The 144,179-nt window shown below is 46.0% G+C and overlaps 1 protein-coding gene across 2 annotated transcripts; it reads right to left on the bottom strand.

Annotated features, from left to right (window-relative positions):
• Nucleotides 1-76,552: 76,552 nt before the first annotated feature.
• Myom2 (myomesin 2) lies at nucleotides 76,553-142,054 on the bottom strand. Of its 2 annotated transcripts, none has more exons than XM_075986279.1 (37): nucleotides 141,967-142,054; nucleotides 135,919-136,036; nucleotides 133,850-134,002; nucleotides 130,775-130,913; nucleotides 130,486-130,643; nucleotides 129,490-129,582; nucleotides 122,171-122,259; nucleotides 122,028-122,078; nucleotides 119,352-119,516; nucleotides 118,913-119,074; nucleotides 116,736-116,877; nucleotides 115,007-115,206; nucleotides 114,312-114,365; nucleotides 107,817-107,944; nucleotides 106,740-106,923; nucleotides 105,312-105,486; nucleotides 103,792-103,913; nucleotides 102,757-102,944; nucleotides 101,290-101,416; nucleotides 99,035-99,213; nucleotides 97,100-97,214; nucleotides 95,503-95,659; nucleotides 95,315-95,421; nucleotides 94,493-94,537; nucleotides 93,969-94,105; nucleotides 91,243-91,387; nucleotides 91,084-91,143; nucleotides 89,691-89,758; nucleotides 86,901-87,014; nucleotides 86,645-86,732; nucleotides 85,859-85,897; nucleotides 83,995-84,100; nucleotides 81,464-81,627; nucleotides 81,180-81,216; nucleotides 79,757-79,779; nucleotides 79,294-79,349; nucleotides 76,553-77,328 (listed from the first exon to the last, which is right to left on the bottom strand). In XM_075986279.1, the coding sequence occupies exons 2-37, from the start codon at nucleotides 136,023-136,025 to the stop codon at nucleotides 77,017-77,019; spliced, it is 4,389 nt and encodes a 1,462-aa protein (XP_075842394.1). In that variant the 5' UTR covers nucleotides 136,026-136,036; nucleotides 141,967-142,054; the 3' UTR covers nucleotides 76,553-77,016. The 2 variants fall into 2 exon arrangements, with proteins under 2 accessions (XP_075842394.1, XP_075842395.1); XM_075986280.1 differs by lacking the exon at nucleotides 141,967-142,054 and adding an exon at nucleotides 139,582-139,715.
• Nucleotides 142,055-144,179: the final 2,125 nt, after the last annotated feature.

Here is a 144,179-nt window from a genome sequence, read left to right as displayed (position 1 = left end):
ACCAAAAACCATAATCCCACTCGCTCGGGCTCTTCTTCTCATGAGCCTGGAAGTTGAACCCCATTCCTATTTCCTTGTTGTGATCTGTGACCTCCCTTTTAATAAAGAAAAACCTTAAAATACTCTCTTCAGGGTTATTTTGGGATTATTTGACTTGTGTTCCTCCCCCCAGCTGACACATTCTGCATCACCCCTGTGCTCTCAAGCAAGGTAGTTTTCTACTTCTAAGGGATGCCAGTGAAAGCTGGATGAATCCTAACATGTGCTGGGTCCATACACGCAGCTACTTTCAGAAGCCAGCGAAGGGAGGCCGGGCTTGCGGTGTGCTTCGTTTATCTCCAGAGGCAGACACATCAGCATGCTCGTTTGAGAAATAAGAATGTTTGTTTTTATAACATTTCTTTGTAAATGGTCATTTTAGACCTATGGAATTCTATACCACTCTGTACTCTTATGCAGAGAGGGCTAAGCCCCCCAAGGCTGGAGTACATGGGTTCTGCATATCACATGTGACAGTCAACCTTTCAATACACCTGTTTCCTGGTTCCTCAGATGGGACAGATTAATTTATTATTCAAGTAGTTGAGAATTTGTTTCTAGAAATATAGTAATGGCTGACCTTGCAATAATAACACCAATCTATCTGTTCCTCCAGGAACGGAACATCCTCCCAGAGGTGAGGAGTTGGGAGGGGGGGCTGCATCAGCCCTGCAGACGGTGTTATTCACAAGGACAGACCAAATGCAAGATTCCTTCACTGCACATGCGAACATTGACCCAGGGAGACGTGCACAGGCATTGGTTTCTAGTGTGAACCCTTAGCCTGGAACCAAAAGAGTGTGAATATCTATAGACTAATTCATAACACCTTAACAAATGCCTATGGTTGGGTAAGTGTTACAGATAAAGATAAATCCAAATCCGTCTTACGGCCAAGAGAAACCAGGGCCAACACGATCACTCTACCTCAGCCTGTTTTCACAGTCAGCCAAGTATAAAACGAATCCAGGGCTGTGTGATTAAACTGTGCCCAATACACGAAACTCCACAGTGACAAGATCAATCAGCAGCAGTCGACAGTGTGCCCACACAGAGACAGAGGCAGGAAAGGAGTCTGTGGCCAGGGTTAGAAATCTGAACTATCTGAGCTTGTCCTCAGTGGAGCCAGCTAAGCTCCTGGGGAAGACTGAGGAAGCTCTTTCTGTGAAGACCCAACTTGCCATGATGAGTGTCAAAGCTGAATTAGGACAATGACCACTCTCGATACTGCGGGTCCTGCACCTTTAATTAAGCATCTATCTAAATGGCTAAGCAGTCTCCCAAACTTCCTGCAGCTGGCATAAGATTGCTTTGGAGAGCAGGTTGTCAGTTCCACATCTACTGAAAGCCCTAAGTCAACGCTGTGCACCAAAACACCCACAATCAAATCAGCCACCGCACTCACCAAGAACAACCAACAATACAACCACAACGCCAAGCTTGGCTGCATGGCACATGATCCTCTTCAACAACAGGCAACAAGGCACTGGCAGTCTCTAAAGGGGAGGAAGAGCAGGATCCGGCAGAATCCATCCTATCTCCTTACAGAGGAGAAATCCTTCCTTGGAGAGAGGTAAACAACATCTGCCTCCTCCTTACAAGGTCCCAACGATAAACAAACAGGATCCCACCACAGTTCACCCCGCTGAGCCCACTACCTCCTTTGTGGAGTTTACTCACAGAGCGTGGATGAGAATTTGATCACAGAAGCTTGGGTGGGCCCAAGCCAGCATGGGTGATGGCTTCCCTATAACTGCAGAGACATTTCTTCTCCCGTCTACCTTCCCCAGCCTATATAGTGTACCGCAGCCTGGAACCCCAAGGCCAAGGGCAATCTGGGAAGAATTTGCACACAAACATTGAGGAGAAGTGGCTCAAATCCAGTGACCCTTCCTACCTGTATTTTCTATGAGGGAATTACCAATAATCTGCAGGCCCAGCTCTCAACTATCTCTTCTGAGCAGGTACAGCTCATCAGCCAAAGATGGGGACCATTTTGCTCAGATGACTACTGTTGTGAGGTATTCGATTACACTGTACAAAGACAGAAGATATTCAGGAGGAAAGGTAAAAGCCACGAGATACAGGGCCACACGTAGATAACTAGAAATGGGTCAGGTTATAATAACTACTGGGACAAGCCTAAGCTATAGGCTGAGCTTTCATAATTAATAATAAGCCTAAGCTATAGGCCGAGCTTTCATAATTATCAAGTCTCCATGTTGTTTTTTGTGAGCTGGTGGCCCAAAGAAAAATCAGTCTACAGACCACATCGGACAACACAAGAGAGATTTATTAAATACATGTGCCTTTTTTTGCGCAGTTTCTTTCAAACCTTCCAAACATCATAGGTGGAGCTAGAGAAACGGTTCAGCAGTTAAGAGCACTGACTGCCCTACCAGAAAACCTGGTTTCAATTCTCAGCACCCACATGGCAGCCCACATTAACAACTGTCCTTAACACCAAGATCTGACATTCTCACACAGATTGAGGCGTGCAGGCAAAGCACCAATGCACCTAAAATAAAAAATAAATTATTAAAAAATTATATCATGGAAGGCGGGGTTTCTAGGAAAATGACCTCTTGAATACCAGGGACTGGTCTGTTAGGACACAGCAGGTGGGGTACTGTGGACACCTGGAGTCAGGCAGCTTGTGAGAAAGACAGCTTGTCTTAGGTCAGTCCTCTGAGAGGCTGGCCTGTGACCTTTCAAGCATCTGAGCTTTAGTTGCATGTGTCTCAGGCTCTGCAAAGGACAATTAGTGACTTGTCATCAGGGCAGCGTCCTGTCTGAAAATGACAGCAGCAGCAGGGCGGTCTCCCGGCAGGCCAAGGTACTGCTAGTAAGACATTGACAAGGCTCTGTAGAAAAGGCGTTACATATCGGTTCCCCCCAAAAGGCCTTGCTATTACTGAGCTGGGTCATGGCTTTCCTCTGCGCTGCTGACCTCAATCCCCAGCAGGAAACGTGTTCCCCTAGGGTGTCTCCGTACATACAGAGCATCTCTTGGTGTTCTACAGCTTAACTTCTACAGAGAAGCCTGGGCCTGCAAGTCGGTTCCCCAGGGAAAGGGATTGATGCACAAGAGTTTGAGCCCCAGAACCCACATGTAAATGGGAGAGAAGAGAGTCAACTCCACAAAGCCACGCACGCTGTAGCGTGTATGCACACACATACACACACACACACACACGCACACACACATGCACGCACACGCACGCACGCGCACACACACGCACGCTTGCGCACACACACACAAACACACACACACGCACACACACACATGCACTCACGCACACACACACGCACACACACACACACATACACATAAGTTTTTAAAATTTCTATAGAAAGCCTTCAAGCAGAATACTTAACAGTCATTCCACATGGGTTTCCGAATGCCTGCCAGGAGAGAAAGCTCCCATGGTACCAGAAGCACTGGCTCTGTTACAGAAATACAAACTAGAGAAGGCCCATCCTGGGGATAACATGGGGACTTTAGAGGAATGGGGACTGTCATCAGAAGTGTCCACAGCCTGAGAGGGATAAGATGCTTCCCAGCGTGGCAAGAAAACTGAGGCCTGCAACCTGGGAGTAGTCCCATCCGGGCAGCGGGGGAGTCTGACCAAGGACTAAGCACAATCTAATGTGGAATCTTCTCATGACTCACCCCCAGTCTGGGCTGTCCCTGAAGGAAAGATATCTTGGTCAGTAGTTTTTGCCAGTTAATAATCCCCACTCCAGCAGGCCTGGAGGCATGGCGGCTTCTGCCCTCACAGATCCAGGTCAGCAAGTCTCTACTTTTTATATACTCCCGAAGGGGGAGCGTTCATAAAGAGCAAACCCACTGCTTTGACTGAGGTCCGAATGATGTAGAAAGGAAGCCACAAGCTTTCCAGTGGGGTCTAAGGTTGGATGTTTAATCTATGAGACCCTGGGAACCATGGAGATGAGGGTAATAAACATTGAGAATCTCCAAGGTTTCCGTTGTACATGGTTTCTGGATAGACTACACGGATGGGTTTAAATGTCACCATCGAGATGGTTAAATTGAAGAGGTAAGGGAGGATTGACTTCTTAACATGTGGAAAGCAAAGAACTGCCCTCAGGCGGCTCCTCGCATACCCAACTACTTCAGAACACACAGGTCGGCGCATCTGGCTGTTCATTATTGTGACCGTTCACGCTGCTAAACCAGAAAGGACCTTTTTTTCTCCTTCTTCGCCTCCTTAGGCAGAGTTGCCAGTGTTTAGAATAATAATAATATACATGATTCAAACAGGGTGCTTCTTGACTGTGGCTGTCTTGGCCAAGCGGCTGCACAGCCCCCAAACATAGGGCAAGATCACCACCTACTGGCAGCATTGATTGTTACAGCAGAGTTGGCTTTAGACACTTGGCTCTAGGAAGTAAGTCATGGCAACAAAGCACATGTACTCTCTAGGGAGCATACAGGATGTCAAACTCATCATGGTCATGGTGTGTGTCTTCATCAACTGTCATCCTGACACAGCCTAGAACCACCTGGAAAAGGAGTCGGGTTGTCTGCGGGCAGGTCTGTGAGGGATTGTCTTGGCTGTTAATAAGTGCAGGCAAGCCCATGCCCCTGTAGGCGGGACTATCCCCCAGTAGGTGGTCGGAGGCTGGAAAGAGAGCTAGCTAAGCAAGAACCTGAGGGGGCCAACAGGCAGTCTCCATCCATGGTTCCTGCTTCCCGTTTTCCTGCCTTGAGCTCCCGCTCTGACTTCCCTTATTAGAGGACTATGACCTGGAAGCGTAAGCTAAGACACATCTCTTCCTCTCCCTAAGTTGTCATGTGTTTGTCGCGATGACAGAGAGAAATTATTTAGAACAGGGGCCTAGCAGGAAAGATGATCTAACGTCATGCTATTCTCCAACAGCATGAAGATGCGCGGTGTGCGTCCCAAACCTTGCCTGTGTAACATTCCCTGGTCATTTCCCCGATCAGAAGATGTATTCTGCAATAACAAGACCATAAAATGGTGCAAAATTGAAGCTCTTTGGACATACATGGGTCAGATCTCTTGGGAAGTAGAAAAAGACACGATCTCCTGAGTAAATTGGGAGCTTGGGGATCATAGGAGAGGGTAGAAGGGGAGAGGAGGAAAGGGAGGGGAGTGGAGAAAATTATAGAACTCAATAAAAACAATTTAAAAATGAAGCTGTTTGTATAGATTTTTCTGTGATAGTGGTTCTCAACCTTCCTAAGGCTGTGACCCTTTAATACAGTTCCTCTTGTTGTGGTGATCCCTAACCATAAGATTATTTTCATTGCTACTTCATAACTATAATTTTGCTACTATTATGAATCTTATTGTAAATGTCTGATATGCGGGCTAGCTGATATCGGACCCCTGTGGAGGTCATGACCCACAGGTTGAAAACCACTGCCCTATGACAACACATCTTTCTGTGGTTGCATCTGCCTGCCCCTTATAGATCAGAATCAATGACGTGTATTCTAATGAGCTCACCATGCCATAGGACTAAACCAGACAACATACACTGTGTCAACACTGGATAGGAGGAGGATGGCTATCATTGGCAGAGACTCTCCTCACGCACCCCTCCCAAACACCAATGCCCCTTCCTGCTGTGAAGGCAGGGCACCTTCCTACCGCGCAGCTAGTGAGTGTAGCAAATGCAGACTCCCAGTGGCTGATGCCCGGCTGCAGCCCTGTCTCCTCTCCACCTCCCATTCTTTCCAAAGACCCCCTCAACACTTTTCAGCAAAATGCATGGGCTCCCTGCTGTGTCCCTCACAATAAGGAACAAAATGAGTGATTTCTAGACTTTGGGGGCTTGCGCTGTCCTTCAGAAGTCAATAATCTTGCACCCATGATTAGCTGTATTGTGTTGTCATTTAACCACTCCCGACTGTGACTTTTACCCTGAGATTTTGAGGTCTTCAAGGGAAAACCCAAGTTCTGTTTGCATTTTCTCCGTGGGTACCAGGAAGTCTCGTTTCCCAATAAGCACAAAGGATCTAATAACGTGTCAGGCCTCGGGGATAAAACGAATAAAACAAGCTGATTTCCCCTGTAAAACTAGGTGATTTTTTTTTACACACAGTGGGAAATTTGAAAGGCTACACATTCATAATGAAACAGAGAAGAAGCCTAAAATATGGGATGAGCAGGCTCTAAGGGAGATGGTGAATGGGTATTGGTCCCGTAGGAAGGATGAGACATGTTTGGAAGAAGAAACAACTCAAAGCTGAGCTCTGGAGATGACTTGGGAGGATGAGGTCATGTTAGAGACAGAGAGACAAAGCAGAGGGCGGTACTCGCATTTTAAAGACATATCGAGCAGGCTCAGTTGGTAACGAGCTGGCAATACAGGCACGATGATCCGAGTTCAAGTCCCAGGATCCACATTATAAAGCCAAGTGCAGGCTGGGAAATGGCTCAGTGGATAAATCACACATGTACAAGAGTGAGGACCTGAGTTTGAATCTCCAGAGTCCATGTAAAACCAAACACAATGCTGTGTGACTCTATAATCCCAGAATGCCTACAGCAGGAAGGGAGATGGAGCCTGGAGACTCCCCAGAAGGTCACGGGCCAGTTAGCCTGGTGGATGCAGTGGCCAACAGGCCTTTGTCATCACCTACTTGAGAGAAAAATGTGTGGTTTGTCTTCTGACCTCTGCACATGGTCTGTGACACACAAGCACACAAGCAGACACATAGTCATATACACACACAGACAGAGACAGACAGACACACACACAATACAGTAAGCATGAGCTGGAACAAACGGCTCAATGTGTAAAGTACCTGCTGCACAAGTATTGAGAGCAAAATTCAGATCTGCAGCACCCACATAAAATGCTGAATATAATGGCACATATTCGGAACCCTAGCACTGGGTGCCCAGACAGATAGACCCTGGGTGCTCTAGGTTCTGGTGGAGACCCGGCCTCAAATAAATAGATAGATAGATGATAGATAGATAGATAGATAGATAGATAGATAGATAGATAGATAGATAGATAGATACTTAGATAAATCAGATGGAGAAGTGATTTAGAAAGACGTCCAAACTTCTAGACTCTGACCTCTACAGCCTCACAAATAAGTTCACCCCCTACACTTACACCACACATACATACACACACACACACACACACGGAAGGGGAATATACTAAATAGAGTTTGCAGCAGGCTTTCTACTCTGCTCAAGTGAAAGTCACAATAGCCACAGAGTGGCTGGTCCATAGTTAGTAATCACGGACGCTCAAGTACGGAACCCTACAGCCTGGCCTGACAAACTCAAAGCTTATAACTCCAAGCCTGGAGAACTAAAGGGGTATGACATCAAGTCTTAGAAGCCACAGGGTTGTATAAATCTAGCTGGTTAACACAGGGGCTTGTGGATATGAGGTGTGAGGGTCAGAAACCCCTCGGTTAGCATCCAGGGCCATCTCCAGCCCTAAGAAGCAGCCAGCAGCTGCAGGCTAATCTGCTAGCACCGTCCCTCACGGTCTCTGCTGTCCATCAAGTCTGCCCCAGCCACTCTGGAGCTGCCCCCACACCACACAGCTGCTACGGTTCTCACCAGCAGCTGCTGCTGCTTGTGTTAACAGCTCGGCTCCCTCTGCTTATAATAAAAATCTCAATCGGGCAAAGAAAAGGGCACTCAAGAAATATCTTTTTTTGGACCGAATGCTATGACATCAAAGCATTGAAGTAGATTGTCTCCTGACGGACTCAAGGGGAGAGAGAAACAGTCCATTCATGTGACCCCAAGAGGACATGGGAGCATCTGCATCAATCAATGCCCACCCTGCACTTCATGAAAAGAAGCACTGTGTTTGCATAAATCACAGGTCTCCTCCTGGACCATTGGGGAAGTGCCAACCCTCTGGCCTTGGTGAAAATGGCTTCCCACGCGCATTGTGTCGGGTGACAGGGAAAGGTCCTGCCTAGGTGGCTGGACTCAGTCATGGCTGAAAAGGTGCCTCCTGGAATCCAGGCTGTGCTGTGGAGAAAGCAGCTGCCGCTGTAGTACAGCTTCCTCCAGGCTTCCCTAGGGGGCCAAAGCTACCTGCTATACAGACAATTTCACCATTACAGAGTAGAGCTGCTTGGACGGACAGTCCTCCACTCGAGGCTTCTAGGCAAGTGAAATTCCCATGCCTGGGAAATGACCACTTGTGTCAGCTTAACACATTCGCAGGAAACATTCAAACAACATTTAGCAGGATCCCGTGGCTCAACAGAGAGCTAAGGATTATAATAGCATTTCATATCACTTAATCATAAATAACAACGCTCAAATTCCTAAACTGCGCCACAGGGAAAGACAGGTCTTTCCTTCATTTTGAAGGTATCAGGAAACCTAGGCATAAACCATACCCTGGGAAGAATGGTGAGGGTCACCGGCCCATGGGCATGCACCAGCCTCCCCACAGAAGAGGCTCCTCATACTCCATTGCTGTGAAAAGCCAGCCTCCCCACAGAAGCGGCTCCTCATACTCCATCACTGGGAAAAGCAGCTAAAGGGGGCATAAAGCCACTGCTTATTAAATCTTTGTAAGACTGTTAGATTTGGGGCATCATTACTTCAGACTGTGACAGCCCACAGTTAAACTTTTAAACTCAAGCAGGATTTGCAAACAAAGAGTAAAGAGATAGATTTACATTGCAATCTGAAGGCAGAGAATGTCTTCAAATTGAGTCAAGGTGCCTGCCTTCAGAACATGGCCTTGCTCCGTGTTAATCCCACTGACCAGGGAGAAACACTACTGACCACAAATTATGACCAAGTCAGAACAAGCTTTATTGTGTGCACAGCAGAGCTGGGCCAGCACCATCTCCCCCTAAGATGGAGTTCAAGGGAACGGTATTAAGCTAATTTCCCGTTTCCTTGGTACAGGGCAAAACTGCTGGGGGAACGATTTTGCAAGCAAGTGTGGTTACAGAACGAGACCAGGAGGTTACAAAGCCATTAAAGAAATCTTCCTGGAATGTCTGGTATAGAGAGAGCAACTTGGGGTTACACAGTGGGGTTCAGCCCAATTCCAAAAAACAGTAAACAGAAACTTATTTAGCTAGAGTCTCCAAAATGGCTCCTGATAAAATGGAGTCAGGCTGGTTTCTCACTAGATTCAAATCTCCCCCGAGTCCTCTGAAGCCGAGACCTTAAAGTAATATACTCACCTCGCTCCTCATGGGAAATCAAGGTCCATTTCAGCCCCCACTCATTGCCACCTCCACCTATGTCCTTCCTCATAGCAATGGCCTGCGTGTAACTAAGCACAATCCCACAATACTCCCTGGCCTTCTGTCTGCCCTGGGAAGGCCACTTTTCTCGAAAACAAAGTAGGGTAGGATTGGTGCCCCTCCTAGCCACCCTACCAGCATCAAGCTGCCAAGACATACTGCAATTCACAGCCTGAGAATCTACCTTCTAGTGGAAAGTCTCCACTTCCTCGTGGCTTCTACAGCCCAGTGTTCCCCCACATTTTAACCTCAGGGACATGGAATCAAGGCTTTGCTTTGTGTCTAGTTTTGTTTGGCTCACGCTGAATCATTAGAATAGATAATAGCACACACCTGTACCTGCGTCCTGATCCACCCACTCAGGACTTGGTGTGTGTGGTTAGGGTCTCTCTTGCCACTGTCCCAGCAGTGCAGTGCCAGCTCCTACACACTCTTCTTTGGTCCCAGCCAGGACCACAGTTTGGTAGGCAGCCAGGCTCGGGTGGCAGTGACTCCAACACACTATAGAGCCTCATCCTGGCCAGGTCTCTTAGATTCCAGGCTTTGTCTTCTCCATGTCAGGACTCTGCTTTGACCTTTCTTCCACCTTCCCTGCCTCTGTCCCTCACTCCTGGAACAGGCATGAGAACAAGCCAAGCAGGACAGCCTGCTCCTGTCCTCTGAGGCATAGAAGCCGCTACCTGGCAGCCTCACTCTATATGGCCAGCTTCTCCCATGTGCCTTCCTCCTCCTTCCTAACCACCTCCAGGGTGCTCTTTAGACTTGACAGCTTCTGCTGAATCTGATTGGAATGCCACCGCCCTGAAGTCTTCATGATTCACTCCTGACCCCAAGGTCTCACCACTTAGGTCTTTCTGGTGGGTCCACTAAGGACGACCTCCCACCTTATTTTCCTGGTATCTGTGAGCATCCTTTCATGACTACCGGCCATGCTTCAGTGGGGTTCTGAAGACAGTTTCTCTGTTATATCTTCTCCACCCAGGCACATAGAGATGGCCGCTCCTTCATACCAGGCGTCTCCTCAATGCCGCATAGATACCCATGGGTGTGTTCATCCCAAGCAATGTGCATGGCAATCAGGTAGCGAGTTTCGGTTATGATTTCCACGTCAGGTGAGGATGGAAGCCCGTCAGGTGGAGCGGTGGGACCAAGTGCAGGGAGGGAGAAAGAAGTCTGCCTCCTACAGAGTGAAGAAGACACTCGTCACAGTACAGCCACCGTGATGGCCCACATCACTGCCCCCACCTGATCCAGTCCATTCTACTTCTCATTTCCTCAGTTCTTGAACACGCATGTGCGCAGCTTCCAAAACTGTACTCTCCCATCTGTATTCAGTAGGGTCCTTGCTCAAAGGTGAGAAGGCAGAATTTATCATGATAAAAAGCTGAAATTGACTGCTAATTCCATGACTACCCATTGAGTGGTCATAATATACAAGAAACCATGCATTAGATTAGCATTAAAATTATTGGTTATGAGGCTAGCTCTCCAGCTATCTCCTTGTGTAGTTTTCCAACCAAGAGTTAACAACAAACTGTTTATTATTTTCTTTAGCTCGCAACTGCTCTATGAGCTCCAATACATATAACCTATTAATGCAATATTTATTTTGATAAAGGGGACTAACTTCATGTTTCTACAGTAAGTGTATTAGGGAATAAACAATATCAACAAATTTTTAGGGGAGGAAAAAAGTTAATAGCAGGGTTGACAGATGACAACCCAGACTTCTGTCATCTTATGAACATTTTTGTATTTTATTTTGGCTGCAGAATCACTCAGAACAAAACTGAATCCTGACATAGACAATATTCATAAAAACCACTTTTTATTTTAAACTTGCTGACAATTTTTAGGAAGTTTTTTCATTATTTTTTCAATATACTTTAAAAATAGTAGGAAGATATAAACAATAATTAATGAAAAAGGGGGCCACAAATTTGACTATGATAGAGAATTAGAGAATGCCTCTGTACCCGACACACATCTTCTCTTGGGAAGGTCTCTCTTCCCATCTCTTGCTCTGTTATTTGCTTTGCTTTAGCTGTTGTCGTGTTTCTGGAATATTCTGTTTCGATGCACATCTGATATATACTTTGCAGATATCTTCCCACTCTCTGGGTCGTTCCTTCAGTGTTCTGAGCATGCTCTCCTGCAAAAGTGTCTCACTCACAGTACCATTTTCTCCTCTGTCCTGGTTGCCTGTGCTTTGGGACTAATTGGAACACCGTTTCCGGAGTCCAGTGGTCCCAATGCCTCTCCACATGCTCTTCACATTTTGCATTTCAGTCTTCAATGTATTTTGAACTCGTTTTTCTTTTATGATAGAAGCTGGGCACTCTAGTCCCTTTTTTCTACATGTAGCTTTTCCGTTTTCCCAGCATTTCTTTTTTTTTTTTTTTTTTTTTTTTTTTTTTTTTTTTTTTGGTTTTTCGAGACAGGGTTTCTCTGTGGCTTTGGAGCCTGTCCTGGAACTCGCTCTGTAGACCAGGCTGGTCTCGAACTCACAGAGATCCACCTGCCTCTGCCTCCCGAGTGCTGGGATTAAAGGCGTGCGCCACCATCGCCCGGCCCCCAGCATTTCTTATTAAGGAGAATATTCTTGTCTATATATACTCTGAGTGTCTTTGTCAAAACCCTTCAGTTGTGCGTCACTGGTTTATTATCTCCAGGTTCTCTGCTTTGTCCAGCGGGCCTTCTAATCACTGGACAGGTGTGACTCAAAGCCACAATGAGATGTGCTCTCACACAGGTAAGAGTGGCTTTAGCCACAACAACAGAAGAGCAAGTGCTGGTAGGAATGTGGAAAACAGGGAACTCTCATGTTTTATTCAGGGAAACATAAGTTAATGCACCATCATCATCATGGAAAACTAGGGGCTTCTCAAAATTTTTTTAAAAAAAGAGCTACCATGTGATTTCTCAATTACACTTTATATATACAGACTCTGGCGCCCTCATCTGGACTCATTAGGTACCTGCACTCACAGACACATAATGCAAGCATAACTAATATATTGGCATAATAGATAAACTATTTGGGCACTAATTATTAAATAGTTAATGAACATAATCTGTGTGTAAACATAATTAAGAGTGAAATAATTCTACTTTTTAAATCAATAAAAGCACACAGTGAGAAATCCTGTGTCATACAAACCAAGAGATGCAGGACAGAACTCTGATTATGTTCTCAATACAAAAACAGCAACTGTTTGAGAGGATGGACAAGCTAAGCACCCTGAGTAGACTGCAAACAAACTAACTTCTCAGCTCAGGATGACATGTTTTGGGTGTGAGAAGAGAGGGGTGGTCCACATAGAACCTAGAGAAGCTGAGCCAGGGACTGAGAGTTCACCCTGAGCTACACAGTGAATTCAGGCCCCATCTGAGCTTCATAAGCAAGGCTAGGTCTTTGAACACTGTTTGGGTAATATTTCTTCACTGAGAAGGTTGGCTAGCGTGAAACGCATGATGCTGACGGTATACTCAAGACCCCAGTTATCTAAACTCTTATTTTGTAGGACACTGAATTCCATAAGTAGCAATTTGCAGGTCGAGTGGCAATTTGTTAAGTAGGCAAAATAGGAACAAAATTAACTAATTAGAAGGTTACTCTAGTGATTAAGGAACAAAAATGAGACTACACTAAACTAGACAGGAAGGGAGGATCTGAAAATGAGTGTACTTGGTCAAATGGACAGGATTTGACAGTTAGTTGGCTGTGGAAGATCACAGGTAAGAATGAGAGACTTGCTGTCTGGGATATTAATTAAATAACTGTGTCATCCCTAACACTTTTGACTCTTAGCATTTTGCCGTGCCCGCTCCATTTTCCCCACCAGGTTTCCAGCTCCTTACTCTCCCCAATCCGTGTCTGGAACGAAGCATTGAAACTTCTTTATCCATGTTTCCCTCTACTTAATTCACACTTACTCCCTCACCTTCCACTCTGAGTCTGACCCGTCACAGTAGGGGCCACAGCTTCCAAGCCTACCCTGAAGCTGTCTCTGGTGAATAATGCCGTACCCCAGGGTCTGTGCGGTTAGCAGCTGGAAGCCATTTATTATTAGCTGCTCCAGTCCTAAAAGAAACTTTTTCTTTTATGGATATTCATTTGTTATTTTCCTGTCGTAGTAACTTAGAGCATCAAAGGATTCAAAACTCTAGCTGCAAGTCATTATGTGGGCAAAATTCCTCCAACGCCTGTGTGGTCAGGAAGGACAGTAGTACCGGGTGTCATGATTGGGAAAAGGTTAACATAGAGTATAGTCGCCTGTTAACTTCTGGAAGCATTCAGATTGAGAGAACCAGATCCAGCCCCAGGAGTGACCCACTGAGAAAGAGCAACAGGGGCCCTCTCTTCAGTGAGGTGCATGTCTCTGGAGTATGGAAGGAGGTACTGGTTGATCTTGGGAAGGTTGCCGATGACAGGTTCCAACCTTGGTGCACACAAAACCTCCGTCAGCACACGCAGCTTTGCACTCTTGTATTTATGTCTGTGTTTCATATTTACACACCTGCTTCTTCCAGTGGGCCCTGCCCTTTCTGGAACTGCGAATCAAGATTTTGCTATCTTTTTAACCTAATAAAACATCTTTGGATAAGAAGTAACTAGCATTTATGATCTGTTTACTGTGCCATGAGTGCTACAGTTTCCTTTCAGGATTGTGGGACACAGTTGTTGCCTCCTGCTATAGACTGTGCTCTAAAGCCCAGACAGCAGAGCAGATATTCACAACACTCCTACAGCCACACAGAGTTCTCACTTTTTCTAGGTCTAACTGCCCAGTGCCAGATGCGCGAGCCAACAGCTGTGCCATCTGGTCTACTTGCTGAGTGTAGATAATTGGGGGAGCTACTACAAAGAGGAGCAGTCTCCATAATTCCTTGTTGTTCTAGAAGACAGAATGGAACCAGTGGTTGGAAGTAAGAGCAAAGCAACTTTAAAGAATGCCACACACAGTAGTCAATCCCAATAGTGCCTTATGTGCTTAGTGGTGTGTATGTGCGTGCATGTGCGTGTGTGTGTGTGTGTGTGTGTGTGTGCCATGTGTGAACATGGGCACATGCGTGCTACAACACTCATGTGGAGTTCTGAGGGCAACTTTGGGTATTGGGGTGTTGGCCTTCACCTTGTGTTTATCTGAATCTGGGCCTCCTTGCTTTCTCTACTGTGTTCACCAAAGTAGGTGGCCCACAAGCTTTTGAAGCATCTCCAGTCTCTCCCCCCCATCTTCCTATAGCAGGGCTGGGCTTACAGAAACTCCCACCACCCATCTGGATTTTATGTGCGCTTGAGGATTTGGACTCAGGTCCTCGTGTTTTTCCTGCTAACATGTTTACACACCACGTATGTCCCCAGATTGTTTCACTTGCTCGTGATCATCTCATACTTCCACTTTTTCCCAAAGGTTCCAATATATCACCTTACATGTATCCACCTTCCACATGTACTTGGGTCAGAATTTGTGTTCAAGGTCCCTTCCCTCCCAACCCAGAGAGCATGGGAGGCTACCCTCATTCAGTTCTCCAGTACAACGGGTCAGAGATGTGTATAGATCAAATAGTAGCAGGGTACATGTTACCTAAGGCATAACAGCAAGATAGGAAACCACTCTCATAATGTGCTCTCTTGTCTACCAAATACATCTGACATTCCTCACATTTATGTTACAGCCACATAGTATTTAACACATTCTCCATGTGTGAAAGGAACTACCACAAGGAAAGTAAATACATTAACTCTTGCTTTGGTCCTTCTCAGGTCCTAGCGTCTGCTGGTTAAAATAGTTGAGAATTTCTTCTGACCTTTTAGGTAATCTGACCGTTAACTCTACAATGCTAATAGGTGTTTGGATGTGTGTTTATTTTGAGAGCTTACCAGTGTAACTCATAATGCAGATTGCTAACGAGCACAATAGAAACAGGAGCCATATAGGTGAGGGGAATGTTCCAAACCATAATTGGAAGCTGCCGTCACTCAGTCGTTTTGCATTTTGCCCGTATAGTGTTTAATTAAAGCAGCCTCGGTTATTAGGGAAGAAAAATGCACTCATTATACAATCACCCAAACAATTTAGTCAAATATGGCAGCCCAAGGATCTCGAATTAATGGAAACACTTGGCAGCTGTGGAGTCTCCCGGGCCTCTGTTGGGTTGACGCTCAGGAGAAAAATGCCCCCAGAGAAGCCTGGAGGCTGCTTTTACCATCCTTGCCTCCCTCCACCTGAGTGAAGGATTTCAGGCATTGTGGCATGCTGAATCTGCTCAATTCTGCAACTTGAAATGAACATCTTCCTATCTCTCAGCTGGGTTGGTAACCCAGAGTGTTGCTGGAGTGTCAGACTCGGCTCTGGCCCAAACAGGGCTGACTGGAGGGCAAGCAGGCTGGGCTGGCCCTAAGCCTGACTGGCCAATGCCGGAAGTGGGTAGAACAGTGCAAGGCCCACGTGTTTTGAGCATCCATTTCCCAGAGGCTGATATCTAGGAACATAATTCCTTAAAATAAGCTAACCCATGACCCCCTGTGTTTGTTGTGAGCACTTCCGTTTTGTTTTAGAGGGTTTAATTCTACCAAGTGTTTTCAAATGGTCTGTGGAGATAATTGGTTGGGGAAAAGGAACTAACTAATAATATAGGTGCTATAGAATCACTCGGTGGGGGCGGGGGTACTGTCTTTGTGACATTTCTTGCCTTTGCAGGGAGAGATCGAGTGTAGTGAACACAGACTGACTTCCCAGGCTGCTTTATCAGGAACTGCCCATCAGGGGTGGCTCAGTTCAAGGCTTCAATGAAGCCGAGAGCTAGAGCATTGATCACACCTGGCCAATGGGTAACCTGATACAGGCATCTTGGAGGATGGATTTCACAAGGGGGTATCATTGGCCTCTCTTGTATCTCCAGGGTGCCTCTAGGCATGCAGGATCCTTGAGGGAAGAGAATGATTTAAAAAAACAAAAAAAAAAAAAAAAAAACAAGGCTTATTGGAGCCTCTGCCATTTCTCCATGGGAAGTGTCAACACCATGCAGGCTCAACCTAGGGCAGCTTTGATTTCTGACTGTATATGTAGGGAGTGGAGGAGGAATGACCGATGACATTTGGCTTGTCTAATAGGCTGGACTGGTTTGGCATTGCTTTATCCACAGCCCACGGCCTGGCTACGGACTTCAACAGGGGGTTCATTTGGGCCACCCACCCACACAGAACCAGCATGTGCTTCCCCAGGGCCAGGCCTCAACTCCTCAGAGGCTTATCTTTGAGGTGGGAGCTCCAGTGAAGGGAACAAAAGACGGCTTTGCAGACACCAGCATGGGAATAGATTTCCTGCTGGCCAAAGCTATGCCCTACTCTGGATCTAAAGAATGGAGAGGGCGTGACTACCACCCTGGCTCTACACTGTATGTAAAACTGAGAACTGCAGCATCATCCAAGACACATACCAACAGCCAGGTAGCCCAGATCCGTTCCTGAGAGAGGGAGAAATTGCAAGATGCCCCGAGAGACCAGGACTGTAGGATGTGACAGGAAAGAACAAGCAGCATGCCCACCATAGGCAGATTCAGAAATAGTTGGGAGTTAGAGGCTGGTCAGGATCAAATGCGGCATGCAGGTCCCTGGGGCACAGAGGTCAGCAGGTTCTCAGACAGCTCCATTAGCAGTCCCCAGGTCATGTGTGACTTGCCCCTGGGCAGGCACTAGAAGATCTGGACAGGAGAGTACTGGCTTTCCGCTTCTGACTCCTAATTAATCAGATAACCATAAATCAAGAGTCCAGGAAAGCACAGACAGCTCATTGATGTTCCTTGGGGAGTAAAAAGTCAACTTGACCTCACAGATGGAGACTATGATATTTCTAGTCTCCACCTGTGGCTGCCAAGCAGACGCTGTGACTCAGTGTCCCAGCTGGCTCTGAGGACAACATGCACCATCAACCGTCACTAGGACTCCTTGAAGTAGACAGATGAAGACATGCAGATCTTGTACTGAACTCTGCTGGGGACATTCTAAACCGGCTGAGGTTGCCATGGTAACAGGAATACTATGGTGTTGCAGGGTGAGGCATGTGAACATCTGTGTCCTAGGACATGGGGAGCGTGGAGACAAGTGTCAGGATCAAAGGGAAAATTATTGACAAGTCCTAAGTTGATCCTAACAGTGTGATTATGAGGGTAATGATCCATGCCTACAATCACGGCATCGTGCAAGTTGGAAAATTATAAAAATATTGACTCAGACTCTGTCTGGAAATGCAAGGGTTTCTTACTGTCTGCAAGCCCATTGATGATATTCATAGCAATTATACAGGGGGCTTTGTTTATAGAATGGAAAGAACTGAGACTGGAGCCCTGCACCGGGCTGAACTAGAGAGTTTCTCGAGGCTTCAGCCCTGCTCAACACCCAGACTACAGGCAGAGCTCGTGGTGACGGAACCGCAAACACGCCATCCTGTCCTAGCCATGGAAGTCTGTTTTTCAAATGTGCCATTTCAAAACTCCCTCGCAGGAGCATGAGGCCCAGCAAAGCATGCTGCTTTGGGTGAATTATGTCCTAGAGTGCATCTCAAGACGGAATGCCTGGAAATAAAGAATGTAAATTTCCATTCACAGGCTTTTCGAAAAGCGACACCTCACAGACGGGCTTTTCCTATTTAAAAACAACGGTACCCATGCAAATGCTTTATCCCTTTGTAATGAACAAATAGAGGCTTAAAAATTCTGTTAAAATAGCTGATCACACTTAAACACCACATTTCAATATGCCCGTGCGATGCAGGCAACGTTAATCAGAGTGGCAAATGAATACCAAGGGCTGCTGGGGCTGAAATCTATTTTCCCAAGGATCTAACATTTCAGCTCCAGAGAGCCATCTGTTCCAAGCTTCTTAAAGACACAAAACTGAGTTCAGCCATGCTGCCGTTCTTCTCTAACTTCGCCTTCCATTCTCGCACAGCCCTGAACGCGTGGTTTCAAGATGACAGTCGCCAATCAACGACTCCTTTGCGGTAACAATTAAACCTGGGAAAGCAGTGGGTGGGGGGGCAGATTACCAAGAAGGACCCTACACACGCTCTTCTCCCAACTTCCCTCGTGTAGTTAGCTTCTCATTAAACACACCTGGGAACTAGACGTGAGCCCATATGGTGAGAACCAGGTTTAGATGTCTGTATGTGCAGTAAGGCAAAGTCTGTCCTCAGAGTAGCATTTAAAGGGAACTCCTTTATTTACCATCTTATGCTTATGCATGACTAAGGATAGATGATAGATAGATAGATAGATAGATAGATAGATAGATAGATAGATAGATAGATAGATAGATAGATAGATAGATGATAGATCGATGAATAGATGATAGATGGAAGGATGGATGGAGAGAGAGAGATAAGAGAGAGAGCCTTTACTTTTTCTGAGCAAAACCCCTTTCTATTTTGTTGTTTGTGTGGATCTCTTCAGGTCTTTGAGCAGCATGTCAGGAAGATGATATTGAACAGGTCCAGACAACTAGCAACAGAAGATGCCTATAAAGCCTGGGTAGAGTACCACAGAAACACGCTGGGGGTGAAACCTGAAAGAGATCCCAAATCCAATCATCCTGCACCTCTGCAGGATTGCTCTAACCCAAGTGAGCCTCGTGCCTTAGGGATGAGGACTAACGCTCAGTTGACAGAGTGTCTGACATGCACAAGACCCTCGATTCAGTACCCGACATCACACAAACAAGGCACATTGCTGCATCCTGCAATCCTAGCACTAGGTGGCCAGAGGAGAGAGAATCAGCAGTTCAAGGCCATCCTCCTCTACATAGAGAGCTTGAGGTCATCCTGGGTCATATGAAACCCTGGAGAGAGGGAATGAGGGGGAAAGCAGAAAGAGGACAAGAGGGAGGGAGAGGAAGGAAGAGAGAACTGACCGAGTCTTCCATTCCATAGACACCAACTGTACCCTTCTTTCACAGGAGCCAATGGGGCTTTCAGGGTGGCCCTATCAGTGTACCACAGCCTGATGACAAATGCTTTAGAGAAAACCCACACTAGCTCAGAACTGCGATTAGCAGAGGGTTATTTATTCAGGTTGGCTCACAGATCACAGTCCTCTGCTTGAACGGGGAACAGCAACTGAATCCCGCAGCCAGAAGAGACAGTGAACGTGCGCTTTACATTGACAAACATAGTATAAGAGGCCTTCTGGCCCTGTGTGTTCAACCCATCTCGTGCTTTGTTTCAGTTGAGATAGGGTTCCAATTCCTAGTAACTGAACATTTGCTTCTTGAAGAGGCCAATTTGGATGCCAAGATTCTGGAGTAATGATACTCGTGTCCACACCCAAGTCTATCAAACCCACAATTATAATGCCATTTATGATCATTTATAGGAGTTGCCAGAATATTTTTCCTATTTCCTATTGGAATTTTTGATTCATTCTCCGTGTCTATTCCATCATCCAGAACAGCATGGTATTTTACAGAAGGCTCTGGATATTTTAATTTTCCTGGTGAGACATGTCCATAGTATTAGCAAAAAGTTACTAAAATTCTCTATGGTGTGCAATGCATGTGTGTGTGGTGCCTGTGTGCATGCGTGTAGTGTGAGAACACATACAGTCTTTCTAATATTAAGCATCTCAATTTAAAAAAAAAAAACAAAAAATTTTCTTTCCTGGAGGAAAGTTTATTCCTTGGCCTGTAAACCTTTTTTTCGTATTTAAATTTTTCTTATTAAATATTCTATTAGTATTATTTTTAAACACTATTAAATTACTATTAATAATTAATAGCATATAATGCATTCGAATCTGATCCACCCAACCCCCAGCATTCACTCCTCTCCTATTTCTCCTCTAGGTTCTTAGGTTTCCCATCCAATTTCATATACTTGTTCAGCCTCTCTCTGTTTCTCGCAGAAACTTTAATACCCTCTGAGTCCAATTTATGCTTGTATATTCACGGGTGTGGACCCGTGTACCTGGAGCGTGGGTAACCTCTCAGGACCAGCATCTCTGAACAAAAGCAGCATCAATTGCCAATAGCTTCTTAGAGGGGGTGGGACTTCATGAGCCTCTTCCCTCTCTGTGCTGGGATTGTGCCTACCCTGGTCTTAGGCCAGTCTTGTGTGTGCCGTCACAGCTGTCACACGTTCGTATGTGTAATGCTACTATGTGTCTCATGAATATGTTCTCACAACACACACACACACACTCTCTGGCTTTTGTGATCTTTTTCCCCTCTATGATCCCTAGACATTGTCATCTGGGGTGTGATGTCAATATCCATTTAGATACAAACGCTCCACTGTCTCCTATGTGCTGTATGTTAACCAGTTGTTCAGTGCTGTATTAACCGTCATCTACCAACAAAAGATGCTTCTGTGTTGAGATATGCCCTCACACATGGTATAGAGAGAAAAGCAGCAGGATCTCCCCTAGAGCCTATGATGTCATCAGCTACAGGTTTAGCTCAGTTAGCAGTACCAGGTGTGGGGTCCATCTTATAGAGCAGGCTTTAAATCTAATCAGAGAATGATTATTCCCGTATAATTTAACTGCTTTTGCACACTCTACACACATGCACACAGGCACAACACACACATGCATCGCACATCTTGTACATTCACAAATAACATCACAGACACAGCTATCAAAGAACTAGCATTTTAAGGACATGCCCACACACCTGCAGGTACAGCAGGACTTAAAGGGAGGATGGTCCTCTAGCATTAAGTCAAGCCAGGCATGAACTGATCTTTCTGTTTCACTACCTATAAGGAATGCCACTTCTATAATTTCTGAATTTGTATTCCCATCATTTTGGATATAAAGGTGAAGAGTGTCCTTAAAAGAATGCTTTAGATCTCATTACCAGTTGGCATTCTTGACCTGAGTCCTTTCCTATTTAGACTCCTTGAACCTCTAAGGCAGATGAACAACCTAATTTGAAAATGAAAGATGAGTCAACACTTGGCTTCTATTCAAATTAAGAGCTGCTATCACCAGCCACTACCTCCTCCCCACTGTAATGGAAATTCTGCCAAAGAGTGAGTCCCCAGTAGTTCAAGACCCATTCCTCCATCATACACACATACACACATACACACACACACACACACACACACACCAAACATGACACACACATACCACCTCCTTTACACGTCATTTATGTTATAAAATTTTGAATTGTTGACTAAATGCATATACTTTTTCAGTTAAGATAGCTGTTTAAATTAAAAAAAACCTTGAGTAGCTTTGAGTTCCGGGTAAAGATAAAGTCATCACAGGCAACATGGATGCTAAACTCAACAAGAACAATAAATAAAGATTGATGAGCTATTCTTTAGGAAGCAAAGGTGCCTAATAAATGGTAACCTTCATAAACAGTGTCCTAGTGTGAGTGCCCAGTCCAGAGAAAAGAACATGGTATCTCTCTCTATGCTAAAACAGTAGTAGAGGCCACGCCCACCAGGTTGCTCACTTGATAGCTCCAAAGTATGTCCAATTGTCTCAACTTGAACACCTCTTACCAGGAAATCACAGGAGTCATGAGGGTGGTGTCCCTGTCTCTCCTCCACTCTTCCTTCTGTCCTCTCCATCTTTCTTTACTTCCATTAGAAGTGAAGGACTGAATGTGCACTCATCAAGTGCTTTGCTTTCCAAAAAATTGTGTTGGCTGGTGTTGTGTTTATATCTAATCACAACAAGCTGCCTTCGCTCCATCCTCCTGCAACCTCAGAAGTTTTGTTGAAGTAGGTGACTGATGTAGGATTCCCCTCTGTATGCTGTGAATACCACTGGTGAATAAAGAAACTGCCTTGGCCTGCTGATAGGGCAGAACTTAGGTAGGCGGGGGAAACTAAACTGAATGCTGGGAGAGAGGAAGCAGAGTCAGGGAGAAGCCATGTAGCCCCACTGGAGCTGGATGGAACTTTACCAGGTAAACCACAGACACGTGGCAATACATAGATTAATAGAAATGGGTTAAATTAAGATGTAAGAGTCAGCCAATAAGCTAGAGCTAATGGGCCAAGCAGTGTTTTAAATAATATAGTGTCTCTGTGATTATTTCAGGGCTGAGCAGCCGGGAGCCAAAAAGCGGCCTTATTACAACAGGTTACCACTCAGTTCCTACATAGCATGTCTTGTTTCCACTGTGATTCCTCACTATAGAACCTGGAACTGGAGCCACACAAATCCCATCAGCCTGAAGACTCCTGTGGAGGGAGCCAGAAGGTTTCCTCTGATATGCAGTCAGACAGATAACCAGTGCATTCAGTCTGTGCTTGAGGAATTGAAATATGTCCAAGGCCAATGGAAGCCATGTATTGCTGTTCCTGACAGCAGAGAGCCAACTGTTTAAGTTAGTCCCTGCCTACTGAGGCAGAACATTTCCTTCTAGAACAGTGATCACAGTGCCTAGGGCCATGTTCTCCCTGCGGGAAAGACCCACACCTACAGAGCAGCTGATAGAGCTGGCAGCTTTCAGTGATCACACCCTAAGACCTACCCAACCCAGGGTATATTCTAAACCCAGGAATAGAGACAGCCTGGACTATGATGGAAACCACCAGCTATCTGCTTGACAGTCTCAGCTGGTAACACTGAACCTATGTCTCGCCATATGTCCTACGTTTGGCATGGGGTCCTCAATATCATCCCCCAAGTGTCTTGCACAACATCTTCCTTTCACTGCCAGAAGAGTGAATGCCTCCAAATCTGTACCAGTAACCAGGAAATCTCTGCAGTGCGTGCTGGGACATGATGGGCTCCTGGCGCCAAACTCCAGATAGTTCCATTAACCAGCTGACCCCAGGGGAGTGATTAGGGAACTGTCCAGGTCACAGAGAGAAATCAATGTGGATCCAGGCTCTCATCACCAGCCAGAAAATACAAGTCATATGTTTGAGCATCCTTTTTATAAACCATGACTTACAACGATTGGCTTTTAATATTTACAGACAAATCAATGGAACCAGTAAATTTTAATTTTGAATTTCTGCATAAATTATCTTTCTGGACCTGCCAGCAGCAAAACTAACTTAAAAACAAAACATCCTCTCTCTCTCTCTCTCTCTCTCTCTCTCTCTCTCTCTCTCTCTCTCTCTCTTCTCTCTCTGAGTCCCAGCAAGGGACCAGCATCAATTGTGTAGTAGAGACCAAGGAGATCAAACCAATGATTCCTTGTGATGAACGCCTGCATGTAAAATCATGTGGATAAAGGGGTTTACTGCATGACTCACTGTGTCACAATGCAGCTTCCATGATGAGATTTTTCCCCTTCTTTTTTTCTTTATTTTTCCTTTTTTATCTTAATTTTATTTTGTTTTATTTAGATAATTGTTTAAAACAATGTCAGCCATGCTCTCGGAAACAACACTATACAAAGACAACACCCCATTTTGCACTGACTTACATAATAGCACAGGTAAGGAGGAAACACTGCTGCATTGTGTGGGGTTTTATTTTTGTTCTGTGTTGTTGGCATTAATCAAGAAATGTGTGTCATATGAATATCAGTTTTATGAAACAAATTTCTGCTGAGAAGTGGGAATGCACCTGAAATCCCTGGGGAAATAATGCTGGTAGTATGTTCTGGAAGTTAATTTAAAATAGATACTGACTCTGTCTGTCTATCCATTTTTATATTTCGTACTTGCTGCTGAATATGGTTGCGCTTCCCAAGAATCCTACGGCCATGAGTCAGCTCAATGTCACCACTTGGCATTAGATGATCCACAGGCTGAGTTGCGACTGTGGGGCTTAGCTAGATCCCACTTGACTTGTTCTGTGTGTTTCATTTGCCCAATTATTTATGTAATCAAAATTTTCTTCCTGAATTCTCATTGCAGAGCAAGGGGGGAGACACTTTATAAATAAGGCAAGAAAAAGAACAGGACATCCACATGAACTGGTTACATAATTTCCTGTATGCATTCTCGTTTCCAAGGCCCGTTTTTATGAAGCTGTGCACAGAGGTCTAAGAAAAACGGCATGAATTTGTATTAAAATGAGACATATTTCAAAACATGCTTCCTTCTTATTATTCAGAAATACACTGTTCTCCATTTGAGTTATTTTTTAGGTTTATGCAGATGGTATCAATGACACCATCTCATCACTTCAGCAAGCCTCTCTCCAACTCATGTGCAAATGCACAATTGAACACATACACACTCAAGAGAACAGGATGTTTCTATTCCCCACAGAATTAAGGAATGTGGGAACATCATCTCAAAAATTGGGAAATAATACTGGATGTCTACTGTGGGCCAATGATCTTGTACCCTATAAAGATTTGTCAATTGTATCAGTTTAATAAAGTGTTGATTGGCCAATAGCCAGGCAAAAAGTATAGGCAGGGTGACCAGAATTGGAGAATTCTGGAAGAGGAAAGGCTCAGACTGCAGTTGTCACCTAGACACAGAGGAAGCAAGATGAGAACGCCTCACTGATAAAAGGTGCTAAACCACGTGACTAACACAGACAAGAATTTTGGGTTAATTTAAGATGTAGGTGTTAGTTAATAAGAAGCCTAAACTAATAGGCCAATCAGTTTATAATTAATGTAGGCATCTGCATGTTTCTTTGGGACTGAACAACTGTAGGACTGGGAGGGACAGAAACTTCTGCCAACAGATATCTCTGCTGTAAAAGACACCTACCTACCCATATCACTCCAGCAGCCAGGGACATGGGGGTCACCATAGCACCCCCTTGAAGTGTCTGCCTCCAGACAGTTTTATTAAAGACCAAATAGACCTTTAAAGCATTTAATACTTTGTCTTGTTTAATTGCACCACATTTGCTGCCCAGCGGATATTGTGATCTCATTACAATAGCCTGATGAAGAACACAGCATTCTGGGTCATTTCTTTCTGGCTTCTGGTTGGAATGTCAGAGAGAAATGTAAGGTTCTGGCTCTACTGTGATCTAGTTCCTTACTCTGAAAATGGATAGCTTTGTAGGCTATTCTAAGATAAAGAAACAGAATTGAATGAATCTGACTTCTGTTGTGTGAACAAGTCCCAAGAAACCTTGGGATTACGTCACACTGGATCCTACTTCTCCATAATGTAGAGTGCAAGACAGACAGACAGCAATGGGCACCTATCCTAGACGTCTTTTCTGACACAGGAGATGCAGAAAAGCCGAGAGCAACATGTACAGGGAGGAAGCCAGGAATCAGTCCTCCAGACCCCAAGTACATGTCTGCCTATGGGCTTCTGCAGGATGCTTGATTGCCATGGAGTCAGGGAGAGTCCCACAGCATACATGCTCCCACTCACACATAAACAGCAGGAGGAAGGGAATCTATACTTCCAGATAGGCCTTGAACTCTGTGAATTTCAGATCCAAGCCTCACATACCTTCTGTGAGGTTTGATGCTCTGAAAAGAACATATTAATAGGGTCTCATTAAATACTTGGGGCAATACATGTATCGTGACCAAAAAAAAAAATTGACAGAGAGTATATCATGAGTGAAGCTGATTTATTCAAACTCTTTTCTCTCAAAAAAACAAACTTTCAAATCTTTACAATCCTTTCTCCCCTTCTTTATTTTCCTTGTCTTTGACCCAGTTTGCCTTGAAGAATAAAAGAGTGCTCTGCCCTCGATATTGGTTGGCTTTTGTTTACCATCATGGGAATAGAGCTGGGGAAGAGGGTTGGGCTCAGCACAAACCTGTGGAGCACCTATGCCCTAAACTATAACAGGTGATTTCAATATACTGCTAACATCAGAGGTTCAAAAGGAGCATTAATAAATTCCAAAATTGAAAGGAACGCAAGAGATTCTCCTGGCAGATGTGAAATAACACATTTTTATCAGCAGCCCATCGCATTATCTCTAAAATAGACCTCATTTTAGGACATAAAGCAATATCAACAAATAGAAAAAGTTCAAGTGCTTTCTCATATCCTATCAAGGCATAACAAAATAAGAATAGATATAGCAATAAGATTTATCATAGAACATGTCCAGGCATGTGGAGTGGGAACTGCACACTTCTTTTAGTGTGTGTGCACATGGTATTGAGTACTAATGGTATGAAGGGAGCATGTGTGTGCACATACATGCAGAAGCCTGAAGTTTAGGTCATGTATTTTTCCTTTATCATTCTCTACCTTGATGTATTTGAGAGAGGGTCTCTCAGTGAACTTGGAATTCATTGATTCAGTTAGGCTGGCTGGCCAATGAGCTTCAGCCATTTTTGCATTTCCCGCTGTCCCAAAAGGCTGAGGTTACAAACATGCATCCTGCGGTCCAAATGCACATCTTAGTGCTTACACAGCAGGTGCTTACCAGCTGGGCCATCGTCAAGAATATACTTTTGAGACCAAGAGACAATTGAGAAAGCCAGAGGAAGTTTCTAGAAGTCCTAGTATCAGAGGGAAAGGGAAATACTACCAGAGCATATGAGACACAGCACACACCATCCTAAAAAGACAATTTAGAATTGTGAGGGTTACATTAAAAAGGGACAGTTCTCAGCTACACTTCAAGATCTAGAGAACAAGATAACTGACAAATAATGAGGCAGAAAAAAATAATAAATATATAAATATATAATAAATGAGTTTATTTTAATTAAATGGAGCCCAAAAGAACAATACAAACAATGAATACAACAAGTTCTTTAAAAAGAAAAACATGATTGTGAACTATGAACTCTTAATCAAAAGAAAAAGAAAAAAATTATCAATAAAAATTGATAAAATCACAGATGAAAAGGGAACTTTAATACAAACCACTGAAATCCAAAGACAACTAGGGAATATTATATGATATAATATATGAAACTATACATGTTAACAAATTATAAAATCTAAAAGAAATGGGTCTATTTTTACATATAAAACCATTAAAATACAATCAATAGGTGGTATAAAAAAAACCTCCATCTATCTATGCCAAGTAGAAATTATTGAAGGAGTAATAAGGGATTTCCCAATAACACAAAGCCCGGGACCACATGGAATGACTGCTTGATTCCCAGGCTTGACCTAACACCAAGGCTCCTCAAGCTATTCTATGACATAGAAATTGAAGGAATTCTTCCAAACAAGTCTGGTAAAGCCAATATTTCCCACTTATAAAGTTCAGATAAGAACACAAGGAAAAAGAAGTCTATAAATTAATTTCTTTGATGGCCATAGAGCCTTAATAAAAGATTGACAAATTGTGTTCAGCAACACAAAGAGAAAGGTCATACATCATGATCAAGTTGAGGACTAGACTTAGAACCTTGCACACAGTAGGCAAATACTACACAACTGAACTACAACTACTGACTGCTGGCCTACCCACCCATCCATCCATCCACCCACCTATCCATCCACCCATCCATCCAACTGCCTATACACCTACCCACCCATTCATCCATCTACCTGCCTATTCACCTACCCACTCACCCATCCATCTACCCATCCACCCACCTACCACCCACCCATCTACCCATCCACTTACCCACCCACCCATCCATCCACCTGCCTATCCACCCAACCATCTATTCACCCACCCACCCATCTACCTATCTACCCATCCACCAATCCATTCATCTCTCTATCCCACAGGGTCTTGCTCTGTAGTCCTGGTTGACCTTAAATCCTCCATCCTCTTGCCTTAGCCTCTCAAGTAGAGAGAATTTCAGACATGTGCCATCACACCCAGCTTAGGGTTTACTGATCCTCAGCAAAGAAGCCCTTGATAAAACAAACAAATAAAAAACTTATCTGTTCATGCAGCCTGGCTAAGTGGGACTTGCTATGCACACAGGGTTCCTTTATGCATATTCATTTCTGATTAAAAATCTCAGCAAGGAATGAGACCCACCTATCAAAAGCCATCAACATGCAGTTCCAGGGGGTGGCCCCAAGAGAATCTGGCTGGCCATGGCTCTCTGTAGTCAAAGTAGCTCAGGACAGGGGTAGTAAGACTGTGCCTGCACTCCGAGCTGTCCATCATCTGACCAAAGGGCGGAGCTAGGCCTCAGTGTCTTGGCTCTGAGTTGTGAAAGGCAGCCACCTCGCAGAGGCCCCTTTCCTTGGATCCCTGCCCTTATGAGCAATCACAGGTGTTTTTTTATTTTAATCATTTTTGTTCCTGAGCAAATAATTAACTATTAATCTTTTTTTTTAACCAATTAAGCTTTGGTTCTTCATTCCGAGGATTCTCATTAGATGTAATGGTCTAGCCTGCTGGAATTTAATGTTGTTTTCTTTATTAAAATGCTTATTTTTAATGCCTTTGCGACAGCGTGGCAGGGAAAGGGAATGGTTCCCATCAGATGCAGGTGATTTGTTGCCCTGCCCCTGCGATCGGGGGTGTTATTCTAACATATATTCTTTACGAAACAACACTCTTTTCTGCGTTTCACAAACTGGGAAGCACTGCTGTAGATGAGAAGGCAGTGTCTAAACCTGTTTTCCAGCCGTACTTCTCTGAGCCCTGTTTAAACAGGAATATTTGTAAGACACACTAGAGCAAGGCAGCCCAGTGTTTCTCTTCCCTGAAGATGATGTAACCCGGGGCAGGAAGGTGTGTGTCTATGTCTTCCTGCACAGACCCAGGCTTTGTCCTGGAATAGCTAAGCCACATCTGCGGCTATTACACACTTTGCAGATCTAGTGTTTTCTTCAAGCGGAAACTTTGTTGGAGAAACCAATGTTCTAAGAATCTGGTCTAGAGCTATGCATGTCTAAAAAGCCAGGCTTTCCACCACCACCACCACAGACAGAAAGGTCTCCAGCTCTCAGAACGCCCTCGACAGGTTGAAGACTATGGATTGAATATGAAATCTTGGTTTTCCAGATGGGGAATCTAAGTCCCAGACAGCCAGACAGTGGCCCCTGACCACCCATGACCACAGCCTTCCATCTTGTGGAGTCTCCGGGGACACACACTGTGAGCTGGGCACCAGGCCAGGTAGAGACTCAAATGGGTATCTCCAGCACTGGGTTTAATGCCATCACTCCCCGGCCACCACCCACCCCATGCTTCAAAGTCTCCCTCTGTGATGAAGGAGCCCAGGAGGAATAACATTGTCCTCACCTGAGCCTGGTCACTAGCTCCCCAAGACCCAATCACCCAAAAGTCAGCTGTCACCTGAGGGGAGACCAAATGACAGGGTTTCTCCCATAGTCCCAGCCTCTTAGTTTCCCAGGGTCTCAGTCATAAGAGCATGGGAGTTTTGTCATGACAAAATTAGATTAAGCAACCATGTCTACTGCACAGAACTCATCCTTCCCCTCTCTGGGGTGAACTGTGATATAAGTGATGCATGCCTGGAAGCGTATCTGAACTATAGTGCTAATTCCACGCCTGGAGAAACTGAGTCAGGAGGATTGCCTGAGGCCATCCTGGATGGTATAGTAAGTTACACAAAACTCTACCTCAAAACTAATAATAAATAAGCAAACAAATCCTTCATGTCTCATTTCCCTGATATAATAAAGCAATACTTTATCAAGCAAATGATTCAATTAGTTATCAACCAAATGATTTGTGTTCACCACTGTTAATATAAAAATCTTTAAAAAAATAGATTAGAGAAGTCCAATTAAGTACTAATTTATTATCCAATACCAAATGAGTAGCCCTGGAAACATGTGTACAAGTAACATGATACAGACGGAGCATGTTATACTCAGGCATATATATGTGCATACATATACACATGCTTGCAATAACAATAAATGGAAAAGAGCCCATGAATTTCAAAGAGAGCAGAAAGGTGAGTGTGGAAGGGTTTGAAGAGAGGAAAGAAAAAGGAGAAATGTAATTATACATGACTATAACCCACCAAAGGCATCACCAGCTCCCAGGTGATTCCAGACTAGTTGATCAACCTATCACAGTCAGAACGCCATAGATACACACTGTGTTCCGTGTGTTACCATCCACTGCCACCAAGATATGGAATCAGCCTACATATCCTTCAGCAAAAGAATGACAAAAATGTGATAAATATACACTGTGGGGGTTTTGCTTAGCCATTAAAAAGAATGTAATTATAACATCTGCTGAAAAAATAATGGACCCCAAAGCATTATCTGAAGCACAATGAGCCGGCTCAATGTTACAGGTTAAATCTGAAATGTCGCCCGACAGATTCTGTGTCTGAGCACTTCATCCCAAGCTGGTGGCACTATTTTGAGAGTCGTGGAACCTGTAAGGGGAGTGGGTGGGTCGAGACCGGAACAACCACGCTCCTGTCACTGGCCTTGTGTCAAGAGGTGAGAAGCCCTCCACAGACTTCCACCCCTGTGCACCGCTCCCCATGGTCTATACCTGATACACTGAAGCCAGGACCAACACTTGTGCCTGACGTTTCTGCTTAGTAACTAGTCACAGCAAGGAGAAAACTTGACTAACGCTCTTAGAAAGACAGCTAGAACATGCTCCCCTGAACACTCTCTTGTACAGAATCCAGATTTAGATACATGTGGTATATATATGTGGGGGGGTGAAAAGGTGATGGGAGAAGAACGAAGTCTAAGTACATGATGGACTTGAATTAAAATGTCTCCACGAAACTTTGTATAATGACTTTTTTTGCTAATAATTTTATTTCAAAGAAGTACTTGGGCCCTTCTCACACAAGACACAGGGATTCAAAAGTGAGTGTGGGTTTTGCCTTCCTGCTGTTCACCTCCTTAGACTTCTGTGTGTGTGTGTGTGTGTGAGAGAGAGAGAGAGAGAGAGAGAGAGAGAGAGAGAGAGAGAGAGAGAGAGAGAACTGATATGTGCATTCATTACCTTTTCAAAGGAAAAAATAGTAAAAAGTTTTAAAAGGTTTTAAGGGGCTGGTAAGATAATTCAGCAAGTAAAGGTGTTTGACCCACAAACCTAAAGACCTGAATAATCCCAGGAATCCATGTTAGATGGAAAGAACTGATTCCTGAAAGTTGATCTCTGATCTCCATACTTATAACAATGACATTCATGTGCCAGTACACACACGCACGCATGCACACATGCACACACATGCACATACCATACACACATGCATGCACATACACACACATGCACACATAACACACACACATGCACACATACCATACATACACAACGACAACAATCATAATAATAATTGAAATCATACTAGCCAATTTTTAAAGAAATGGAAGGGCTGGGAAAGATGAAAGCTGAGAAAAGGAAAAGGATGGTGTGCCCCAGACCTGACGACATGTCCATTGGGACAGAGGCTCTGCTCTGCCATCTGTCTAACCAACATGGCCCCACTCAGTCATCACAATTACTTAAACACCTGCAAATCAAAACAGTCTTTGCAAGGCTAAATACAAAGGACACTGGACAGTCATCAAGTAGCATGGTGGCAAGATCGTTTCTTGCAGCTAGCCATTTGTGTCTTAAGTAAAGCAAGCAAGCAAGAGGCGCTGGGTCTGAGAGAGCACTATCCTCCTTCTTGGCATGAATACCTCTGCCAGTCCATCTTTAAAATTACAGGTCACCTTAAAAATATACCCAAATTCACCCATGATATTTTAACCAAGTGCCCTTTTCCCCATGACAGAGACTGCTTTGAAGTAAATTCTTCAGGTGGCCTATCTGCTTTGTTCCTTGCTAATAGTTATTTTTTTAAAATAGAGAGAGAAGAAAGGAAATCACGACCTTGTTTACAAACACCTCTCACTTCCCATCTAGCAATGTGTTTTAATTAATCCCTCCCGCTCTGGGCATTCTGCGGCTCAGCTCCATTTCCTGAGACTCCTGTTCTGGGCACTGTGGTTTCAAAGCAGGGGAATCTCTCTTTCAACTAGTCTTCTACCTGCACCGTTTAGATAAATAACTTCACCTTGCAGAGGATGATTAACAGGAATCAAAAACAACGGAGGAAGCCAATTATTTCCCACCTCCGATGCAGCGTGATGGATCGCGAGGAACTCTGGGACAGCCTGATTTCCAGGTGTCTGGCACCCGCCTCGGGGTGCAATTGCTTCCATGCTGTGTGCAGGGGACCCTGGACACACAGGACATAAACAGGCATCTTCCGCGGAAGAGTAGCACTTTTAAGATGCAGCCTTTCCAGGTTGGTCCTTGGGGGCAGGGGAACTGAATGAGCTGTGTGGTAATGGGCAATGCATGGGAAACCTCCGTACTCTAGCAATGGATGTCTCTGGCCTCGGGGGAGGGTGTGCTGACCAAAGTGGCTGAACCACACACCTCCTGATAAAGCTCACTAGGTCTCTCTTCTGCCTAAACCACAACGCGAATATGAGCAGCCACAGGGAATACTAATATGACTTATGCTGCCTTATGACTTACTCCCCTTCGCTGATGTTTCCAATAGACCAATATACAGTTAGCTGGAGCTGTGACCATCCTGCCTGAGCTAGACCCTGAGGCTTGAACGGAGACTCTACCCTGTGGCCTCACAGTCCACCCTGTTCTTCTCTCTCTGAGCTCAAGACGCTGCACATGCCCCAGGGAAAAGCCTTCCTCAAAAACCTGCGTTCCTCTTCTTTTACCGTGTTTGACCCAGAGCTTGCCTGGCAACAACGTATCCAGGGAAAGAGCTGCGTGTTCAGAGCACACTGCTTGCCGGCCTCTGGATGACAGCTAGGAATTGTCAGTTTGGGGATCAGTAAAGACTTGTTTTCCTAAATGTTTCTTCATGGCTACCCTTAGCCCAATTACCTGAACGTCAAAGTCCACAAGAGCAAAGATCATGCACACTGCTCTGTCCTTGGGGGGTTGTTAAAGGAAGACAGGGCTGCCCTTTAAGAATTATTTTCAAAAGGCATCCTAAACATTCTGGTGGGCATGCAGGCAAGTGCAGCTACTATGGAATCAGTATAGTGTTTCCTCAAAAAATCAGCTAGAACCGCCATAAAATATGCCACATCTGTGTATATCCCCAAAAGATTCTACCTCAGAATACACAGCGATAATCTGTGCCCATGTTTATCACTGTATTGTTTTCTCCTTTTTTTGTTGTTTTTATTGAGCTCTATATTTTCTCCACTCCCCTCCCTTCCTCTCCCTTCCCTTTTTGCTCTCTCCCATGGTCCCCATGCTACCAATTTATTCAGGAGATTTGTCTACTTCCCATGTAGATTAGATCCATGCATGTCTGTCTCTATTAAGGTCCTCATTGTTGTCTAGGTTCTCTGGGATTGTGATTTGTAGGCTTTTTTCCTTTACTATATGTCTAAAAGCCACTTATGATTGAATACATATTTGATCCATTTGGACTTGAGTTTTGTGCATGGTGATAGATATGGATCAATTTTCATTCTTCTATATATTTATATCTAGTTATGCCAGCACCATTTGTTGAATATGCTTTTTTTCCCCCATTTTATAGTTTTTTTTGCTGTTTTGTCAAAAATCAGATGTTCGTAGATGTGTGGATTGATATCTGGGTCTTCAATTCAGTTCCATTGGTCCTCCTGTCTGTTTTTACACCAATACCAGGCCTTTTTCAGTACTGTAGCTCTGTAATAGAGTTCACCATATTGTTTTCAATAGTTAAGAATGGAGCCAGCTTACATGTCCACCATTAATGAATGGATAAAGATAAATGTGGTAGATATACATGGTGGGCTTTTAATTGTCAATACAGTGGACAAAATTCTACCATTTGCAGGGAAATAGAGGATTAGAAAAAACAGACTCAGAAAACATACTTCCTTTCACATATGAAATCTAAGAAAAAAAAGACATTAAAACATTTTTAAAAAGACAAAAACTGAGCTGTTGGGGAAGAGGGGGTAGAAGGAGAGTGGTGAAGAGACTCAAATCAGGCAGCATTCTGCCCTCTCAAGCCCATTTAGGAGCCATTCCCATTTTCACTAAATGGGTCTATTTTTCCTAAGATGCTCTGTGTCAGCCCCTCTGTATCCTAGTGGCCTAAGGTGAAGACCCTGCTCGCCATTAACAGCTGCTCTTCCCCTTGACCCTCATAAGATTCAGTTGTGATTCTGTGTTCTGGGTGCACACTATAATAAAGAAATTCAATCGAAGAGAGGGAAAAGCAATCATATGAGCAAAGGGGTCAAGACCATGATGGGGAAACCCACAAAAAACAGTTGACCTGAGCTAATGGGAGCTCACTGACTTTGGGTTTGACAGCAGGGGAACCTGAATAGGACTGAAGTAGGCCCTTTGGATATAAGTGCCAGGTTAAGAAATGTCAACAGAGGAAAAAACAACAACGAACAAATAGCTCTAGGCAAACCATCTGCCAGAACCAAGCCACAATAGGACAATTATCAGGGTGACCCCAAGGCCCATATCCTAGTACCCCTCCAAGTGGGGAGGGGTATGGAGAGGTAGAGAGGAAGAGACCTTTCTCTTCTTGCAAGGTATCTGAGTTTGGTGCCCAGCACCTATATCAGGCAGCTCACAAATGACAATAATTCCAGCTCAGAGGGACTTGTCACCTCTGACTGCTAAAGATACCTTCAGACATGTATGCATTCCTGCACATGTACATGCGTGCACACACGCAAGCATGCATGCACACACATGCGCGCACACACACACAAATATAAAATAAAAATACGCTTTAAAGAGAGCAAGCACCCTTGTTAAAAAAAAGGCTCTTAAGATAAAGGAGCTCATTAAATGCTATTTGGAAACCCTTTCCCTCCATATCAGACAGACAAAACAAGAACAGAACACACCCGCTTTATAAGCCTGCTCTTCTCAGAGAGAAAGAAGCTCTCTGATAAAGGGGTAATTTTACAGAAACCATTCGAGTGTGTCTCTCTGTCTGTAGCCCTCAAGAAGCATGCCTAAGCTGTTATAATCTGTACTAGGTACCACTGAAGGGATCAGCCACAAGAGGTCTTTTTTTCTAGACAAGACTTTAAAATGTAGTCTTACAAAGTCTGATGCATATAAAGTCCCGGACCCCATGGGCTTGTCCTCACAGCCCTCTTCAGGGGTGCTCTCATCCATCCCTTCATTCAGATGATTCTTCTGACTTAGACATGCTTTCATGTAGCCTAGGATGGCCTCCAATATGCCATGTAGCTAAGGATGACCTTAAACCCCTGAATGCCCTACCACCCCTTAGTGCTAGTACTGCAGACATGCACCCATGAAGCAGTGCTGGCATCAAACCCAGGCCTTTGCACACGCTAAGCAAGTGCTCTACCAATTGAACTACAACCCTAGCCTCTCCACTGGACTGATATTTTAGATAATCATCTTTACGACACTTACATACATGCATATTTACATACATATTTTGTTCATGTTCACCCCCTTTCTGCCCTCTTTCTCCTTTCTTAAAGGTCCTCCCTCTACTCTTCTGCCATGTGTATCCAGATTCTACATAAGAGCAACTACATATAGTGCTTGACTTTCTGAGTCTTCTTCACTTTACTAACATGGTAATCAAGTCAATCCTTTTTGCTGAGGATGGCATGGTCTCATTCCTCTCAAAGTCTGCATAACTAGCCATTGAGTTCGTGTGTTTCCCAGGCTTCTTACTCCTCCATCGCTTCAGTGGGCTCCTACACAGACTCCACGACTGGGCTCTTCGGAGTACTTTCACAGTGATGGTGGAGGTGGCAGAATCTCTAGAACGCCGACTTAGAATCCTTGGGCATCGACCTAGGGCTGCGTAGTTGTGTCATGTGATTGCTCACGTCTAGTTTCCTGCATGCTGGTTTTCATGACTGAACTGGCACACATTCCTGCCATCCCCGGAGTTCTTTCCTCCCACATCCTCACCAACACTTGTTCTTATGGTTTTCTTGAGGGTAGCCCTCGTTTTGACTAAGATGCCATTAGATATCAATGTTTTTTAGTTGTGCTTTCCTAACAAAGATGTTTGACGTTCAATGACTATGTGCATTTCTTAGAAATATAGCCTGTTGTATTTACCCATTTGTTGGTTAGATTCCTCATTTCTCTGGGGTTAGGTTGGGTTTTTTAATTTCTCTGTATATTCTGGATATTAACTCATCAGAAAAATAAATACTGGGCAAAAATCTTCTCCCATCTTTAAGATGCCTCTTCACTAGGGCAACTGTGTTGTTGTTTTGCTTTGCTATTTTATACAGGAATGTTTTGATTTTATGCAATCCTGTTTTTCATTGATTTTTATAGAATCCTGTTTTTTAATTCTTTTATTTCCAAAAAAAAAAAAAAAAACCTTGACCTCTGGCTAGGCTTTATAGTGTTCTCTGTGTTTTCTGGAATCATTTCAAAGTCCGGGGTGCTACATCAATCTCTTTGACCCACTTTGAGTTTGTTTTGGGTAGGATGATGGCTAGACAGCTCATCCAGTCTTGTGCATATGGCTCTCTGGTTTCCCAAGTGGCGACTTGATGCAGAAGCTCCCTCTACTCCAGTATATGTTCACGGCATCTCTGCTGAGAATCCAAAGCTGCTCCTGCGTGGGTTCTCTCCCTGGGCTCTCTGTCCCTGTGCCTTTGCGTGGTTCCATGCCAATGCTGCACCTGTCTGCTTGCTGCAGCACACACCGTCCTTCGCAGCCCGGGACTGCGCTCCCCTTGTGCTGCTCTGTAACCTACCCTGTCCTCACTCCTTCAAGACAAACCTTAGGATTTTTTTTCTTTCAGTTCTGCAAAGAACGTCACTGTAATTTTGACAAAGGCTGCATGGATCCTTTAGATTGCTTTCAGTAATGTGGCCATTTTAACATTACCAGTTCTCTTTATGCATGAACATGGGTGTTCTTCCCATTTCCTTTGTCTTTTCCAATTTCTTCCTTCAACATCGTTTGCCTTTTTGATGAGGTTTGTTTTGAGATATTTTTATTATCTTAGGCTACTACGAATGAGGTTGCTCTCCTGTTTTATTTCTCAGTGAGTCTATAATTGGTGTCTGGCAAGAATACAAGACTTTGTATTCTCCTATTTGATGAAATGTCTTCAGATCTAAGAGTCTTCTGGTCGAGTTGGTGGATCTCCAAAGTTTTCCTATGATTTCTCTTGCCTTATTGCTTTGTCAAAAATTTCAAGAATTAAATTAATGGACCCCTTGTCTCATTCCTGATTTTAGAGAAAATGCTCTCCAATTTTCCCACTTCATAAGACACTGGCTGAGGGATACTGAGGATGATCATGTCTATCCTTTTTTCCTGCAGGTGACATGATGCCATTCTTCTCCATGTGTGAACAATTATCTATCTGTTGAGTGTGTTCATCACATTGTCCTTACCCCTCCATCACTTCAGTGGACACCCACACAGATCCCATGCTAAGCTCTCGTGACTAGTGCAGCAATAATCACAGATGTGGTAGGGTTGACCCCTGAACTATCTCTCTAGCCGCTGTACACAGCAGCTCAGTCTCTATTATACAGAGAAGGGAATGGAAATTTTGAGAGATAAACACTTCCCAAATCCAACAAGTGGTTGGCTTGGTAATCTGATCAGAAATAAGGACCATTATCTCCTGAGTACGATCTTGTTCATTTTCGGATGGCCCATGAGGACCTGGAAGTTTGAGGTTCAAATGGCATATTTAAAGGGGTATAAAGTATATATTCAGTGATAGGTCAGTCCAAAAGAGCAACATGAGGCAGCATTTCATGGGAAGATCTCTGGCCCTACCTAACTGCTTTAATTCATTCATATTCATTTGTGTGTACTGAACAGCCTTTTCATCCCTGAAATAAAACCTCCTGAGTTAGTGTGTGCTCTTTTTTTTTTTTTTTTTTTTTTTTTTTGGTTTTTCGAGACAGGGTTTCTCTGTGGCTTTGGAGCCTGTCCTGGAACTAGCTCTGTAGACCAGGCTGGTCTCGAACTTACAGAGATCCGCCTGCCTCTGCCTCCCAAGTGCTGGGATTAAAGGCGTGCGCCACCATCGCCCGGCTTAGTGTGTGCTCTTTGTAATATGTCCTCAGCTCAGGTTGTTCATACCTCATTGATGATTTCTATCTGTACTGTTGTCCACCAAGAGCATTGAGCAAGAGTTTGGGGCAAAACGCAGTATCCCTTCCTGACAAAAGAGGAGCATAACTCCACCGTTTCGAGGGTATGAGATGCCCCGGCTCTGAAGTTACAAGTGGTTGTACATTACCTTTGTTGGGTGCTGGGTCCACTCTTAATTGCTAATCCATCTCTCAAGTCCCCCCCCACCCCCCTTCTTTTCTTCTTTAAAACAGGGCCTCAAACTTGCGCTGCAACTCAGGATGACCTTGAACTCCTGGCCCTCCTGCCTCCATACCCCTGCTCAGAGCTCCAATTCTTTCTTGGTGTTTGTCCCCCTCCTCCCTGACACCTTTGGTGACCTCAGCCTCTTTTACCTCTCATTTCTCTCTTGGTGCACCTGCTTCACCAACCATGGAATAAGGAATTACAAACGTAAATAAAATGCAGGGCGTATGCCTTCGACATAGAACACATCCTACTTCAACTTTAGACAGGATACGTGGGAAGTCAGGAAGATACTGAAGTTTACTTCAAAGCAAAATTACATTGGCAAAAACTCAGGGCCTTGAAACAAGCTCTATTTTCTCCAACCTTATAAGAAAAAAATATAATGTTAAAATATCACAGAAACAAAAACAGAAGAAATAAGATTTATTGAGAGACAATAAAAACCTATCACAGAGATTATTGGCATCAAGATACAGTAATTCTTGGGTATGACTAGTTTTATATAATGTTTGGTGTATAATAAGAGGTATTTTCTGATAGAAAAAAAAATATAATAAGCAGGTTTCTCCTTATTCCATTGTCTATCAACTATAGCCTGCTGTGGCAAAACTATTAGACTTTAATTCCACTTGAGATGTTTCAGGAGACAGCAGAACATAGAGACAGGGGCAGGTGCTCCAGCTGGGGACACCTGAGCATCTTGCTTCTCCCATCACCCTCCGATTTGTGGTTCGGATGCCCATGAACACTGGTGTGGACAGATGGCATCTGAGCCAGTCAATGGTACTGCTTGTTCGTGGTCACATTCATCCCTCTGTAATCAGACCATCTGTAGGGAAATGAGACTCAGATTCCTGGATGCCTCTATTCAGACTCTGAGAAAGAGCATCCCCGGAAGCAGCACACTGCTGAATTTTGAGCCGAGAGGAGGCGGACTAAGAAGTACTAATGAAGGTATTTGTCAACTCATTAGGGGAGAGACTTCGTTTTCAGAAAATTGAGAGTCTCAGAAAAGACCCCATGAGAGTACAGAGTGCATTTAGAATCTAAAGAAACATTAAAAGCATGAATTAAGTGTGAGATTAATCTACAGCCTATTCAATAATGTCTAATACGGTAAGAATCCAAATGTCTTCATCTCACAGGCGTCAGGTGAATACGTGTTGTGTCATATGTTGAAGAGCTTGGTAAACGAGGTGTTTGATTCGTGTTTGTGAATTCAGGCTGTCTGAGAAGCTCCCCTCATTACATTACATGAGTACCGTCAAATATTGCAATTTGGGAACCTGCTCTACCCCAGTGACAGAGAGCAGTCAGTAGCTAGCAGCCTAGCTGTGGGCAAGATGTATTCCCTAGATACGTGACACCTGAGAAGACACAAGTCCTCCACATGAGCACATCAAAGTTAAGTGCACCAGTGTGCAGCAGCCTGGTGGGAAAGGGGAGGGGGAGAGAGAGAGAGAGAGTTGTTTTATGTCTCTGTGTGTACGTGTGTGTGTACATGTGTGTGTAAGTGTCTCCGTTAATAATCTAGTTGCTGAAGAAACACAAAGTGAAATTTTCCCTGACTCCTTGCCATATCAGTTCTTTCCTGTACTCTGTTAGACTGCCCTAATGAAAGACAGCTTAGAGGGGAAAGAGTTCACTTCGGTTCACAGTCCTGGGGTAGATGCAGCTCCCCCATGGCAGGGAAGACATGTCAGGAAGAGCATGCAGCCAGCCTGAGCTAAGGATGCAGGGTGATCATCTTTCATCTGAACATAGTAAGCAGAGAAAGAGAGAGAACAGGAACTTCCACCCCCAGGGACTTCCTCTAGTAAGCTTCACCTCTTAGACGTTTCATAGCCTTCCCAAACAGTGCCATTGTTTAGGGGTCAGGTGTTCAAACGCATAAGACTATGAAGATTTTTCTCATCAAACCACAAGGCCACAGTAAGTTCTCATCACCCAAAGGTCATTCTGCCTCAAGGCCCTAAGCAGCTGACAGATGTATAGTGAGTACACCAGCGCCCCTCACCACTTGGGCTGTGAACAAGCACCGCAGCTGTTTACAACACCCTGTAGGACTCTTGAAGCCATCTAAAGAGCTGTTACCTCCCCATTTGGTATCCATGGTAACCATATTTTGCCCTTGAACCTGATAACCACATAAGAGAATCCATCCATAGTAGGAGACAGGCTGGTGTCTCCCTCTTTGTATGGAAGCCAGAGAGGCTCAGAAAACCTTGGCTATCACCAAAAGAAGACAGCCATCAGGAAGAGAAGACTGTACCTCACCTTCTGCTACCCAAGGTAGAAGCACCCCATGACAGTTTTCCCAGTACAACCAACAGGCTGGGGAAACAAGCACTGCCCCATCCAACCACAGTTCTGATCATTGCAGATCGCCTGCTAACCCCTGCTGCTGGGAGAGAAGTCTCAACACCACAGTCTATGCTGGGCTGGGAACACGGTGTGGACTGACAGAGGTAAACCAAATGCTGGCACTGCACACAGGACCAGCAGCAGCCAACCACCGAAGGAGTCCATGCTCTAGGCTCCTTTACCAGAGATCACGGTTGGCATAAACAAGGACAGAGTTGGGAAAACATAGAATAGCACCAACTCTTAACGGAATCCAGTGTCCCTCATAAGCCACCTCCTTACCCACCCCAGTAACCCTGGTGACTGCTCAAGGAAAGCAGCTGTGTCCCAGCTCTCACTTCTTCCAAAGCAAGCTGTGTTTCTAGGAATCGGGCAGTCCATTTGCAATAACTTTATCTTCAAAGCAGTGCACATGAAAGTGTGGATGAAGGGCCTTGCCTGCTGTCATTGGCAAGAAAGGACAGCCAGAAGACGTACGGCCTGGGAGGTTCTGTCACTTTCTTGGTGTTTATTCTCCATGTAAGACTCCTAATCCCTTAAATAAACCCTAATGAGACAGGCAGGGTTTGTAACTTTCCGTCTTCTTTAATCTTCATTTGAAAGGACTGGCTGGGAAGACTGAGCCCTTTGGATTCCAAGCATACAGCTTTATGGTATCTTCATCCCAAAGTCCGGGGGCTCAGAACTGACAAGATTGCCACTTGTGTTGCCTTTTGCTTTTTAATCCATAAAACGTATTAGAAATGTTTTCATTCCCGTAATTAATCGGTTTGCTCATTAACCTCAGCTGAAATAGATGCCACTGATTGATTTTGTCTTAAAGGAAAATACAAAGAAATCTTAGGCAAGAACCCTACGGCAAGGAGCAATGTCAGGTGCACGCAGGACTAAAACAGTGCTTTGAGGTTGTGCCTTTTTATCCAGGAAGCACTGTCAGATGTGTTCGTTTCCATAATTGATCATTGTATTGATTCTTTCCAAATTACGTGAAGGTCTTTAAATAGACTTATAAAACATCTAGAAAATATGGACTGCAGGAGTGATTTCAAGGTCAACAAAGTCACCGAGAGCTTTACAGGGAGACGCATATCAGAGATCACAGATCGTCCGTGGTAGAATTAAGCGGCCTTCAGATCAGGAGTCACCGTCCTTCTCTGCTCGCTAGCAGGTCCTGTGATGCACAGGACCCAGTGACTAGTGTGCTCCCCAGCCTTGTTGGTCACAAAGCCTGGGTATAGCCGCGTGCACGAAGGGACTAGATTCGTTATATCTCTGTTGCTGTGATAGACCAGAAGCAGAGGAGTTTACAGAAATAAAGAGTTTACTCTGGTTTACAACTCCAGTGGGAAAGGAGGCCGTCATGGCATGGAGGCAGGGCAGCAAGCAACAGGCATTGCAGTCAGAACAGAATGCAGATTTCACATTCGTAACCTTAGGGCTGAGTTGAAGGTCCTTCTCCTGGTCAGAGAGAGAAGGGTAGAAGAAGAGAAGGAGGAGGAGAGGAGAGAGGAGAGAAGAAGGGGGAGTCAGAGAAGAGAGGAGGAGAGAGAAGGAGAAAGGGGAGAGGAAAGAAGAAAGAGAAAAATAGAAGAGGGAAAGAGGAAGGGAGGGAAGAAAGGAGGGAAGGGAGAGAGAGAGATAGAGAGCAAGCAGGTGTCAGACAGACTGCATATCCCTTTCACAGTGTCCATAATACATCTGGTACACAGCCCAAATTTAGCAGGGGAGGTACTGTGCTCACCAGGGGACCTAGAACACTGTTTTCTTGACTGCAGATCAAGATCAGGGTCAAGTGAGCCAAACAAAACCCCAGCAGTTTTACCTCAATGCTCTTACAATGGGTTTCAGTGGAATTAAGTAGCAATAATATTTAAATTATCTGTATGCTTAATGCAGGAGCTAAATTGTTCTCTGCCACCGGGCAAGTTTATCATAACGCTCCTTGAAAGTTAATGCTATCGGCATTATTCCTTCAAATAGGCTTCAGCACTAGAAAGGATGGCATGGAAGCCAACTGTGGAAAAATCCATTACGCTGGGAAGGTCCAGGTGTCCTTTGATGGCCTAAGTGCCTGACAGGAACCCCAACGCTCTTCCACCATCTGGGCTTCAACTGAAAATTAGCTTGAATCCTTCTTCCCACCTTCCCTTTCAGGAAATGGGATGCACAAGAAGGGTGTCCATGGTAACAGAGGATGCTCAAGGAGCATTTCCATGGCAACAGAGGATGCTTTCTGAAGGGTGTGCTGGGCTCACTCTCTTTCCTATTGTGATTCCACAGCAGATACTAAGTTGAGAAATCCATGGCCCACCAAGAAGGAAACCTCCTTAGAGAGATTAACCTGACTCTCTGAGCAGAAGAACCATCTTTTTGTCACCTAATATATCCTGGAATTATAAAAATAATGACAAAAATCTAATTTGCTTTCCTTAGTCAAACTTTCATGCTTGACTCACAAATTTACATGATTAACAATTTTAACAAACTGAAAAAAAATAGGTCAACAAAATCTCCCTATAAAATACAATAGTCGTGTCTACAACTCACTGTCCACTTGTCTAAACCATAACAAGAGAGAGCTGGATGTAAACCATGGGCTTGGAGTGATGACCTGTCTAACTGGTCCAGTTGCTATGACAGGTTGCTTGCGGGAAAGCTGAAAATGATGCATTTGCAGGTAAGGACAAGGGTTCTAAAAAACATCTTTGCAGCTTGTCCTCATCCTGCTCTGGCCTCAGCATGTGAGGACAGAGAAGCATGCAGCTCACGAACTATTGCCAAATGAACACAGCCAAGCAGCCCCCACCGACACCCTGACATTAACCGTCTATCTTCAAGAAACTTGCTGTGTTCATCTTCCTTTCTGTCTTGTCCTCTGTGTGCAAATCCCTCTTGGGCAATGGAGTCGATGTTAGCACTGTGAAGCCAAGACCAGCAAGCAAACCCCAAGAACAGATGCCAATAGATTGTTTGCATAAGATTCCTGAACATGTTGGTGATGGGAAGAGAAGAGGGAGCTGGTGATGTGATAACCACGTATCCTTCCATAGCAGAGTGGAGCTCTGGGCAGCAACAAAACAAGAACATTTTTCTCAGTAACAGGGGAATTTCAGTACTTCAAGCCAGCCTAGATAATAAGGTTGGTATTTATTAATTATACTGCCACAATATCTAGTGCTAGATGAAAAATTAAAGTCCCTTTGTGACTCCAGAGGGACCCAAGTCAAGGCAGCCTCATTAGTTTTCAATGAGGGGGAGGGTGCAGATTTCCCTTGCCTGCGCCATTATCAAACCACTGCCCGGATACTAATGAAGTTTTGAAAATCTGCACAGCCGGGTTCAGTGGTTCTAACTGCCACCCTGGTATGGAATGCATAGTTGTTTGTCAGTACCGGGTGTTCTTAATCTTCTGCTCTAGCACCTGAGTCACGGTTTATTAGATGCTCAGCTCAAACCCTTAGGAGGGTCCTGCCTGTAAGTGTCTTTACAAATCAGCATGTGCCCCTGTAGCCGTGAGTGCTAGAACATTAAGTGAGTGAGTGCAGGGCAGGAAAACGGGATGCTAAGACCTGCCGAGGGCAACCTGCTCTTAGCTAGAGCCTGGGGGACTAGCATCACGTATATGTTAGCAAACCGACTGTGATGTTCACTCTTGACAACTTGATGACATTGGGAGTTAACCAAAATCCCAAAATGGAGGGCACAACTATGAAGGAGTTTTGCTTAATTTGAAGTAGGTAGATCTGCTTCTAATCTGGATCTTAGTGGTAGAGGGAAACATCATTTGTGGGTAAGACATCCAGCTTCTGGTACTGGTGCTGCAATTGTTATCATGGGGACATCATTTTAATAATTATTGTCTTAGCATACAAAGCACTGCTGGGCTCTACACAGTACTCCATGTCCTAGCATTACGTCCAAAGAAGCCATATGCTGCTCAGTCTGGGTTATGTGCTCTTTCACACCAGTAACAACCCCTCCAAAATGCACTTTGGGGGCTTGGGAGATGCCTCAGCTTATAAAGTCCTTGATATGTACACACAAGGTCTATGAGTTTGAGCCTTAGGACCCATTCTAGATATATAAACTGACTGCATCAGTGAACACATGTAATCCCAGAGCCAGGAAAGTGTTGACAGAAGATCCTTGGAGCTTGGTGGCCAGTCAGTTTAGACAAATCCAAGCATTCCAGGTCAGTGAGAGATACCGTGGACAGCACTTGAGGAACTATAGCCAAGACTGACCTCTGGCCCCCAGTCACCTGCATAGAAACATAAACAGAAAGAGAGGGATGGGGTGGGGAGAGGGAATATTTTGAAAGAAAGCCAATAGCATTAGGACAAACCTATGATTGTGCAAATATTACCAGTTTAAAATATTCTGCTACATGTTATGAAAAGTCTGCAAATGTATGAAGCTATCAGTAATAGAGAACAAAAAAGAAATAAAAACAATAATAAATCTGCAACAATAAAATCAGAAGTTCATAAATTAGAAAACATACAAAATAAAGAAGGTGGACCAGTGTTGGGATGGCTCAGCAGGTAAAGACATTAGTAAGAATAAAACTTCAATGTAGAAGACTTTCCACTGATCCGGGCATCATCCCCATCCCCACTGTAGCTAGACAACACAGATGACTTTGCTCTATCTCTTTGTTTCACACTTCGGCCACACAGCGAGAGTCTAGAAAATGCTTAGGGACAGAATCAGCAGCAATGGGGGTAAGGATGTGGGAGAGAAGCCATTTCTGCCGCCTGCAGTCAAGACCCTTCATTGCAGAGGTGTCGACACCATTGCCTGTAGAAGGTGGCTCTGCATGAAAGCAGAGGGGAGGTGATTCCCACTGCCTAAGAATGTGAGGATTAGTGCTTGCCTTGAGGTCATCAGGCCTGTGTGAGAGAAGAGCATAGTCAAGAAGAGAGGGTTGGCATGGCCAGAGCCAAAGAAGCATAAGCAAAGAGCTTTCCATGGTTTAATTAACTTTTCCATTGCCCTCAACTGGGAAAAACTAATCTCTTCTTTTCAAATCCAGCAAGGGGGGATTTATGATTGACTCAAGCCTTATGCCAACACTGGAGGTCTAACTGGAAGGCAAACCCCGCGTGGTGAGCACACTTCTTGGGATATGTATCATGTGTTCTCCCACACAATGGAGTCTTGATCCATATTTGTTTCAAAAGAAAAGTCTTTATTTTCTCCATCCATCTAGTTTTCTGGCATACATTTCAATATTTCATCGCAAAACGTAGCTTCTAACACTGAAAAGAAGCAGGGTTGTTGAGGCTGCCTTAGAGTTTTCGAGACATAATTCTTGGTCATTTCTGTAAGTCACAGACACGATGTTGTTCACTTTGGACTGAAATCATGGCACTCGGGTCACAAGAAATGATTTATGGGGCTGCCTTCTAGCCCAACTGTGAATCACGATTTCCCCTGTGGAGTGCCTTCAGCCCCATGCTCCAAAAGGAAGCATAAATCTCAGAGGAGGAGACACACACAGGTAAGTGTAGTGCTACTGTAGAAACACACATACATTTGTGTGGGGAAGAACCATGTGGGTGACAGATACAAGGATGAGACCATCCATCCTGGAGCTGCCACGCCAGCTGCTTCGTTCACGTGACAAGAGGATTTTCTTTATAAACTTAATGATTCTCTGGTTATTGTTCCCATTGTTGACTTGTTTACACTGTCACGCTAAATAATTTCTGAGGGACATATCTGGATGGTGGGTTAGAACTAGGCCATCAAGCTTTGTATACAAATTGAACATTTTCTGAAATAATGCACGTGTATAAGGTCTATTCCTTTCTTTTTTTTTTTGAAAAAAGCTAAGCACACTGTAATCTTCACCTAAGTTTTCGCTACTGAACAGATTGTTGTAGACAATTTTATTTTCTCTTCATCTCTGTGACGCCCACATAGCTGCCAAGTCAGGCTGGGGGATTCGTGTTAACTGAATGTTCTATTTCCTTGTGCAGTTTTGCTTTACTTCTCTGTGTCTCCATGTTCCCCAGGCCCGCCAGCAGTCAGTCATTCTGCAGACACCAACTCCTCTAGTAAGCCCAAACAGTAAGCTGGAAGAGATCCTCCATGGGTTTTTTCCAGTTGCTAATACAATTACCAACAAGCCGATTTCCAAAGTGTAGGCATCCACTTCTCCGTGAGCTATTTTTTTTCCCAGGTCAGTCTCCATTTCTTTCACCTACCAGCAGTCAATAAATTGTCAGAGAGCAAGTAGATAGTTCAAGGCTCCACAGTCCCCGAAGGTGTTTGGTCCCACACTTTGATGAGCAAGCTCTGTCTCCATGACTGTTTTTGTCACTGTGAGCATGGCTATTACAAATGCCTTTCTTGTAGACTTTTAGGGTACTCATCTCTTGGGGGTACTACTCAGAAGTAGATTGCTTCATGACAGGACACACATATATTTACTTTGTCAAGTTATTCTAAAACATAGTGTGACGGTTAACTCTGTCAAGTTGATACAAACTAGATTATCTTAGGAAGAGACACTCATTGAGAAATTGTCTACACTGGGTTGGGTTGTGGACATATCTACAGGGGACATCTTAATAAATGTGAGTGATGGACAGTGATCCACTGTGGGTGCCACCTTTCCTTAGGCAGAGGGTCCTGAACTAAGAGTGGAGAAACGGTCAGTGTGAGTTAGCAGAGCTAAAAGCATGCGTGTGTCCATTTCTCTCTGATCTTGACTGTGAATATGATCACCAACTGTTTCAAGTGAGCTACCTTAACTTCCAGACATAATGGACCAAGACCTGAAAGTATAGCTAAAAACCCCTTTCCTTGCTAAGTTATTTCTTATTGGGGTAGCTTATCATAGCAACAGAAATGAAACCAAAACACATTGATTTCATCAACTTGTATTTCTGATAATAATGTATCATTTCACCAATATCCTTATCTGCAAGAATTAAAAACAGCCACTGCTGAACATTTGTGTTAGTAGATAAGTGATATCTCACTAACAGTTCAGAAACGATTGCCCCACCCATGCGTGGGCTTTGACTGTCCATTTCTGTGTTTGGGGATTACCTCAGCCGGGGTTCTCCGATTTGGTAATCTGCATCTTTTGCTTTCCTAATGTACAATTCCTTTTTTTAAATTTGTAAAATCAAATCAGCAAGTACACTTTTCCATATCTGTCATTTTTCTCTAATTTGGATCCCAGGATACTTTGTTACATGTCTACAATTTACCTCACAGCTTCTGGGGTCCCTTCATGGTGAGGACAATCTCTGGGGTCCCTTCATGGTGAGGAGAGCCTCTGGGGTCTCCTTCATGGTGAGGACAGCCTCTGGGGTCCCCTCATGGTGAGGATAGCATCTCAAACCCCAGCTGGTTAAGTAGTCTGGCAGCTTGTTTTGAGATGAGGCCTTGCTATGCAACTCTGACGGGCTGAGACCTTGCTCTGCGAATGAGGATATGAGAACTTACAGCGATCCATCTGCCTCCGCCTCCAGAGTCCTGAGATTCGCCATCATACCCAGTGGAATTTCTGTATTTAAACATGGTCATAGCACCAAGTTTGACTGGTTAAATCCTCTTCCTGGACTGGAAGTTTTTGTGGCGGTTTGAAAGAAAACGACACCCTTAGAGAGTAGCACGATCAGGAAGTGTGGCCTTGTTGGAGGAAGTGTGTCACTGCGTGGGGTGGGCTTGGAAGTCTCCTTTGCTCAAGCTACACCCTGTGAGACAGTTCACTTCCTGTTTTCTGCAGATCAAGATGTAGGAATCTCATCTCCTTCTCCAGTGCCATGTCTACCTGCATGTCACCATGCTCCCTGTCGTGATGATAATGGACTTAACCTCTGAAGTGTAAGCCACTAAAATTAAGTATTTTCCTTTCTAAGAGTTACTGTGGTTGTAGTCTTTCTACACAGCAATAGAAACCCTGACTAGGACACAGTTTTGTGTATGACCTTCTCATTTACTAACCTAGGTGTTTAGCTGGTTCCATACTTGCAGCCTCAATATTCAGAATAGAAGTCAGCCTAGCACTTAGATAATAGTGAACATAGAGACTCTGTCCTACCCTGAGGTCCTTCCACCCCGAGTCCTCAGGGCGGCAGTGTAACAGTGCAGGGAACACATGGTGAAAGCAGATAATTACATACATGATTATGTGTGTGTGGTATCTGCTCACTATATGTGTGTGAACACATGCATATCTGCATATATATATATACACATATTCACTATATATAAAGAGTTTCAGTAAACCATTAATGTGGTAATTATTAAGTCTTTATGCCATTCTTTACCTCAAGAATTACCAGACCGAGAAAGCCCAAACCACATAATAGCACAATTTCTCAGTAAATTTTAATTATTTTTGGCCATTACAACAAGCCAGACCTTGTGCTGAGTCCTCTCCTGGCACCTTTTATTTGGCTCTAATTAAATTAATTGAGCTTTTATGTGTGTGTCCTTTGTGTTTTGGGTTATACTTCCATGAGCACATCCTGTTCTCAGCACCATGAAGAGGTTTATTCATGAGCACGCATTTACAGGGCCTTCATTTTGGCCCAGTCCCCCGAGATAACCGCTCTCTTCTTGGAAGTCACTCACTGTGGCTCTCAAGGTATCTGGCCACATTTTACAAGAAGGGTTTATGAATGATAAGTGACAAATGCTGATGCAGGTTGTCACCACCCAGACAAGAGGTGCCCAGACAGGCAGCACAGACAGATCAGACAAGTACCAGCCGTGTCCCCAGGCCCCTCACTTGCTCCTATCCAGGGGTCTCTTGAGGGTATCTCCCAGGGAAGATACCTTCTCACATGCTGCCCATTCGGGGAACTCACCCTCCACAAAACTTTGCCCCATGTTCTTATTGGTACTTCTTTTGGGATCACATCAACTGTCTCAGGGCCTCTTTGCTCAACAGTGACTGAGCCCACAGTGTTAGAATGGTCTGAAGTAAGCGGCCCTGCTCCTAACAGAATAAGGAGAGATCCAATCAGAGGTGATGACTGATTCCAATGTGCCCCTGGGATAACTCTGAGGGCTCAGCAGGGGCCATTTAACCAGTGCACAGTGCCAGAATATTAAGGGCATTTCTTCTCCACGGTGAACAGAAGTCTCTAAGAGAAGATGTGAGAGCCAGGAAACACTGCAAAGTGAAAGAAGCCAGGCTAAGAAAGATGGGTGCCCATCGGTGCAGCTTGTGTTCTCTCGTGTGGGGAATCTAAACTGAAACATACACACACACACGTGTGTGTGTGTAAGCATGTGCGCACACACATTTATAGCGGGGAGTCATGAGACTATAAAGGGGATTGTGAGTAGGGAGGAAAATGTCTAAGGGAGGGAGAACAAGAAATGATAATGGAACATGTGGCATGAAAGCCAAGCAGGAGAGTCTCTGGAGAAAGCAGAGGAACCAGACATTGTGTAAGAGACACAGCAGAGGGCACCGGAGATTTATTAGATTGGCTTACAAGAGAAGGTCTAGAAGGTCAAAGAAACTGTATTCTGATATCCAAAGAGTAGCCACAGCTAAGCTGAGTAGATGGGTTCAACAACAAGACACAAGTGCAGTAGATGAATTCGCCAGCACGGAGTGAATGCAAGCCTACAAAAAGTAAAGCTTTTCCCCTCAAACCTCCTTTTATCTGCACTGCTCACACCCAGGGCGAGTTTTCTCACCTCAATAGCCTGATCAAGCACATTCTTTACAGGTGTGCCTGGTGGTTTCTTAGTTGATTCCAGATGCAGTCCTGTCGACAACCAAGGCTGGCCATCACACCATTAGACAGGACTCGTCCCAGGAAACTCAGCACCGATCCCTCAGCCCACTTATCTGGGGGTCCCCCTGTTCACCTGGCCCAGGTCAGAATACCCACCATGCATTGCAGCTGTGGGATTCTAATCCCCACCTGGAGAACACAGGAGCCATGCAAGATGCTCCCACAACCTTTATCAGTAGCAGACATTCTATGTCCTGCAGAGGTCACTGGGTCAGACACATGAAGCTTGTGGAGCACTGTGGAAAGTGACCAAGGCATCCTGGGAATTCAAGACATTTTCCTCTCTTATATAAAGTTTTTCATGCCATAATTAGCTACAACACAAATGTACGAGCCAAGGCGCAGGCCTCTCATTTGGTTCCACAGACACCCTTTGGGAACACAAAGCTTTTCTTAGTGCAGTGCCCTCTATGGTGAGCAACTAAAGAGAGAAGCGCTCCTTCGACTCCCTTCCTGCCTTTTATTGTCTTTCTAAAAATAACAACATATCAGACTGCAATATACTCATAACTCAAGCTTTAATTGGAGAGAGACTAATTAGTCCCACTTACATTGTGACGATAATATACTACGTGTGCTGCCCTTTCTTCAAGTGAGAGATTTATAGATCATTTTAATGGCATTTTAATCATTTCATTCTGTTTTTGAAATTCAGCATATTAATTGGCAGAGATACACCAGCCACATTTAAAGTCTCCGCGAACTTGAAGAGACGCATAAAGCCAGCAGCAACTTTCATTAGTCACTGGGCCGCGGGACAGAGCTTATGGGGACAGAACTTGATGTGTGCCATCTGATACAGAAATCTCATCGTTCACAACAGAGATGATTAAACAAGTAGCTTGAGAAAAGAGACTAAACTTTCTGTATTAATTGTCTTCAGAAGGAAAGAAGAGACCTATAGAATTATGTCATCTGATTCGTTTGAAGTGCCTTCCCCTGCAATCCGGGAGTTTTCTGTGTTTAACTGTTTGTATGGGGTTCTACAGAAGAAATTATTTGAATGTTGAGAAATTCACAAATCTGGGGGCCATGGGGGGAGATAACACCTAGGAGATGCCAGATCGAATCCACAGGAACGCTGGGATACACCAGCAACTTCTGATTGCACAACAGAGCACAAAAAGCCTGGAGTGAAGGCGTGAGTGGAGGGAAGTTGCAAAGCGAAGCCGCCTGTCTTTCCAGATGCTGCCACCTGTACAAGGTGTTGGCTTGTCTGAAAAGGAAGCTTCTTCCTCACTGAAAAATGACTTCAGGCTGAAGAACCAAAGACAATTTCCTGCATAACTAAAAAAGAGAGTTGAGAAAGGGTTAAGGAGGGAAAGAATTAACCCCCATACCAACCAGCTACTTCATGTTCCTTCCTGCTGTGGAGACAGACCCCCACAGAAGACTATGGAGCTGTGAAATAGAGCTTGAGAGGAAATTAAAATCCTCCCCCCATCCCAGGACTAGGACTCCCCTCCCTAGACATTGATCAATGGGAGATTGTATCTCCTGAAGTTTCTAGGGAAAACAATAACTTGTACCATGCCAGGAAGCTGTTATCTATCAGTTTGCAGAATCTGCTTAGGAAACACCATCCTTAATCCACACAGAGTCAGAAAACAATCTCGACTTGTCCTGTGTCCTGAATTTGGTGGGCAGCACTTAGTACCCTGACAGGTTGGTATAGCCTCCGTGGGCTGAAGGTGTACAACATTTTTTTTTCCGTAGAAATGCCCCTGTGGCTAAAGAGAGTCAGTTTAAATTCTAACGTAACTGAGTAACTAAACACTTATTGAGGTAAAATAAAATCCCTTATCAGGGAAATAAATAGGCACAATCTCTCCTTGAGACCAAAAGATGAAGCAAGCTGGACCCAGACAAGCCTATGTGTGGCAAAGTTTGGCTTGATAAATGGACTAAGAAAAGGTTAAGCACAGCCTGATGGAAAGTGCTCCATCTCCCCTGAGAGAAGTTCGCTGTGCCGAGCATGCTACAGTAAACTAATTACTTGCAATCTTGACAATTTTCTTCTGTTAATGTGGTAGAATTCATAGCCTTTGTCCGCCTTTTACAATAAAAGAGTTATTCTTTCACAAACGGAAATAAGCTGCTGGAGAAGCTCCTCGTGGACAGCTTTCTTTAACAAATGGTATATGCCAGGCCTCGTCCCCATGGGCACACTTCCACGGCTCCAGCTCATTTTAAGAAGGACTCCTACTACGGCTGTCACTCTTACTTCTAGAGGATGAACCTCAGCTCTATATAATCCCCATATGTTAAGAAGATAGATGATGCAATCTAAGGAGGCACCATTGCTGTCATCATCTTGGGAGGTAAATTATGGTCATTATCGTAATCACCCACACCACTAGCATCACACTATAGTCATCATCATCGTGGCCGTTAATATCACCACCACCTTCACTACCATGACCATTATCATCATTATCTTCACTAGCATGTCCATTGTCATCAGTGCCACCATTATCAGTACCGTCATCGTTAACCACCATCCTCATTCTCTTCATCGTCACCATCGGCACTGTCTCTATCACCTTCATCATCACCACCTTCAACAGCATCACCACTAACCATCATCGCTAACACAATTATCACCATGATATTGCCATCACCTTCACCAACACCACTACTACCATCATCACCATAAGTGCCATCGCCACCATCATCATTGCTACCGTAACCATCATTATGGCTCTTGGCATCGCCAGCACTATCATTGCTACCACTACCACCATAATTACCATCATCGCCTTCATCATCAAGTCTATGCCAAAATGGCACCAAGAAAAACAGTCCTGGTTTTTCTGCTGGTCCTTTTTGCAGCCCATATAATAAAGACCCTTGTCACCCTAGTTTTAAAGATAAGAGAATAGAAAGAGTTGCTAAGCAAACGTTCCAAGATGCTACAGCTTATAATAGCCATGCCAACCTTGTGTGTGTGCATATATGTTTGTGTATATGCACATGTGTATGTAGGTGTGTGTGTGTATAGACACCAGAGGTCATTATCAAGTGTTCTTCTCAATGATTCTCTACCTTATTCTTTGAGACAGGGATCTTTCTGTCCCTGCCTCCCAGTACTAGGGTTACAGGCACATGCCACCCTGTGAAGATTTTTTTAAACGTATTCTGACCATCTCTTCTGATGTGTCATTCTGATCCCTCAATTGTTTACACAGTCTTATTAAACTATGTGTGATCATCCTAACACCACACATACATACAGTCTGAGTGTGGAATGTCCCTAACATCACATTTTCTGTCTAACAGTGATGTTGTATGGGGCTGTGGAGCTTTTTGGAGGTGCAGTCTGACTGCTGCAATTAGGACACCAAGCTGTACCTGCCCTGGTCTGAACCTGTTCTCTCTGCTGACACACCATACGATGTGAAGAGCCCAGCAGCCCTCACACCAACCAGAAGCTCTACAAGCCTTGCTGCCTCAATGAATGGAAACTTCCGAAACTGCGAACCAAAACAGAACCCGCACCCTGTTCTTCCTGTCTGGTTCCCCTTGTGGTGCTGAGAAGGTGACTAACACATCCCTCCTGGTCTACCTCATGCTCATAGCCAGTCTCGTGTATATTGATTTCTCACTAATGTCCCATTTCAAAGGCCGACTGTCCCAGATATTGGTTCAGTAACCTTGTTGGAAATCATAAGCTTACTGGTCTCCCCCAGAATTGTTCCCTTTTTTCAGAATAAGGAAACTTCTCACCCAGGTGAGCACCAGGGTTAGGGCAACTCCTGTCCTGGGTGGGCAGGAGACAAGGTCACACTCAGGAACTATTGATCTCACTGGGTGCTGTTCCCATGCCCAGTGACCCTGGGGTATTATGTGGCCACAGTTACCCACACATCAACACCAGGTCACACGGTTGAGTGACATCACGCCTCTACCATTCAGCTTCCACCGTGGTTACCCTCAGGCAATCCAAGACCCTCTGTGACGTCCAGATTTCTGTCTCATCCCACCCTTAGGAATCCACCTACTCTGACTTGGAGACTGGAGGCTGGATCCTTCCTGGCGGTTTTGGCTGCCATGAGCCCCTACACCTCATCTATCTGTCAACACCTTCCTTCTCAGATGGCCTCTCTATAAACTGAGATATTTCTAACACTGAGACTTCCTGGAATCCCCCCATCACTGTAGCTGTAATTTCTGCTTCATTAAATTTTATCTGGCTGAGATGACATTATTCTGTCCTCAGCATTTGGGTCTGCTTCCTGTGGATGGACATCAAATGCTCGCTTTTTAAACTTGGGCTGACGCTCAAAGGTAGTTAATCCCTTCGTGTCTGGCAAGACTGCAAACTACACACACATGCATTCGAGGAAATCAGTAGTTTACGTGTTTCAGTACTTTCTCTCGAGACATGCAAAGTTGCACAAGAGTCCAGGCCGACCCCACCCAATGTTTTAAAGCAAAAAGTAAGCTATAGACAGAGGCAAAACAATCAACCCATGCTTTAAAAGTCCTCTGTAGTGTCCATGAAAGCTAGATTCTCCTCAAGGACTGCCAGTCCTCAGGTCTGCCAGGATGCTGCCAGGAACGCTGGCCCCAGAATCACCTATTCCCTCCCACACTGAAGGTGACAGCTTGCATGCCCACCTCTGTCATACCCAACCTACTGATTCCAGCTCTGTCACCTACCAGTCCTTGCCAATAGGTGCATCTCTGTGTACACTGACGAAAAGGTGGATCCACCAATAAAGGAATATGTGGGATAAACCCAAGAATCCTCAGAACTGGAAACAATGCCAGGAATGTCAATCTCCTGCATGGGTGCTTTCCTGCTCTGCTAGCACCTTGCCCTGAGAAAAGAGAGAGGAGGAGGAGGAAGAGGAGGAGGAGACTGATAGAAAGAGAGACGGGAGAGAGGAGAAAGAGAGAGGAGAGAAGCGGAGAGGAGGGGAGGAGAGGGGAGGGGAGGGGAGAGGAGGGGAGGGGAGGGAAAGGGAGGGGAGGGGAGAAAGGAGAATGGAATTATGGCTAGGAAAGAGTCATGTTAGAGGTCAGATCCCACACAGATCTGGGCCCAACAGCAGATCTCTTAAGATGGAGCAGACCACAGCAACTGAGGAGAGATGCTGGCCTAATGGCAGAATGCCCCACCTGTGGCTCTGAAGTCTCTGAATCAGCGGCAGGAACCATTTCGCTTACATCTCATTGCTCTGTTTCTCTGTGCTTTTCTTTTACATAAGCCACAAAGCCCTTTCAGCTCCGTGCTCTGGGGACCTCTCAGCTGGGCTGGGCTGGCTCTAAGCCCTCCAGAATTACTGCCACGAGCCACATTTACCTGCACAGGCACTGTGCGTATTTGCACAGAAACCGCTGTCTTCACAGTGGATGATCTCCTGACTTCCCAGATCTACGCCCGGGTTTCCTGACTCAACCTAAAGAGACTGTACATGAGAACACAGAAGAAACTTTAAACCATCTCTAGAGGAGCTAAAGGAACTGCCAGCACCAGCAAGGTACCTTGCAAGCTGTGCACAATGTCACCTCTCATTCTTGTTTCCTGCTTCTGCAGCTGACATGTGTTCAGTACAGATTTGGGGGCATTTTAATGCCCTCCTAGTGATCACAGTGCAGTAGCTTTGCTGCTTTTTTATTTAATTAAACATATTCTACACCTGTGGAGACTGAGGTGACTTTCCTTCCCACCTGTCCCTAAAATTCCACAGACCTTCATACACATGGGCTCTCATACATTTCCTTAAGACTGGCTGAAATCTCTGTATTGTCTTTGAATATTGCAGAGCCTACAAATAAATGTATTTCTATATTTTTGATAATTGAATAGAGTGTCACCATGGCATTCTATTCTATGTGTTCATTCTTTCCTTGGTTTTCAGTATTGTTTTATTTTACCAAATACCTGTAGGTCTTGCTATTGTGCAACACTTATAACATACTTCTGACTGTTTTTAAAATAAATGAAGAGATGCATCAGATGGTTTTGTAGTTGATAATAGAAGACGTAGACATATGACAAGAAAACGATAGAAAAATGGTGTGGTGGTTTCAATGAGAATGGATCCCATAGGCTCATCTGTTTGAATGCTTGGTTCACAGTTGTCGGAACTGTTTGGAATGAATTATAAGATGTGACTTTGTTGGAGGAGGTATGGCCCTGGGGATGGACTCGGAGGTTTCAAAAGCTCATGCCATAAAACAATTCTCTCTCCTTCTGCCTCATGGTTTTTATCTCAAGAGGTAAGCTCTCAGGTACTGCTCCAACAAAATGCCTGTGTGTTTGTTGCTGTACTCCCTGCCATGAAGGTCATGGACTAACCCTCTGAAACTGTGAACAAGACCCCTATAAACTCTTTTATAAATTACCTTGGTCATGATAATCTTTTCCCAGCAATAAAAGTGTATCTGAGACCAATGATGAAATGGGGAGGAAAAGATAGTAAATAGATCATAAGTAGGGCTAGACAGATATATAGATGATTGACTAACAGAAGAGACAGATAAATGATAAATCCAAGTAGGTAGGTAGATTAATAGATGCTATTAAAGATACATAGAAACAGATAAAAATGGATGGATAGATATATGATGGAGATGATGATACATACATACATGCATACATACATACATACATACATACATACCAAGGGCCCTGCAGATCTGTAGCCATAGCATAATCCCCAAGCACCCTGACTCTGAAACCAGAGCCAGTGAAAGAAACAAACAGGATCTGGGTCCTGACTCAATGAAAGAAATACTTTATCCCTGAACCCAGAGCCAGAAAAAAAAACACCCTGACCCTGAAACCAGAGCCAAAGGAACACACTTTGCCCCTAGAACCAGTCCCTGTAAAAGAAATTCACCCTGGCCCTAAAATTAAAGTGATAAATGGATAAACAAACAAAAAAAAAGAACCAGAAAAAGAAGCACAGTTTGGCCTTGAAATCAGAGTCATCTCTGCCCTTGACACAAAACCAACCAATCCCTGAGTAGAAAAGTAGTAACCTCTACTCTAGAGGCATGAACTCTCCCTGACTCCTAACACCAGGGGCTCCTCCCCATCACAGGAGAAGGCAATCAGAAACTGGAAGTCCCCTCACCCCATGGGGAGGCAGCCAATTCCAAGTTTGTAGGCTTGCAATTCTCCAAGCTTTCCCTACTATAAAAACCCCTCCCTGTATCACTCAGGGTCTCGCCTTCTCTGCTCCTGCTGCTCCTGATGAATGGGGAAGCTTGAGTTAACTTACATTAAAACTCTTTGCTTTTGCATTGGATTTGGTCTCATAGTGATATTTAGGTGTTCCAGACTTTAAACATAACAATAGATGGATGATAGAAAGAACAAAGATAGATGAGATAGGGAAATGGTGGATAAGATAGATATGATAGATGGATGGGTGACTATATAAGTAGATAGATAGACAGAGAGATGATAGATAGATAGATAGATAGATAGATAGATAGATAGATAGATAGATAGATAGATAGATGGATGGATGGATGGATGGATGGATGGATAGATAGATAGATAGATAGATAGATAGATAGATAGATAGATAGATAGATAGATAGATAGATAGAAAAAGCTTGGCACTCCTTGCCCAGACTGACATTTGAAGAAGATATGACAATAGAAGCAACTGGAGTAAAACTGAGCCATAAATGCTTTCTTCATTCTTCTTATTGGTATTTCTTAAATATACACTTGTGGATTTTAATATCATAAATATTAAATGCATATTCTACAAAACAAATATATAAAGTCATAGAAATGCAAGTAATATAAAATAAATGTAAGCTTGTGTTAACATGTCTTTATTCTTTATGCGTAAAATGGCATGAAATACATTAACATATGGAAAGATTACTATTGATTTACTTCATCTAGAATTTCTAAAAACTTCCTCATTGTAGTTACATTTTTCAGTAGCTGTCAAATGCTTCCATTGAGGTATTAGGATAAAAGGTCATCTCAAATTTTTGACCCTCAGGTATCATGTTCATGAATGCCACTTAATCAACCTGTAGAACTTCAACAAAATAAACTAGGATTGGCTGAAAAACAGAATATTAAATGTTTTTTTGTCTGGAAGACCAAAACACAATGTTCTGAGATGGAAGCAAAATACATTAAAACAGTACATGCTTTCTGAAACACGCATGACCATGTGTCAGTAGTGTATCCCTTAACTGTTTAGGAGATCTAAATCATGAGAATTTTAAGAGCAGAAGAAATCTTTTAAGGAAAACATTTTGATAACCTAGAGACAGAGGTGTTAATTCAAAGCTTCTTGGATTTATTTTTAAATAATGAAAGATAATAAGAATTTTTAATTTGCACAACATATGCCTATTTCCTCCCTAAGATTTATTTATTTTTAATCTGAGAGGGGCATGGCCCCCAGGTGTATGCAAGTGTTCTTAGAGACCAGTGCATTGGATCCCCTGAAGCTGGAGCTCCAGACATTGCGCGCTGCCCGAAGTGGCTGCTGGAAACTGAACCAGCATCTTCTCCAAGACCAGCGAGAACTCTTAACCGGGAGCCATCTCTCCAGCCCCCATCTTCACCTCTTTCCTTCCTGACTTCACCACTCCCACAGACTCTGCCACAAGCTTCACTGCAAAGTCTTTATTCTAAATATAATCGAAGAAAACTTTTTTTCAGCAAAGATGCAAATTTTGCTCCCTCTTCAAAGCATTAAAACGCGCTCTGGAGAAAGGGGCTTCTTTTTAGCTGATGCCCCATCTGAAGGTGCTGAGGCAAAGCTTTGGCATCCTGATGCTCTCAAAGCGCTGGGTAGCTTGGGCTCTTATGAGCCGCTGCTGGACCTGGAAGTATTTATAGAATCCCGTTATATAAGGAACACAACTGTAAATGTCATTAGGATGTGCTGACAGGGCGAGCACCTGCTGAGTATGGAGACCATTTGTCCACGTTGCATAAGAGCCTGCCCATGGCACCAGCCCCACCCTGCACCCTCCTAGCCACTGCCAGAGAGCTGGCACAGAACACCCCGCTTCGCCCTATGACTGTCTCCACTCTAAAAATAGCCAAGTCTTCCGTTCTGAAGCATGGCATGACAACACTAGACCAGGAATAACCTCTCAGATGGGTGACATTTTCACTGAGATGGAATCTCGTCCCTTTTAAAGGGGGATCAATGTCTGCTCTTGACACAGATGATTTCAGCATGTGGAAAATTGGACGAGGCTGTCAACCCACTAATACAAAGTCACAATTCCCTAGACATGCATGGGCCTGAGCTCGGTGCCAGGAAATGAAACAAAGTCCCCACTAAATATGAAGCTGGAGTCTGGACGTTCACACCTGGTGAGGTCCATGTTTGTCAATACTGGGGAGGCAGCAGTGGGTTTCAAATTCACATTGATACATTCTGATTCGGCCAGTGAGTGAGTTATTTTCAATCTCATAAAACTCTGGGTTTTACTGTCTCAGTCCCACAAAGAATACGCTAAACCAGAGTGAAAGAAGCCTAGATTTTTTATTTCAAGAACATTCTGATACGCAATTGGTTATAGCTTGGACCCTTTCTGCTATTAAACACACTGTACTTGACGCCAATGTGAGGTGCGTGCTCTCAGAACTTAAATCTGAAAGTTTAAGGCAAACAAAGGCACGGGCTGAGAGAAGCGATCTTCCAACTCACTTTTCTTCCCTTCCAGTGACACCTTGGCAATGTAGGGACAAGGAAAATGGCCCGGTGGTTCCAGAACATCTGCTTTAACTCGTTGGAAAAAAAAGTCTGAGAAAATCTCCTCTTTGCAATATCCCCACACAAACATTTTCCTGTCATCTCCCCCGTAATACGAGATATCAAAGTAGCCACGAGCAATGTTGAGGCAGCATTAGCCTTCTGATATGGGGAAAGCCAGGTAGACCAGATGCCAGGGAAACCTTCCTGAGGGCCCCAATTTGCTGAGTAAAGAACCGTGTCAGCTTTGATGACAAATGAAACCAAGTTCAGATTCCCATTCTGCCCAGCAACCCCAGCCCTTGGTTGTGGGATGGGAGCATTTTCCTCTTTATAAACTAACAGTGTTTCCTGAAATCCAGGTCTGTGCCCAAACTTCTATCATTCTTTTCTTTTTCATGCAAGTCATATCCTCCTTTTCCTGACAAAACAGAACACTTGCCGACTCAACTGGATTTAGAAGATTAGAGTCGCTCACCTGGTGCATCTGTGTGTTACTAGGAGTAGCTACGGTGTGAAGGTGTGAAGAGTTGTCCGGATGCGGGCAGTACCACCCCCTAGGCCAGGCGTGGATGAAATAAACGGGGAGTGAGGAAAAGGCAGCTTAGCTCAGGAAGGCGCCAGCTCTGCTTCCTGGCCATCAAGGCATAGCTCTTCTGATCCCTCGCTCCTTTCACACCGTGAAGAACTAGAGTTCCTAGGAGCAAAATAAGTCCTTCTCTAAGTTGTTTCTAAGGTGTCTGAGCACGGTGGGGGAAAAAAAACAATCTAATATATCCTATTGCAGGTCTCCTGGCCTGTGTCTGCATCTGCTTAGATGGGGACAGGGCAGTCATTTTACTATAAATAAATGATCGAGTACCTCAGCATGTAACAAGGTGCCGTGAAGGAAGCTAGAAGGAACTGATGCTCTCGATGCCGTTGCTCCTGTCCCCAGTAAGACCCAAGTGAGCATGCACGTAGACAAGAGAAAGGAAGCAGACATGCTGGATGCCCTGTGCCAAGGGGTTGGGTGAGCACATGATCTGCCCTCAGGAGACCAGCTGAAGCAAGTGGTTACAGACACGGGCCTCTCGTTCTCCTCAGACCCCAGGCTTTGCGGCAGAAAAGGTCGGGTGTTGGTGCCATGGGAAGCCTGAATGCAGTAAACCCCCTGGGCCCACATCGTCTCCCTGTGTGGCATGGAAAAAGGGACCTTGGAACTCAGACAGTCACTCCAGCCTGGGCAAGACTTGTAGAGGTACTTCCTGAGGCTTGTTCTAGAGCCAGCTCTAGCAGGGCAAGAGTAAGAAGCCGAACTTCTGTGACCCAAGAAATCTCAGACGCTCACAGCCCTGAGTCAAGCCACACAGGATCTCAAAGCTCCTTTATCTAATATAAAACCGAATACTGAGGTTTCTCCTCAGACTGTATCAATCTTTCGCCTCACTCCACATTCCATTCACAGGGTGAGGTGACTGTGTTCAGAAGAAGGTGTGATGTCACAAGGAAGGAATCTTGCCATGGCTGCAGATGGTAGCTGCTTCCTTAGCCAGGCTGCATCCCAAGGAGGCAGGAGCAGGAACAGATCTCGATGCCAAGATGTACTAATAAATTGATTTCCAGACTGGCAGCTGGTTCCTAAGTGCCAGACACCCTGTGATTTTAGCAAATGACACATTTGTTTAACCTGGTGTCCTCAAATAATGTATAAACATGTGTTAGATTGAAATCTTGCACACTTGGCACAATTAGATGGGCAGTTCAATGGAATTTCAAAGACAAAGCCATAAATGACATGAAAATAATACCCTATCATTCCCAGAGCTCATTCGTGAACATTTTCCTTATTGGAAATTCCAAATGCTTTAAAAATGAGATAAACAGGCTTGTCGACGGGCTGGAGAGACCGCACACACGGCCCGATGTGTAATAGCTTCCTGCTCTTAGAGAACCACCTGAATTGGGTTCCCAGAACCCACAGCCTTCTGGGACTCCAGCACCCTTTCTGGCTTCTATAATCAGGCACACACATGTGGCATGCACTCACACTAACACAGGCACACAAATAAACAAAAATAAACATACAAAAGCAAGCTTTTGGGATCTGCATGCCTAGATCTTTGCTGATTTTTGCTGATCTGTGGTATTTTTTTGCCGTTAAATAAATGATTGTATTTGGTGTATTCTTCCAGCTTTCCACTATTTTAAGCCATGTTAAAGTCCACATCTTTCTCATGCTTTGACAGTTCTGCCCACAGTCTCTTATGGCATAAGTCAATTCAAGCTATCCCTCCCCTGAAGTAGTTCTGGTTTTATTTATAAACTCAAATGGTCCCCAGGTTCCTCACCATGTGGCCATTGATTTCAGTGTAACACAGCACAGGAGACCCACGACCCAACTCTCAGAGGAGGAAAGGGGGAATCTCATTGTTCTCCAACCCTAGACAAATAACTACAGGCAACTAAGGATGCTGAGGGTGAAGGAAATAATCTTCCCTAGGGAAGAGGCCCCTAATGGATTATCTAAACCCAACTGGTCAGCCCTGAGCTTATATGCATATAGGTAACAATATATGGTCTTAACAGAGAAAGAGAGAAGAATTAATAAAAAGGAGGTCATGAATATGAAAAGAAGAAGGGGAATCATGGGAGGGGTGGGAGGGAGGAAAAGGAAGAGGGAAATGAGGTTATTATATTTTAATTTTTAAAATAAAATAAAATTCAAGAGTATCTCTTTTTAAGTAACAAGTCTTTTTTGGCTTCTCTCAATTTTTTTTGTTTTTTAGCTTCTGGCAATTTGACTGCTCACGTCTGGATGGCAGAGTCCTTGAAGTTCTCTTACTGCGTACTGAGTCAGCGTCCTGGATCAGCACTTTCAGCTCCTTCTTCAGTGTGTGAAAATATGAGTTTCAAGATGCCTCCTGCTTCTTGCTTCTCATTCTGAAATTCCAGTAACTAAATTTTCAGCTTAATGGTGTTTCACAGATCCCTTAAATCTTGTCCTCCCTCCTCTCTCTCTCTCTCTCTCTCCACACACACACACACACACACACACACACACACACACACACGCTTAGATTTTTGTTCTTTCTTCCCTCGGAGTTTATTTACCCTGACCTGTATTCAAGTTCTCTATTCCCTACCTGTATTTTTAGTTTTCTCTTAAAGTTTCCATCAAGTCTTATTTGAAATATTATACTTTTAGGTCAATGATTGATTCTTGATGTATTTATATTTTCTATCTTTCTCCATATTTTCTCACTTTGTGTACCCTTATTATCCTAAACTCAGAATAGTTTGAGTGCTATTTTAAATGTTAAGAGATGAACAGAGGTCCATCAGTTATTTCCATTCCGTTGGGGTTTCTAAAGACTTGTGTTCTTCTTTGTCTTGGAAGATGTTGTGTAGTTAGGTCTTCTTGACTTTCCATGTTTACTGCTACATATCAGAAGACAGACTCACCCTCCCAATTCTGTTCCATTGCCTCTGTAAGGCAGACAGACCTCACAAAATCAGCCCAGCCAGAGAGTCTCTTGTGTTGTAGAATATTATCTTAAGGTGTGTTACTTTTGTTTATGCTCTGGAACATTTGTTTAACAATGCAAAGATGTGTTTGATTAAATAAAATTCACATGAGGTCTGGAGGTTGCATCAGCAACTGACAGGAAGTTATAGGAAGGAGCCAGGTGGAGAAGGGTTTATAAGGAAGGGGGCGGCACGAAGACTTCATGGAAGACTCAGGGAGGTGAGCTGCTTGCTATTCAGCCTAAGAAGCAGGATTCTACCTCAACCTTCAGATCTTGAGCTCTTTAGTGGGACAGGGATTTAGACACATTCTCTTAGTAGCTTTGAAAGAGTCGGTGCCTGAGGGAACAAAATTTCCTCAGACTGCGGCTCTTGTGGCCTAGCCACCGCTGGTAGCGGCAGAGTTGCAGTTTACTGACTAGGATAGCCTTAGCTTAAAAGGCAGAAGCCACTAAAAAAGAGGACAACACTCTTTTCCAAACCGACGTCTTTGTTTTCTGTGTCCTCCACAAAATTAGGACAAGCCACATCCTGTTAGTGCCCCAACAGGATCAAGTGTTGAATTCATCTTTAGAAGTTGGATGTAAATGTGTGGTTTAGTGCATTCTATCCTCACGGGGAAGCTGGGAGCTGGAGCATATCTCCCTCTGAGTCATGGGGAGAGTCTAGGGAAGATGACCGCACCTTTGCCCCACCCCCACTGTGCCCAGGCCACACAGCCACTAAACTTGTTCTCCTGGTCAGGACCCACTCCACTTCTGTGGTCTAGGCACCCTGGGGTTTCCAAAGCTCTGCGGTGGAGAGGGATCTTGAGGAAACAGCTGTAGGAACTGTGAAAGGCCCGTGCACACGTCTTCCCAGAAGGCCTTGGGAGCTGTGTGACGGACATTTCATTCTAGCCGTGCTCTGGGAGCTCTATGGCTTTTCTGTCCTATAAACACCCTGATGCAGGCGTACAGAAGCGACACCTTTAGGTAAAGTACACAGACCCTTCCCAGAAGGACCCAGAAGCAAGGCCTTTTAGCCCTGTTTCTAGCCCCGCTCTCTAGAGCATCATCTTGTAAAGAACCGGCGTATCCATTTAAAACTGCTTCTTAGTTCACTATGATCCAGGGAAACTCACAAATGCCAAGTTCCTTCTGCTCCTAGACCTGGAGGATTTAAGAGCCAAACCCTCCTAGACAAACCGGAAAGTCTGTGCCCGACTCCTCTTCAGGCAGAGTCTCAGCTGGGGCCCCTTACTGATCATAAGGCATGGTGCCCTGGGAGAGCTGTGTTAAATCTGTTAATGAGGTCAGGCTTATGGGAATGGCGGCCACCTCTGTCCTTCCGCAGCTTCCAAATGCTAGGTAATGACAGCGGTAGCCTGTGGGGAGCTGCTTGCTATTAACTATGCATTTATTGAATTCTGCCCTGGGAATGCATTTCTGTATTTAATGTCTGTCATAAAAATATTTGAGGAAAGATGGTTAAATGTCAAAGTAGTTCTGTGTTCCGAGACTCCTGAGTAAATAATGAGCTCACGAATTAAAGAAAACCTGTAGCGATGTGAGAGTCTGCAGGGTAGACGAACGTTTTCACTGAGTGGCATCCACAATGGTCTACTTAGAGCCACCATGCTTGAGGGAAACAGAAAACTAATTAATCCCAAGGGGGCGGCCACCTCCAGGACCGGCACTGAAAAGCGGCTTCACTCAGATTCAACAGGATCAATTACTGTGTAGCAAAATCAACAACAGTCACTGAGCGGCAACTCCCCCTACCGATCACACCGAGTATTGCAGCATAGCTTATGTGAGCCGCCCCACGGTCAAATCATGCAGGCTCCATCTGCCATCTCAGCGCATGCCTGAAGCAGCTCCCGGATGATCCTGCTTGCTTGATATTTTACTATTATTTCCCTTCTTTAGAAACTGTAATAAGACCTGGACAAATTTAAAATCTATCTGTACACCAACAAGAGTACAGCCGGGCGGTAGTGGCGCATACTTTTAATCCCAGTACTGGGGGGAGGGGGGTGGGCAGAGGCAGGTGGATCTCTGTAGTTCAAGGCCAGCCTGCTCTACAAGAGCTAGTTCCAGGACAGGCTCCGAAGCTACAGAGAAACCCTGTCTCAAAAAATGTCCAGAAGAAAAAAAAAGAACCTGAAATAGAAAGTAAATCGTCCAGAAGAAAAAAAAAAAAAAACAGGGAGAAAGCCAGTGCCCAGCACATTTGTTTAAGACCAAGGACTCTTCTTTAGGATCAGGTAGAAAAGCAGATGCTAACTTTCTAGCATCTAAACATTTCCCTCTAGTTTTATCATGATATAATTGACAAATAAAAGTCACGTGTACATTATATATTATATATACATACACATATATATGGTACACATCTCAATGTTTTGATAACTATGAAACTGTTGCCATAATTGAGCCCATTAGCAGAATTACCCCACCATAGCTCCTGCATTCATTTCCACTGCCTTTTTTATAATGAATAAATGTTAGCATTTAAATGACTTCATGGTTTTAAGGAAATCACTGCCTGGTGGAACCCATAACTGCGATTCTGCAAAGAAACTTCCTTTTCTTCAGCACACATCCCTGCAAAGAGGTTGCGGGGAACTTTAGCTAACGAGGAAGAAAGAGAAACGCTATGGCTAGCATTGTGCGGTAGGATGTAGATATGAAACCTCAGAAAAAAATATTTAAAGACCTGAATAAGCAAATAACATTATCTGAAAGGAAGTGCGAGTCTTCTGTGTCAGCAGATCTGGCAGAAGTCGAGCTCTTTGTGGCCCCAGTGTGTACCAGAGGGGCACATGGCACAGATGAGACTATCTCCCTTTCACAGTCGCCTGGACATGTAGCCTCAAGGAATATGTGGCCTCAAATATGAAAAACCAAGGTATAGCAAGGGAAGGATGCTTATCCTGCCATGTGCAGATACAAGAAATCCTCAGGTCCCCCAGAGCCTGCCCTGATCTGATAAAATGTACAAAGTACAGAAAAGTCAGCACATTCAATATTCAAATGACTAAGAATAAACATCCCTTGGAGGGATTAAAAACCCATTAATATGGAAATTTAAAAATATGGGACCAGCACTGAATGGTCATGCTAAACAGAGGCACAAGGTATGAGGACAAATGGTTGGGGGAAGGAGAGAGCATCGAAGTCACTCCACTCACACAGAAGCCTCTTCTTGTGACATGAGCCGGAAGCTCGGGGACCAGCAAGCTGACTTAGAGAGGCAGGACCAGGAGAAGAAGGGAGCTGGAGTCCCCTGCACAGCAGGGTGGGTACAGACTCAACAGAGAAAAACAGAAGGGCTGTGGCATTCCAGCAGCCTAAGGGTTAGCCATGAAGTAAGTGATGGGCTGTGTTGAACTAAATGCCAGGCTTTAGCAGGATAATTCACCGAGTGGTAGCAGGCCCTGGAGGGTACTGTGGCTGGGGCCCAGCTTTAAGATATGAGTGTGTAGGGCTAGGGGAAACCAGATGCAGAAGGGCAGGGACAGAGTTGTGAACATGGTTTTAACAAGGGCTGGGTGGGTTGGAGTTAGACTGTGGCGGAGGAACAGATAGTATCAGTGGCATGCAAGAGGGAGTTCCAAAGGTTCTATCTTGTCTCCAGAATGCCACACAGCTCTGAAGACCAGCATCCCAGAGCTCACTAACCAGAAAAGCCATTTAAACAACATAAACTTTTATAAGTTAAAAAGAAGTGTCTAAGCAAGAAGGAACATGCATGTCTAAATGGTATCTTGTAGAGAGGGCACATGGCAGATTAGAAATTATGTTTAAGACATGATGATGATGATGATGATGATGATGATGATGATGATGATGATGATGATGATGATGATGGAGAAGGAGAAGGAGAAGGAGAAGGAGAAGGAGAAGGAGAAGGAGAAGAAGAAGAAGAAGAAGAAGAAGAAGAAGAAGAAGAAGAAGAAGAAGAAGAAGAAGAAGAAGAAGAAGAAGAAGAACTGGCTACCACAAACACAGCTTCCTCATCTTCAGAAGCCAGAATACATGAGGAAGGAGCCCACTGCCTTTCCCTTTATGAGGTCATGCTCTCAAACACAGCAGGTGGGATGATGTAGAGAAATCCCTCCTAAAAGGATGTTGGTTGCTAGGACCCTGGTATTGGTAGCTGCAGGGCATGAAGCCCAGCAACAGAAATGGAGGAGCCAGGAATAGGGAAAGAAGATGGCTGTCCTGGGTTCACTGCCACAGCTCAGATACAATAAACTTAAACACAGGTTGCACAACCAGAAAATATAACCAGAGCTTCCTCCAGCAAGGACGCCTCCTAAAGGTGCCATAATAGTTCCAAACGGTGCAGCCAACTGGGGACCAAGTGCTTAAATAAATGAGCTTGTGCAGGACATGTCTTACTGAAGCCCCCACGGACTGCAAACTCAAGGCCCCTCTGGAAGAGCCAACATGCTGGCCCAGAGGGCCCACAAGTGAGACAGAGAGGCTCTGTAAGACGGCATAGGAGAGATGGAATTCACAACTTAAGATGGGGAAAAAATGAATTGGCGTTCATTCCCAAGGAAAGCAAGAAGGAAAAGCAGAAATAATTGGCTAGAACATACAGAAATCCTGAGGATGGATAACGAGAACAAATGCTGGCTTCTGAAAATAACGAGCAAACCCAAATATTGGCAACCATGATTACAGACCATGTAGCACAAGTCTTTTAAATGTTTAAATACAAGGAGAACACAAAACGTTAAAGCACAAGACAAGACCACGAGATCCAAGTATGAGTTTGTCAGACTTATGCAAACTGAGGACTTTACAAATGTTGTTCTAATTGCCTTGAAATAAACATTCAACTATCTTACAAGCTTCGGTGGGAGCAAGTCACAAAAGAATGTAAGTTCCATACAATACAACGTCTACCAAACTTCAAGGAAGATGTGATCTGTTCTTAATATCCACGAGCGGCAGTGACTGAGCTTTCGATATGGGACTTATACACATGAACGTTGCTAGTATTTGTGAATGATCTGGTGGCATTTCTTTGTAAATATAGTCTGTCCAAACAAATACCTGCTTTAGGACCTCAAGAACGGCTTGACATTGGGACATTCATAAACATGATTCACTGTCACATAGGGAAAGCAGCAACTAAGAAAAGTGGTTCTTTCCATAAACCCTGGTGGAAATGACTGGCGGTACCCACCCCAAGCATATCCTGTGGAGCGTCACCTACAGCAAACACAGGGAGTAGCCACCGCCACATGCTTGGCTCTGAGACACACCTCTCCTCCCCATCATCACCCTGGCGATTTAGTTCACAGATGCACCAAGAAAAATGTAATTTCCTGAGTGGTGGTGGTGCATGCCTTTAATCCCAGCAGTCAGGAAGCAGAGGCAGGCAGATCTCTGTGAATTCGAGGCCAGCCTGGTCTACAGAGTGAGTTCCAGACAGACTTCAAAGCTACATAGAAAAACCCTGTCTTGAAAAAAAAAAGAAAAGAAAAATGAAAACTTTAGTTTATGAGAACTGAAAAAATTTGAGGACAACATGGTTGTTAACCTGAAGAAGGCAAGCAAACTTGCTAGTCATCCAAACAAACGTAGGAGGAGGGTGATAGAACACGCTACTAACCAGAGCCTTTCCCTGCTCTCATCTGCAACCAAACAGGAGAAACCAAAGGAACTCTGTATTTGTCAGACCACGACTTCAACTCCACAGCGTCTCCAAGAGCAGATCGGGAAGACCTGGTAAAGCGTGCAGCTCGTCCAGCCACTGTTATATCTGCACCTTAGAATCATCTCACCAAGATGCCAGCAATACTGCTCAGTTAATGCTCTTTTCAATGTCAAAAAACATGAAATAGTACATGTCTTTCTCAGAAGGAAAATAATAGAGCCACACATGAAATCAGAGGACAAAATGGGTAAGAGAACTTTACATGTCAATTTCAGGTACAATGCAGCAAATTCTAAAATCAAGGAAGGGAAGGCAAAAAGGGCGAGTTTTTAACTGCAACTTTGTGTGTGTGTGCATGTGTATGCATGCGTGTGTGCGCGCACACGTGTGTATGTGTGTGTGCATGTGTATGCATGCGTGTGCGCGCGCACACGTGTGTGTGTGTGTGTGTGCATGTGTATGCGTGCGTGTGCGTGCGCACACGTGTGTATGTGTGCATGTGTGGCACACACTAGCCCATATCCAAGCATTGAGATTATTATAAAACTATAAAATGTAAGTAGACCCATAAGGAGGCGGGGGCGAGGGAGCCTTTCTTTCTCTTCCTGTGTTACAGCATTCTGACTAAAAGCAGCCTGGGGAACAAGGGATTGATTTTTAACTTACAGTTCCACATCGCAATCTATCACTGAGGGACAGAAATCAGGGCAGGAACTCAGGCAGGAACCTGGAGCTAGGACCATGGAGGAATGCAGCCGCCATTGCTCCCACGGGCTTGCTCAGCTACCTTTGATGAACAGCCTGGGCCCACCTGCTAGAGAACAGCTCTCAGGAACTCAGCGGGTGGAAGGCCCTCGTGTCCTGGGTTTATGGCCGGAGCACTAAACACCTGACACAGATTTGGTACGTGCAGGTCCTCTCCCGAGCTTCTTACCCACACTGACTATCTCACCTGGAGAATTCTTCGTGGACAGTAAACAAAACTCACCTGGGCACAGAACAGAACCAAGCAATCTCTGGGCTGCACGCAACAGTTTGATATCTCTAGCTGATGAAGCCAGTTCTTGCTGTAAGAAACGGTGCCCACCTCCCACTTTCAACATTGCTCGAATGTCTGCAGAGCAGAGATTCCAGACAATGCTACCTTGGTACTGAGGGCCGTTCCGCTTGTTGTCTCTCGTGCTGAGAATGGCTGATGCAATAGAGGCTTGCCTTCACCCCTTAGGCAGTGACAGAACTGGTTTTTTTTCCCCAAAAGACTGAGTCAGGTAGCCACAGAGGAGAGGTGGGTGTTGTCACAAGCGCCCTTTAAGCAAGTAGTGTAGCAGACACAAAAGGACTTCTATTATCTGTTCTTCTTTCTCAGCTTTTCGAAGGTAAGGCATGGACACGAACCTGCCTGCGAGTTTATTTCCCTTTGAGAAAATACTAGGGACATTTCCAAAACAGAGCAAGAGGATGTGATTTCCTTAGGTGGCTGAAAGCTCTGCATCCTGCCCTGCTGGCCAGACCACTAGGCTCCAAACCTCTGGCTGCACAAAACAGCCTCCCCAAGTCTTCCACAGTCTAGACTCAGTACTTTCCCGCCACATAACCCTCCCTGGGCATCAACAGGCGGGCATATCTGCACAGGCCTTTGCAATCATGGTGCCATAACTGGCAGAAGACAGTCTTGTTTCCCTCCTGAATTCTAGACATGTCTGCCTGCCCTAGGCCCATAGGTCATCCCCACTGTTTCAAAACCCACATAGGCACCTGCTTGAGGCTTCTGCCTTGCTCCTTTGTTATGGGTATGGCCCCTCCGGGTCAGCTTCATGCAGATCACCAACCTACCTACTATGGTCAAACCTGAACTGTTTGTCTGTTTTATCCTGTGAAGGCCAGGGACCAGTTATTCTTTACCACCACAGTGGCCCGGTTTTGATGGTTTAATTAGGACATGGGGAGAAACATAAAGAAAAGGTAAATGGGCAAGGGCAGCCATTGCTGCTGGCGTAGGAGCCAAGTACAGCTTATTCTTACGGAGCATCTCTGGGACAGGCAGCCAGGAGATGGCCAGGCAGCCACACTCGGCCCCACAGTCCATCTCAGTCCACAGCAGGTCCGAGACATACCTTAGAAACCATTGAGCATTGGATAGTAAGAGCCACTGGACAGGAATACGGAGGGAAGATGCAGCATTCAGAACAGTTACTGAGGTCCACTGATGGGCTGGGGGACAGGGTGTGTTAGAGGGGTCCAAGGTCATGGAGTGGAATCCCTGTGTATAGGATGCGGTTTAGCTTAAGATGCATCGGTTCTGCTTTCTACAGATAAAAAAACTGAGTCACAGAAGACATGTCATCTAGGTAAGGCTGCCTATGGGGTAAAAATCCCTGTGCTGGGAGCTGATCGTGTATTCACAGCATTGAAAGAAACAACGTTTGCATATCTGGAGAAGTAGGAGAACCTCTATATCAGAACACAAGCAGAGAGACCAATGCAATTGACGGTAGCAGGTCATGTCGGGTACTAAGCGACCGGTGACTTCTTTGGAGTCACACCATTAGGGGAACTCGGGCTTCTTTTATAATTGTCAACCTGCTGTTGAATGTGCTCCTTCACCGTTACACTCTGATGAACCCTTTTAACAGGCTCTGGTTAAAAAATATGGCCGCAGTTCTGCAGGCGAAATGAGTCTAAATAGGAACTTAATCCACTTGACGCCCGTGAAAAATGAGACTATCATCTGTAATCTTTCATCCAACTCGCTACTTAACTCAAAGAATCAATTAAAATGTTTGTGAAAGATGGCCAAGTTAGCTGTGTTTGATCGTTACAGAGTGGGGAGGGGGTTGGGGTTCTGGTCCTCTGGGTACCGCCCCTCCCAGATGCGATCCACAGGCAGAGACGCTGAAGGGCAGAGAAGGACTCCTGGGCTCACAGGTCCCCGGAGGCCCAGGAAGTCCTGACTCAATTCCCATCACCGTGTGATAGTGTTGCCATGTCCAGAGCTAACAGGAAGAATTCCAATGTTGCGATTTACAGCTTTGAAAAATGAGGGAGCCTGCCGCCTTTGTCGTGACTCTCTGAAACATGGGATATTTAAAATTCACACCCCAGACTTAATGCAGAGATAGATCACACACTTTTATGGCTTGGCTGATGCAATGTGAGCCTTGTAATATCTCACAAGGTGTGTTTTATTCCTTCCAGTGTGAGTCACGTGAAGATTAAGACGCTGTATTATTGCCTCCAAACGGCCTGCTATTTCCTGGAAACAGTAATTTGCCAGACCTGTCCTTGTTGTTGGGCTAAGTCTAATGCCTTGAACAATCTCCATTCTCTAAGTGATGGGTTTGCACCAAGGAAGCAAGCGGTCTGGCCAGGTAGCTAAAATTGAGTGTCTCACTGCCACCTAGTGGCTACTTAAGGAATGACCACAGAAAGGCTAGCCGGTGGGTTCCACTTGCCTAATTGAGAAACAAGAATTTTATAGACTAAAAACTAGCATGTCTGAGGGTGCCACTATTTTACAACTCAAAAAAAAATAAATAAAAACATAGAGAAGGGAACCAGCTCATGCCATGTTTCCCCTGTCCTCCATACGTGTGTTCATGTGTACATGCACATGAACAAAAACAAAAACAACATAAAAAGGTTTTTTTTTTGAGAAAATAACATCTGTCTGAATACGTCTGAGCCTGTATGTGAAGCAAATTGTACAATGAAATCTAACACAGCCTTGAGAGACCCAGCAAAGCCAGCTTCCTGTGAACTTGCGCTCCAAGCCACAGCTGAGAGACTGGCTGGCAACATTGATGCAGTTGTCTCTCTCCTGCAGATGAGGTGGGCAATAAGATGACCCGGCTCTGGGAGAAGATGCTTAGCCAGCCCCTCCCCCTTTGCCCTAGTCTCAGCCAATGATGGTCCGCTTATCCCAGGCCTCACTATGTGCAGCCCCTACCCCAGAATCACATCTTGTGGGTTTGGCGTGGGTGTGCGCCCCAAATGTCAGGCTATCTAAAGCCAGGTGTTGTGACCGGTTCCCAGGAAAAACAAAGGTTATCTACAAACACACTCCACAGGCTAATCTGTTATTTTTCTTGTTGCTTTGATAATAATAATAACAATAATAATAAAAACCCTGAAATCTCAAGGATTTATTTTGGTTCATGGCTTGAGAGGAGTCCATCGTGGCAGGAGAGGGAGAGAGTCCACTGAGGCTGCGGGTCATGTGGCATCCAGAGTAGGAATCAGGCAGTGAGTGCTGGTGTTCACCCCATTCTCTCTCTCTTTTTTATTCAATCCAGGACCTCAGCCCAGGGAATGGCACCACATACTCCCAGGGTGACTCGTCCTTCCTCTATCACATTTGAAAAAGGCCTCCCAGACCCTGGAACACTGTTCCTTAGATCATCCTGAGTCCATCAAGTCAGGGTATTCACACAGCCGTGAAGACGTAGGTCTGACTGGTCTTGCTGTAATTATTGCCTTGTTGTGCCTACAAAGTCCTTGCTTTACTGCAACAAATAAAGAAATAAAGTGCAATCCCAACCTCATTTTCAAAACAAACTATACAAAGCAAGTATAAGGTCAGAAGGGAAGTTAACTCTTAGGAGATTTAAGGAAACACAGGGGAGGTCTGGGAGAAGTCCCAGCTGCACAGGGTTCTGGAAAACAAACAATGAACCTGCCCCATAATGATGGTCAGTGGATCTTTGACAGAGTCACCAGGAACAGATAAGGAAAGAGCAGCCATTGCAATGAATAGCACTGAGAATACCAAGGCTCACAAACAGAGTACAGCTGGATTTGTAGGTCACACTGTACAGAAAAGCCAACTTGAAAGTGGGCACAGACTTACAGGTAGAGAGGACTATGGCAAGACAACACAGGGAGAGCGGCATACATTGGTCTGGACCACGATCTCCCACGTCATCTCAAAGCACCTACAGCTGACCTGTCTTCAAAAGATTTCAGTTGATGCAATCCTGTTTGGTTTTGCCTCGGCTGCCTGTGCCTTGGAGACAAAGCATCCATAGTGAAAGGCTAATATTTAATATTCCATATATATATATGGAACCCAATAGCAAGAAAGCAGATAACCCAATCAATAACAGGCAAAGGATCTAAATAGACACCTCAAAAAAAAAAAAGTATGGACAAGGCTCAAGCCACAAAGGGAAAAGCAAAAGATCCTGTTTCCCTGAAGTCCTAGTTAGGGTTTCTACTGCTTTGACTAAATGCCATGACTAAAATAACTTGGGGAGGAAAGGGTTTATTTGGCTTACACTGCCACACTGCTGTTTATCACTGAAGGAAGTCAAGACTGAAATTCAAACAGCAGAACTCTGGAGGCAGCAGCTGATGCAGAGGCCATGGAGGGTGCTGCTCACTGACTTGCTCCCCATGGCTCGCTCAGTCTGCTTTCTTATAGAACCCAGGGCCGCCAACCCAGGGGTGACACCACCCACAGTATGATGTGTTTGAGGAGGCTGCTTGTTTGTCCCAGCCGCCCTGAACCAAAATAACCACACAGAAACTTTATTAATTAAAACACTGCTTGGCCCATTAGCTCTAACTTCTTATTGGCTAACTCTTATAGTAATTTATTCCATTTAGAGGAGACCCAGGAGTACAATGTCTCCAGCCCAATGGCTTAGTGGTTAAGATCATTGCCTGTTCTTCCAAAGGTCCTGAGTTCAATTCCCAGAAACCGCATCGTGGCTCACAACCATCTGTAATGAGATCTGGCGCCCTCTTGAGGAAGAGACCTAGTCAATGGTTCTATCCACTTAGACCATGAAACTCAATAAGGACAAGTTCAACAGAACCACCATATGCAAGCTGACCATGCATGCTTTAGCATTGCCAGGAAATAAATTTCAATGTCAAATTTCAGGAGTACAATACTGGGGTGAGATGGGGGGGATGGCCCCTGTCACAGGCACGACAACACATACTCTACCTGACTGATATTTACCCTTGTGGACAACAAGCATTCTCCAGAAGATGGGCAGGACTCAGCCCTCCGCTTACCAATCCCTCCCTCCATGGACATGGACATAAATACACCTTCAAGTCAAGAATCATTGGAATTATTTCAAAAGCTTCTATAAGCAACCTCTCCCAGCAATGAACCATCTCTGTCCTTTCTTGTCACAGACATCTGCTTGGTCATCATTATGGTTCATGTGCACTCTATGAAATTTAATTTCTGAATCTATTTACAGTTTTTAATTTTCTAGGTCATTAACATTCATGTGCGGACTCTCTTGGGTTAAAACATCTCCTAGAGAAGAGTCTGTGTTTGCTGTAAGGGGCCCCTTTGTTCTGAGAACTTGGTCTTGGGATGTCTTGTGCCAATACTGGTCCTCTCAACAGGGAGTTTCTGGATATGGTTAACCAAGGTAAGGAGACCCACCCTAAATATGGGAGGCACCATTCTTGTGTAGGCTGAGGTCCTAGACTGATTGAAAACGGAATGAGTTGAGCATCAGGATTCATTCATCTCTCTGCTTCCTGGCTGTGCACACACTGAGACCAGATCCCTCAGACTCCTGAAGCCATCCCTTCTCCATAGCAGATTGTCCCCTGGAGCTGTGAGCCGAAATGAACCCTCTCTTCCTGGTGTTACTCTGGTCAAGTATTTGGTTCTAGCAACAATAAAAGCAACTAATACAGATTTTAATGACCCAAAGAGATAAAATGTACTTAACCCTGAAAGCTCTTTATACTACAAAGCAACTATGATACTGGCAGGTGAAGACTTTTATAGCAGAAAACTTGGCCCTCTTGTACATGAAGCCTGCATTCACCCTGTGCAGTTTTCAACTTCACCCAAGCAGGTCTGCACTCAGCCAGGCTTTAGTTTTCCCTCGGAGAATACGACAATGCTCTTTCCAATGAGGGGATCCTTTCCCTGGGAATCCCTGCCTGATTAGTTAGTATCCTAGAGCAGAGCGATGCCAGACACCAAAATTTTGCTTTCCTCTATAAAAATCTTTAAATCGACGGTGTGAGAACCTGTTGGAATGCACACTGAGGGTCCCTCTCTGTGCCTGTATAAATGGATGGAGCTGCAGGAGAGCCATAGTCCACACGCCACAGGAGTGTGAAAGCCGGAGAAACTTATTGAGTCAAGATGGGAACACGTAGGTATGTAGGATGGTACAGAAACCACAGCAAAAACGCCTTTTTATTTTTTTTATTAGCCTAAAGCAAGAGGAAAAAAGGCAACCCAAGTAACATGCTCAGAGCCTCCGAAGGGTTTCCAGAGATGTGTCCTGCATGCCCCGCCATCCCCTCAGGATGGCAATGGCTGCCCAGACCACATGCTAGAAACATCTGAGCATCACCCCACATGGCCTTGACCCTGGACAAGTCAGCGGCTCTTTCTCAGCTCACTCTGCACTGCCCTCTACTCTTGGAATCAACCAAGACTGTCAGCCTTGTAGAAACACTGCTTTTCCCTTCGCACATAAAACTGTAATCACAGAGTGCAAAAATCAAATGCCTGGTGTGCAATCACCCATCACGCCACATGTGCTATTGCTCAGAACCGCCATCCCCCCAATGCATACAACATCCTAAGACTTCCAACTGTCCCTGCTGTCGCTCCAGCCCAGGGCACACCGTATCCCCTTACTCAGAGGAGGTGGAGGCTGGGATGAGCTTGGGTTTGGCCTGCTGGGGAGGTGAGATATCGGGGATCTTTTCCCCGTGTTTGTACACGCTGACCGTGACATCGATCTTCTCGCCTCCGTATTTGTTCTTCACGTTGATGCTGTACTTGCCCGAGTCCTCGGCCGTCACCCCCTGAATGGTCAGGCTGACGTACTTGGACTGTTCCACCTTCACGGAGAAGTGCTCGCTTAGCTCAATGTCCTTGTCGTTCTTAAACCAGACCACTTCAGGGTCAGGGTTCCCAAACACTGTGCAGGTCAGGTTCAAGGTCTTTGGAGGGAAGACGGGGTGAAGAAAGACAGTTAGAACCGGAGTGGGAGACGGGGTGAGGGGGTGATCAAGACACACCACACGCATGCATGGAATTTTCCAGTACTAATCTAAAGAGGAATAAGAAGGCCATGTTCCTCTCCGAAGGTGGGCGCTCAGTCGTGCCTACTGGCACCTGTTGATCATTTATTATCAACCACCCTTCATAGACACAGGCTCCAAAGGGAGGTGGGGGCAGAGGAGCCCTGTGCTATGGGAGGCGTGGCCTGAGGAAAACCTGTGAAATGGTTCTACTTGTTCCAAGTTCTAATCTGAGTTGGGGGGGGGGAGGAGTGTAAACTTGGAAAATGGATTAGCGCTATTATCATTCCACTGACCCTGTCTGTAAGTTCCTTAAGTGTGTTTGTTTTTATTCTTATTTCTGCGCATTCCTGCCCAGCTGTGTATGGAGATGTACCTGGAAGCATAGCTGCTTGTGGAGGGCAGAATAAGGTGTCAGATCCCCTGGGAACTGAAGGGATCAGAAGTTGTGAGGCACCCAGGGTGGATTCTGGGAGCTGAACCCCAACTTTCTCTCTAAGGGAAGTACTGGCTCTTACTTCCTTTACATTTAGACTTAGGGGGTCTGTCTCCCCAGTTCTTCTGGAAAGTCCAGAGAATATAGTGTCTACACCTCCAAACCCAGATGCAGCAACTCCACACTTGATGGAGGAAGGTCATTGGCTAATAAAGGAACTGCCTTGGCCCATTTTATTGGTTAGGATGTAGGTAGGTGGGGTAAACAGAACAGAATGCCGGGAGGAAGAGGAAGTGAGGTCAGACTCCACAGCTCTCCTCTCGGGAGCAGACGCCTCAGCAGAGACGCCATGCTCCCGGCTCCTGGGCAGACACGCGATGGAGCTCCAACCCAGGATGGACATAGGCTAGAATCTTCCCGGTAAGACCGGTGCTCACAGATTATTAGAGATGGGTTGATCGGGATATCAGAATTAGCCAGTAAGGGCTAGAGTTAGAGGGCCAAGCAGTGTTTAAATGAATACAGTTTGTGTGTTGTTATTTCGGGCATAAGCTAGCCAAGCAGGCGGCTGGGGTGTTGGGGACGCAGCCCCGCTGCCCTTATTTCAACACACACTTGCCTGGGCTCAGCCCCCTTGCAGCCTGTGACTGTTAATTCCACAGTTACATCATTTGTGATGTCACCGTCGCTCCATCTCAGGGGCTTTCATCCCATGCTTTCGCTGACTGCTAAAAGGAGGTCTATAAATTTTGCATTTAGGCCTAATAAAGCCCTTTCAAGTACCTATGTCCCTGTGACATTGAGCTAGAATCGTGCAGCAGAAGTGCCAATTAGATATCAATAACTCCACTGATGGGAGACAAATTAAAACTTCAATTATAGATTCCAGAGTGACCTTGGAAATTGGAGCAAAGTTTTTCTCTCCCTTTACTATTAAAGAAACTGACTGTTTGTCTTCAAAGTGGTAGCTCTCAGTTTCACCCCAGATGGGGGAGCTGGCCCACCACCTCCTTCAGAGAAGCCCCTGAGCCAGGTGATATCAGACCCTATGGACCCCAAGGTCCCCTTGTACCAAGTCTGTGAGTCACGCAACCTGCCTGGTGTTTGAGTACTCGCAACGCTGGCTTTTGACGTTGTTGCTGTTTTTCTTTTTTCTCAGTACTGAGGTTGAAGCCCAATGACTTACACACACTAATCAAACCTCTACCACTAAAGTGCACCCCAGTCATGACTGTTAAGCTATCCCACCTCTCTGTTTGCAGAAGTCCTCAGGGGTTCAGGACAGGGGTTGACAGCACAATGGGAGTTAGCTCTGAGTGCCCGGCAGGCTGCGTGGGGGATGATTCCAGCTCTCAGGCTCCCCTGTGTCATCCCCCCAAGATGACAGCTGAGTTCTACCCTGCATCACCGCACTCATCCCGGCCGTGTCCCCAACTGTCTGCTCTCACCTTGCCTTCCATTATGGTCACCACGTCAGGTAAGCCACCAATCACCTTGCCACGATCTATAATGAAAAAGAGCCAGGTTGAGGAGACACTGTCAGGGAGGCCTGAGGCTGACACCAAGTGATGCCAAGGTGGAAACAGGGAAGGGCGGGCATAACCTCAACAGAGGACACACAGAAAGTTATGATCTGAGTGGAGAAAGCTACCGCAGGGGCCGCGGGCAAGGACTAGCTGGCTCTGTAGGTTGGGGGGCAAGTGGTGCCAAGGAAAGAGGAATGAGAGACAACTGAACCAGGGAGGTCACATCAAAGACTGCACCTAGAGCAACACCTCACGAGGGAGAAGAGTCTTGGTATCCGGGCCACTTGGTAGCAGGGTGCACTGAACCGTTCTGATCCCCTAACTCAACTATGTGAAATGTGCACCTCCCCCCACCCATCCTCATTTGCAGCCCACAAGTACTCACTCTTCTCTGCAAATGCAGCTGCCCTGGAAACCACAAGAGGGAGAGAGAAGGGTGTAAGAAAAGCTACCGACCAAGGTCCACCAAAGCACGTGAGACATTTGCTCGCAGCAAAAGCAAATAAAGAAGGCAGGCCTAATGATACGTAGCGGTACAGGCATTCCCATTGGTCCCACAGAGGAACGAACCCCAAGGATACAAAAATCTACAGACGTGCAAGTCCCCGAGATGAAAAGGCGTTGTTTATGTTTACATGCAAAAATGTTTAATGCAACATATACTCATCCTCCCGGGTCTTGTCAATCATCTCTAGTCACTTACGATACCCAGCAGAGTAAATACTGTGTGCAGAGTTCCTACACGGTTATTACTTAGGGAATGACGACAAGAAATATGCCTGCAGGGATACACTGCCCTTGCATTGTTTTTTAATTGTTTGTTTGTGTTTTGCTTTTTAACTGTGGTTGGATCTGAGGGTGCAGAACCTGTACCCAGGCAGAGGGATCGTGCTCTGGTCATTTGGAGTTGGGGAGCATGCTAAAACGAAAAGGAAGTTTAGCATGCAGACTCTCATGGTTTTACACCAAATTCACCAGACTGCATTAGAAACTTTTAGGTGTTTGTGTGTCTGCGCCTGTGTGTGCTGGTTGATACAGGTGTACAGGTGTGTGTGTGTGTGCGTGTGGAGGCCAAAGGTTAATATCAAGTACCTTCCTCGGTTTCCCAAGGCGTGATATCTCTCTCTCTCTCTCCTCTCTCTCTCTCTCTCTCTCTCTCTCTCTCTCTCTCTCTCTCTCTCTCTCTCTCTCTCTCTCTCACTAATTTGGAAGGACTGGTTGTCCAGGAACCCTAGGGATGCTCCTGTCTCTGCCTCCCAGTGGTTAGATTACAGGTGTGCCCTCTGTACCCAGTTTCTTTTTTCAAACATGGGGTCCTTAGAACCTGACTGACTAAGCCATCTCCTGGACGCTCAGCATGTTGTTAAATTGTCAGTTTCTGATTTATCAGACTTGTCATACATCTCCTCACCAAAGGCATCCTGTATAACTTAGTAGGAGCCAATGGCTGTCCTCTGCTCTGATATCCTAAACCTCAGACACTCATTTGAAAACCTGAAGCATTCTTTAACAAGCTCTGCATCACATGTCACTTGATTATGACAATTTGAGAAATCCATCACTTTAATCATTTAAAGTAATCCAGGGTTCGGCTGGCCCTAGGAAGTTAATACGCAATGCATTTCTAGTGTAGGAAAACGGTTGCCCTGCTACAGATCGAGTTTCTTCCATTGCTATTTTCATCCCAGGAAGAGAGCATTCTTGGAATCAGCAAGGCATTTTTGGATGACCCTGAATGTAGCCGGAATGAACCCAAGCGAGAGCCCCGCCCCCAACCAGAAATGATGACAACAAGCTGTGGGTCTTACTTGAGCTGCTGGAACTCGGCAAAGGCTTCATCAAAAGCTGCAAGGAAACATTGCATACGTCAGTCACGGTCTCCCATGTTTAGGTCTCATCAACGCAGACGTTCTACTAGCTGGCTGACGAGATGGAAACTGAGGGGTAGTCAAACTAATAAATTGATTTTTCTTAAGTCGCTTCCTCTAGGTGAAAGTCATGATGTCAGTGGATTACGTAAGGCTCCCTTTTCTTTTCAGCATCTGCATGGGCTGTTCACAGGAATGTGATGAGCAACAGGGAACTCTCATACCTTGTCCCGAGAGGTCCAGTGAGCGCTGGTGGTTATCTTTGCCGTCGAAAATCTCGAAAGTGTATTTCCCCTTGTCCTTCTCCGTGGGCTCGCAGATCTGCAACCACGCCATCTCCTCACTTCCTCCAATCCGCATGTGCTCACTGGATGAGATCTTAGCCTCTCTACAGTGCAACATGGGTGAGCTCAGTTAACCTCCAGATCTCATGCTCACACCTGGGAGGGGATGCTAGCATGTCCGAGTGTGCTGGGCCTGGTCTGCTCACTTACATCTGGCTGGGAACTGTTTACTCACTTGCTCATGCCAATGGCATAGTAGGTTTGGGTTTTTTTTTTTCTGACTGTTTTAAACTTAAGTACATTAATAACTCAGGCCTGAAAACTCCCAAAGCCAAATGATTACTACTTAAAGGACTTCAGAATACTTGATTTAATATGGCCATTCGTAAGAATAGTAAGCAGGGAACATATGGCCTGATGCAGCGTTTCTGTGTCTAGGTGCATGTTCAAAATAGCTGAAAGCGGGGACAAGGACACTTTGACACTCACATCTGCAGAAATATTAATCACAATGGGCAGTGTGGACAGCCACATGGGCCCTGACATGCAAATAGACAATTAAAGATTTGTCCGTGGGATGGTATACTACCTACCTTTTTAAAAGAAGGGAACTGATACATGCTACAACATGCATAAATTCTGAGGACAGTAGGCTGCATTTAAAAAGCTGGTCACGAGAAGACAAGCATGTGTCTATAATCGCCAGAGTTGCCGCACTCAACAGAGAGTAGAGTAAAGCTAGCATACAAGGGGGACAGCATTCCATTGTACAAGGTGAAGGCTTTGGAGATGGTGGCAGAGCTGGGTGCCCCCAGCATGGTTTCACTGCACCCTTACGGTGGACAAATAATAAATTTTATGGTTAATGTGTTCTATTCCAGCTTTGGAAGTGTAAGTAAGACTAAAGCATCCAATAATGTTGCTGTCTTCCAAATCAACAGTGTTACACTACACTCACCCATTATCAAGTCAACCTGTTTGGTGCACCTAGTTGTCAGAGAGAGAGAGCATTCACCACACCTAGGGACTTGCAACCTGCTTCAAGTGTTGTGTGAGCCACTGGTCACTGTCCCTAAATACACAATGACTCCAGTAGCCTGTTCAATCTTCTTCTGCCACGTGCTACTCAATGTGGGCCTTAAATCTGGAGATATCATTTTCTTTGTCTCTAAAACTCAAATACACTATAAATATAGAGAGCCCTGTCAAGGTCACGGCAGCTGGTAGCCCTACCCAGAGTGGGAGAGAATCCATGGGAAGCCCTCACCTCAACACCACTCCCACCCTGTCTAAGAATTCTAAAAGGTAAGATGTAGAAAACAGAAAGCATCTCATTCTTGCAGGTAATTGGAACCCACCCAGATTAAGGGAAGTTGTTAGTCAATTGAAACTATGACAGCAAAGACTCCCAAGCTGGGGGAACACATACAGCCTGAGGTAAAAGTTTGCTAGCTTTGCTTTTCCTATGATGACAGCAAGACATCTCTGGAGTGGCTGGGATTCCTCGACATCTGAAGGGGTCAAGCCTCAGACTGTTGAACTTTACCATGTCTACACAGTACATTAATTTCACCCTCCAGCAAGAAAACAAGGTCCTTTTTCCAAAGAACATTTCTGTTTGTGCTGGTTAAATTTCCAGCCTTTTATTTAAAGTGGCATTTTCTGCATTAGTTGATGTATGACTTGGCATTTTTTAAAAGCAATGAACAATTGTCCATGCCTAAGTCTGCATTCTGTGGATTTCTTATTAGGGTCTGTGGATCAAATGTCACCAACTGACACAGGTTCCTACTCTACCCTGGGTTCCCTGTCTTCTTACACATGTCTAGTGAGAAAGCCACTAGTTGAAAGGTTGGATACTGCAGAATAATCCTTTTGTACACTGTGAAGAACTGTTACTCAGATTGGCTTAATAAAGAAGCTGATTGGCCAATAGTTGAACAGGATAAAGTAGGCGGGAGAGCCAAACTGAGAATGTTGGGAAGGAGACAGGCACAGACACAGAGGGAGCAGGAGATAAACATGCTGTCATGTTTAATAAAGGTACTGTCATGTGACAGAACATAAATAAAGAATATGGATTAACTTAAAATAAAAGAGTTAGTTAGTAATAAGCCCGAGCTATTGGCCAAACATTTATAATTAATATAAGCCTTAGTATGTCTGTTTGAGAGCAGCTGTGGGACAGGAAAACTCTGCCTACAGTTGGACCTTGGACTCTAAACACTGGTCCCTTGTTGCTCTTCTCACTACCAGGAGAATGTGTTCTGAGCACAGGTGCCATTGGTAACCACTGTGGACACCTTCTGACACTCCTTTTCTTTCTCCTTTGCCCAGACTCACTGCCCCATGGCCCACCCATCCAAATCTTGGCACCATAACTGAGAACAGGGTCATGGCCTGTGGTTTGCCAAGAGTACCACATTGAGCCACGAGCTGCTGCGGTCATGGACAAAAGCTCTCATACTCACTTGTGATACCAGCTGACCTTCATTTCCTCTGTGAAATACTTCATGAAGCACTGAAGTCTGATGCCCTCTGGGGTGCAGAGAACCTTCAGTGGTGAGGCAGAGGCTCCTGCAGATAACAATACGTTAAATTAAACCTCAGAGAAACAGGCAGAACAGGCCCGTGGCCCAACAGTAAGACACATCCGTCCACAGTATCGGCACGTCACTCCTCAAGTTGGGACTCATTCCTGTCATAACCACAGAGGCTCCTCCCTCCCTCCATGTCACGTGCTTTCATCTGAGAAGTACACTTGCCCTGCCAGAGCACTGTGAAAAGCCCTTTGCTTACGACCAAAGACACATGAAGCTTTTCAAACGTAATCCACACCTGGCCCTTAGCACTTTGGCTTGCCTGAAAGAATCAATCTTGGTGACAATGGCTATGAAACCTGCTATATTAATTGACCCAAGTCTGAAGAGATACAGAAAACCCATACAGGAGGGAGGAGGGAAAATCAGCAGAAGCTGGAGTGGGAGGACACAGCCACAACCTTCCTTCCTGGAGACACCTGCACTTCACTCCTCTCCACCTGAAATGGCACACAGATGCCAGGGAATCTAGTCACATGGAGACCTCTGTGCTTGCTCTCCATCTGCCCCTAACTCCCCATAAAAGATGCCTGCGTCCACCTTGGTTGATGGAGTGAACCGGGAGTTCCCGAAGCATCGTGTGAGGCCAGTCTGCTGCACTCATCGCCTCTCCACATGTGACCAACCTGTCACTGGCAGGTGGCCCTCCAGCACATTATGAGATAGTTAATACAAACCAGCCCTGCAGAGTGTGAGGGCAAAGCCATTTTTCAAGTGACTTGATTCACCTTACAAGCAGCTTGCACACCCATGGGTTAGTGTTTGACTCATTGAAAGCCATTCCAAGGGAACCTCATTTTAAAATGTAGCCAGGTCCCTTTCACTAAACGAAAGCAAAAAGGTCTACCTCACAGGAGTGCTTGCAAAAGCATTAAAGGTATGCAAACAGTGGTTTTGAAGGGAATTCTGGGAAAGCATAGGACTTTGCAATTGCGGTAGAGAGGATATGGGTTCTGGTGAGTCCTGACTCAGCTAGCTGGTCATCTATCTGCCACGCAGATTTTGGTTACGTGATCAGAAAATTTAACCTGGGTATTCTCCAGCTGATGTGTCTAATCTTTTGACATTTTAACACGGTGTTGTCAGTCACAAAATTCACACTGGAGAGCCTCACAACAGAGCGGCAGGGAAGGATATTCCAGAAGGTCTCATGACGTCACAGGTAGGTATTTGATTCTGTGTTGGGCCACTTGTGTAGCTATCCTTGACTTTGTCCAGTCACACGTGGCCAGTGGCTCACAGGTTGGGCATGCCTTCAAATCTAGAGAGTCTGGAGTAACGGATCACTAACGGTTACCATGAAAGCTACTATTTGCTCATTTATAAGCGGTGTTTTAGCTTTTCCAGTTTCTAAACAAAGGCAAATTGCTCAATATACAGACTATGAAGTCTAAGTGTTCAATATCCACTATGACTATTCTGTGTTTTAAGAAAGACTAATAGCACTTTTGAACAACACCATTGCCCAGGTTGGGCAAAGGCAAATTGACAGTGGTGAATTTGGGGCAGTGCCAGCAGGGCCTTCTGAAGGTGGGCAGTGCCAGCAGGGCCTTCTGAAGCTGAACACAGGCTCCAGTAATCACCCTGCAGAGCTAGGACGGAGCATGACGGAGCAGGCAGGTCGCCAGGCAGGGGCACACCCAGCCATCAGTGTCCTCTGGGATGTGAGTGCTAAGCCCAGGAAACAGAGATGCTTCATCCAGCCAGACTTGAAACCTCGGGGACTTTTACTTACCACACACACGACTCATTGCCAGGATCATGTCCTCGTAGACTGGAAGAGAGAAAGGCGATGCACCATCATTGGCCGTGACTTTAACAGAAAGCAGCATTTTCTATGTCTAATTAAACTGACACAGGAAACTGTGATCCTCATTTGAAAAATGAAACACTAAAATGGTAATATTTGTCCATAAAAGGCTTATGTGCGCCATAAATCCTTCTAACCTATTCGCTTTTTAAACACGGGACAAGAACATTTTGTTCGACATAAATCCAACTGTACATGGAATTGAATAACTTCCTAAGAGCTTCAATCATCTTTACGGCATTTGTAAGGAATCAAACGCGGCTTCTGATGAGGGAGTGAAATGACATTTCATCTAAGCCCAAAGTGATATTGTGCGTTTTCTCTAACACTGTGAAGAAACTCTTAATGCAGACAAAGGACAATCTGGTTTCCTTACCCAGCATCACTGAAGTGGGGAAATGCACACAGTTCAGATTGTGCATGAGGGTACTTCTATAGCACGGGCCATTCCGTGAACAGCATGGAGCTCTGTCAGCTCAGGGTGTGTGTGACCCCACCTCCCTGACACCCTTCATTCCATGGATAGAATGTAGTCGCTGGTATACACACAGCTACAGATACTCATGAGTACTCTTTCACAGTGCCCCTTCCCCCTGTTCCATGGACAGACTAGAGTCCTGGTCGGTGAAATATGCACACAACTCAGGGTGTGTATGGACACGGCTCCACAACAACCCTTATCCTTGTAAGACAAAGAAGGCACCATCTTACCTTTGCCAGCTATTTCCAGGATAGAGACATCTTGACCTCTGTCATCTTTCAAGGTTGCTTTGTATTCCCCATGGTCCTTCTTAGACAACTAGGAAAAACCACATTCCATATTCATGCAAAATAAACACCATGAGACAAGATGTTGTCTTAGTCCATTTTCCTTGCAAAGCATGGGAAATCAGTGTGCAAACAGGGAGGCACAGCCAAGTTGACAAGCTACGGAGAGCGCTGTTTTGTTTCTCTGGCTGCGGCGTACCTTTGGTATAAGCAGCTCACAGACCCCCTTCTCCAGGTCTGGCATGGTCTCAGTTTCATAAAGGACATCATCCTTGAGCCATTTGAAAACTGTCTCCTTCTTGGTGTTTGCGACCTGCAAAACAGAAGTCCTAAGTGAATCGCCATGGTTCAAGAGGAAAAAAAAAATCCTTCAGGGTTAGTCAACCCCAGACCTAAAGAAAACACCAGCTTTTACCCTCAACAGGCTCAGCAGGGGGACTCGTGGAAGAACTGGCACTTCTAATAACAGCGAATGTATTTATCAATGGTCTTCTAAAAGCAGTAAGCTCTCATAGCTGCCACTGACAGGACCGACAAAGTCAGTAAGTGTGAAAATCTCTCCTTTAATAGGAGATGTCGCTGATGAGGCCCAAGCAAACTGCTTTGGTTCTTAAAATGTTCCTCGAGCTCTTTAGATCACTGGGTGCCTGCTCTTTGAAAGTGTGATATTGAGGCGCATGAACACAAAGGGATGGCACCAGGACAGAGGGCTTCCCTATATGGGAATTCCTCACAGTCTAGCCTCTGGCTTAGAAGCTAAGGTTTGCAGGGTTCTGATGGAGAGGAACCATGCTCACACTTGCGTGGGTGACACGCTAGCTCAGGAAGACGATATTCTACTTTGTGCGGCAGGTGTTGGATGACATTGGATTACAGGAGGCTGAGGAGTCTGCATCCCCATCACCTCCATACAGGAAATGCCAGCAATGGAACATTATGTCATGGGACTGGCTCTAGAGACCAGGAAGGCCATGTGTTTGGAATTTCCACAGCAGCTATATGCAGTGTTGTCGCCAGTGACATGAGAAAAATCACATACTGCAGGTACTTTTATCTACTTTAGTCCCGAGTTGAAAGAAAGCCTTGAACAGAGAAGCCAATCACATGTTTAAGGAATGCATGGGGACCCTGGAAGCGCCCCAACCCACCCCAGCACAGAACATGACAGAACACACATCACAGGATAGTAACTTCCTGGTCTGCTCTGGCTGGATCTCCCTGCAATGCCAGCCTCTGCCATCCTTCCTTGTCTCTAGGCTCACTCTGCTCATCAGGGGGAACGTTGCCACTCTGCGTGTGTGAAGCCAAAGACTTTCCAGTGCCCTTCAATCTGGTGTCTAAACAGCCCCCATCCTGCTGCCATGTGGGTGGAGGGGTCTCACCGAGTGACAGCCCCTGCGTGTCATCTCTGACCCTGCAATTCATCTCTGCCATGTTGGAGCACTCAGGTGCCTCATGTGTGCATGAGTGTGCAAAGAGACGTCAAGAAGCAAGTTCCTCAGACACTGCTCACATGGTTTGCACGTACCCAAGGGCCACTGCTCTCCCATCACACTGCTCTAGAGAATGACAAGATCCCAACACACTTTCTTCTTGTGACTGAGGTTTCTGTTGAATACTTCTTTTGTTTTCAAATGCTATTCTATAAAAGTGAAAGTATACCCTAATATATACTATTCCCTATGTATTTTGTCACATAAATAAATCAAGAAGTATCACCTGCCACAGTTATGACTGAATGAAAAGATATTCAGGAAGGTGGTTTGCAGCATTTATGGGGACATGAATATGCAAACTGAATGCATGAGATTGCAAAAATACTGATTTCAAGATTTATTTCTTTGTCCTAATACCTGTGTCTACTGGACTGTGCAGATCTGTGATCAGGGAACTTGACATAATTTCAAATATTTGTGTGCAGTTACACAGCACTTGGATGCTATCAGCCCCCAAGAAGAGGACCTCACATTTTTGCCCCTAGTCCTTAGGATACAGGAAGACCAGGTTGTCCTGGTGCTGTGGTCAGAACCAGAACATCAGTCGCCCTCCTCGTCCCTGAGCCTGACCTCTGACCTCCTGATGAGCTGAGCTTTATAATGCTCACTATAGAAATACATACCTATCCGTGCATGGTGATCATTTGAGAAAACTGATGTTTGTTTTTTCAGTTTTTCTTCCCATGTACAAAAAAGCCCATTGTTCAGTAAAGGACTAGCATCTTGCCTCTGAATGCCAATACTTCAGGCTCCACCATCATCCCAACCCTTCTTACAACCCCACAGCCACTGGCTCTGCCCTCTTGATATAGCTCCATGGCTTCTTGTTGTACATAACACACATAACACTGGCTCTGTCTTCTGACTGTGGTTAAAGATGACATTCAACTCCTGCTCGTGGTCTCACTCCCTGGACCTGGACTTGTTCTGACCCCTGAAGCCTCACCTTGCTGAAACAGCCTGCTTGTTTTCATCTTTCCTACTTGGGCTTTAAGTAATCTGTAAGTAGTTTAAGGACAAAAATAATGCACTATTATCATTTATCCCAACGCTTTCACAGTGACATATAAGGCAGGTACTCAATAAATTAGAGGTTTGTTGATTAAAATACAACTTAGAAATAGAGCTTCTTTACCTAATTATTAACAAACATAAGTAGCCATTCCTCAAATATGCCTTTTAGTGCCTGATAGTGCCATGTGGACAGCATGGCATACACATGTCTTCATGACACGTCTTCTCTTGGAGCCACGGTTAACATTCGAAGACTATGCTTTAGTAAGCTACCTCCTTAAATCTTCTTTTGAAAGTCACAGCACTAAGGCACCATGAAGAAGGAAGGACAGGCATTTACCATCTATGTCTACAGGGTTCACTAGACCCTGAAGTCTCTTCTTGCACCTAAACCTCGGCCACCCATTTCACTCCCCACAGCTGCTCCCTAGCCAGCCTCCCCACAAAGAACACAAAGGGGAAATCACTGGGTCTCTCACCTTGCAGATAAGCCGAACTTCACATTCTTCTGTAACGTCCCAGTGCAAATATTCAGCAAAATGAGGGCCTGTGGGGAAAGGATGAAGTTCTAAAATAAGAATTTACATGTATAGACACCTAAGGCTAAGGTAAGTATTACATCTACATATGTATATGTGTTTTAATATGTCTGTTATATTTTGATATATAAACATAAAGGCTGGAGGGACCTGCTGTGACCTGTAAAGCCATGGTATGGCTCATAGTCTCTAAGCCAGCTTGCCTAAGAGCTAAATCTCTCTTGAGCCCCCTGTTCCCAGTGGGAGGACACGGTCCCCTCCTTACTGCACATGGAGTCATTTGCTCTTTAGATATTTATATCCAGCCCCTCACAGTCTCTTTCCTGGGCTTTGCCTCTGACTGAACACTGAGCAGCACAGTGACAAAGTCTTTAAAGGAAGGGAATTAACACAGGTGAAAGGAAGACAAAGCAACGTGACCTCGCAACTTTGTAGACGCTTGTTAGTTCAGATCAGGGATGGAGCTGTGTATGTCTTTCAACAATATCAATCATTTCTGCTGAAATAAGCATGAAGTAAGCTACCTCCTAATAAAGCTATTTTCTCATTCAACACAACAATGTTAACCAGGTTGAGACTCATGTACTAATTCTTTTATAATAATACATTTTATAAGGCTAGAACTCAATTGGTGTCTTGTTTAAATAAGCTTGTGGAGGGCGCCAGTAGGAAGGTACCTAGGAGGCACTGGTGGAAATAAATGGAGGACAGAAGGTGATATAATATTATTTCAATTAGAAATTTTATATATATATATATATATATATATATATATATATATATATATATTTAAAACCTGTGGTAAAAGCAATACCAAATAAGGAGTGGTCTGGACACTTTGATGGGTGTATCCAGAGAAGTCCATCTGACACAGCCAGAGGGTTATACTGGGCTGAAAGAGGATGGGGACTTGGCTAACCTGAGATCCTACCACTTCTGTGTGAGGTCATCAACATGTGGCATGCAGAGGACCATGGAAAGAAAGGGGTTGGGAAGGATGCAACCTTCAAGCTGCAGGGGCCAGGGACTAGTCAGTCACTGGTGCAGAGGTTAGTTAAGACACCCTGCTTCCCAATAAGGAGAGTTCATAGGAAATTATGAACATATATCCAGGGTCAGCCAAGGTTAGAAGCAGGAAAGAATATAAGCAAGATACCCCTAAAGGGCCAAAGACAGAGGCGTCCCCTAATTTCCTCGGCTAAAATGATTGCTTAACTTTCGATCATCCCACGTGTCTTCAGAGTCAGCTGTGAGATGCAGGGTCTGTTGGAGACACGTTACAAAGTCAGGTCTGCACCTTGTGCTACTGCTGTGTGAGGGAGCCACCACCTACCTTGTTTCCTGAGGAATTCCTTCCTTTGAAATTCAGCCTCTTCAAGGACAGCTTTGAATGCTATTCAAGAAAGATAGAGAGTTGAAATATCTCTCGATTCAAAGGGATTTCCCTTTAACTATGCTTGGCGGGCATGTGGAAACGCTCCCCATGGCATACCGTCTCCAATGAGCACCAATGAGGATTGATTCTTAGCCTTTCCGTCTTGAAGCTGCACAGTGTAGGTCCCTTCATTTTCTATAGTAAACCGATCCATGACCATCTCAATCACACCTGTCGATCGGTCGCATTTAATCCTGTGAGTCTGGAACCCAGAAGAAAACACAGAGAATGACGTGATGAAACTGCTTCTCCACAGTGAAGTTACACCTCGAGGTTGCTTGAATGAGAGTGTCCCCCAGTCAGCGCATATATTTAAATGCTTAATGACCAGGGAGTGAAACTGTTTGGGAAGGATTAGGAGGTGTGGCCTTGTTAGAGGAAGTGTTTCAAAAGTCCACAGCAGGTGAGTCCCCTCTCTCTCTCTCTCTCTCTCCCTACTGTTCCAGTGCCATGCCCATCTGTTTCCTGCCATGATGATCACTGACTAACCCTCTGAAAGTATACACAGGCCCCCAGTTAAAGGCTTTCCTTTATAAGAGTTGCTGTCATGGTGTCTCTACACAGCAACAGAAGACTAACTAAGACACACCTGAGACCGTTCTGAAGGAACTGGGGGGGGGGGGGACACAAAGGAACTCAGAAACCTCTGGGTGGACCAAGAACCCAAAAGAAACCACTGTCCTCTGGGAAGGGAAGAGAGACAGGAAGTTACCTAGTGCGTAGCTATGAGCTTCAGCCCCTGAACTGTAAACAGCCTCTTGGTTGTAAATGGCTAAAGCCTGCCCCCCTCCTCAGGCTTTGATATCCAATAAACATTCAAAAAACTACTAAAAAATTCAAAGTTGCTTCCAAATATGTCAGCCACATGTTCCATACTTGTACAACATCACTGGGTGTTTTCAAAGGGAAATAGAAGAAGAGACAGGTATATCTATGTTCTCAAGAAAGGCTGCAATAAAGGGGCACCAGCCTGCTGATTAGTCTTGAGGTAGAGCCTTCCGGAACATGTTAATGACAGGAACTATGCAGATGCGACTGAAATGAGTCGCCACCATATCAGACTAGAAGTATAAGAGCCCAGCGAGTTGCTCCTGCCCTGGTCCTTGCATATCTGTCTAGTTTCAGATGAAGACATTTGAATTATCAAAAGCAGCTTTCATGTTGCTCAACAAATGGTCGGTATCTGTGGGACATCACCACCAGTTCACCATCCATTCCCAGAAGTGCCGGAACCCACTCTAACTAGTTAAAAGATCCCAGGTATGAATTTCACCAGCCAGAAGCCTGAAGACACAGCAGGCTCTCCAGCTTTCTCGGCTTCCTCACTGCGGTATCTGAGAAGGCTTTAGGAAATAATTAGGCATCTTGATGCAGCAAGATGAAGTTCTGTGATTTTACGAGCCCCATAAATACAGGGTTTTATGTGACTTTCACAAAAACAGCATCAGTCTTCAAACATGAACGTCACCTGTAGGCTGCTAATTAAAGACGTGAAATGGCGCACTCCTACTCCAAAGGATTAGCTCTGGAGCAGCATCGTCGCTCTCCATGGCAGGCAGGGAATGTTAATCAAAAGATGCTCAGCGAATAATGTGCAATCACTCCACATTCCACTTCTTTTCCTAGAAAACATCTCCCCTCGCCTTGATCAGGGAGTACCATCCCACACACAGTGTGCACGCACTCGGCCGTTTACAGCCCACAAAATCCAACTGCCCTCTACTTTTTCTAAAAGCATGGCATGGCTCCCGTGGGACAGACTGACTCCATCACGTGATTTAAAACACCACATGGTCCTGACATCCCAAGATTTCTGTTCGATACACTTCATCTAGCCCTGTTTTGCCAATACCACCAGACATAAAGACCAGCCTGAGAGTAGATAGCAAAGCTCATATGAAGAGATTGGGCTGCCCACAAACATTTCCAGCTCACGATTGATAGGTGTGTAGTGAATACCAGAATGGGGAATTTTGGACTAGGTGGCTAAGCACCAAAGACATACACTGAGCATTTAGTGGAAAAAGGGATATACCAATAGATGATTCACTTAACTCACCCCTGAATAAAAGCAACACCATCAAAAATAGATTTGTTCTATGACTGGGTTCCCCAGCATGCTATAAACTAGACAAGGGTTAATATATCTAAATATAGTTAATGACTTCTCAAGTGTTCCATAGTGCAAAATGAGGGCTGTAGTAATTTCAAGATTCTTTTCACATAATCAAAAATATAGAAAGATGACTCACTCATTCAGTAAAGTTCCTGCCTCACAAGCATGAGGAACTGCGTTTGGATCCCAGAACCCACATAAAAAGCTCAACATGGTAGCATATGCCCAGAGATAGCAAAACTGGAGGCAGACAGATAGATCTCTGTAAGCTTGCAGGCCAGTTGAAATTCCAAACCAATGAAAGACCCTGTCTCAGACAAAAAGGGAAAGATGACTGAGGAAAAATACTCACATGTGCCAAGCATGCACACACCTCAACCACTAACACAAGTGAATGCACACACACACACACACACACACATACACACAAAATAGAACAAAGGCCTAGTGCTCATTCAGTAAAGTACCAAACCAAGACTGACTCTCTGAGCAATGTGAGAACCTCAACCATGAGCCATCTGGTCAACCTTCTGAACTCCTGTTTCTGAAAGGGTGGGAATAAACTCTGAGAACCTTCCAAGTAAACTCAGATTTCTCTAAGCTTTAGCTCACTCCCAGACCAGCAAACCCAGCTCCCTCTGAGCCATAGCTCACTCCAAGAACTCACCTCACTGTCAGAGACTTCTCTGTCATTGATAACGAACCGGAAGCTGGAATCTGGTGAAAGGTGCTCTGCCTGGAGCCAGAAGCGGACCTGACCCTTATCGAAAATCTCATAAGCTAATTCGGACTTCAGAGGGATTGCTGCAGGAGGAAGAGAAATCGTAAGTCAGTGGTGAACAGATCGGCCTCAGATGGACAGCTAAAACTGGAAGACAACACCAACCCAGTTCCTAAACATTTCAAGGTAAGCCATGGAGTATTGCCCAGGATCATGGAAGCAAGATGTGAGAACCATGTGAAAAGCCTCCTGTTGGATGAGTTCCTTGAAGCTCTCTGGACATGGTCAGAGTTTGAGGGGTGACTCTGGGAGATGACCTCTGCCAGACAATTGGCTTGGACTAGGAACAGACAGTCAAGTTCCCACAACATAAGCCCATATTTCTCCTAAGCAGATGATTATAAGTCTTATGAAGGCTCTCCCTCCTCCTAAATCTGCAGATGCCTGTATGAAACCAGGTGATTACTTACTGGGATTCTTTATCTCATTGCTCAAGGCCATCAAACGCTCAAGTTCTAAAAGGAAGAAAAAACTTCATCAGTTTTGACCCATGCATTCAGAAGTCTATGAACAACGTTGTGGTGGTTTGGATTGTATTGGCCCCCATAGACTCATGTGCTTGAAACCTTGGCCTGTAGAGATTGGCACTATGGGAGGTGTGGCCTTGTTGGAGTGGGTGTGGCCTGGTTAGAGAAAGTGTCACTGCAGATGGGGCTTTGCAATCTCATGTGTGCTCAAGCCATGCCCAATGAGACAGTTTACTTCCTATTGCCTGTAGAACAAGATGTAGAACTCTCAGCTCCTTCTCCGGTGCTGCTATGTCTGCCTGCATGCCACCATGTTTCTCACCATGATGACAATGGTCTAAACCTCTGAACTGTAAGCCACCCCAATTAAATATTTTCCTTTATAAGAGTTGCAGTGGTCAAGGAGTCTTCACAGCCGCAGAAACCCTAACTAAGACAAACATCAAGGCTAATTTCATATTACCGAGTATATATATAATAAACTGATTCCTCTGTGAGCCATATTGACGTGGAGGTGAACCAACACTGCTGTCCTGGGAGGGGGCCCCTTGGAAAGACTGAGTTCTGCTTGCCCGTGGGAAACTTTCCAAGACAGAAAGAGGCAGTGAGAAGACCTGCATTTGCTAAATTTCTAGAGATTTTGGCTCGTGAGAAAACCCCATGCCCAGCCTTCTTCCAGACCAAATGTGTTTTCTCTGTTTGAGAGCCAATCTCTGAAAGCATGACAAAGCTGGGAATGGCCAGCCTGTGTCAGGAGGACGTTACCTTCCTCATCCAAAACGAAGCTGGAGGACACACCATCCGTGTCACTGACAGATACAGAATATGTCCCCACGTCTACTTTATCTGGATTCTTAAAGTACAGCTTTGAACTGAAAGGAAAAGGAAAGGGGAGGGTTAGTCACCTCTGCCTGCGGAAGCCAAAGGTCCACAGCCTCTGGCTGGCTACTTACTGATCGCCCTCAGTCTGAACCTCAAACCGCTCCTCGTCGGCAATCTCTTCATAGGCCTTGCACCAGGTGAACTGGGAGGCGTCTGTCATTTCCTGGCAGTCAAACGCAAGGTAGATGTTGCCCTCCTCATCCACACCAGCACTGATCTCCTTGGTGCCTGTTAGGGATGGGAGGAAGGGAGGGATCCTCAGGAACACTATGTCCCCAAGATTCCTTTTTCTAGAGAGCGGCTGGCAGTAGCCAGGTGGAAGCCTGTTTGAGATTGGTCGCATCATCAGTTTTACTTAATGTCAGTCCAAAATTGACCAGAGAGGCTTAGAAGAGCAAGCAGCCCTCAGGGAGCTGGCTGACAAGGCCAGCTGCTGGCTGAGCTGATGCTATTTGTGTCCTCAAACTTCTATTGGCTTCTTCTCCAACACTGCAGAAACCCAAGACTGCCTCTCGGACTGACCCGTCACCCCCAGACCATAACCTGGACTGTCATGTTTACATTACTCCATAGCTCCCACACATTCTTCCTTCTCCATGTCGGTTATTCTGTTTGTTTGTTTGTTTGTTTGTTTTCTGGGGAATGAGGGCTGCTGTCTGACACCAGATATTCAGAATACAACTCTTAGAAGCAAGAGCTGGGGATAGAGAGATGGCTCAGCCATTAAGAGCATTTGCTGCTCTTTCAGAAGAACTGGTTCGATTCCTAGCACCCATTTAGCAGCTCACAACCACCTGTAACTCCAGTTCATAGGGCTCTGATGCCCTCTTAGAAGGTTTCTGAGAGCACCAGTCACATTCATGGCAAAACACTCATACATATAAAATAAAAACAAATCTTTAGGGGGGAGTAAGAGGAGGAGGAAGAAGAAGAGGACGTTGTATTACTGCTGATGGTGAGAGCAGTGGTGGTGTTGGCAAAAGGAGTCAAAGCTGGTAAACGAAACTAAAGTCAGCGATACCAATCCTATGTTACCAGGAAGATGAGACAGACGAGAGCAAGAGGCCCCAGGAGTAAAACACGGAGGTCTCAGCTCTTGGCTCCATTACCTCCCTGAACCCAGGCACACAACCAACCTGAGTATCCTGGGAGCTGGTTTCAGCCCCAGAGATGCCTCTTTGCAAGATCACCTCAAAGGAGTCTGATGCAGCCAAGAAAGTGACCAATAGCTTTATAGGCATCTGACCTAACCCCAGCTGTTGCACAACAACAGTGGTCCCCCCTTGGACATCATCTGCTACTCCTAGAACAACTTCTCTACACCAGGTAGACGGCCATGTGCTCAGGGGTTTGGAGCAGGTGTGGAGCCTGGATGTAGCCTACCTTCTGTCAATCAAGTTCTGCTTAAAGCATGTTTGGGGACTTGTGGGGAAGAAAAGAAGAGTTTAGTGAGGAAGGGGTAAGCAGGTAGTGGGGTATATATAATCAAATGAATTATACACATGTATGAAGTTACCAAAGAACTTTTTAAAATTTAAAATGGTCGGTTACATATTAAACATGCCTCCACCCACACATATGCATACATACAGAGCATGAGTGCACCCCTCAAGGTCCCTCTGTGGGGTGACATCTACTGCACTGAGCAATTGAGAGGTGGGGGCTCACCTGGCCGGGCCTCCACAAGCACGGGCTCCGACGTGTCTGACGGCTTCCCTGGTCCACTGGCATTCACTGCTCGAACTCTGAACACATAGGTCTTACCTTGCTGCAGGTCACAGACCTGGAAATGACAGAAGAAACCCGTGCCAGGGCAGACAGCACCCAAGCTCACTGGCGGAAGGAGTAGGTTTGGGCTCATCTACATTCATGTATTCCTCTGAACACCGAGGTGCAAGATCAAATGCTATGGACTAGGTTACAACCTGGTGGTGATGTTTAACATAGTTCTCCAGGACCAGATACGACTTAAAATGTGGTTTCTGGCTGTTAGAAATCATCCTTTAGACATGCCATAACTGAAACAGTCTCTTCTCACATGTACGCACACTCTGCCGCCAACCATACCCATTCAAAGAAGACAGTTTTCTGCTGTGAGCCTGCTCAGCAGAGCATATTACTGCCTGTGCCTCCATCATTGTACTTCAGTGTCTGGCACGAATGTGCAAGAGGGTGCACAGGCGTCTGTCTAAACCACATCAGGAGAAGACCCCTGGGTCAAAAAGGTAAGCATCCAAGGACGTAGGCCAGGGACTTAAGACTCTCACACTGACCCAGAGACGAGAAAACTGCAAGTGTAAGTATTTGGAAAATGAGGGTGAACTAACTTACATTCTGCATGTGAGTGCACTCCTGTGTATGTGTGCGTGTAGGTATGCAGGTGTGTATGTGTGTAAACGCATGTGGCGATGCAGGTGTGTATGTGTGCAGAGCCCATGTGTGGGATGGCGTGAATGTACATATGTGTATATATGTGGGCACAGCCATGCACCTGCGTGCATATATGTACATGAGTGGGTGACTTCAAGTTCGCATTGTGTATACATGCATGCCTATGTATAAAGGTATACGAGTATGTGTTCATGTGTGCACATGCGTAACAGTTCAAGAATGGCACATGCGTGTTCAGACATGTGTGAGTGCTGACGTGAAATTATGTGTCTGAGTGTAAGTGCAGATATGTATATATGTATATGTGTGCATACAAGTGCCGATGTATGTAGATGACAGTGCAGGTATGTGTATACGAGTTCATGTGTGTATTTGTGTATATGTGTGAGAGTGTAGCTGTGCGTACATGCATGTGTGGACTTCTGTGTGTGTGTGTGCCTGTGTGTACACGTGCATAAGAATGTGAAGGTGCCTGTATCTGTATAATACAATGTGTACATGCAAGGGTACATACAAATGATGCAGATGTATAAGTGTGCACGTTAGTACAGCTGTATATGTACATGTATGAGACCACAGGTGTGTGTATACAGGCAGATGTGTGTGTGTGCATTTATGCATGTCTGTCAGGTGAGGGCAGCTATGTATGTATACGTACACATGTGTGAGCACAGGCGTGTGGATATGTGTGGATGAGTGTGTGCATGTGCATGCATGTCTGTGTCTGGGTGTGCGATGCTTATCAAGTAGATAAGCAATTATTATTAGCAATAATTATTAAAGATAATTATTCAATAATTATTAAATAAATAATTGTTAAAAGATAAGCAATTACGATGAGCAATTGCAGGAACTAGGTAAAGCAAACGTTGGGCTTGAGGTCGAGGCACAGAGTTAGAAGCCATCTCCTTGCCTTGGACAGAGAACGGACCTCATACAAGGAATGTGGTCCTATAATGGTGGCTGGGTAAGCTGCAACACGGGTCAGGGAAGAAACAGCAAATCCTCACAGCTTTCTGGCAGTGTTTGTGAGGCCAGCACCACCTCCTTAAGGTGCTTTGCTGCCCTCTGCTGGAGCTTCCTGCCCTTGCGCAGTAGACCTGGGCGGCGAAGTCCCCTACAATGGGGGTCTCCAGGGCATCTCTCTCCTAGAGACTTGGGGCCAGTTTGCCAGGGAATCAAAACCACGCATGTGAAAGGGGTGACAGTCACCTTTAAGTAGCGATTTGGAGTCGGTGCCTCGCTGGTGGTCTTCCACTCCCCCGAATCCTCTTCCTTAAAATCCACAAGATATCCAGAAACGGGACTGCTGCCCGAGTACACGGGGGCTTTCCACAGCATGACCAGAGAGGTGTCGCGGACCTCGCAGAATGTCAGGTCATAGGCAGGGCCTGAAAAGTCACTAAATCTGAGCACAGCCAACTGAGCCAAACCTAATTATTGTCACCATCACTGCAGTGACCCTGCCACCAGACAGGGGTCTCCCATCCCTACCAATCATGTCACCCTATCTGCTGGGCAGGGGCCTCCCACCCCCACCACTACAGTGACCCTGCCACCCCCACCACTGCAGCGATTCCCCTGCCACCTTGGCAAGGGCTTCCCTCCACAGGCATAACATGTATTCTCTTCACATCCACATCTCACTCTCTCTAGAAGGTTCCTGATGCTGGGGCTGGAAGGAGAGTCCAGCCTCTATCCCTTCCATCAGGTACCTGGATGATCGTGAGTACGAACCAAGCAAAGCACAGTGCATATCACTCTCTCAGGCCAGCACATGGGCATCGGAGAGCCAATGTGCAGAAATTGTTACCATTGCTGTGCTACAAACCTCCCAACATGCTAACACAGACCACAGTTCTCTTCAGGGTACCAGCAAGCCACAAGAGTCTGGGACTGACTCCCCATTCCCAGAGGAGCTCTTAGAAGCAAGATGGGAGACGATGTTACCCAGCTTCGTCTTAATTAGATCTCAGTATACCCTGTGTGTGCTGTGAAAGCAGTTTCTATGAAGCCTTCAATAAGACTGGAGCTGGAGCTGGAGCTGGTGGTGCAGACCTGCCATCCGGGTTACTCAGGGAGCTGAGGCAGGAGGATTAAAAGCTCAACGCCTGTCTTGGCTACAGAGTAAGTTCAAGCTAGCTTGGCAACTCAGTAAAATCCTCTCTCAAAATAAAAATCAAAGAGTAGTAGTGGGTACAAGTTATGAAAGACACTGTAGAGCTAATATGGTCCCCGTTCTAACTCTCTCATAGACCTTTTTTTTTTATTTTGGTGGTAGACAAATGAATCAAAATGTATTCAACAGCAAAAGTGTAAAATCCAATGTGAAGCCCCACAACTTCTGAATGCCTATAGACTTTGGGTCCAGTTAATTTCAGTGTGTGGTTTCTTTTTCATATCTGAGTTTTTAATATAAAGTTGATTTTTTAAAAGAAAAAGACTGCCGATATAGCTCCATGACAGAGCATCGCCTAGCTGATAGGAAACCCTGACCTTATTCCCGGGGAATGAAAAAGAGATAAGGGGCAGGGGAGGAGGAAAAGAGGAAGAGGAGAAGAGGGAGGAGAATTTCTGCAGAGCCATTTCTAAGGGGCCCAACTTATTTACTGAAAATGAGGAAAGAACGAGGAAGAGTGGGGCATATGGACATGGGAGAGGAAGGAGGAAGGAAGAGGAGGAGGAGGAAAGGGAAGGAAGAAAGAGAGAGGGAGGGAAGAGAGGAGAAAGGGAGGAAGGATGAAGGGAGGAAAAGAAGGAAGGGAGAGGGGAGGGAGGAAAGGGAAAGAAGAAAGAGAGGGAGGGAAGGGGGAAGAAGGGAGGAAGGATGGATGGATGGAAGTAAAGAGGAAGACAGGAAGGAAGGAAAAAAGGAAGGGAGGGAGGAAGGAAGGGAGGGAGGGGAAGAAGAAAAGAAAGGAAGGAGAGAAAGAGAAAAGGAGGTAGAACATGCAGTCAGGACTTCAACAAGTGTACTTCTCGGAGCTGGGGGCCCCTGATTCTCAACATCCTGGAGCACAGAGGCTAACACAGGAGTGGGGACCCTGGCAACCTTCTCTGCCTTGACTTGGGCTAGGCTCATGGCCCCCTTACTGCCTGGGACCTTTTGCCCTTATCTCCTCTTGGCTCCTTAGGAGCCGGTGTCCACAGCCACATTGGGATCATATGTCAGGGGCCAGCTGCACATTGCAGACTGTGGAACACTGTCTCTCCTCTGTGCCCTGATCTAATGGCTCCTTCCATGCACCGCCGCCCACTCCTTACTCAAAACCCCTTCCATGGCCATGCTCAGTTGCATCGGTCCGGTCTCATGGCCACATGCAGCCCTTGCCACAATCCACATCATGTAATGTGGATTGTGGCAAGCAGGTGACGATATCGTAACAGGCACCCATAAGCCTGCTACTGGAGCCCCCTCTGGCCAGACACGCTAATGGAGGGAGGCCTGCCGGGGAAGACTGTCTCACCGGGCTCTGGTGCTGTCCAAGCCTCACACTTGAAGTGCTCACTGGGATCCGACGGCTGCCCGATCCCAGCCAGGTTGACGGCAGCGATTTTGAACTCATACAATGAGCCTTCCGTCAAGCCTTCCACCTGTATGGATTTCATTTCGATTAATAAAAGAGCTCAATGAGGAGCTAACACGCATAGGGGCCAAGGAGGACACATGAGGAGTTTGCAGAGAGAGAAGGAAGTAGAATAAACCGTACTGGAAAGTGAGACTAAGTCCTTTAAAGAGGCCACTGGCACCCAGTGTAGGTCTGTCAGGGGCACAGGCCCAAGAAAGAACCACTGCATGCTGAGGGAGAACTTGGCACGGATCAATATTGTCACGCCAAATTTGAGTTTAAGCCACACACATCATCACATTTAAGTGCTGTAAATATAGTTTAAATGTTACAAAATCATATTATAAACTGCATCATAAAGCAGGGTTTTCACTATGATAGGTATCAGGTAGCTAAGACCTCACCCCAAATTCTCATTTTCCCAATGTGTATGCTGTGATCAGTCCTTAGGTGTTGGTGATGAGGTGAACCCATTCATCACTGCTTAAATGAGAAATCAAAGACTTCGACAGTTGAATTAGGGGTTTAACTCCAGACCTGTCACCCCTTCTGCATCTGGTGTGGCACACACTGGCACAGGAGATAGGAAACACGGGAATTTCTAGGAAAGGGTTGTGTGGTGGCTTGAAAGAAAATGGCTATATAATAGCCAAAGGGAGTGGCACTGTTAGGAGGTGTGGTCTTGTTGGAGCATGCCAGGTCTTGTTGGAGGAAGTGTGTCACTGTGGAGGCGGGCTTTGAGGTCTCATATACGCTCATATACACAGATCACTTCCTGTTGCTTGTGAGTCAAGATGTAAGAACTCTCAGCTCCTTCTTCAGCACCATGTCTGCCTGCATGCTGCCTTGCTTCCCGCCATGACGTTAATGGACTAAACCTCTCAACTGTAAGTGAGCCACGATAATAACGTGTTTTCCTTTATAAGAGTTGCCGTGGTCACGGTGTCTCTTCACAGCAATGGAAACTCTAGCTGAGACAGGTGGTTATCAGTAAGGAGTAGTGACCTCCCATCAGCACTTGCTCAGCTAGATTCTTTCCCACCCCTCTGCCCCCTCTGCCCACCTCACCACCTGGACCAGGATGGGCTCCTAGGATGGACCGCACCATCCCTGTCAACTGGGTCATTAATTGACTATGAAGTCTGCTCAGTTCCTGACAAGGCCTCTTTCTTGCTTCTTAGCTTCCTAAGACCCATCTAGATCCAAACACCATGTCCTCCTCTTTCTAGGATTTTTTTTAAACAATGTCTATTTCAGGATCAAAGGACCCAAAGCCAACTGAACTCTGAAACTCTGAACGAAGAAGTCCACCCAAAGGTCAGCAAAGGTCACTTAGGCAAAAGCAAAGGACAAACAAAAACCGACCGTTAAAATTCTCTCTTTGACGGGCGAGGAGTTGACTTCATGCCAGTTCTTATGGTGTACTTCTCGCTTGTCCAGGTAGTAACCTAGGATGGCTGAGCCACCGCTAAATTTAGGCACTTTCCAGCCCAGGGTCATGGAGTGGCCATCACAGTTGAGCAGGGTAATCCCGTAGGGATGAGAAGGGACAGCTGCAAGAACACAGAAGCATGACAGTCACTAGGGCTCTATATTCCCCATCCCACCAAGACGGAAGCAGAGGCACGGAAACCGCTCCTCATTCCCCAGCCTCCTCTAAAGGGGGTGAGTTTAACAGTGCTGGTTCCTTTCGTCTGTATCCATGGCTCTTTCTAAATGCAGCTTCAAGTGCCTTGATGATAGGACAGGGACCCGTTTGAACCTGGACCAAACATGGAAACAGGAGATGCCCTCCAACCCCTGAAAGTGAACAAATCTATCTTCCCACTCTGCATATGTGGAGAACGATCACCGTGTGGCCAGCAGGGGGCGTCATTATCCATTGCGGGTGTTTTAACTTCTTGGTCAGAAGTGAAAACTTCAGATTAATATGGGTACATGGCTCATGTTTCCCTGTTTGGCCACAAGTCAGTGGGAAGCTGGGGCACATTCCTGAGCTTGTGGGAGAAGGTGACGTCCCTCTAGATGTGGTGCCCTGTTCGATCAAAATAACAGACATTTCAAATATCCGTGGATAAGACCAGGAAGAGACATGAAAGCCACACGGGCTTTCCCTTTGAAATCACATATTTCAAAGAGCCAGTCATAGCGGACAGGGAGTATCCTCACAGGAGTAAGGAGCTGTTGTGATACCTTTCATTGCCACGGAGCTGACCTGTTGCCAGTTTCCCCTCACACTGCTATTTCCAGGACAAACAGCCTCCTGGGAGGTGAGGACTCTGTAACAAGCCCCACGCCTACACCTTTGTCCCCTGGTGTTGGTCTAGGCGGTGTGACAAGTATTTTTGATGCAGAGAGTACAGCCCTACACAGAGACAGAAGATCCCATGAGCTACGTACTGAGAGCCGCCTGGACCTTGATGACCTCTGACTCCTGAGAGTTCTCACTGGTCCCCACAGCATTGACGGCCTTAACCCGGAAGATGTACTGCTCGCCGGTGGTTAAGCCATGTACCACGAACCTGAGGAACAGAGTCGAGAGTCACAAGGCGCAAGCCCTGGCTTGCTGATTCGTACACCTGAAGTACGCATCACTGGGGCCCTTCATAAAAATTCTCACTTGATCTAAACCCAAGTTTACTTTTCCTGTAAACCACACCTTCAACCTCATTTTCAGAGCCATGAGTTAATTCACTGTTTAGGGTGACAAGGCAAGCAGATGATACTGCATTTAATGAAAAAGTCTGAGACCCGCCTTCAGTTTTTCATCCGGAGCCTCTCGAGACTGAAGCTCAGCCATAGCATTTGATTCCTACATCTAAGAGGTCTGTGCATAGGAACTGAATGCAGGACAGTGAGTAGAGACCAGGACCTCGACCTCACACAGAGCAGGAGGGAGCATGGGCTTTGACATCCACCAGACCATATGTCCCTTGTCATGTCCCTTACCCCTACCAGGCTCTACTTTCCCTCCTGGGGAGCGGGGAAGCTCAGCCCTCGCAGAACTGCACGAACATCAAATGGAAAACAATCCAGAAGGAACCTGGCCCACCTGCCTTGCACACAGCAAGTAGTCAGGAAATTTAAGCAGTTGCTAGGAATCTATCGTCAATATGATTTCAATACAGTAGTCAATACAACATCCTGCAGGCCCCTTCCTGGGAATCCTCTCTTCGGTTTTTCTCCTGTTGCTGGCAGTGGGCTGATAGACCATCTGGTTGTTATTCTTTTATACCCTCTGGGTTTTTACAATATGCCTTTTTAAGAGAATTATTTTCAGGGAAGATGGTAGAGCCGCCATGGACACCCTGTACGGCGGCCACTGACACAGACTCCACCTTCCTGTGAAGTGCACTGTGCAGAAAACACAGAGCCAGGCAACCCTTGCGTCCTGGGCAGAGAACAGGATGGGTAGTTTCAGAAGCAAAGACTCTGGCTTCCCACTGCAAAAGACACAAGTGTGGGGGCACTGCCCAGCCATGGGGTAGTCATTCCCTGTCCCACCCCTGTTGGGAGATGAAGGATTTACCCTGCTGTGTGGTGAGAGAGATGTTACTCTGACTCCCCCCCCCCCACAAATCTAACTTAAAATATTAAGGAAATAGCAGTGATGGTTATCGTGACATATTGTATCCATATGCTTGATTATTGCACTGCATACCATGCATTTATACGATCAGAATAATAATAGAAAAAAGTTATTTGCATCAATAGACAAGTTATCTCAGTGATGTGAGCGCCTATCTCAAGTCAGCACGTTAGAATGCCCCACCCCGACACGTGACTAAATGAAGGGTCATGTCTGCAGGGGAGTCACGGGCATTCTACTGTGGTTTCTCCAGTTCTGAAAGCCACGCCGCGTCTGCTGTCCCGCCTCTGTGACACTGGATTGGTTGGTCGCTAGGGGATGGGGGTGGCACCTGTTATATCCAATGGGTTTGTGGTTGCATGGCTCCCACAGGTTTGTTCCCGCCACACAGCAGTCCACGTAGTAACCCAGCAGGTCTTCTTCATGCTTCGGCCTCTCCCACTGCACCACAACAGACGTCTTCGTGTTCCTAGAGGCGAGCACCCGGCCGGGAGCCGATGGGACCACTGAGGGGGAGACAGGAGGATGGAAGCTGTGGTCAGAGTGAGGGCCATTCCAGAGAGCCACCTCGGTCCCAAGGAGTAAAAACCAGGGTTGAGTCTCTACAAAGACGTGAGTTCTGGTGGAGCTGGGGGACTAGGGGCTCTTCCGGAGTCACATGACTGACAGGAAAGACATTACCACCGTGAAATCTTCTTTTCCAAATGGCTGCTAGAGATTCTAGTGCGCGAAGGCTTTGCTTGACGGCCGTGTTTGAAATAAGACACCCTGATATGGTATTCTGGGGAATCTATACGGATGCTCAATGGAATCACAGTTTAACCATCACATTTTCTGTCTTTCCTCTCCCCAGTGGGTTATAGGAAAAATCCTCCGGCCACTCCAGAGCCACCCACCTCTGACACAGGCCACTCCAGAGCCAACCACCTCTGACACAGGCCCAGTCTCTGTTAATTATCGTCACTTTGTGCACGTACATTACGTGAAGAAAAAGGCCAGGGCCTCTCCTCAGCGGCTACAGGTGTGACAGCTGTGGTCCTGGGTCTGATTTCTCAGAGCCTGGGTGACGGTACAAACAGGCCGCAACCCAAAGAGGACCTGAAGGCAGGGCAGGTCTCTGCCCCCAGTGCCAGCTCACTGCCATCTCCAGCTTTTGTAAGATGCTGTACAAAGGAGAAGGGGAACCCTGGGCTCCGAATGAGAATACCTAACACTAGGCACACCCTGCCGAAAGCTGTCGGGGTTCACAGGGCCTCCTGAGAGGGCCACACTTTGGGGTGGACTGTAATTCCGAGTTTCTGTGAGCTGCATTTGAAAGTTTCTGAGTGGGATCTTCAAGTCAGATGAGCAGGAAATCACCATATGTTTAGGGTTTGGGTCTCTGGGTGACCATAGCTTAAACGTACATTTTAGTCCATGCGTTACTAGGTAGCATATGCTTATAACCGCAATACTCAAGGGACTGAGAGGGAGTGATGGCTGTGAGTTTGAGGGCAGACAGGGCTACACAGTGAAGCCCCTGTCTCAGTGAACAGGCTCACAAACCATTTGTTGGTTTCATGAAAAGTAGACAGACCTTTGGGGGAAACATTAAGTGCTGGCCACAATATGGGGCAGCTCTCCATTGCTTATGAATGGACTCAACCCCACGCACAAACCCATGTACAAGGGGCTCTACATCTTTGTCCTCTCACTGAAGGGGTACCAGGGACACCTTATTTTCAGCCTGTCATGGATTCTGGTTGTTGCCATAACTTACCAATCATGTCCTGTGCCTGAATAGGCGGTGTTATCTCAGATGGGTCACTCAGGCCATGTTTGTTGGCCGACAGAACCCGGAAGACATAGGACTTCCCCTCAGCCAAGTCAAAGACAGCGTACCGAGGCGATCTCACCGCCGTCTGGGCATTGACCCGCTGCCAGCTGCCACTCCCGACCACGGACTGCAGGAGGAATGGACAGGAGGTCAGAGTCTCGGAAAGATGGAAGGGACGGTAACTAAAGAGAGTTCAGGAGAATGTTAATGAGTCCCTCACCACTTAGTGAGTCACAGTCCAGCTAAATGCTTTACCATTCTGCAACGACTTGGAGTGGTGGCATGACACGATCCATGTCTTCCCAAGAGACAGGTCACACAGTGGTGAGATCACATAGCAAAACCATGAGCAAAGGCCTTTGTGGAATTATGTCATTTAGTTGAATTCAGTGTCGAAGTTTATAAAACCCAGGTAAGAGAGAATACATAAGGTATAATGGTATATCTTACAAAGTATAGAGGTAGAATTTGTCAGATGGTTGTATATGTGTGAACATGTGTGTGTGTGTGTGTGTGTGTGTGTGTGTGTGTGTGTGTGTGTGTGTGTTGTCCTAGGCCATGACATAAAATGTGATTGCCTTTTCTTCTCTCCAGGTAATGAAGCCTCAAGCTGCTCAAACACATGGTTAGCTCTACCAGATCGCCATCCAGTGGCTGCATGGCTTGTGTGCAAACACTGAACACTGATAGTTCCACTTCTCAGGATACCAGCAGTCCTTGGGAGACATTGGAAGGCAAGTGCAGTGTAAATGCCACTCCTCCCCAAACCATAGGGACAGAGGAACCAAACAGTTATGGGACAGTCTACTACACAGGCGACAAAGCTCAGTTTCCATGCCAGAGCAGCTACCTGTGAGGGACCAGCCCCCAGGTCACAACTCTGTTCCCTACTGCCTACCCTCCTCTTAGACAACAGTGGTCAGGCTCTACAGAGACCAATGGGCTCATAGCTCCTAAGTAAAGCACAGAAAACAGGGTGGTGACCGGAAAGCACCCTTCTTGGGAACATGACCAGAATACCTTCTCAATGAAGTACATCAAAGGTTCCTTCCCACGGGGAGTAGGTGGATCCCAGCTGAGGACCACATAGTTCCTGCTGATCTCTGAGGCCTGAACATTGGTGGGAGGTCCTGGGATCTGAACATCACCTGCAGGAAAAATGAACTGAGTGGGTACTGTGTGGTGATGCTCAACCGTCCCCAGCATAACCCGGGCACAGAAGACTGCTGGGGTGAACTGGGCATATGGCTCAGCAATCAAGAGCAATGGCTGTTCTTCCAAAGAACCGGCCTTTGATTCCTAGCACCTACATGGCAGCTATAACTTCAGTTTCAGGGGACCCGGTGCTCTCCTCTGGCCTCTGAGCGCACCAGTTGTGCACACGGCACATAGACGTGCATGCAGGCAAAATATTCTTACTCATAAAACAAATAATTTTTGAAAGACTGCCCTGCTACAGTTGGCCATTTCTACTCAGAGAAGGCAAACAGATCCCAGGCTTCTTTATCCAGAATCAAAGCAAAACCACTCCAGTAAAGATCATTCCATTCTGTTTGTGTTAAAAAACAAAAACTGTTCCTAAGAACCTTATCCAAAAGTCTTTCAGAATTTCTACAGGGCAGAAGAACCCAGAAGTAATCAACCAAACCAGGATTGTCTCTTGCTAGGATCTGAGAAGGCAGCAGACAGCATTGCCAAGGAGCCTGCACTGGCAGCACCTTCCTGATGTCACCATGCTCTGGACTGAGATCTTACATTAGCTCCTAAGGCACGCTGCTCTTTCCCCCTCCAAAGACCCACACACATGTGCAAGCATTGGAATCTGTGCTTGTTTATTTGAACTTCAGGAGAGACGGTGATAAGCTCTTTGCAGATAGCTGTGAAGGGGTATTTATGATCGGAGACATCTGGTGTACCTACATCCCCTCTCAGCCACCTACATTGTTTAAATACATGTGAGGTGGTAGATATTAGTGTTCGAATTTATGAGAGAATTTCACAGGCCTCTTTAATTGTTATACAAAATATTAAAACTTTCAGTTAGATTAGCACATGATTAAAATGGCTTGAACAGTCCCCAGGACATCTCTCTGCCCTTTGCAATATCTAATTGCTCCCTTGGGACTCAGCTCCAGGCGGCAAATTGAGGAGCCACATGGAAACAGCACAAAACAAGATTGGGTTTCACTCTGGGAGTCGCTTCACAGAGCACAGCGCGCTCTAGGGGGTTCAGCCTGATCCAGAATCATGCCTGTCTGTGGATTGGATTTCACAGAGGAGTCAGCATGTCTCCAGGAAAGTGGGGAAACAGGTGACTGAGGGAACGGGGAACAGCCCAGGACCCCACTAACCCTTCTCAACCCTTCCATGTGCATAGCACCTAAAAGGGTACAAGCAGGGACACCAGAGAAAGGCACAGAAAATGTTGCCAAATTCCCAGAACCAAATCACTTCTGGTGGAGCAAACTAGGGAGGACATATTGTGTACCGTTCCTACCACCCTGGAGCAGGCAGGAACTATACACCAAATGTCGTACTTCAGAGCTGAGACCTATCTGTGTAGTTTTGGGGACACAGCCTCTAGGCATAGAAAAAGTGAACTAAGAAACACTGATACACTGCAAAAAGTAAAAATCCAGTCTTTGCAAACAGAGACCTCACACTGAGGATGAAATTCTTGAGGCATTAAGACTTTCTACACTTCCCCCGGGGAAGCAAGTAGCAGATCATCAAAGACCCTAGCCACAGACAGAAGAAATCAGGCTGGGGATGGCCTAGAAGCCAAGAATGAATTGAGAAAATTCACAAAAACACAGCTAGGGTGAGGGGAGAGGTCTGTAGAGACAAAATGAAAAACAAAATAGAGACCAAATACTTCTCCCTGTACCTTTCGCTGTAGAGCTGGGTGCAGCTGGTTAGCTACAAATAATGCTGACCTCTGTTCACTTCCTACTAATTCTCTTGGGCCTTGATTCAGTAGGCCATGGTTAACTGGATGAAGATGGGGAGATACAGAAATACTTCTCAGACTAAAATTGTTTGGATAACGAAAATACAGAATGTATAACTACATATATATATATGTATGTATATATGTTATTTTATCTTATTATTATGTAAATGTTTTCCACATCCACCATCTTTTTTCCCTTGGAAGATGACACTGTCAAGTTCCAATCTAAAATGCATAATAGAAGCCCAGACCACATCCCACACCACAGCCATTGAGAGGTTGAGCTGGGATTTAAGCTTAGGGCTTCTGGGTCCCAATCCTGGGCTTTGTTCCCTCTATTAACCCAAGGAAACCACCATCACCCCAGAAGAAGTATCCTTAAGTTACCAAAACCTGACGTTGATTTGGAATTTGTAGAGCTCTCAAGCGGCCAGAAGTCAAGAGAATGAGAAACCGAAGCCAAGGGCTACAATTGCCAGAATAGATGGTCAACTGAGCACACAGTTACGAGCTCCGTGGTTCAAGGCCAACCAAGGGATCCTGGATATGGAATCAGTAGAAGGAAACCAATCTTGCAGGAGTAGCGGGATCACTGAATGACTAAAAGTGATTGCTGTGCAAGCCTGGTGACCTGAGTTCAGTCCCCAGGACCCAAAAGCTCTAACTTCATTTCTGTTACTGTAATAAGAAACACTCTGACCAAAAGCAAGGTAGGAGGGCCATGTGTTTGCTCAGCTCCTAGGTTACAGCCCATCACTGTAAGAAGTCGGGGGAAAATTCAATTGAGAACTTGAAGCAAAACCATGGAGGAACACGACTTGCTGGCTCATTGGAGCTCATACTTAGCTAACTAGCTTTCTTATAGTCCCCAGAATCAGCCACACAGGGAATGGTACCGCCCATAGTGGGCTGGTCCTTCCTACATCAATTACCAATCAAGACAATCCCCACAGACATCTCTGCAGGCCAATCTTATCTGGGCAATACTTCAACTGAGACTCCTTTCTCAGGTGACTCTGGGCTGCGACAAGCTGACAGTGAATGCTAGTTAGGACACTGTATAAAGATGAAAAGCAAGAACCCCACAAAGTAGGAGAAAGAGAGAGAGAGAGAGAGAGAGAGAGAGAGAGAGAGAGAGAGAGAGAGAGAGAGAGAGAGAGAGGTTTGCATGAAGTTTAAAAATACAAAAATATAATCCAACCTTAGTATATTATGCAGGGACATTTAGCTTCTCCAAGAATGGACTATCCTTTTTTTAAGTGATAATTCAGTAAAAATTGGAAAAGGTAAATTGTATTAAGGAAGGAGCATTGCTATGAATGGAATATCTAAAGGAAGGGACCAACCAACTGCGATTAGGGCAAAGGAGAAAGACAACAAAAAGACAAAACTGCTGACATACCCTTCTTGGTCAATAAAAGTAATGTTTCCATCAGCCTACAAATCACAATCCCAGAGAACCTAGACAACAAGGAGGATCCTAAGAGAGACATACATGGGTCTAATCTACATGGGAAGTAGAAAAAGACAAGATCTCCTGAGTAAATTGGGAGCATGGGGACCATGGGAATGGGCAGAAGGGGAGGAGAGAGGAAGGGATGGGAGCAGAGAAAAATGTAGAGCTCAATAAAATTAATAAAAAAGAAAAAAAAAGAAAAGAAATGTTTCCATGTCATTGAAACAAATATCTAAAGAACTATCTGAACTTAAAATCAGTCAAAGCCGAGGAGGTGGGAAGTTCAGTGTTAGGAGAGATGAGCAAACACTGGCTTGATTCCTCAGCACTTCAAGGGGAGGGGTCGGGGAGAATGAGGGGGAAAGGAAGAAGGACCAGATTATATGAAACATTACAGAAAAAGGAGCTTGCTAATAGCAAATGTTTGGACTCAGACATGATTTGCTTAAAAACACAGTAGAATCTCTTTGAAGATAAGTGAAGATGAGTATTTATGTCTAAATGACCAAAGGAAACAGGCTGTCCTGGTTAGCTCTTAGTGTACCCTTGACTCAGCCTAAGTCACCTGAGAAGAGGCTGAGGAACTCAACCTTAGCTGAAGAACTGCCTCGGTCAGGTTGACCTGTAGGCGTGTCTAAGGGACAGTCTTGATCGCTAATTGACAAAGAAGGGCCCCAGCCCACAGTGGGCGGTACTCTCCCTAGGCAGGTGGTCCTCAGCCATATGAAAAAGTTATCAAACCATGAGCCAAGAAGCCATGAGCAGTAAGCAGAGTTCCTCCACAGTGTCTGCTTCTGTTCCTAGTCTGACTTCCCTCACTGGTAGGGCTGTAACCCAGAACTGTAAGATGAAATAAACCCTTTTCTCCCCAAGCTGCTTTTCGTTCCAGTGCTTCCTTTAAATCATATCAGCAGAATAAAGCTAAAACACAAACTCACTCTCCAAGTTCTCTCCCAGAAGAACCTTGCTTAACACTCAGCTTGCTGCAGACCACAGACATTGCTATTCTACCCAAGCAATGCCTCACACCAGGGCCAGCATCCCCACGAGGCTGAATACCATCTTATACCAAGGTCCCCAGTCCTCATATGGGGTCTCATACTCCTTCCAAGGCTAGCCACAAGGATAGATACTAGCCTCGGGAATGCTCTGGTGTCTATATAAGACACTACCACATCCAAGAGTGTTACAACCACAAGGAAGGGTAGAACCAGCTGGAAAGGGGTGTAGGGAGGAGGGACAGGGGAATACCTGAATGCCCTCAGCTTCCTCCTCTGGAAATCTAAGCCCCTGTGCCTGCCGGCAGCATCGCTGTATCACCCCTGTTGTTGCTATGGAACTGCTTCACTTACTTGACACTTTTCTTGACCAGCACTATTCTTTGCTCAGCATGCTTCCCAAATGCACCTGTGCTTATGTGCTAAAGGCTGGCTCCTCTCGCTAGAAAGGCATGGCCAGAAGGTCCCTGCCTTGGGGAGTTTTATTAGGCTTCCTGCTTTGCAGTACCACAGGTTTCATCACAGACCCAGGACATTTGTGAAGCAAGCCACACCTTCTCACCGAGGCCTTTGTTATGGGGTGTGAATTCCACCGTCCACATTGGGAGAGCACCACATTTCTCCCGCTAATCCTGCATCCCATGAGAGTGAAATAGAATGCTTTCCCCCAGCATGCCAAACCTCCCAATTATAGGGGCCTGCTCATAGCAAGGCTGTCCTCTCCAGTATATTTCAAAGCCGTTTCTTAGTCATTCAAATAGCTATGTTTCAGTAGGCCCTGCGCTTAGCACAGCACTAGACTGAGGGACAGACAGTTATGTGGGGTTGTAAACCACCCTGCCAGGGCCAGCTTCCTCTACTGAGTATTGATCAGGTATCTCTCTTGACTTTGGAGGTCTTCGGGATACACACACACACCCACACACACACATACACACACACACACACATATATATATAATGTCGGACTCATGGTGTGATATTCACCTCCTCGGTCCCTCTTTCTAGCTGTCTCGGGGTGCATATTGATGAGACACAGACATAGCATCAAGCTTCAACAAGAGAAACACGATCCCCCAAATCAAGAATGCCATTTGAAAGAAGAGTCACAACCCATTTCAGTTCAAATGTTAGGAATAAAATTCTTGCTAAAAAAAAAGTTCAAATAAAACAAAATATTCTTTCACTAAGATGGGGTGTGGGGGCCAGCCATGATAAGCTAAGTCTGGGCATGTCACCCAAAGGAAGCTCTTTACTTCCAACAATTATCACCTGGTACTCTGGCCATCGATGAATTTAAATGGAGTCCGGAGTCTCAGTAGTTTACCCTGAGACAATGCCCGGCTGCAGGAGGAAGCACAGGCAGAGAATGCCCGACCCCCACCCAAGAGCAGACCATTCAAAGGAAATGCCTGGCATTCCAAGAGCTGTAGACAGAGACACCTGCCAGTGCATCTCACCAGGACACCCCTAGACAAATGTCAGCCAATCAGGGGTCCTAAACCTCAGAGACCCCTCGCCCCACCTTTACTACTATAAAAATCCTATTCTAATTAAACTTGGGGCTCTCCGGTTATTCCAGTATGTTGGACGTGTGGAGAGACCAAGTTTGCAAACTTGATTAAAATAAAGGCTCTTTGCTTTTACATATGGAACTCGTTTGTGGGGATTGCGCGGATTTGGCCATAACATGGGGACTCGCTCGATCAATCTACTGTGCTTGCTGATCTCCACCTGTGCAGAAAGCCAAGCGTGCACACTTGTTAAGTCTAGTACTCGGGAGGCAGCGACAAGTGGATTGGGAGGCAGCGACAGGTGAATCACTGGGATTCACTGACCCTTGGCAAGCTTCAGGCTATTGAGATACCTTGTCTCAAGACGGGGGAGGGAGAGAAAAAGAGGGAGGGAAGGTATGGAGAAAGAGAGAGAAGGGGGGAAGAGGGAACCCAATGTCAGCTAAGAATCAAATCTCAGCTTTGCCTGACAAAGTCCCTAGAAGATGAAGAGAGATTCACATATGACTGTTTGGCCACTGTCCCTCTGCCCTCAGCCTCTCTCACCTCTAACTAGAGCCCTCGAGTTCACAAGGCTGGAGAAAGAGCATCTTACCTTCAAGGTCATCCTGGTAGATGACGATTTCTTTCTCTCCTTCCAAGTGAATGGCTGCATAGAAAGGGTGACAGTGACTTTGACATCCAAGGGTTCTCTACAGGAAGCACAGTTTTCCCTAACTTGGGGTGAGCTGTGAGCTAGCTCAGCATTTAGGCAATAAACAGTTATGGAGGTCATGACCTCTGGTATTTCGGAAGCGTTTCTGATGATTCTCAGCACAATCAGCTCTTTGCAGATGGTCAGAGGACTCATAGTAAGGTAAAAAAAATAGTGACTCCCATGAGCCATGATGAAGGGTCCAGCTCCATAAAGGAATCTGTGCCATAGAACTTAAAGCTCAGGCACAGAGTGGCTTGGTGTTGAGACCTAAGTCCCACCACGTGTGGAAACTGCACAACCAACATACGGGGAGCATGTTACTCTAGGCATTCCACATCCCCAGGCACTGTGTGGTGAAGGCAAGAAGCATTGTCGTGAAGCACAGGCATCAGGCATGCCAATCACCTCCAAGGTGTCAGTCACCTCCGAGCCCAAAGACAATGTTGATGGAGATGCTGAGAATAGGGAAACACGGCCTGCCGCACTCATCACGGGAAGCCATGCTTACATGCAATGGGTAGCCAGAGAAAGAACTAACAACAGGCAGGGGATTCACGGGTTCCCAGTTACTACTGGGATGTAAATGAGCCTACCTTGTAACCTTCTGAGGTCAACGGGGTCAAGGGCAGCCACAGCATCGGAGATCCGGGAAGGCCTGCTGATACCAGCATTATTGACAGCCCTCACGCGGAACACATATGACCTCCCTTCAAAAAGTCCCGTGACAGGGTACTTGCAGATCTTTACTGGTGCGTCGTTGCACTGCACCCAGTTGTCAGTTCCCACCTCACATCTTCAAAATGAAAGAGAAGTAAAGACAAACGAGGCCCATGTGGTAATCTGCTATGTACTCAGAGCAGTCACCCCAGGGTGGCATGCTATTGGATAAAAATTCCCACTGTTGAAATACTGACATCTATTAATGGTAATAAAATAAACCTTAAAAGTATTTAGTAAATTCAATAGCTATCACTATACAAGTACATAAGAATGGAGGGACAGAGGGATGGATGGATGGATATAAATAGGTTATAGTATAGATAGATAGATAGATAGATAGATAGATAGATAGATAGATAGATAGATGATAGACAGACAGATAGAGATATGATTGATAGAAGAATGATAGAGATAGATGATAGATAGAAAGGTAGTAGATAGATACATAGACAGATAGGTAATAGATAGGCAGACAGATGATACACAGGTAAATGATAGAGATGATCGATTGAAGGATGATAGAGATAGATGATAGATAGATACATACATACATATATACATGGACAGTTAGATAATAGGCAGACAGAGAGAGATAGATGTTAGACAGACAGACAGACAGACAGACAGACAGACAGACAGACAGACAGACAGACAGATGAGGGAAAGTTAAATGTCAGGGAGATAGCCAATACATGCATTTACATGAATGGACAGGTAAGTTCAATCTTTGTGGTTTATAGCTTCAGATAATTTCTGCCGTCAAACATGTGTAAGTCAAATCTGCTCATAAACTTATTTAAAACCATTGTTGGCATTTTCTGTTTTAGTTTTCCCCCTCCCTCTACTCCTCCCAGTTCCTCTCGACCCACCCCCAATCCGGATGCATTCCCTTTCTGTCTCTTATTTTAAAAGAACAGGCTTCTAAGTGATAATAATGAAACATAACAAAAAAACTATCACATCAAAATTGAACATTGTTGGCAGTTCTTTTGGCAGCTTGAGTGGCAATCCCACAGGGTGGCCCCTCAGCCTGTGAGGTGAAGTCTGGGAGAGGATCTACTGTCTTCTGTTTAGACTGTACTTGAGCTGAGCCAGGGCCGACACCTTACTGGGATCCTGCTCAGGCTACTGAACAGTAAGATACCAGCTTCCAGAACCCTTCCCATGCAGAATTCGGAAGACTTTTGAACATATAGTCCGGTCCAGAAACCTGGACATGCAGGCATAGGCTGAGGAATTTAAATATAAACTTTTACGTTAAGTCCCTAGCAGAAAATGGCAGGATCAGAAAGTTAGTCTTTTGGGCTCTTCGAGTGGTAGAGTTGAACATTCATGTTAGAAAGTGCCACCCTCTTCCTCTAATTATTCTGCAGATGAAGGGTCGGTCTTGTTACTGGTCAACCAACCCCCCCGGGGGGTCTCCCAGGCCTCAAGCCACTAGCATCATTTATCAATTACTTTATTTGTGATATTGGATAGCCAAATAGTGGCATGACCACTCTCCTGAATGGCACCATTGGCCTACAGTGACATTGAACATCCCAATGTCCTTAGCTATGTCACTGGTGTTCCCATCCCTAGGGGAATGAAGCACACACTCACTTGTCAATGAAGTAGCCAATGACAGGGCTCTCGGTAGTGGTGTTGGGTGGTTTCCAGGTCACGATAACATAGTCTCTGTTGGCATCATGGCACTGCAGGTCCATGGGTGCTCCAGGAGCTCCTGTGACCAGGGGGTCAGCATCTGTCATGGGAAAACGTGTTCACATCACCTACAAGGTGGGGTCACTGCCAAGCCTGCCCACAGACCTCCAAACTCGCATTCTCTCTCAGCAGCTTGATCTTTATCACCAAATTATTTGAATGTGTTTAATAACCCAGCAGACTGATATCAAGAAATATAAATGTCTATATGCCTTTTTTTAAAAAAAAAACTAGAACCCTTAGTCTTCTTATCTGTGGATTTTTTATAAATTGATCAGAATTTTCCTTCACTTAATTTTACGTGGTCAAATCTTACAAGTAGTCAAAATTTACTACTAATGCAGTGGTGGTGAAATAGCCTTTGCAACACCTGGGGAATACCAACTGAGATGCTTTTATATTTCAAATTTCTTAGAAAATGTAAGAATTTTTTTTTAAAAAAAAAAAAGACAACTTTGTGGTCAAATGCCTGGGTCAAAGCTTCCCCATTCATTTTGTGACCTGTAAGTGCAATTTTCATTACAGTACATTGAAGGCCAGCAGAGCTGTTTAGAGAGCTAATACATTTAACACTTGATTTTCTTATCTAAAATCCGTGTTTATTCAGGAGCCATGATGTTGCATGCCCACAGAAAGCTGAGTGTTCTGTGGTGTCTAGGTCGAACCCCCCTAATGTAGTAAAGGCTCCGGATTTATTGACGTCGAGTCTACTGGTCCCTCTCCATTCATAACCTCAGAAAGAGATTAGAATGGTTGGGCTCCCCAGGTTTGTGTTTTGTTCTCTCTGCTCAGAGTGCTGAATAAGCAAGGCAGTGAAACCAGATTGAAGTCATTGCATTTTTATGGTGCACAGCACCCTGCCAGAGGCACGCAGGAGAATGGAAGGTATCTCTTAACACTGACCCTAATAAAAGCCCACAAAACTGTATGGGAGAGCCTGAAATCACAGCCCTCGTGCTTATGTGAGCTTGCAGGAAGTACAGAAGCGAGATGTATACTTTTGTTCCTGAGGTAACATACTCTAATGGCACAGCTCTCCATGAAGTTCTAACTACCACTGAGAGAAAAAAAAAAAACTAACATCCCGAGGGCTTTCTCACACCACCCACACCTGGAGCTGCAGGACCAGCTGAAGAGGGCTGCCCACACGAGACAGAAAGCATGGCAGCCTGGGACAGCCTCCATAACTGGGGTCTCCCCAACAGGCTCAGGAAGGAGCCCACAGAGGGCAGCCTGGGTGGGTGGGCCAGGGAGGGCAGAAGCAGCTCACTGAGAAGGGGACATAACAGTACACTAGGCTTTGCAGGGGCAACGCTCCAGGCTATGGCTCCAACAGAGTTCAGCCCTGGCTCTCCCGCAAGAAAGATAACTATTTCTCTGAGCTTTGGTGTCTCCAGCTGGGAATCAGGGCACCTTACAGAGTCGTCATGGGAATTTTCAGTGGTCTGTACAGATTGTGCATCAACACATGTCTATACACACCTATACACATATGTATGAAGAGTGTTTACAATGCATGCCATCATTGCTATTGCCTGCTGCTATGCCTGGTGCATCATGGTACACTTCCTTATTATATAATTAAGGATGGCATCCTGATGAGCCTGTGTTGAGGGTTGGATGCAGGACAGAGGATTCAGTCTGACCCAGGGCATTCTGTAACTGCTGCTGCCATGTTGTGACCATAGTAAGCAGGAATGAACTGAATCAGAAAAAAAAAAAAAAAAAAAACGAAAACCACTGCCATGTGTCAATCATAACACCAGAGTCTGAAGGTGCCCACTGCATCCTCCATGGAGCTGAGCTTGCAGCACACTCACTCTGGGGTTCCCTTTATAAATTCTAGATGGGTAGGAACAGTAAGGAGCAGACACCAAGCATCTAACTTTATCTGCTTACTCACAAGTCCAGGTTATGATGGCAGACATGCTTCTCATTTTGGAAGGGGCTATTTCTGGTCAGGGGAGTCTGCAATGACCAAAATGTCCCATCTGCTTTCCTGTATCTCTTCCCTGTCCCCCACCTCCCGTGTGGCTTCCTCTAACCCTCTGTTTAGACCCCACACACTGAAGCACCTCTGACAAACAGGAAGGCGCTGTGGTCACTAACGCCACCCCGGGACACGATCCTCAGGGTGTAGAGCCCCTCATCGTCCTTGTTCAGGTGGCTGAAGGACAGCGAGGCCTGGCCTTCCCCGAAGAACATCTTCGTCCACTTCGACTCTTTCAGTAGCACGTCTGAAACAGCAGCAGAGGGCAAGGTTAGCTCCTGGGGCTTCCTCATCAGCTGCTCCAAGGGGCTCCTAGATAGTGTTCAAGGTGAGTGTCAGGCTATCAAGGTCTACACCCCTCATCTGTTTTTCTGCTGGCAGCCAACACATCAGCAGAGACAGGGACAAATGCCTGAGGCCACACCTCCACCAAGGGCTCACAAATCTAGCAGTAAGGAGGCAATGTCCCCACTGGGGACACGGTGTCAGCGGTGTCCCCAGGCCTAATTCACCACAGCACTCACCATCCCGGTACCACTCAGCTCGTGGCTGCACTCTCTTCAGATCTGGAGTCACCAACAGCGTGCACTTGAGTGTGACTGTCTCGCCCTCTCTTCTGAAGGTGACCCCGAATTTCTCCAGAAACTGGACGTCAAAATGGGTGTACGGAATCACGGATGAAAGCGGCACTGTGGAGGTGGGGAGGACAGATACTGTTGGCGCGCAGCCAGCCTGTGTGCCTGGGTCTCAGCACAGCAAATACACTCAGAGCACTGTCGGCTGCCTGCTGGTTCCTGACCTGGTTATGGGGTGCATGCCCTCTGGGGTGGGGAGGAGCCTGAGGCTCTGCATTTCCCAGACTCGTGTGCTGAAGCCCTAACCACCATCATGAGGGCAGTAGACCCTTCAAAGGTGATTTGGGTTTGATGGAATCACAAGGATGGGCCCCATGATGGGGTCAGGGCCCTTACAGAGAAGGAAGAGAGACAGCTTTGTACCCAGAAGGACCAGGGAGGACCACCTATAAACCAGGGAGGACCACCTATAAACCAGGAAGCAGCACCTGTTAGAACACACTGTCAATCTGAGACATCAGGCCTGCAAACCCGGAACCACGGCCCCTTCTCAGTCACCCTCCTGGGAGACCGCCATTCTGTAGTCAGATAAGTAGCCTTCTCTGTCTTGTCATTAGGAACATGGTCACACAGGGACACAGTGCAGACCTGACTGCGCTTGCAACATAGGATTTACTGCCCACCTCAGCCCAAAGAGTGGCTTTGGGAAAGGCGTACCCACTGGTGGTATGACATCTTCCTCTTTAAGAATAAACTGTGGACTGTTCTGATCTGTGTGCCATTTCACAGCAAGTGATCTAAGCAGACCTGGAGACGTCAACTAGAGCTGGATTAAACCTCAAAGATGCACCCAGGAGAGGGTGTGCTTCGGGAGGAAGTCAACAGGCTGGGTTTAGCTGGTTGTTGCAGCACTGGTGTCGGACTCAGGGCCTGGCACATGCTAGACAAGCATCTACCCCTGAGCTATCGTCCCCAGTTCTTTGTTGAGACAAGGTTGCATTATGTAGCTCAGGCTAGCCTTCAACTTGCGATCTCCCTGCCTCTGCATCCCTAGTGTATGCCACCACATTTAAAAAGTAAATTTGAGGCCAGGCAGAGGAAATGCCTGCCTTTAATCCTAGCTCTCGGGAGGCAGAGGCAGGCAGATCTCAGTGAGTTTCAGACCAGCCTGGTCTACAGAGCTAGTTCCAGGACAGCCAGGGCTGCTCAGAGAAACAGTGTCTCAAAACAAAACAAAACAAAAGTAAATTTTAAAACCCCAAATCACCTGTGATTTAAAACACAGGCATACAGGGAAAGTTCAGAAACTGTCTGCAGAATGGAAATAGTGATTTTTTGACCTGGCAGATTAACTGAGTGTCCGGAAGTTCTTACCAACTCTATGATAGCTCCAGCCCTTTTAAAACAGCTGAAGCATGGCTGAACTGTGCACTTTAAGGGGTTAACTCTGTGCCATGTGAGCTTGACACTAATTTCAAAAGTATAAAAATTGTTAAGAAAAAGTTACAAGGTGAATACAAGTGCACTTATTGTCATTGTGATCTAAAAGTATTTTGTAACTATTATAGACCTTTCCAGTATCTGTTTAGAAAGATGAAATTTTAATAGAAGAAACCTAGAAACAGGGCAGATACTCAAAGATCAGCGTATTCAAGGTGTATGAGATGCCAGCTCCATAGACCCTCCCTGCACCAACCTTAGCCTGCCCCATGCTCCTGGGGTGGTTTAATACCAGCCAAGGGCTGGATGTGGGCCCATCTAATAAAATTCATGCATATACACCAAAATAATATAATTGGTGGTTGCTAAAGGATCTACCCTCAGGAAATGTTGTCATCAACTCTTCATGATTAGGGCGCACATGTGAATAGAATCATGACCAAGCCAGAACCCACACAGAAAGCACAATTCCTCTGGTAGAAGTATAGGACAAATTTAAACCTTGTCCCTAAGCCATGCATGAGTTCTGTTGGAAGCAGGCCCTCATCTCTGGCAGCCTTCCTCACCTGGTCTGGGTCAGCACAGCTCTTGAGCCTCCCAGGGAAAAACCAACCTGGGTCACAGGTCACATGCTTAGCTTAGGACAGGGCCACTGTAGGTCACTGTGGACAAGGAGCCTGCTGGCCGATGCATGGTGTTTAAAGGCAAGTGGAGGGGTTTTGGCACTGACAGTAGACGAGGGGCCACATCCTCCAGGGCACCACACACGAGGAAAAGGTTTGTCGGACACTGAGGCCGTGCGTGTCACTGTCCACACACACTGGCTGCATGTCCCATCTAGACCTCAGGCGGCTACTCCATATAAATGGCCTGGAGATTTTCTGGGGCATGGAGTGTCTTCACACACAAACTATGACACCATCTCTGCCCAGGAATTTGTATTTGTTCCTTTTTCCCATTCAGATACATAAAGTTTCTACAAGCAATGGTTTAGCCTGTGGCAAAAAAAAAAAAAAAACCAGTTTGCCCCCAGAGAAAATTATCATTCAATAGCCCTGGCTGGAGAAACCTAGCAAGGTATTAGCTACATAAGTTTAACCAAGATTTTACCCTGAGAAATTCATTTCTCACCTAGTGATTTGTCACTAAACATCTTTCTAGACAAAGACAGCCAGGTATACTTACATCCAATTGGGAGTCCTACGGAGTGCAATGGCTCCTCGTCTCCTCGGTACCCTGTGGGGAAATTTGGGTGAATGAGACACAGAAGGACACAGGCAAGGACAAAGACCTTCTTCCCCTACACCGGACAGACAGCAGGAACATACTTCTCACCACCACCGCAGCGTTAGTAGACACTTGTCCATAGGGGTTCGTGGCTACTGCTGAGTAAGTGGCCGTGTCCTCAAAGTTGGCCCTTGGGGAGAGAAAGCAAGTTTAAGAGATGTCCTGACGTGGTTGGCCTCCTGAACTTGAACAAAGCATTCCTGGAAAGCCAACCACGTGGCCTGGATCGCTGGTGATTTATTGGAGAATGCCAGCTCTATCTTGGAACGGAAGGCAGGGCATAGTATTAATTATAGATACAGATGCATGCCTGACCCCAAACTATGTGTGGCTTGCACTCTCAGAAAGGAAGGATAGGAGAGCTTCCAGAAATCATTTATTTCACTCTCAAGGAGAATTCATCAGGTCTGTCTGGCCCTATTTCTCAGCCTAGTTGAATCTGTTGTTTCATCTAGTCACGGGGAAGGCTTCTGGAATCTTGGTACATAGCAGAACGTCCTGCTGGGCCAATAAAGAAGCATGTTTGGGAGAGTCTTATGCCTGTTCTGTAGAGAGTGGCTGCTCTCCTCCCTAGGAGCTGATCTCTAGTTGGCTTCAGATAGCCCAGGAGCTAGCAACTGGTGCCGATTTCTATGTTGTCTTGACACCTCCTATCTGGGACTGGGACTGTCACTGTCCTGTTCTAAATGATTCTGGGATGACAGCAGGACCAGGCTGCTGAGAACTTTCCAGAGCCCCAAGTAGGAACCCGAGCTTGTATCTGAGGACTGAGCAGAAACCCACGAGCTTTCCTGAGTGTGGAGCCCTCTGCTAGTCAAGTAATGCAGACTCAGGGCCGCCTCACTTCCAGAGCATTCCTCAGCCAGGAGCTGATGCTGAGAACCACAAATAGTACAATCCCTCCAAGATTGGAATGACCACACTGGCCTCATTGGGCTGGGTCCCGCCCCAATACATGGGTGTGCGTGCATCCATCCTGGGAAGACTATGAGCTTGAGATGGCAGGGGCCTAGACTCTCAGGGTGCAGGATTCTCATCTCCTGGCTTCCTTCAGAAGTGAGGCCACTTCTGTGATGGAGGAAGGTCATTGGCTAATAAAGAAACTGCCTTGGCCCAGCCTTTAGGTGAGTGGAGTAAACAGAACAAAATGCTGGGAGGAAGAGGAAGTGAGCTCAGACTCGATAGCTCTCCTCTCTGGGGCAGACGCGATGTAAGCAAGCCAGGTCAGACATGCTGAATCTTTCCCGGTAAGACTGATGCTACACAGATTATTAGAGATGGGTTGATCGGGATATGAGAATTAGCCTGTAAGGGCTAGAGCTAGTGGGCCAAGCAGTGTTTAAATGAATACAGTTTGTGTGTTGTTATTTTGGGGTAAAGCTAGCCGGTGGCGGGAGCTGGGTGGCGGAACGTAGCCCGCAGCTCCCACAACACTTCTGTGGTGGTGAACCCCACCCCACCCCTTAATCTTCCCTAAAAACTGTGATGAGAGAGAACCAGGCGGCTTTATGTCCTCTGATTTATGCTATATGCAGGTACTCCACTAGGTTTCCGTGGGGGTCCCACTCTCATCCTCTCTCCTGTGTGTGTATACGTATGTGCTCATGTGTATGCATGTGTAGGTACATGTGTCTGCATGCACACGAAAGCCAGAGGTCATCTTCTGGAGTTGTGCCTTGGTATCTGCTCGCCATGACTTTTTGAAGCAGGGTTTCCAATTGGCCCGGAGCTCAGACCACACTAGGCTAACTGCTAGACAGCCCAGGTTTCCACCTGTTTGTGTACCAACGGCACTGAGATCGCGCCCATGCCCGTTGCCCAGCTCTCAGGTCTGCACGCTTGCACGACAAGCCCCTACTGACTGTGCCATGTTCCCAGCCCCACAGTCCCCAGCTACTGGCTTACACAACATCGCCAGTGGATCCTGGAAAACATCGTGGGAGAATTTGACACTTGGAAAGCTCAGAAAACAAGCTCCAGAGGGCTCCAAAAGTTGCATTCCTGCTGTTTCCCTAACTGGGGGCACTGGGTAATGTCTTAGTCTTGGGGAAGAAATAGCACAAGCTCACTTATAAGAAATAAAAACTTTGCCCAAGTCTCACTTTAAAATGCCTTCAGCAAGCATTCCCAGAGACATAGCCCATTCCTGCAAGTTTTCGATCACCTGACTTTCTTCTCTGGCACTTTCAGAGCTGAAAATATTTTCTTTGACCAAAGATATAATATCTCTAGGAAAGGGGAGAGAATTTTCAGAGCCCTATGCTATCCGCCAACGCCCTTCTTTTCTCTTGGGAGTTCCAACCCACTTCTGCTGTGTCAGACATGACATCTTGCCCCTTTAAATGCCGCTTCTCCCAGAGGTCAACATAGCCCCATCCATCTGGACATTCACACAGAACGTCATGTTCCGTTCACCTGGGAGGTGTGAACACCAGCTGCCACCTGTCAGCACAGTGCAGTGCTGGCCTGCTTCGATGAGGAAGCAATCAGCTCCGCAGTTAGAAATTCTGCAGGCAGCCCTACCTCAGTGCAGAAGAACAGGGTACAAGATCAAGTGCCACGGCGTGGATGCTTGCTCCACCAACACCCGCCTACCTCCACCATCACTGGCATTGCAAAATGGGAAAAATGACAGCCTGATGACTATTGGCATGGCTGGGGATCCTGAACAGGTGATGAAAAGAGGCAAAGTCTGTGCAGTGACTGCCTGACCAACATGGAGCCCAACCGGGACCACATAGTGGCCCAGACAAAGTTTGGAAGTAGGAGCAGGACACCCAAAGGAACCAGCCAGTGGAGAGCATGTGGAAGCCTGGGCAGGACTTCCAGGAGGAGCCCAGAGGACAAAGACTGCCCTTGGCCTAGCAGAACACCTGGTCCTCAGAGCTGAGAAGGAGATTAACACTTAGGCCATAAAGAGTCCTCAGGGGAGTGTGGACACACATGGTACCCGGGTGTCCAGTCCACTGCAGAGACCTCACCATCTCCAGTTCCAGCAACAGCCCTTCATGTGGATATAACAGTTTCCAAACTGAGTTTCCTTTGTGGCAGTGCAAATCTCTTCAATTTTTAAATCCAGAATAAATGTATGTGCTCAGATGTATCACACCCTATTTGCACAACTAAGAACAGTGTTTAGAACTCTTTAGTATGTCATTTATATAGTATATAATTTGTCTGGGCCTAGACCTCAGTAAAGATTCTACCACCTCTATTTAATCGAGTAACGTCCTTTAAACTCAAGGTAAAACTTGTTTCTGTTTGTAACTGTTCTTCTTGGCAAGTCAGGGCTGTTCTCAATAGTGGTCGGTCAGAATAACCGCAGAGAACACGGCTGCCAAGGCTGTAATGCTCCGCCACGGTGCCTTGGTACCTCGCACTTCCTCAATCAGCTCACAATCCTCATCTATAGATGTAATCCCTCCCCAAAGGTACCCATATTTTAAATTCCTAAAATGCTTTCTAAGGGTGGCTTTGATGACCAAAATGAAGCAATGTATTTGAAAAACTTTTACACTTTTATAAATAGATTATAAATATGAATATCAAGTTTATCATCATCAGTTATAATGCATTAGCTCAATCATTGAGTCCAAAAAGAGTCCTCCCACTCTCTCCTGTACGAAGTTTTCTTTCTGTGCCCAAAGTCCCTCCAAACATCAGGGCCTTCCAATCCCCTGAACCGTTTCTGAGTAAGGAAGAACTGACATGGTACAGAAGGGGAACAAAGCTTGTCACAGAACAGACCGCAGGAGAGAGGAAAGAAGCGCTGCCCTGATCCGGCCTCAGGCCACCTCCCTGGAACTCCCAGCTTTCTCCGCACTGTCTCAGACATACAGATGGGACAGCGCCACCTAACGCATTAGCACTGATTAGCTCCTCCGTTCACCCATTAGCACTTGGAGCACAAGGGCCTGGAGTTAGAAGGTCTGATGGGAGAAGCACTTCTTCCTCTGCAATAACTACTGCTTAGGAAAGCCGGCCCGGGAGGCAGCCGGGCTCAGGAGAAAGCCCGGCTCAGGAGACAGCCGGACCAGGAGGCAACTGGCCCGGGGGGGGGGGGGCAGGCTCCAGAGCTTTCTTCCCGCCGGATAGGAAACCTATGACCTGCTCAAATATGACAGCTGTTCCCCAGAATCGGGTGCACCCAGGTGACTGCTGGGTAGGCAGGGTGCAGGTTACAATTTATAGTATCTTCCTTCATCTTGTCCATTATACTCTTTGGTGGTTTTGGTCCCTACAAAACTCTGAAACAGGGATAAGGATATAAATAATAAGCGAGCAATCATCCTTGTATGGAAGTGAGCCCTGGAATATTCCACCACTACTGAATGTAGTAGAGCTGTAGGAAGCGGTTCCTAATGGGACGCAGGGTGGTTCTGGGAACTCTACCAAACCCTGATTTCAGCCAAGTCTAACTTGGAGACAGTGAACTATGACCCCATCCCCACTAGTCCCAGGGGACCTTCCCTCCCTTCTGCTCCTTCAGACCCAAAGGGAACGTTCAGCAAACTTAGAGTCTAATTCTAGCCTTTGCTTCATGCTGAGAGAACTCTGCAGGGTTTTACTTTCTGTTTGGACCGATTCCCAGAACAGGAAGGTTTTCTTTTGGTCTCAATTTTTACTTGCATGGGACCTCTTCTGCCTCTCGAAATCTCAGTGTAAAAGCGTCTCAACACAACTTCCTATGGGAACTAAATGCAATTGTATCTTCGCTAAAGATGAATGGACATCGTAAATGGATTCCTCGTTGGTAGACAACACTCGGGGTCCTTAAACGGTAAGCGATGTAGAAATCAGACTTAGCACTTAACTCTTAGCTCAGAGCTTAAATACCAAAGTCAAAGAATGAATCAGAAGAGAATTGTAGTCATGAAAATGTTCCGCAAAGCGGGGATGACGGCGGTGCCACTAATAAGAAATGAGAACGGGCTGTTCTAAGTGCCCCTCAGAATAAGAGAGCAGTAAAAAGCCTTTGGGAATAAAAAGGAGGCTCTCATTATGGGTGGCCAGAGGAAAACGCACAAGTATAACAAGTTAAAGTTCAAATAGAGTAGTGCCGAGGAGCCTGTTCGCTTTTAAGTGTCTGAAGAATCCAACTACAGGAGCCAAAGAATATTCATAGGAGCAAATGTCATCTCAGAATGCAAGGAAAAGCTCATTCCACAGCCAGATAGAGAGACAGGCAAGGCATTCCACACCCTGGAGACGCCCCGGATCAGATGATCTGTAGCTCAGCACTTTGGAATGAACAGCTGAGCGAAGCTATAATTTGTGGGGTTTCCCATTGCTCTTTTCTTGAAGAACATGAAATTCTCTTGATCTGCTAAGACAACCCCCCAGCAGGGAGGGAAAAGAAAGAAAGACAGAGACAGAGATAGACAGAAGAGATGCATTGGTCTTAGTAAGTCAAGAGACTCATGTTTCTGGATCATTCCATCATGACCTACCAGGGCCAACTGACTTAGATCCTTCTGGGTGTTTCTTCACTGCTGAAAGCTGATATTATTCTGGGTGTAAATCTTGAATGCTGCCAACATTGGGTAGGGGTGTGACTATTTCCACACTTGATAAAGAGAAAACACTTCTTGATGAAAAGCTGTTAATTCAAAACAACCTAGGCAGGCCTGCCGGTCAGAACACACTCTGCCCAGGGATGTACTGCCAGGTTCCCTGACATCAAAGTCTTCCTGAGAAAACTGGCATTGGCTTACTGCCCACTGATCCTTTTTGCTGTCCAGAGAATGGCCCTGCTCTGGAGACCTGCCTCTGATTGCTGCTTTGGATCCCTGCTCACCCACTGGCTTCTCCCTACACTGCATGCTTCCACCAGGAGCACCTGAATCTACCTGCTGCATAGGTAGACTGGATCCCTCTGGATCCCTTTAGATACCCCGGATCCCTCTAGATCCCTCCGGATACCCCTGGATCCCTTTCTTCAGTCCCCCTGCTCCCTCCCTGTTCCACAGTGGCTTCTTAATTCTTGAGTTGCAGCAAGAGGATGATGACGTTGGTCCCCTTGGGCCCCTCCCACCCCAAGTCAAGAAGGATCCTGTCCACTTGCTTCAACTTCTAAACAAAGCCAGCATCCTACCCGCCCTGTGGTTTCCCTGGTCCACAGGCCTCCCGTCCTCCTCCCCCCTCTAGCCCCAGCGCCTGTGAACCATGAGACACCGCTGGAGATCCTTCACCCAAACATCACTTCCCACCTAGCAGCTTCTCACCTTGGACACTCAAGCTGCATCTTCCCAAGCCAGTTGGCCCTGGTCCTCCTTTTGCTATATCTGCCACCCTAAGCCCAGTCCTCCCCCCTCAACTACTTGTTATTCACCTATTCTGAATAAGGGACACCTTCTGGATACCTAGCATGGTACCTGGCACTCAGTGGGCTATCAATGGATGACTGAAGAAACCAACCAGCTCTGAGGCCAGGAGGTAAAGCTTATGGGGTGCAGGGCTTCCAGCTTAGTAGAGACTGCATAGCTGTGGAGGAGTGACATTTGTACACTGCAGGCTTGAGGGAGGGGCCCACAGCCCTGCAGGGCACAGGGACTGCACTACCCTGTCCTCTGGCCACCAAGATGAGCCCAGAGAAGGGACTGTCTCTCCCACAAAGAGAAACGAGTCACAAGAAGCAGATGGAAAGAAGAAGAAAAGCTGGGAAGCAGAAAGGAGAAAGCCCACCTCAGCTGCATGGCCAGGGTCTGACAGAAAGGCTTCCAGTCCAAACAGGCTCCTCCTGGAGCAGGACCTCAAGGATAAAACCCTTCACTTCAACCCCTTCCTCCATTCTACTGAAGGCCCTCATCCGTCTCCATCAGGGACCAGCCTAAACTCATCAAGATTCCCGCTAGGTGGGGTTATCCAGAACCCCTTCCCAGAAGCCTCCAGCTGCCACTTTCTGTCTGTGGACCCCACCCTGTCCTTGGTTCTGGTGTCCTTCTCCAGATCTGCCTGTCCACCGCGGCTATCATTGCATGGGTCTCCATTGCCATCGGAATCATGGCTCCTTCAACAAAACCCAACACATAAAACATTTTCATTAAAATGTTTTAAAAAGAACATATTTTTATTCTGTGCCAACATCGAGGCACAGGCAGAATAAGCCTGCCTGTATGCACCTGTGTGTCTGAGTGTAGTATGTGTGTGTCATCACGTGACTCTTCCAGTCACGCCTGAGATTACAGACGCACTTAAGTGTCAGTCGGTTGGGCTGGCCTAGACACCCCAGGCTCTGTCTCAGCCTCCTGAGGGCCGGATTGAGGACTTTATCGCCTCTCCCAGCCAGCTTCCGCTGTCTTTGGAGTTTGCCCTCAATCATGAGATGAGACCCCAGCACACACTGGCTGTAGCCCCTCACCTGTTGATCTCCAGGGTGTGCACGCCATACCTGCTCTCAATCCGGTACTTCCCCGGCTCACCTGCCTGGCAGATCAGACTGCCATCTTTGTACCTGGTTGGGGGGAAATATTCACTTTAGTGTAACAGCGGACATACTTCTGCAGTTTTATCCCAACCTCCTTTGTGCTCTGAGAAACATCTGCTCCTCTCTCCCCTGCCCATTAATGCAAAACACTCTGGAGTTGTCTTTCAAGAAGAGGTAGGAATTGTAACATTCAAACAGACAGAACCCCATATACCCGCCTGAACCTCTTATGAATTCAGAAATTATCATTCCATTTAAAAAGAAACACAGGTGATGCTAGCCAGGTCCCAGCCTGTCCCATCGGGCCACACTGCAGCTAGAACACACAAAGAGAAAGTCACAGAGTACATGAAGCCCTAGTCCTGGAAGTTCTGGTCCCCAGCCTGCAAAACAGAGCTCCCCACCACAGGCTGTTACAGTTGGCCAAGCCTTGGAACACTCCCTCGTCTCCTAACACTGTGGATGAGCTGAGCTACAAGGTTGCTAGACTCCTGTGAGAGATCTCAAGGGGATTTACACGGCAATCTGCGATTTCCGCAGCAGGAGAACAAGGAGGGTCTGCAGACCTTAAAGATTTAACTCGAATTTAAAAACTACTATCTATATCTACAGCTTCCCTCCATGAATCCTCCTGTAATTAAAGCAGATACATGGGCTCTCTGGACAGGGTCAACAATGAAGCCAGTACACTGACAACAAACATACATTCCTATTCTGAGAGCTAACCCTTCAACAAAATGTTCTAAGAGAGTCACCAGGGCAGTGTCCCTAACATTTGAATGATTGAGCATTAACTAGATAGGCATTTTGAATGTTGCGCATGCGTTTTCCTCAGAGACTTCCATAGGTCTACAGGACAGGCTCTGAGGCGTGTATGCCTTTCTCACACACAGTTCTCAGAGGAAAGTAGCCCTGTGTGGGGTCGCTCACCATTGCACGACGGGTGTGGGGAATCCTTGCACAGTGAAACAGAGCTTCACGGACATCCGCTCCCAGATGGTGTGGGACCTGAGCTTCACCAGGATCTCAGGGGCTCTGCTCATCCGGTCTTCGAATGAGTGTCTCTCCCAGGCTAGCTTGTCGTCCACCTGCCAGGAAGAAGCAAGGATGGTCAGGGTGGGCGTGACAAGAGTATGCCCCTAGCAGTGAAGCATTAAACCACCAGCATGCATGCAAACTCTCCTTCTCTGCGCCCCAAGGAGCTGGGAGGTCCTCCTACCATCTGCTCCAGAGAGTACTTGTCCAGCTTGTCACGAGCTAGTGACCGTGCCAGGTGGACATTCTCCTCCAGCTGGGCCAGCTCACTGAGGAAACGCTGTCTCTTAGCTTCTCCATAAGAAGCCTCTAAGGAGCGATACCTAGGAGAGCCCAGAAACTCTGTTAGTCATAGGACATGTGACAAGACTCTGTGGCACTGACAGACTAGACTGATCCTCACGGGCTACCCATCCCTTGGTGTGAAGGGGAAAAAGAAAAGAAGACAGTGGAGGGAAACAAAGCAACCTTTTCTACTTAGTTTTGCCTCTTGCTTTTCAGAATGCATTAAGGGCACACAGGAAGTTACAAAGGACAGCAGGTGTGTGGTTTATTAATATAGATATGCACAGGACACATCTCTTGCTTTCTTGACATGAGAGACCGGACTAATATACTTGGCCACTCCTCAGAGTCCTTCAAGAGCATGTATGTATATATGGGTGCTTGGAAGGGTCCCTGCATGTAGAGGGTGAGGGTTCATAAACAATGAAGAAATACCAGTCTTAATCCTGGGAAGTCAGAGTCAGCCCTTTCTACCAAAGCAAAGGACCAATATGTACCAGACTGGACTAAGGCCTGCAAGGAATGATAAGAACTTTGATAACAATTAGGGCTGGTTGAGAGTGGTAGCACATACTGAAAGACCGAGACTCTCATCAGGGCTCAGCGGGGCCCACTCATCCTCTGCAGCTTCCCTGCAATGCAATGGTTTCAGCTCCCTGGACCCCGGCATCACACACTTGCCACCCAGTCCACTTATGGAGGAAGCAGTGATCTCAAGACCTGACATGGCGAAGATACCCACATGACTGATAAGAGTAGAATATGATTCCACGGGGGACAGTGGGGTGAATAGAGGACTGGCCAACCCCACACCTGCAACCCTGTACCTACCACGAGGACTGATGTTGACCTGAGGCTAAGAGGTGTCATCGTAACTCAAACCCAGACTCAAAGTGAGAGAACCCAGTGCAAAGGGTCTGTGTGTCATGAAGATTTCCATCCACTGAGACTGTCCCCAAACTGGGTGGGATTCATAACCAACATACCAACCATTCCAGTTAATGATGTCCACTTTCCTCACCCGACAGTGGGGACACCGAGGGACATTTATCACGTTCAAAGGCACACTGATATATAATGGATGGCCACACAGCAGCATGGCTCAAATGCCCAATGTATAGTACCCAAACTTAAATATAATCAGAAGATATCTTTCCAAAAATAAACATTTAAAACTTCAGAGTGTTTATGTCCCATGTAGCCCAGGTTGACATGAAAGTCACTATAGAGCCCAAGATGACTTGAATTTCTGATCCTCTTGCTTCTACATCCCAGTTACTGGGCATTTGGTCATGTACCATACATGGTTTATGTGGGACTCGGAATGGTATTCAGAGCACCACAGATGCTAAGCAGGCACTCTCCCCACCGACCTACATCCCCACTCAACACAGCTTATACTCTGAAGTTATTCTTTAACATCAGAAGCCCTCACTTTATAATAAAATTAATTTATACAATATTCATAGTACAATATACCTAAAGCATTGATAAGCTAATTTGTTTTTAAGAAAAAGATGAATAACATTCATACTTATAAGTCCACATATATGGTATTCTTCAGCCCTGTCCTTTGAATGAACTATTAAGGTATAACACATTATGTAAACGAAGTCCTTAAGTCCTTAAACTTAAGTTTAAATCCTGTGGGTCCTTAAACAGTGTCCACTTATGATTCCATGGAGAGCTGTTATCTTACTGCAAGACCTGAACTTTATCATGTCACTGTTTGACTACTCCTCTCAGATGAAGTTCTTTGTAAGTACTACTAAATTTGGTATATTTTATTCTTTGTTGTTGGTGGTGGTAGTTTGGTTTTGGCTTTTTGAGACAGGGTTTCAGGGTTTCTCTGTAGCTTTGAAGCCTGTCCTGGAACTAGTTCTTGTAGACCTGGCTGGCCTCGAACTCAGAGATTCGCCTGCCTCTGCCTCCCGAATGCTGGGATTAAAGGTGTGTGCCATCACCACCCGGCTGCATTTTATTCATTAAATATACATTTTAACTAACTAAACGGGAGTGTGAGGATTACTACAAGTATGCTTAAAAATAATCATAACTTTGACATGGCTGAGAATTCCTTGTCCCTGGATGTAAAAGAATTTAACATGCCAGGAATCTAAAAACACCAGGAATCTTGCTTCCACCTTGCTTGTGTTACAGCTCTACAGCGGATCGTTGTTGTTGAAGAACTGTACTTTGCAAACGATTAAAAAGGAGACTGTCCGCTGAGCTTCCCACCGCTAGTCCATAGGATCTCCGGGAACTGGAGGGCGGTACAGGTGTTTGTGAGCCGCCTGGGAATCAAACTCAGCTCTCCTGCAAGAACAGCAAGAGTCAACTACTGAGCCGTCCCTCCAGACCTACCCGTGTTTTTCTTGAAAGACTAATGCACGGCCGCCAGCTGTTGCCCCATCACTTGGATTTTGTAACTGTAGGATTGACATTCTGGCCGGTCCTTCTCTTTCCTATGACAGCGCACCCTCGTGAGCCAGATCCATTGACATCTAAGATACGATGATTTATGGAATCCTTCATAGCCCTTGGTGTCCACAGAGACAGCTGTTTAAACACTGGCTGCCTCCTCAGAAGATGACCTTGCTCTAAGGGACAACAACCCCGGAGGCTGTGATGGAAACTCAGCCGTGGAGCAGAGGCTCCTGATGACTTGGAAAGGCAGGGATCTGAGTGCAGAGGGTAAGCCAAACCGCATCTCAGCCCTGGACAATAATGATGGAGATGCCATTCCAATCCCTTGTGTGTTGGGACTGGCGTCAAATGGTAAAGAGCAAGTGAGTGATTGAAAGAACTCAGCTTTGGTTACAAGCAACCCGGCTTCTGCCTGCTGGACCTCCCCAGATAGTATCCCCCTGCCCTTCTCTGCCCCAGGTCACCCAGCCCACATGTGAATTGAAGGCCCGCACTTAGAAGCACGGGAGCTATGGGCTGCGGCTGAAGGAGGGCGCAAAGCAATTACCTGTTCTCCTTTTCAACTTCCTCCTCGTCTGAGGCGCTCACCCGCTTTGCACAGAGCCTGCACACACCCCCAGTGGAGCTCTGACTGGAAGCTCTCTGCGAAGAGGACCTCTCTGTAAGAGACCTCTCAGATGACGACTGGGTGGTTGCTCGCCTGAACAAACAGTAAAAACGATTAGGGTGTACTGGAAATCACTAACACTTATGCTAACACACACAGTTTCCTTTCTACACACCCATCCCTCCCCACAGCACACACACATGCACCCAAAGCATGCACACACAAGTCACACATATGTACATGTATGCCCATAAGTAGTCCATACAGATGCACCTGGGCATACATCATGCATGTGTACGCATGCATACCGCATACAGAGGCACATACATATACCAATAAATACTACACAAACATAAGCAGGAACATGCATGGTCATGGACACACACATCCCCAGACATCTATACTAGTGCAGGCACACATATATATTGATATATACATATACAATCACAAGCACACATATGCATGAGTACACCTAAACCCAAGCCTGCATATTTGCATGTGGTACTCTCCCTCGGTCTGCAAACCACCTCTGAGAAACACCCCCCGCCAAGCTCCCTAGAGTTGGTCCCCTTCTCTGCCAGCCATTCCTGAACCATCCTTTTTGTTTTTCAGTCAAGATGCTCCGTGTAGATGTTGGTGTGTGAGGGGCTGAAGGTGGTGTGCCTGTGTTTGTGTTTGTGTGTGTGTGTGATGTGTTTATGCGTATAGTATGTGTGTATGTGGTGTGGTGTGTGTGTATGGTGGGTGTCTGTGTTTGTGTTTGTGTGTGATGTGTTCATGTGTATGGTGTGTGTGTGTATGTGTATGGTATGTGCCTGTGTTCATGTTTGTGTGTGATGTGTTGATGTGTATGGTGTGTGTGTATGGTATGTGTCTGTGTTAACGTATGTGTGATGTGTTCACATGTACGGTTTATGGGTGGTGTGTGTGTGTGTGTGTGAGATGTGGTGTGTGTGTGCCTGTTATGTGTGTGCATATGTGTATGCGGTGTGTGTGTATGTATGTATGTGGTATGTCTGTGTTTGTGCCTATGTGTATGAGTGTGTGTGTGTGTAGTGTGTATGTGTGTCTATGGTGTGTACCTGTGTTCATTTTTGTGTGTAATATGTTCATGTGTATAGTGTGTGTGTATGTGGTGTGTGTGTGTGTAGCATGTGAATGTGTGTTTGTGCCTATATGTGTGCATATGTATGTGTGGTGTGTGTGGTGTGTCTGTGTTTGTGTGTGTGTGTCTGTGTGTCTGTGTGTGTGTAAGGCATAATCTCTGTTGAGATGGGCTGCAAATGTTTGGCTTTGTTTATAACGAGGGATGGCAACTAAATGAACGCCACCAGCACTTCTAAATATAGGGTGCTGGTGACATGGGGCAGGAACCTGCAGCAGGAACAGGCCAGACTCAGAGGTCCCTTCCTGCTCACCGCCCTCTAATCAGCCCATTGAAGCTGTAGATAGGCCGGCTGCCACTCCAACAGTGCCAGGGAGGCACGAGCCGCAAGCTGGAGGAGACCTCGTCCTTCAGGAGCTGGGCCAGAGATGAAGGAGGATGAGGGGTCTAGATTCTGGCTGCACTGGGCAAGGGGGATGGATGCTCAGGTGCTGCACCTGGACTGCTGAGGTAGCAGAGCTGTGGTCAGAACAGACTTCATTTCCATCTTTGCTCTGCCCCCTATGAACCCTGCCAATGCTCTTCCCACTGCTTTCCTCCTTGTCCCATATTGTGGGTGATTCTTAAAGTCAGTGGGCTTGTACTGAGTAACCGTGGGCATCTCCACCAGGGTCAGCCCACAGGCCCTGCAGGATACAAAACTCCATGCAGCCAAGCCATGCAACCCAGGCAAACGTTAGTCTTCCAAAGGGATGTGTATATCAGGGATGCAGTCTTCCTGCTTTCAGACATCCCTCAAACCCTTTCACCTCCAGATCTCAGGGAATTACACTGTTTCTAGCCAGAAGACATCAGAGCTATGCATTCAGCATTCAGGAAGCCTAGCCAGGACCTGTCTACTTACTTTTTGGATGCATACTGGTCCAGGAGGTACCTGGTTTGAATGTTTCGATATGACTGGTCAAAGTGCTTGTGTCTTTTCTGATAGAAAGGGACTGCCACCAGGGACATTCTGAGTTCTCCTAAGAGAGAAAAGAGCATAAGTCAGGACCTGTGGTGTCTGCTTTACCTTCTACATCATTCCAAGGGAGAGGGGAGCAGCTGGGGAAATGGCTCTGTGAAAAGGTGCTTGCTATGCAAGCAGGAAACCATGCAAAGGATCCCCAGCACCCACGGGAAGACTCGGTCCTACATGCCTTGAACTCTAGGGCTGGAGGTGGCAGAGTGGAGAAAGGAGGGGTCCAGGAGCTCACTGGCCTAGAAGTCCAGAGATCAGTGATCTCTGGGTTCAGTGAGAGACCTGTCTCATAGTAAGGTGGAGAACAATTGAGAAGGACACCTGACCATTGATTCATTGATTTCTGTCCCCACCTACACACATACACACACACACACACACACAGAGAGAGAGAGAGAGAGAGAGAGAGAGAGAGAGAGAGAGAGAGAGAGAGAGAGAACAGGTACGCATAGACAGACAGGCATACACACAGACACAGATAGACACAGACAGACACATACAGACACAGAAATGCACAGACAGACAGACATATTCAAGGATAGACACAGAGAGAGACATGCACAGACACACAGAGAAAAAGTAAGCTGTAGCAGATACACACAGACACACACACAAACATGACAGACACATACAAGCACAGAAGCACACACAGAGAGACATGCACAGAGAAAGAGAGGCACAGACAGACACACATAGACACAAAGACCGATATCATACAGAGAGAGAGACATAGACATACACACACACTCACACATACACACACACACCAGAAAGGCTATACTGATCCAAAAAGGGGGATGGGGAGGATTGCACAGATAGAAATAATCTTCAGATATAATCACGAAGTCCACAGAGTCCTCTGAAACCCAGTTTTAATTTTTGTAGGCTTCCATGAAAATCAGAAAATGCGCCTTTAACTTCTTTCTTAACGTCAGTTATAGACTGCCTACTGTGCTTGAAGCAATGCACAAAGCAGTGCAAGTAAAGGCGATAAAAATAATTTAAACAGATTAGGGGAGTAAACAAATGCTTGACATGACAGGAGCCAGAGGCCACACAGAGATAGAGCGTCCTGCAAAAGAGGAGAGAGGGCAGCCAGCGAGGCTCCCGGCAGGGCACATGTGGGAAGGGTCCTGGGGGGTGACTAGGCCAACAGACAGGGGTCAGGTGGCAAGGAGAGTTCTGAAGTGTGAAGATGGAAACATGGCGTACAGCAGGGCATTACTTTGGAAAGGCTGTAGCCACTCCAGAAACTTCCCATGGCTGACCCAGGGGTCTCCGGAAATTACTAAACCCCCAATGTCTCCAAGAGTCAACTGAAGTCATGAGCCCTGGGCTTCTGCATCCGAGGCAGATACAAAAAAGGACAAACCAAGACAGCAGTGAAACCCCAGGGTGTGAAAAAGTGAGCAAGTCTTGGTGGAATTCTCCTGAGAGATCAATGAGAGATTTTGGAGCATTGCTGGAATTATATGTCTTCATCTAGTGCACAGATTCACCCCAAGTAAATAAAATTCACACCTGGCCTCTTTGGTCATCTCTACACAGTCACTCAGAGACAGCTCTCCTCCATCTCTGTGAGCCTCGGTTTCCCAGGCCTGAGCTCTGAGTCTGCTCTGTTTAGAGCCCACAGCACAGCCCCGAGACTGCCACTCAGATGAAATGACCGGAGTGGGCTCAGCATGGAAACCTGAGGTCTCAGAGAAGAGACTGCCCTCATTCCAGTCCTCCTCATCTATAGTACAAATTTCCCCACATCGCACAATTTACACTGTGATCAATTCCAGTTACGACCATGGGATTGCAGAATCACAGAGCTGAGAAAGATGCTGGGGAGCATCCAAACTCAGCCAGCCCATCCCCCACCCCCAAGGTCGATAAACTTCTGGCTTGGGGCCCCTTATGCTTTGATACACTAGCATATTTCAGTAACCTCTTCTCAAAAAAATCAACAAGTCAACCAAGCATCTCCCAGAGGCTTTCACAGAGTGTGCCACCATCCACTGGTTACAAATGTGTAAAAAGACATTGTGCCCTAAGGGCCACACAGAACCAACCCAGCTAGCCTTCAAGGAGAACTCAGAGGTCAGGTGCCAGGCTCCCTGGGGCCAAAGCCTGCCTCCAGCTCTGTGGTGCAGTCTTGGGGCTTATTCCTAATCTCTCCAGCTCTGATATTCCACACTGAATCTATGTAACAGCTGGCACTGTGTATGGTACAGAGTGCCAAACAGCAGACTCCATGGCTGTCTCTGTCAAGGGTCATTGTGAACCGAACCGTGAAGACAGGAAGAGGTACCCCTAAAAGACCCTCTCACTTTAACATGGGGGCACCTTGACTGTATCTCAGCAGGGTGATCCCCAAGAACGATCTGCTGCCCACGACTGCATGTGCCGTCTCCAGAGGCGTGCATACATGGCGACTAAAGATAGCCTTCCATTGCAGAGATAACCACCCTCAAGCTAGCTTACTCCCTAGGCTGCTTCCCTAATCCATCTGCCCTGATGGCTTATAATTCTTCATCAGAAACATAGAATATTACATCATTCTATATGTTCACTTACATATGTGTTCATGCTACGTTAAATTCCAAACTGTCTTTTACAAAAAGAACTCCAAACACATGCCCCAGTAGCACCGTCCACAAAAGAGGGCCAAGCACACTCCACTAGACACATGCTTCTGTGTGGAACGTAAGATGACAAGGGTCCCTATATCTCAATGGCCTTCTTCCCCTTGACTAGTCTGAATGTCCCACTCAATGCTACAGGCACAGATAGCGACCGCACGCAGCACGGTATATCTCTGACGCTACCTCACCTGCTGTCCAGAGGGCCTGGAAGTCTTCAAACACTTCATGTGTGAGGAGTACACACTTTGTAGTGATCAGCCAGGCACCACCTGCCTTAAGTGGTCACGCTTCCTGGGCCCCTCGCTCCGACACACAGACCCACTGCAGACACGTCCCCTGGGTGCCTCTGACAAGGGCAACAGCACTTTAGCACACTTATCCCTACACTTTGTCCCCCTGATGCCATCAAAGGCGGGAATCAAGGGCTCTCTGAGAGCAGGCACTCCCCACCATACACCTATGTCAAACTGCAGCCTCTGGGGACAACTGACGTGTGACCCCCAACGCCGACTCCAAGACTGCTGAATTCTAGGAAGGAAGCACCTTAGAGTTCACGGCTCAGGGACAATGCCAGCTGAATCAGTGCACCTGAGCGCTGTGCCTGGGACCCTTGGCTCCACCTGTCTCCTAAGACTGTTACCAGTCTCATGGCCAGCAAGACATATCACATGAAAGGGGAGGCCTCATGAAACCCAGGTCCAATGTACACTGCCATTGCTGTCTCCTTAGAACTTCTTGCTTCAGAACTGCCCTGAGGAGGCTGGGTTCTCAACCCCATCTCTGTTGAAGCATATTCCTATGGCCCAGACTGGAAACTGAGTATAAAGTGCATGGAGATGAAAGAGCCCTCGGGGAGCCCACCCAGATTCACACCGCTGCTGTCCTCCTTCAGAAATCCTTGCAGTGGCCCCACACATACCCAAAAAGATGAGGAGCACCTCTTCTCCAAAGGGCAGGTTCTGCTGATCCCCTGGAGTTCAGGAGCAGAGAGACTTTGGTTCTGTGAACTCCAAGGCCTGAACCCTCACAGTGTCAGGCTACTGTGTGGTCTACACTATAAAATCAGGGGACTGAACTAATGCCAGGAATATTCCCCTAAATACCCCTTGCCTCCAGGAGTGTATGTCCGTGGCTGTACGTAACTCACACCAGAGACCGTGCCAACCAGTAAGGCTGAACCCTCTCAGATGAACACGCCCTGCCTGAAGGACTGGGGCATTCCAGCAGAGCCAAGACACCAGCTGCTCCTCTGACCACTCCCAGACACTTTCCACCTCAGCCCAGCACTGGAACCACACCCGCGAGGCTCCTGACATGTTTGGGAATTATGACAGCACCATGAAACTCGAGCCTGTCCCCAGCACCAGGGCTCCGTGTTGGTGATGCATCTTGTCCGGGGCCCTCGCTGCAAGGAACAGAGGGAACAAACTCTTTTGTGTCGCTAAGCACGGTTTTAGTTTGTGAAGACGTGCCAGGTTGAAAGCATTTCCTCTTAGGCAGTTAAAGAAATTATTTATACAGCTAAAAAATGCCAAAGTTCATAGACACATGGGATGAAAATAATTCAAGGAGGAAGAGAAACAGCTAACACAGTGTAGACAAAAAACAAAAGAAAACAAACAAACAAACAAAAGCCCTGAGTTCATGAGATAAATTTTTTCCCAGCTCGTTCATATTAGGACCTATTTAAAGGGTTTTCAAAATGACTTAGGGACCCTGAGAATCAATTAAACATGGCTGGGTTCTGCAGGGCTCCTCCTTTAAAAGCCTTGGCATAAGCTACAGAAGGATCCAACTTCGTATGCACAATGCGCTCAGCTGTCTGTGAAGGCTCGCTGGCTCCCCATAAAACTTCAACAATGTTGAATTTGACACAGAAATGGTCCCAGGCAGCTCCCACTTGGACAAGCCTTACAGCAACCCACAGTGCCACCCTGCTTCAGAAAGGGAAATTAAGTCCGCAGTCATGAAAGCCTCACTGAGTTCTAGTGACAAGCTCCCCTCGCTCCCTGGTTCCTGTGAGTTTGTCACAATGTGCTGCAGATAAGACCTAACATCCTTCCAGAGCCTTCGGCCGCTTACCCTCACTTCTGCTCCAACCTTCCTTCGCAGAGCTAGAAGTGCCAGGCACTGAGCTCATGGGCACAGCATCTCCAGAGGGCACATGGAGTTGGCTTGGGCTCCAGCCCTTGGCTTCTAGGACAGGTTTTTATCTGGGGCCCCCATTTATTCACTAATCACCTCTAAGTGTCTTGGTTCCACGTGCCCTTTGCTTCCTGTTTTTAGTGCACTCAGAAAGGAAGGAATGTGGGGCGGGTGACAGAGGGCTGAGGTTCCAGCCCTCGAATGCACTCAGATGCAGCAGGAGCCCCTTTCCCTCCTGGCAGGCGCAGCTCTCTGCACACAGCTCCACATGCACAAGGCATGGCACCGGCAACCTGCAGAATCCAAACTCCAAATGTACAAGCAAAGGAAACCCAACAACCCACAACTGCCCTTTCACTGAAAAAGCCTGACCCTCCCACCCAGTCCTGCCCAAGATCTGAGCTGAATGCCCGGTGTTTCTCTGCCCTCTACCCCACAAGAATGTCTCCTTTTTCTAGTCCGCGCTCTCCTCCTCTCTTCATCTCTGATCCTTTGTAAGAACCTCAGACTTCAAATCAATCAGCAGACTCAGGAAAAGGGTAGGAAACCCAGGGGGCACATCCTACCTGGAAGGGGCGTCAGATTTATACAACAATAAGGCCCAGAACATAGGGAAATAAAGAACCACTTTGGGGGTAATGCCTAGGCGTGTAGCTCAGCTGGTAGAGAACGAGCAGCATGCCGGAAGCCCTGGGTTTGATCTCCAGCACAGCAGAAAGCCCGGTGGCACACACTTGTGATTTGAGAGCTCTGAAGCTCAGGAGACAAAAGCAAGAGGATCACAAGTTCAAGGTCACCCTTGGCTACCTCACAAGTACAAGGTCATCCTTGGCTACCTCCCAAGTTCAAGGCCAGCCTGAGACATGTGACCCTCCCCCCCCCTTTAAAAGTGAGGCGGAGAAGGAAGGGAAAGGAAGCGAAGGAAAGGGGAACAGGAGTAGGTAGGGGAAGAAGAAAAGGCAGGGGGTGGGGAAGGATCCTGGCTGAGCCTAGCAGAGTCCAAAGACAGGCACACCTTGGGTGGAATCCCTTGATTCCTATCAGGAATACCTGCAGGTAGCAATTTTCTCTGAACTTGGCCACATGTGAAAGCAAATGCAGCTGCAGCGTGCTCTGTGGTCTCCCAAAAACCACATCTGAGGAAAGGAGAAAGACTCACCCAGAGGAGAAGAGCCTGAGCAGAGAAAACGACAGGCAGAGGGTTTCCCAGACACTGGCTCCGGTCAGCAGAGCTAATTTCTCCCCGCAAAGCTCTGAGCTTCCCCTCCCATTTATGGCCAGAGGAGGTGCTATATTTAGGCACAGGGCTGCCTCTCCCAAACCCATACCTGTATCATAAATCACTGGCCTGCTCACTAGAGAGGGAGCACCAGATGCAAGGGGGCAACTCAAGCTAGGAAGTCGAAGGTGTAGGTACCACGTCCTAGGGTGTTCCACTCATTGCCCTTCTGGCTACTGCCCGGAAGAGAGAGCAGACTCTGGTGTTGCCTCTACCCAGATTCAGGCACAGGATCTGAGAGTCAGACCCAAATTCTCGGGCAAGTTTTCTCATTCACTGAAGGCTTCCGGACATGTACCATGGGGCCTCTCTACTTGAGCATCCGCAGACATGCAGGTCACCTGTTAGCCAGAGCACCTAGAGGCAAGGGTGCTATTGCTAGGGAAGGTGGCAGCTCCATGCATTTTCAGTTTGAGTGTGTGTTTGTGTGTGTGTGTGTGTATGGGTGTGTGCATGTATGCCAGTGTATGGGTGTGGGCATGCGTGCATGTGTGCATGGGTGTGTGCATGCGTGCATGCGTGTGTGTGTGTGTGTGTGTGTGTGTGTGTGTGTGTGTTGATTTAAAAACTACTCCAATCTGGCTGTGACTTTGTGGCTTTTTTTGGACAGGATCTTTTTTTAAAATATTTATTTATTTATTATGTATACAATATTCTGTCTGTGTGTATGTCTGCAGGCCAGAAGAGGGCACCAGACCTCATTCCAGATGGTTGTGAGCCACCATGTGGTTGCCAGGAATTGAACTCAGGACCTTTGGAAGAGCAGGCAATGCTCTTAACCACTGAGCCATCTCTCCAGCCCCACTTTATTAGGGGAGACTCTAACAGGAGCTACCCACCTGAGTGGGGACAGCCTGTGGGGCAAACCCAGTCTTATTTAAGGTCTCACACTGCCGCATCATCTGACCTGCGGGGATGACAGCAGGTGTCCATCTCTTCACACAGCATGTGTCCAAGTATAAATAACAGCGTGCCCCTGGCGTGGTCATCCTGCCAAGAAGAGGACTCTGGAGGGACGGCTGTCGCTTGAGGTCTCCAGCCGGTTGGCCCCGCAGAGCTCTGAACTACTGCCTTAGATTGTGGGCGGCAGCAACCACCACCTGGAAGTCTGTTGTGAGAACTACATTTGCAGATAACCTGGAGGTCTTTCAAGAAACCCATCTTCCCACACTGGCTTGAGGAACAAGCTAAGGCTCCGAAAGGCCTAAGGTAAAGATCACCGCGGCCTCATCCAGAAGCCCCTTGGATTTTTAGTCAGTGAATTGCGTACTTTTATTTTTGCGTCTTATTTTTCCTAGCACCCCAGTGGCCTACTATGTACGTCCTGGTTAGTTCTCTTTCAACTTTACACAAGCAAGAGTCATCTGGGAAGACTGGCTCTCAGCTGAGAAAATGCCTCTCTAAGATTGGCCTACGGGCAAGCTTGTGAAACATTTTCTTAATTAGTGGCTGATGTGGGAGGGATCAGCCCATTGTAGATGGCGCCACCCCTGGGCAGGAGTGTTAAAAGAGGGCTGGCTGAGCAAGTGATGGGGAACAAGCCAGTAAGCAACACCCCTCCACGGTTTCTACCTTAGTTCCTGCTCTGACTTCCTTTGATGATGAACTCTGATGGAGAACCGGGAGCTGACAAACCCTTTCCTCTCCAAGTCTTGTGTTTTATAACATGGTAATTATGCTTTATAATTTAGAAACCATAACGAAGAGAGAGATTGGTACCAGGTTGTATCGTGGGGAATTGCTGTGAAAGACTTGGAGGAGGATTGCGGAAGGGCTTTAGAACTTAGACCCAGAAAAGCCTTTCCGTGCTAAGAGCTTAATGAGATATTGGGGGGCTTGGAAGATAAACCCAAGAGCAGGCCAGATCGTAGAGGGTCGTTGCCTGAAGGTTCTACCAGGCAATTAGAGTGGAGCTTTGTGTTAAGAATCTGTGGTGGATTGGAGCACCGGACAGAAATCTCAAGGTCCAAATCAGGAGCAGAAGGAGAGGGAGCATGAGCAAGGAACTCAGGACCGCGAGGGGTGCACCCACACACTGAGACAATGGGGATGTTCTATCCGGAACTCACCAAGGCCAGCTGGCCTGGGTCTGA

Source organism: Microtus pennsylvanicus, chromosome 9 (assembly GCF_037038515.1).
Source record: "Microtus pennsylvanicus isolate mMicPen1 chromosome 9, mMicPen1.hap1, whole genome shotgun sequence".
In the NCBI taxonomy this organism is placed as follows: Eukaryota; Metazoa; Chordata; class Mammalia; order Rodentia; family Cricetidae; genus Microtus; species Microtus pennsylvanicus.
The sequence above is the reverse complement of the archived record's forward strand: the minus strand, read 5'-3'. Positions and strand labels throughout refer to the sequence as shown.

Excerpts from the sequence above, each read along its gene's own strand:
- Myom2 (XM_075986279.1), bottom strand. The coding sequence starts at position 136,025 with ATGTCCCTGGTGGCAGTCCCTTTCTATCAGAAAAGACACAAGCACTTT. Across the intron at positions 119,075-119,351 it reads AGCTGAGTGGTACCGGGATG|ACGTGCTACTGAAAGAGTCG; the intron begins GTGAGTGCTGTG and ends CTGCTGTTTCAG. Across the intron at positions 81,628-83,994 it reads AAGGTCAGCTGGTATCACAA|AGAGGCTAAGATCTCATCCA; the intron begins GTGAGTATGAGA and ends GTTGCACTGTAG.